The sequence below is a fragment of the Patella vulgata genome, chromosome 1 (genome assembly GCF_932274485.2).
Source record: "Patella vulgata chromosome 1, xgPatVulg1.2, whole genome shotgun sequence".
Classification (NCBI taxonomy): Eukaryota; Metazoa; Mollusca; class Gastropoda; family Patellidae; genus Patella; species Patella vulgata.
This window is the reverse complement of record NC_065879.2, coordinates 71871047-72015225: the sequence shown is the minus strand read 5'-3', so window position 1 is coordinate 72015225 and position 144179 is coordinate 71871047. Positions and strand designations below refer to the sequence as shown.

The 144179-nt window shown below is 37.1% G+C and overlaps 1 protein-coding gene across 5 annotated transcripts; it reads right to left on the bottom strand.

The window, feature by feature from the left end:
• Positions 1–33439: 33439 nt before the first annotated feature.
• On the bottom strand, positions 33440–74495 carry LOC126815888 (uncharacterized). 5 transcript variants are annotated; one of them, XM_050541921.2, is made up of 2 exons: positions 74093–74381; positions 33440–36414 (listed from the first exon to the last, which is right to left on the bottom strand). In XM_050541921.2, the coding sequence occupies exons 1-2, from the start codon at positions 74322–74324 to the stop codon at positions 35825–35827; spliced, it is 822 nt and encodes a 273-aa protein (XP_050397878.1). In that variant the 5' UTR covers positions 74325–74381; the 3' UTR covers positions 33440–35824. The 5 variants fall into 5 exon arrangements, 4 of the variants coding, with proteins under 4 accessions (XP_050397878.1, XP_050397886.1, XP_050397906.1 ...); XM_050541929.2 differs by lacking the exon at positions 74093–74381 and adding an exon at positions 39069–39225; XM_050541949.2 differs by lacking the exon at positions 74093–74381 and adding an exon at positions 36918–37277.
• Positions 74496–144179: the final 69684 nt, after the last annotated feature.

Below are 144179 nucleotides of genomic sequence, written 5' to 3'. Positions count from 1 at the left end.
CGAAACTACCAAACATGAATTTATATATTTTTAGACATACTTCTGCATGAATAGTTCTTTAAAAGAATTTAGAGGACTGTTATTGTCCATTTGATGCTTAAATCATTAGCGAATCAAAGAAAATTCCATTTTGGGCTACAATAGGGAAATACACACCACTGCAATATCCACAATCTGGTCCCGTAGAGGACCTTATTAAAATTTGATGATTACAATCACTGGTATGACACTAGCTACACATCCGTAATCACAGACACACACAAACTTTAACAAGGTCATTTCGAGAGTAACATATTCAATAATTCGCATGCGCAGAGGGGGGAAACCCGAGGGCCTGGAGAAAACCCACAAGGTTGGACAGGCGACACTACTCCTTTAAGCACGTACGTACGAGCTTGGGATTGAAACCGTAGACTGCCGATTTAATATTACTTTACTTTATCGATAATTTCTCGGATTCTGAATTCACCATGGTGCGCTGTTATTTTGTTTTACTGACTCTTTAAGTAAGGGTTTAAAGTATTTATTTACTTTTGAACTTAGTGTAATTTAATATCAGCAGTAGATTAATATTCAGATAATTAAGATGTTAACCTGTTTTATTATCGTGATATCAGTATCTATGTCTTCACGATTATCATATATCACTGTAGATAACTATAATACCCTTTCCCTGTTAGACAGATAAACAATTTAAGGACAGTGTTCACTAATGTTTGGAACGCACTATACAAATTTTATTCCATCTATGGGAGCCGCGATTGCTCAGTAAATAGGACGCTGGTCTGCGAACCTGGGCGTTCCGTGTTTCTTACACTAAAGTTCATCGGGATTTTTCGGAATAGCTCCCTCGCATTAACGGCGCCGTGCGGAGTGTCTGGCAAAGGACAGCGTATGGTCCCGATTACACATTGGCGTTATCGACTACGACGGGTATGGTTTTAGGTAAAAAAAACTGCATCGAAATAAACTGTTAGTGACAATTTGCCGACAAAGTGCGATAGCATTCAAAAATGACATATACAAAATTCTATTCCCACCAAAACTCCATTGCTTCTTTTTGCCCTTTTTGTGAACTCTCATCAAAAAAAAAAGTTTATGGATGAAATATTTACTTTTTCCTATGAAGAAGTTTGTAACATACTGTTGATTCATTCTGCCTCTACACACAATTTTCACTTAGGGGAATTTCTATAGTATTCACGTTTTTTGCGTGTGAAAATGAGTGAAATGTAGGAAATGTTGTATTATCTGTCTGGCATGGCACACGAGTTTCACTATTGAATAATAACACTTCCTGTTTTATTTATGAAAATGAGTTTTTTAATGTTTTGTTTTTTTTAATTTTTTGGGGGGTTGTTCTAAGTTTTCTTTTTCATCAAACGATCAGTGATTTACTGGTGATAACATTTTCTTTTTAATCTCAGCTTAAAAATAAAAATAAATGAAATTTTACCTAAGCTTCCACAATGTCAGTATATAAATGTTTCTTCCACTCCGTACCACATACGAAACTAACGATGTCTACAATTAGCCCCAAGAACAGACACTTATGCTGCCTGCCTACAGTTAGTTCCGCTTGAGAACAGAGACGAAGCTAGTGGACTGACATTTTAATTCCCACATGTACGATTTTAGTCGAGAACACAAAGTATACTTTGCGAATCGTTTATTCCGTTTCCATATTTAATTAAAATGAAAATGATGTTTATTCAGTCTTTGCATGTAGAAACGCATAAAAAAGTTTTAGTCGAGAACACAAAGTATACTTTGCGAATCGTTTATTCCGTTTCCATATTTAATTAAAATGAAAATGATGTTTATTCAGTCTTTGCATGTAGAAACGCATAAAGAAATTGATGTTCAATATGGCGGCCAATTCGGGGATCTATATGTAATTGAAATAGTGTTCCGAAAGATTAAGTCGTCTTGCTGACAAACACATCAGTTATATCTGTAGACATAAAGACAAATTGTCATTCCACAAAACGACTGAACATGAAATCTAATGAAATCGAGGATATTATTTTTGTGCAAATATCTTGTTTCGCGTTTCATACATTTCGATCATTTCGATAAAAAGCAATGCAGTGTCATATTTGAAATCAAAGGAAAGAAGTGTGACATCTTTTCAACATAATACTTAGTACATTGAAAGGAAACCTCTTGCCCGGGTTAGTGAATGTGTATGTTAATGGCGACAGTCCATAAAACATGGAAGCGTCGGTGATTCAAGAAGCAAGGCGATTGCTCAACTAACCAGTGTTTGACCAAATCTGCAGTTGGCCATAACATTTAGCCCTAACCTTTGATCAGTAATGCCGGATGGAGGGTCTGACAAGGAAGATTGTCCAGTCGTTCGCATGGTCCGAGAAACCTTAGTCCACCCGTGTACTTGTTGACGTCCTCGACGAAGAGTAGGTGGAAAACGCCCAAACACGCCCGTTGTCATCATTCTGGTTGGTGCAGAAAAGCTATGAAGGAAACCCAAATTTCATTTCATTTCAATGAAATATATTGTCTTGTCTGTATATGAAACTTTAGGTAAACTCAACCAGCCGCTGTTGCTCGAAGTCCCACTTTAAAGAACGAGGGGTTTTAAGGTTGATCTTCCTACAGCTCTTGTATTTAATCTATATTGGATATAGGGCAAGGCTATAATAATTGGCTAATAGCCAATAATATGAAATAAACACCCGAACATAATACTTTCAGTTGATTAATTACTTTGTATTTAAAGAAGGCATGCATAGCCAGGGCACTGTAAACAAAACCTGGAATTTATTTTCGTTTATTTGATTGATCACTCCGTTCAAATATAAATGCATATGAAATAAAAACCGGTACATGTCTTGTGCTGAAGGCGTAATGTGTATTAATCTGATTAAACATTTAAAGAAAATATTCAGATTATCAAATTCTATGAAACTATTTCGCATATTGATTTGTAGGCTGAACTGCAGCGGAACGAAATGCTGATACTGAATAAACTTAATTAGACTAATATATATGTGTAGTGAACTGTGAAGCACAATCACCCTGCAAAACAAACAGTGCATTTAAATCAAAATGTCAAAGTGTATGAGTCAGCTAGAATATTCCAGGTTTAACTCCATTAGAAGGTCAAGAAAGGTCTGCAGGGGTTTTTTCAACCCCGGTTAACCGGTCTTGTGAATGACTAACAAAGAGTCACCCGAAAACCTTTGCATTCTGTATCAACCAAAATGACTTTGGAAATAAACCACATTTTAATGTCTGAGAAATTAAGATGGTTGAAATATTGCTAGTTATAAAATAAATTAATTAGTAAGAGCGATTGTATGATTGGAAACAACGCAATGAAAAGAAAAGGGCACAATATCTTTAGAACCAGATTGGTATCCTTTGCAGCAATGACAAAAATTGACACGCAAAATTAATAAATTTCTGTCAGGTGATATGAACTGTTAGTACTAAAATCATAGTTCTAGTGAGCATGTATCATAAAATTTGCAATGGTGATAAAACAGACAAAAATGCAGAACTCCTTTTCAGATTGGACCAGAGTACAAACGGACATAGGACACTATTAATTCCTACGAATATAGTTCAAAGGTTATTAAAAGCCTCTCTTCCTCTTGCAGGTCGATTTTTGTGGACGTTTTGGCTTAGAATCTAGGAAAGGGGTTTGAATATACATTTTGAGGCGGGATGATAAAAGAGTTAAGTTGGTTAGGTCGAAATGTAGGGCCGACAGTTGCATGGTTACTTATATGCTACTTCCAGTTTTTGTATGTCAAAATTTCCATAGTGAACAGCATACATGAGTTAGACAGCGTTAAACTCAAACGGAAATTAGAGTCGGTCTAAGAAACGAGAGTTTATTAGCATTAGAGTCAATGCGGAAATATATGGTGTACTGTGGTCAAATATAACACTGAATGCAAGAAACACAAAATAGTTTTCAGTCCATTGATTGTGGTAAAGCAGACAAATCTATGATTATATATATATATTATTGTATAAAATTATTTTTATTTAATTGTTGAATGTGATAAAGCATCTATAAATAAGCTGGGTCCGACGTGGTGTGAAATGAGATCTAATTAGCTGTTGATAATAAATATACTGGCAGCCTTTCCACGACAAGTGCTTGTCATGTGTCCTCTCTCTGGAATTTATATCTCCCAACGATTCAATTTATTTTTGCATCACATTGGCTTAGAAAACTAATAAGTGTTGGAACTTACTCCGACGGCCTGGGATAGAAAATTAAGTTCAGAAAGATTCAAAAACAGATTAATGTCGAACTGTAGATATTTCTATGATAAGCAGCTAAGTACAAAATGTTCACAACCGTAAAGAGGCATGCTATCCTTCTACTTTTTGCTTAAACTTAATTTTTAATGGATTTTGAAATTTAATGTTTGGTTCAGTAGTTTTAAATTGTATACCATGCTTCCCAGTCATTTGAAAGTGGGAAGCGCTACCGTCGATGTATCCGACCATTACGCTGTTGATACTTTGCAATGGTATATATCTATGAAAGAGAAAACCCCTAAACAATTTTAAGTTTTATTATTGTAGTCCGACATAGATTATTTGATTCAGGCCAAATTAAAGGGAAATCTTTGATTTAGATCAAATTAAAAGGGCGGAATGACGTAGTTGATTGTTCGTTTGTTTACTGGTGATGGAAAAAGGCTATGTACGATTAAAATAAGCAGCAGTCGGGATTCGAACCAGAGATATTCTAGGCACAAATACAGTGTACGGCGACTTCGTATACAATGCAAGTAATAAATTCACGCTTAAGTGCTCGACAAAATTACTATCAGTTAAAAACGTCGCATCCTTTTGTAAGACTTTTATGCACCGGTTCAACATTATTCAGTTTTCTTTTGCCCGAACAATCATATTGGCTCTTATATATTTTTGAAAAAAGAAACACTATACACAATTTTCTAACATAACTAACCTACTTTAAGTGCAGGAATGTAAAATGGATTTCATGAATTATTTATATGCAGACTTTTATTAAAGATGAATCCATTTTCTCAGCGACATTTTGCAGATTATGTGTAGACTGGTGATCTATGTATAGCAGGTTCACAGATCTTTAGATAAGCGAACTTATCAAATATGGAGAGGTATATCTTGCCTCTTGTCAGTTTGTCGTGAGGTATGGGAGATTACCCGTGAATTTTAAAAAAGTAGGTACACACAAGTTACAGGTTTATATATATGTGGAGTGAGGCTACAACGATGGCAAATGACTTTTTGTCGGTGAATGTAGTAAAAAAGTTATCTTCTGAGCGAGCATTTTCTTGCTAGCGTCAAGGATATAAGACACTTTTTTTTAAGATTATTAAGTTTGAAAGTATGTTGTTGTTTTTGTTTTTTTTTTTGGGGGGGGGGGGGGGGGTCTGCGTGGCATTAAAGAGGAATTATCACCCTGACCAAGATAATTGGAATCAATATAAATTTAGACATAGACTCTCATAATTACCCAAGCATTGGCCAACTCAGAGTATGGTATTCCGTGACAGCACTTTCTACGACTACATATGTAGCCGACAATCATATTTGTCTAATATACAAATTAATTTGAACAAGCACGAATGTTCAAATCTTAAAGTCAAATGTAAGCCGTCTTGATACTTTATTAAAGGTACTTCAGCTGGTCCTGCACGTTTCGACATGTTTCCAACACGTGACGCGAGTGGTGGTTTCTTACACGTGACTAACAATTCCGTTGAAGTAAGCATTAGATCACACAATTAAAGCTGACAGATGAAAGGTGGTGTTTTTTGTCATTATTATTTAATTTGGTCGTAATCCACTGTTATCGTGATAGGTGTATTTTGACCTTAATTCCCTGTTCATATAATTTAACCTTAAAGCTAGATTCCCTTCGAGTAGTGGAAAAACCATAATAAGCTCCCAATTACCAAAAAAACTAAATAAATAGGGATAGATCACGCCGACAAATAATACAAAACTTGTCGCTAGATACATTTTCAGTTCGACATGTTGGGCCTGTCACACTATAACATTTTAGACAACTTATTCCGACGTATGAAATAATTATCCAACACGCTGGCATACGCTGAAGTTGAATTTAAAAACCAAGAGGACGCTCTTTTTGGACGCATATATAACGTACTTCTAACGCGCTGAACGAATATAACCTATGTTTAACGTATGAGTAACTTCCTCATAACTTATCCGCAACGTAAACATAACTTATTTAAGCATATGACAGCGTGTGCCCAGCGAATTGTTTTGTTAGCGTTCTTGACGTATGCGGAATTCATACTTATACTTACCTTATGCATAGCGCGTTGGAGCGTACTTCGACGACCACGTGACGTCAGGTATTAAAGGAGAGGCTCTCTAAAACCACAACTGTCTACGATATCACCTATGGTGGAAGTGGACGTATAACTCTAGCACAGACAGACAGAACCACAAGTCATTATTGAAGTGGACGTCGATCGATCAACATGCCTAAAAAAAATCAAGGAAAGTTGCAAGAAGGGGCCGACCTAAGCAATCTTCATCCCTACCACCCCCACGCCTACCCTCGTCCCCATCTTCATAGCTCAACACCATTCTGACGATGCTAGCCAATATGGCCCTCGTGCAGGATCCAATGCGTCCTCAATAGTATCTGTGGCGGCATCTGGGGCCTTGACGTCCTCTCAAGCCCTTAACGACAAGCAGGCCTCGACCTCGTCTTAAGCCCCACGTTTCAAACACGTTCAGTAAGTTCTAAGGACATTGCCTATAGGTTAAAAATAAGTGTAGTGACGTAATTCCAACCGCCAAGGGGTCCTTTATGTGCACTCCAATATGTACACTGGCCTTAGGCTTTTCGTCCCATCCAAACGACTATACGTTGTCCCTTGCAGGGCCCTCAGTCCTGCACAAGACGCTTTAAAACTTCTTGCTCCTGCACCACCGACAAGGGAGAACCTCGACCAACCCAGGGATCGAACACGGGATCTCCAGGCGAGAGCCAACGTCTTACTCACTGAGCCACCGTGGACCCACTTTAGATCATAAGCTCTGACAATTCATTATTCCAACCGTCAAGGGGTCCTTTACGTGCACTCCAATATGTACACTGGGCTTAGGCTTTTCGTCCCATCCAAACGACTATACGTTGTCCCTTGCCGGGCCCTCAGTCCTGCACAAGACGCTTTAAAACTTCTTGCTCCTGCACCACCGACAAGGGAGAACCTCGACCAACCCAGGGATCGAACACGGGATCTCCAGGCGAGAGCCAACGTCTTACTCACTGAGCCACCGTGGACCCACTTTAGATCATAAGCTCTGACAATTCATTATGCTGTAAGTGTAGTGACGTAATTGTTTGTGATACACGAGCAGTGACACGAGCTGTTCAAGTAAGAATCAGACTAATTTGTACTATTGAGATTGGCAAGTAAAAAAGGAAGTCTTTCCGAATAAGTGTACTAAAATGTAAACAAATTTGCGCTCCAACTTTTCGGGCAATACATCTTGAATACATAACTTTCAAGTATGTCATCATTATGTAAGACAACTTGGCCAGTTTGTACAATTATGCTTAGTATACAAAGATATACATTTAAGAAACACTTCAAACCACTCAGGGGTAAATCCGGTTGGCAATATCTACTGCTAAGTATGTATACATACTGTATGTATATATAAGCATCGTAATGTTGATACTGGAAGGATTATAGTGACCTTGACCTGTGGTCAGCTCGACTCTGGTCAAACATGGCCTTAGTTTATTGTATTATCAATCAATAAGTGGCTACGGCTGAACTATTTTGAACATTAATACGTTTTAACAATGTGTTACGGGCAGCCATATTATTGATAAAGCGCATGATATTATAATACATTATAAATATGGGTGGAGGTTAAGATATATTCTCCAGATTATGTTTTTCTCGATAGCAACCAGGGCAATTTCTTGCAACATTAAGAAATAAATTTGGACGAAGATTTTGAAGTCCTCACAATCGTTAGACCGTTTAGTATTTTGTATAAATAAAGGCTTATGGCAAAGTTTTTCTTCAGGTAAAAACGCGATGTATACATATTGCTTCTTAAAAAATAGATGATATTTTCGTTCCGTTGTTTTGGGGGGTGGGGGTGGGTTTTTTTTTGTTGTTTTTTATTGTTGGTAATATTAAATCCTGGTAAAACAACCAAAAAATAAAACGAAACAATATACCGTATTTTATAATCACTAAGTTGATAAAAAAAATTACAACCTCGAGTTCCCTCGAATGACTCTTATATAAACTGGCAGTGCCAAAAGGACGGGCGCTCCATGGTTTCAGGGGCAAAAAAACGAAATAATTAACATTGATCGTTCCTCTCCAAAAATAATTTGTAACATTTTAACCCGAGACAAATATTATGCATATTATTTTAGGATCCCCTTGACCTTCTGATTCATATTATTGCTTCGTCCTGAAATGTTAAAGATATTTCCGCCATAGTTATTAAATGGTAACAGATGTTATTTGTCTTCGGGTGCTTTGGGTTGTTTTTGTCTTTGGACTTGGCCTCGATATATTTAAAGTGACACGAGTGAGTTTGAATAACGGCTTATTCAAATGTGTGAATGATGAAAATATCAAGTTTCATAAAACACGTATGTTTTAAAGCATGGAAATGCTTTGAAGTATGAAAATATATTATACTGTAGTAATTCAATTAAATGCTGAAATGTCCACTGGACGAGGGTAAATTTGGAAGAGGACTCGGCAGTAACTGTCGTCTCCCCAGAATCAGAGTCATGAATTAGTGACATGATAACTTAATAAACTTAACTATAATTGTGTAATCTTCACAGGTTTTTGAGATCTTGAAAGTTAAAACTGAACTCAGACTGATCTGTCGCGTTATCTGGTGCCGTCTTATTAGCCGACTTCCGTTTTGTGAAGGGGTGTTCGGCATTATCTTTGGTAATATTTGTATAAAATAGTTCAAGTTTTAAAAATGTTACATTTAAATATTTTAAAGGGGATTGAAGAGCTAGCTTACTATAGCAAAACCTGTGTGAAACACCCCTCCCTCTCAAGTAGCAAAACTTGTAACTTAAATACCAAGTCCAAACTGGCTGAGTGGCAAGATTCGTGTCTGACTGAGACTATGTATAGTATTACACCTAAACCATCTGATGGCACTTTTCAATTATTGATTATAACCATTACCCCAAAAGTTAACACTACTGTTTGAATCTCAAGAACAAGTATGTCACAACAACTGGTTATAAATGCTTATATCTGTCGTGCTTGAAACAGGATATTATAACTTTTTTTAAGAATAAGTGTTGTCATACTTGCTGTGCACGCTAATTATATTTGAAAATAAAATAACAATTTCATTCATTCAAAGAAAACATATCAAATTTTACTTTAATACAATGTGTCTTGCGGGCTATATTAACATTTTACTTGTTTTGTTCATATTTGTAGTGCCGTTGATTCGTCGCCTACTGGAAAAGACATAATTCTACTTAAAGGAAAAGATTTGTGGCCAGAGTGTTACGTTTGTAACGCTGATACCGCGAAAAAAGTTTTTTTTTATTATTTCTGGAAGTTTTTTGTAGGATGTCAGAAAATGAATACCATCCTCTACCTCCCGGCACATAAACAATCTTTCAACACCTGTATGATTTTTGATGCATCTTATTAATTTATGTCTGATTATTTTCAGACTTGTCGGTGCTTTTCAATATTTTCCATTTTTGTCTCTTAAGTATTTTTTATAATTTATATAATTTTTATATTTGCATAATGTCCTGTCCTTAAATTCGCCCTTGCCCTGGTCACAGCGTCTGTTCACAGACTAGATGATCATGCACACAAACCCCTTGACGATATTGCTAGACCCCATTGTTGTGTAAATGTACAACAAAAAAAAAAAATAAAAAGCAAGGTCTAATTTTAATTAAACTGGTGTAACTCAGATTGCAGAGACAAAACCAATACGAACATGAACTGTCAATGAATGTCATCAAAAACAGGTTTGAACTATTGCTCCCCTTTAATGCTCTTTATCAACAAGTCCTTCGAGGCTTCAAGCGAAAATATTCCATATTTAGAATTGAACTGATTTTAGTCTGGAAAATAATAGTATGTTATTTTGTACTAAAGGGTCATTTTTATCCTCATTTCGGAATATTGTCATTTAACAATGCATTATGTAAGATTTAGATAAAGAGCTAGCCATTCTTGATGTAAAAGTTCAAACATAGATAATAAAAAATGAATTTGCGATTCTTTTGACGTCATGCTTAATGTTATAATTAGATCGGCTTGTATTTGATATAGGCATTAGCTATATGTAATTAATAACAGTGTTCTGTAGAACATAATTATTTATAATATTCATTTCATTAATTGCTATCTTCATTCGTCCATTTTTTAAGATACATTATGTAAAATTTATATAAACACCTGGTTGTTCTTGCTATAATAGTTCAAAAATAGATAATAAAAAATGAATTTATGAAAAACTTTTCTGCCAAATTACTTTATTCTCAGCGAAGGTATGTGTGTTTGGGTTTCTGGTAAGAAATAGCTGATTTTCCAGTGTCATTGCCATGATAATAAACGAAACCTCGATTGCCAGTACTCTTATTGAGTTTTAAGGTTAGGCGAATATATCATAGCCACCTGATGATCGTGCTATAATATATTGAAAATATCATTCAATTTACTTTATTCTGAGCGAGGTTATCACTGTTTAAAGTTTTGACATAGATTGTTAATTATCGCAGCAACGTTACGTATTATTGAAAGAACCTTGAACTTTGCAACTCGATTATCACAGATAGACATTTTAGATGCAAAGCGCGAGAATTGGTATCCGCGATGATGTTTTCTATCACGGCATCTGAGAGGTCCCAGGCAGGGTCAGTACCGAATCGAAATTAGTAACGAGATGTGCAGGGCTTGATAATATGTACGGAGTTAAAGCGAGATCAAGCCTTCTATTGAATATGATTATAGGCCTACCATGTGAATAAATGTCTAAATAATAATTTATATAACATCTGAAGCCAAAATGCATCTTACATAATGCATCTTTAAAGTACAATATTGGTGTCAACCATTATCACATATGTGATAGAACTGGTTAAACACATTCCAAATATAATTTTAGCACACAGATCCTTGCTACGGTAGATGCGTAACGAAGATTGGAAGAAGCGGGAGTGACGCACAAAAAGTGGAAAACAAAGAGTTATCCTTATAACTAGCGATGAAAGATAGACGGTCGAATTTCTGCTCACTGATAATTCCTCCCGCATAACAATTTTCCGTCCTCGACGGAATTATCAGTGAGCAGAAATTCGACAGTGCATCTGTTATAGCTCGTTACTTTTGTCAGTTATAGAGAATGATAACTCTTGTTTTCCATTTTTTGCATCACGTCCGGAAAAAGTCCACTCTTTAGCTAGCAGGTACAATTCAATGACTGTTATATATTTCTCGTATAATGGCCGTTTTCATACTATACTTGATTTATCTCAGATATTATCAATAACAATTTCAATACTTCAAAATGTATATAAAATTGAACTTGTCTATTTTTTGGTGTTGGTTATTAATGTCAAACCTAATCTAACGGATATTGGGTCAAGCTCCTGTCTGGCCACGAGGATTTTATTTAATTACTATAAATAGTGTTAATTGAGGAAATAACAAATTAACTAGCTTTAATGAAAATATACTTGTTAAGTAGATATTATAATAAACTAATCGCGTGGGCAGAGGTCGACATGATGTGTTTTAAAGAGAAATGTCACAGCCCAATGATCCAATATGTAACGCCATATATTTGCGTGTGTTGGGGTGGGGTGGAGTAAACGTTGCACAACACAAATATCTCATTTGGGGAATAACATAGTATATCCATCAATTATTCAACTGTGTGTTGTTGTTTTGGTCTTGAATATTGGGGGAAGCCACGGAAATCAACTGAGAGTTCATTATGGTTCTATTTCTTCCAATAAACACGAAAACGACCATCCGCCAACCCCAAGGCTGTGTGTTCAGTTGTTACCTGACTTGTGTCGAACCAATATGTTCTTATATTTATCTGGAAGGATTGTCACTTTAAAATGTATGGCTTTAAATAAAGTAAAGATTTAAAAGACAAGTCAATGCTACGAAATTCAACCTTATTTTAAAGGGATCATGGGGATAATTACAGGAAACAATGAACTTTTTTAATATCAAATATAATATGGAAAACACTATCAGTGTAACTGTTATCTCTAACTTAAAAGACTTTTAGAAATGAATTACAAATTTGTTAATGTTGAGATATGAAATTGGTGTCAACATAGAAATTAAATAAGTACAATCTATGAAATAAATTGTATTTCTTCGATGTTGCTAAATGTTATATACATCTGTACTGGCTTTTTTCAGTAATTAATATACAAAGTATGAAATAAACTTTGTAGACCTTGTAAACACGACAATATTCGATACCGTTTGTAAATTTCTCCATGAAATAACTAAACCCTAGCAATACCTGCAAAACTGTATGAATCGCTAGAAACAGCCCAAGGCAGAGCGGGAAGTAGGTACTGCGTACGCATATGAATTTTATAAATGTGTATCCAGGTAGAAGGTGCTTTCTACTTAAGAAGCGCTTCTCCACCTTCGTCTATATACCTGAAGCAATGACCCGAGACACCCCCCCCCCCCACACACACACACACACACTCTAGCCATCACTGTAATTAGAGCGAAAATTTAGGTTTTTGGCGAAATGGGTCTATTTTTATCTTCCAGTCAAATTACTCCTAAGTACCATTGTTGGAAGTCGTAGTTCTATTCAGTTTAAGGAAAAATACATAATATGACAGTCCGTCTCTTTGATATGGGGTCTTCCTTAAAACTTCGGACAGTTGATTATATGTATAAACAGATGGCGATTACCCAAAGTTTACGTTTGTAGCCATTTTAGTTTTTCTGCCATATTCTGCAGTTCTGCTAATCGCTCATAATGTATTTCGTGGGTTGTGGCGTAATATATCCGCAATATAGACACTTTTGCATTAACATAATAATATTTAGAGCTCCGGTTAATCCCGATTGATTTTGTTATGTTGTAATAGATTGGTTGTTATCACGACTATTAACCAGTCATAATTTGGGACAAGAATGTTTGAGACTAGAATAAGAAATCCTGATAGCCTTTCGCACTAGTTTTATTTACTGAAATATTTCTGGCATTTCTCCTTTAAAGATGAATTCAATCGACATATTTGTTATTATTGTTAGCAGGTGTGAGTATATACAAATTGTATAATTTAATGTATAATCGCTCGGGCCGTTTGCCTACATTTCAAAATAAGAATCGACATTGGATCCATTAAACAAACACGTCACCGATAATTTTTTCTTGTTACAGTATGATGTTGAGTCGCTTCTGGAACACGACACCATGTGTCCAATGAAAATGTTTATAATGCCCTCGGTATAAATCTTATCCCCAGTTGGTAGCATCTTACCCAAAAGGATTAATAGGTATTTATTGGTCAACGAACTTCCTTGTAGCCACCCAACGTTAGCAGAAATGAATTGACATATCGCCGAGTCTGTGATTCTAAAAATATTATAAAAGTATGTTCAAAATATCATTTCTCAATTTAAGTTTTTAAATAAAAAAAGCTTCCTTGGGTGTAAACTGCACTGTTTCAAGGTGGTCAAGATACTTTACCGAGGCCGGTGGTTGTGCTTTCAAAGCTAGTTCTTGGACGGAGGTCGGCGAGAGGTCTAACTTCGATTCCAGGGAATAAGGTCACCTGCCTAACCCCGTTGGCCCTGTTAGCACAAAATACCCTAGATTGTGTGGAGCATATATAAACATCCCCCTGTCTCTCTCCCTCTCTTTAATAATGTTCAAAATTAATAACATTTTTTTTTCAATTTTGAAAATGATAATCCTCTTCAAGTTTATAGATTACTTCCTTGTGAAGATGAATCACACTAGTTCACCAGTACTTCAGACTCTTCCAAGAAAATGTATATGAAGCGCCGTTGGAAGATATGTCAGACAAACAACAGCTTGATTTTCAATAATAACAAATAACTGATACAAAAACATATGACCGATTCTGGTTAGGATGTTTAAAAAGTGGAGCAAAAACCCTACAAACATCATGAAGCTGTGGGTTTTTAACGCCTTTTCAAAAATACCAGTTCATTCAGGGAATAACATGATGCTTTTGTAAATATTTCATTAATTCACCCGTGCGTAATCAGGCAACTGACTTCTTATTTGTCACGAGCAACCGTTTTATCAAACTCTCAACTTTTCACAGATGATAGACCTTTCGATCAACAGAACGTACGGTCAGAGGTGAAGTAAGCTCACATATGTTTTCAATTTTTTAACAATGTATTTTCAAGAGCTTGATATAAAGATTGGGTTCGATACTAGTGTTTTGCTCCTGTTCCAATTCCGGACATTGGATGTTATTTTAGAAGAGGTGTGACATAAGCAACGTTCTGGTACAGTTGAGTCTTTCAAAGATTAGTTTATAATGCCGGCAATGCAGATAACCTAAGAATTCTTTTATGAGCCACATTGGGGAGCCACGGTGGCTAGGTGGTTAAGACGCTGGCTCGCTAGCCTGGAGGTCGGGTGTTCGATCTGGATTTTCCGACGTGGTTTCCCGTTGTCAGTGGTGCAGAACGGAGATCCCGTGTATACATTGGAATGCATGTAAAAGATCCCTTGGCAGTTGGAATTCGATATAAGAGTAGGCGATAGTGCCGCTGCCCGGGCAAAATTTCCCTCATAGCACACTGTATGGCGTATGCCCGTCTTCATTAGCCCAGTTAAGGAGCAGAACAGTAGGACGTTAAACCCCATTTCATTTCATGAGCCATATTGTTAGATTTGGATTTATCAAGCGAACAACGCAAGACTTAAGAAACACTGATGACTTCATCGCGAACTACCTCACTGAATTCATAACGAAGTTTACTAATTTTATTCGCAAAAAAGTCTGAAACCCAAGCTGAACAGTATATTTTATCATCATTTGGCAAGATTCTTCTATTATCCAGAACATAGTTAACAACAAAGTTCATATTGCTTATTATAATATATTGATTTCTAATGAATTTGTATGATAATCGTGTTTAGCTATTGGCATGAGGTTATTAACTTTTAATATACACACTCATCGCTACACCTTAAAGTTACAATTTCATATTTTCTAAGAAAGTCAAAACATAATTATTTGTATGTCTTTTGCTCAATAGGTTGTCAACTCACTATTATACGATGTTAGGTTATCTTTCTCACATTTAAAAATCTTTACACCGAAAATAATAACACAATTACCTCCCTTGTTTTCCTATTCCCCACCATGAAATAGCTACCTTAAAACGTTTGAATTTGAAGTTGAAAATGATATTTTTGCCAATTTCTCAACTGGCAATAGTGAATTATAGGATTAATACGATTATTCTTTAACAAGGTAAGACTGTTTATAGATACCATTTATTTTAAGGCTTTATTTTAATACATTTTAAAAATATAACTTAAAAATATGAAATTGTAACTTTAAGTCAAGCTTGCTTCGGGCTATGAATTCCATTGGAGAACCACTTCTTCCTGGTCCAGGTCTTACATCTTTTGTCTTAAATGATATCATGTAGAATTTTATTGTAATTGACATCTGTGATATATAGTCGAAGTGTTTCAAACCGACCGTTTCTAACTCTATTTAAAGACTATAAAATTCGAGAGTATATTCCTTGGCAGATAAACGGATTGTCTTGATATGCAAGGTAAAGCAAACAGCATAAACTTATCAGAGACCGATATCGTTCATTTACCTTGGTCTCAGGTGTTCACAGTCATTAAAACTAGATTATATCATTCTTGAACCATATGGTGTCTATACATCAATGTTTTCCCACTGACTTTAACGTTAATTCCCATCTCTAGTCCGACTCTTACTCCCCCGTTGCAATGTCGTTCTACAAACCTTGCATGGGATTTATTATGAAAATGTTTAGATACTTAAACTGTAAGTAGTATACTAGTAAACATATGACGTACATATCATCGTGTTTTTTTTTAATTTTCCGCGAATACTTACCAAAATCGGTCAAATAACGCAAATTAATTTTAGACCTCAAAGTCAACAAAGACTACAATGGAGGGACGTTCACTCCCAGTGCCGGTGGGGACCTGCGGCCTTGAGCATGTGGGGGCCCCACCGTAAATTACAGAGTAATATCCGCGAAGACCGTAACGCGACGACATAATAACCGATCGGAGTCGATTTTTGACGAATGTCGAATACTTTACGAACCATACGATGGTACTTGTAAAGAAATATAATACGTCATCTAAGAACCATACGATATTCAATAAAGAAATCAGACTATTTCATATGATCATGTACATCAATCTAAGCCAAAATTCATTTTCCATAACACTCTGTCTTTCAACCGTCTATATGAATATTATGGCGTCGACGGATCCCTGTAAGCGTTTAATGATTAATGGAGGAACAGTGACCCAAAATTAAAAGAGTTTTGTGCCAAGAGTTTTGTTGGAACCAAAACTCGAAATATCGTAAGTAATGTAGTCTATCAAATAATTATAGTCTATAGGAGCTAAAGGTCAAAGAATACGAGTCTAAAAACCAACGTCCCTGGCTTCACCGGCAACAAAAAGAAAACAATTCGTTCGCACACTGTATATGCCCGTCTTCATTAGCCAAGTATAGGAGCAGAACAGTAGGACGTTAAAACCCATTTCATTTCATTTCGGAGCTGACCATTGACATTTTTGACAGATTCTGCGTTCGCAACTCAAATATAAATGGGTTCAAAGTTACCTTGATTCCACCTCCTAGTAGCACAACAAGTTGTAACCAAAAGAGGATTTAGTGCGTTTTCTTGATACACTTTTATCGCTAAATAAATAATTTAAAAAAGAAACACGGATAACAGTCCAAAGTACGACGCGGTATCACCAGGTTATACCCAATTCTCCGATGTCACCGTGGATTGAAGTGGTCTCAATGTCCAAGGACTTTAAGAATCTGATAGAGGGCCAAATCACTGATATATGTAGATGGAGTCCTCGGTCCAGCCACGCTCACATCGCTCTTTTCGCAAAAGAGATTTTTTTTGGCGGGGGGGGGGGGGATGATGATGGCCTGGGCCCCACTGTGCCCCGTGGTTAATACGTGATGTCTACTCCACACAAACTGGGATATATCGAGCTAACATGGAGAAAGGGCGAGAGAGACACTGCATTCGAAGTAACAATATTAAGTATTTTTGTTTTTGCCGGTCGGCTTCCTTCTTGACGCAGTATTTTCACGTTCAATAGCAGTAAGCCCGACGCTCCTCTATGTCTTACACGTATTGCTTAGTATATCTACGTTTTATCTGCCAAGAATCTCTGCAAAATAAGACACTGGCAACAATTATTAGCATCATTAACTCCCTGGAAAAAAAATATATATTGATCGGTCCCCAGTGCTTTGGTCGGGTAATATAGACTTCTAGATTCTTAGTTACACTTACCAACAACTGAAAATAAAATGGAATCTTTACTTTTCTTTACACCGATCGGGTCAATGAAGAGGATGATATTTGTGCTATGGGGGAAAGGTTGCCCACGAAGTAGCTATTTTGCCTACTCTACTTCTAATTCTAAATATCAATGGTTATTTTACATGTTCACCAATTTGTACACGAGATCTAGTTATGTTTTTCGTCCCATTAGAACGACTAGAGGCATTTTGATGGGTTTTGATAGCCCTCGAGCCAGGACGGGTATGCAAACGCAATAGCACTAAGAACGAGTTGAACTGTCTCTGAACGGGGTGGTCGGGATACAGACTAGTTAGAACCAGATACGGACGCGTTGGGAATAAGATTCAACTAGTTCCTGGTTATGAATGCTTTGTATGAGGCCCTGTGCATTGTGATGTTTTCCTGATTATGCTACTTTCCATCTCTCAAACAGCACCTTCCCGTGTACACATTGGCGTGTACGTTGGAATTCCATACTGCAGCTGTCCTGGCAAAATTTCCCTCATAGCACACTGTATGGCGTATGCCCGTCTTCATTAGCCCAGTTCCGAGCAGAACAGTGTTACTTTAAACCCCATTTCATTTCATTTCATTTCAAACAGCACAAAGAGCTTGAGAAATTCACTTGACATCATAGGTATTGCCCAACAGCTTTTTTTCAACATTTTGGTGGGGCATTTGTCCCTCTATTTACCATACTAAAAATACCCCGACTACACACTGTCCATTACTTCATATGTTGTGATTTGACACAATTTGGCTAGGTACCATATGTCAGTTATAAAAAAACTGTCCATAGTCGTCATTCTTCAACTACATATTATAAACAAACAACAACAACACATTAATACAAAAAGACATATATACCTAATAATTATCAGGGGAAAATGTAACTAAACCAAGTCAACGATTAATGCTTACAGTAAACAGATGAGTTGTTGAAAAGATTTTTAAAAAAAGGTGACGCATCAAGAAAAAACATATTCAGACGTATACTAACTGATGATTGTTCTCAAGTCTCTCGATTCATGCAAAAGAACCGAACCAAATCGGGTATCGAGTATATCTGCGACAACGTCCAAAAATATTTTCGTCTGCTAAGCTTGATTTTGACATGCCATAAGCGTTGCCAGCCTTTTATAAACCTCACATTTCATTAGGGCGTATACCCCCCCCCACCCCGAACCGCCCCCATTTGTGTGACAGTCGCAAAAAGACACAAGTATCTACCAGACATTAAATCCAATCCATTTCATTTGCCGCATGTTCAGTTGAGAGGGATTAAGCAAAATTATATTATTGGTAAATATAACAATTTCATAGCTCTCTTAAACTTAATAAAAACAACAGTAACGACAAAAAAATACTTCACGTCTCGGCATGTGATGCACCATATCAAGGGCCGTTTTAGCACCGGGCACACGTCCCCCTATCTGGATTTCTGATTGAAAAAGTCCCATAATTCATTATATTACAACCAGATTCTTGTCTCAGATCACTGGAGATGAAAATTTCCCTGACCCTCTGTTAAGCCCCCCCCCCCTCCACACACACACACGCACCATCGACGGTCTCTGGATACGCCCTTGCATATTATTTGTACAACAAATGCGTTTTCCTGGTATTTTCCTTTTAATATTTTGACCGATTTTTTTTTCAACGATGTCGGCAGGCAAAAAGAATCGACAAAAAGACTTATTATGAACAATTGCTGAAAGGTTACCCTCACCGTGACACATTTAGAGAACAGTTTTGTTTGATATTCCTAATTCGTTTAATTCAATTAATAAATTCGGTGAACAAAATATTTCTTTATTACCAAAACAAAGTAGTTGCATCCTCATATATTTGTCACGTAGACCTTTGTTTACACGAACAGAGAAAGATGGCCCATTTTTTTTTTCTTTTCTGTAAATTGGTTGTCAATAACAATTACATTTATGCCTTTTAGTTTCTTGGTTACTAATAAACATGAATGCGCGTGGTTATATAGGATCATCACGATCTTCCTGTTTATAGCTCGGCAGAACTCGAGATTGATCACGGATTAAAGAGGCTAAACCTTTACCTCAATATTTTCCATAATATTTGAAATTAAAAACACGAATTAGAATTCAATATTTGTCCATTTCAGTTAATATTGATGTTGTCTTGCCGTGAAAATATGGGATCCTAATATCCAATATTTAAGAAACAATGAACATTTTATAATCAGTACACGAGTCGCATATTCTATGGCTTCGGATGCTATTTGTAATAAAGGAAAAACAAATCCTACAAGGTAATGCGGAATTACTAATGGCTGATTCACAAACAACAAAATAATAATGAAATAAACGCGTAGAATGGACTAAGCAGACGTAAACGATTGTCGTTCGATTTGGACTGTTCACTTATTTCACTGAACATTAATTTTTTAAAAAATTGGATATAAATCTCTGTATATACATTTATATTACATTAACGTCTACTTTCACCAGGACATTTTAGGTAAGCGACCTGGGGCCTTTTTCACCAAATTTTAACTAAGATAAAATCCAAATTTTAGTAATTTGATTGGATAACATTAGATTGATTTTAGTGCTTAGCCAATCAAAATTGATGTATATACTAAAATTTGGATTTTATCTTTAGTTAAAATTTCGTGAAACAAGCCCCAGTTTGTAACAGGAATGAAACTTCAGTCACATGGTAATGTTTATTTCTATGGTAAGGTGTGCATTGCGTGATGATTTTGCCCAGACAAGGGCGTTTTCCGCCTGATCTTTTTTGATTTAATGGTTCATTTACACGGCTTGAAGTCGAGTTTTCGTAATACCCGAATGACCGAGCATTATCTCCTGAACAGACTAGATGGTGCCACCGATGGTTCTCTGACAGCACCGGAATTCGAGGATTTGCATTGAGCCTCTAGGTAAAAATATACCTGAACTCGTGGTTCCACTACAGCAGCGTTTGGATCCTGATAACTCTCTTGGATAAAGGTACCGACAAGAAACGAATGTTTGCCAGTGCATGTAAGCACTCTGAAAATAGTGGATGAAGACGCCACTATGCTCGCACAAGTAACCATAGGGCAATATCATAAGACAATCGTATATGAAATGAAATGAATTGAAATGAAATGACGTAACCCACTCCACTCGAGTCAGCAATTTATATCACCCATTGTGTGAAAAAAAAAACATAGTCACACAATAACATATTTTATCTCAAGTACTAGTAAATCACCGATTGAGCACGTAGAACGTTGGTTTATTGTTTATAACCGTGATTAATTATTGCGTGTTTTATTTATTAATGAAATAATGTGCAATTTGACCTTTACCTGGGGTCAAGTAGTAGGTGTTATATAATATGGTTGTTGACAGGTGAGTGTTTTACCACAACTCTTATTTTCACTGTTCCGGTTTCGGAAATGGGGGGGGGGGGGGTTGGATGGTTAGCACGCGCGCGCTGTATCATACGGCCTGCCATTGAGTCAACTGGCGGGGTTTCGATTCCCCGGTTGTACGTGACAAGGAATAGGGTCGCCTGTGCAACCCCGCGTGTTTTCTCCGGGTCCTCAGGTTTCCTCCCACTGCTAAAGACCACTACGCGCCAGCGAATTATTGAAATAAAATTAAACCATGTTAGTCCCGAAATGACCTAGTTTGTGTCGAGTGGACGTTAAACCCCATTTCTCTCTCTGTTTCGAAAATGAAATGAATCAGGTTTAACCCCTCTTCAATACTAAACTTTATTATGAGACAAATCGAAATACTGGACATACCTTCTTATCAGTCCCAATGGCATTATCGCTGGTAAACGGTAGAAATAAAATTTCAGATCTTTCCCGGCCAATACATTAATTGTGCCCTTTCAAATATGTTTTTGAATCAGATATGGCTCGCAAGTAATGGTCCATCACAGGACGTGGTTCCCCTTGAAGCCCTGTGCATTAGGATCTTTTTTAAGACTTGAAGACCATACCACAATAAATCCTAACATAGAAGAGGTTGATACAATGCGCATTTTGATAGCATTATACATTCCCGCTTCTATACCCCACACAACCAATTTTCAGTGACTGTTCTGAGATATCATCTCAGTTAAGTTGCTTGATGTTAGGTTCTATCCACTCCGGTTCACAAGTACAATAAATACTATATTATGGACAGGTTGATTTCATTAAATTGTTTACGGTTGAAAATTGGTAAAAATACAAAAATAAAAAAGTCCTTGTAAATCAAAGCCCTGTGGGCGATCAAAAATTTCAGGTCGTTCCTGTGCATTCTTTCTTGTTACCTTTGTTCAAAGTACGTTGTAAATGACACTATTATATTTTGCAATCGCTAAGCAATGTAAGCAGGGCCCTATTTCACGAAATTCTAACTAAAGATAAAATCCAGATTTTAGTAGATACTTCAATTTTGATTGGCTAAGCACTAAAATCAATCTAATATTATCCAATCAAATTACTAAAATTTGGATTTTATCTTAGTTAAAATTTCGTGAAACAGGCCCCTGGTTTTTGAATTATAGTAAAAGGCGAGTCATCTGTAAAGCTATTCGTGATGTTGGGAACAATCGGTGTATAATTATAAATCAGACAATCTCGAAAAAAAAACATAGGCTACCTGTAAGGAATTTCATTGTCAGGCCCACCGAGACCCAATTGTTTAACCATGTATGTACACACTAAAAGATATGACAAAAATCAAATTGACTTGAACTCATCAAGAACCCCAGACGAGAACAATCAAAACGTCGGATCTATACTCTAACCCGTAAACAATGGCGGTCAATCGGAACTAGTCGGTTATTAAAACGTCACTGGAGGTGAAGATAGTATACGTAGCACGTAGACCCTAGTTTGTTTACGTGTATTTCGATACTTACATCACCTTTATCTGCTATCTACGCCGCGAATTTCACATATGAAAAGGAAGACAACAATTTTATTATTTAATGTTTTCCAAGACACGATGTCTGTTATTTTGTATTCAATTATATGTGGCAATTACGTGGATTACAAGACGCATTTAAACTACACAAACAATTTAACCCATACATCTTACTCTAATTCATGTATTTTGTTCAGAAATATCCGTTCAATAAAAGTTATCAGTGGTTAATGTAATACGTCTGTTGATGTTAATGGTATTAGGAAAGCCATATAACTCTCGCTATCAGTTAAAGATGGATGTCTTTGATTTCAAGTCGAACTTTTATTTATTGCATAAAGCATGGTGGTTGTCGCGCTAGCTCCCTAATATGGGGTTCAACCCCGTAGTTGCGGAGAACGTTTCTCGTGATTTCCCCGCTTGGTTTCACCCTGTCACTTAAGGAGGAAAGGATGAAGCGTCTAGTCCTTAGGATGGTACAAAACGAGGATGTCTACCGTGATGTATTTTGGAAATTGGAATTCAATGTAGAGTAAAGGTAAACGCCGCTCGCGGGCCAACCCCCCCCCCCCCCACACACACACACACACACCTCCACCCGTCGTCGTCTGTTGGTGCAGTAAAGCAGGACGTTAAACTCCATTTCATTTGTTAAAATAAAATAAATTTGTTAACCACGTAAACTACTCATATGATTACTGTAGTTGATGTGTGGTTGTCGATATATCATCATTGATTTGCGACAAATCATGCAGTCCGTTTCATCAGCTATTTGTGGGTTACTGGCCGAACAAATACATAAACATCCCCACGTAAAAATGAGAGAGAGAAATGAGGTTTAACGTCCACTCGACACAAACAAGGTCATTTCGGGACTAACATGTAGTTCATTTTAATTTCAATAATTCGCTTGGACAGGCGACCCTACTCCTTGTCACGTACAACCGGGGAATCGAAACCACGCCAGTTGACTCAATGACAGACCTTATGATACAGCGCGCACACGCTAACCAATCGACCATCCAACCCCTCCCCCACCACGTAAAAATGAAGGCGACCGAGAATTCTGGTGCACGACATACCCTTGTCGGCAAAACGTTAGTGACGACACATCGGTATTACGTGCTCAACAGATTGTCGCCGGTGAGATATAGAAGTCCTTGGTATTCAAATAGGCCTTTGATGCAAGATGTTGTGATGATTATCCTTATCCTGCCCTGTAAATAATGATACCTGATATTGGTTTCCGTAAACCTTTATCTTAAATATTACATATTTGACTTAAATTTGTTCGTTTATTAAATTTGTTCGATTCCTAAGTTGACCGCTGTAACAATCTGAATACAAGACATAAATGACACGATGCATTTATTGGCCGTGTTGGATGCTATGTCCTATTACAAATGTGATAACCAGTGTATGTTAATAACAGGCCAATTGCCTAAACATAAACATAATAAACAGTTCATATGGGCGGCTTATCTGAACTGTCAAAAGTGAAAATGGACGTTTTTGATTTTTGTCTTAATAATGAGTAATTGCTCCACCAATCCTCAGACATTCAGCAATTCGTCGTGGCATGCTCCTAATCAACCGTCCAATCACGATTTGGGGAAATCTGACCCACTCCTCTTGTACGGCCACTTCTTGCAGTGTTGTCCGTCGACGTCGACGAACACGTCTCCCGATAAAATTAAACGTAACACACTAAAGCAAAGATACGCTAAACAGTAAATCTTATGCAAGAACCGATAGGGAAGCAAATATGGATAGGATAAACCAGCAAGCGGCAGTTTTCATCAACCCTTCCTTGAAGTGTCAAATTTGACAATCCCCCCCCCCCACGTGTATGGCGCTATTGCGTGTCGCGCATGCAGCTCAGTGGTTCTGGTGGGGCGATAAGTTCTCCACTGTTGAACATACTCTCAAAGCATGTCAAGTGTCCATGACTATTTATCATATCACAACCTGCGTAGGTATTTACATTTCAATATCCCATATTTTTTTTTTTTAGGAGTATATTACAGCCGCCCAGGTTCCTCATTTTTAGTGATGCAAGATTTACGCCCTGACAAGGTCAGTGCCTTGTCGTTCGTATTGGACGTATAACCGAGATCCTGTGTACTCATTGGCTTGCACGTAAAAGTTGGAATTCAAAGTAAGAGTAGGTCGTAGCACCGCTACCTGAGTGAAATTAACCCCCTGTATCACGTGTACCCGTCTTCATTAGCCCCGTCGGTGCATAAAATAGGATGTTAAACTCCATTGCATTCCACTTATTAAATGCGATGATAGCTTTAAAGAAGTAAAGCACAATAGTTTGTCGTCATTAATCATCTGCTAAACATACTAAGTGTTATACATGTAGAAATTCGAACAAACTATGCCTCGTTACATATCAACCTATTTTTAATAACTGACAAATGTGGGTGTTTGTAGAGGATATAATATATTATTATGTTTTATTTCATATAAAACCTGTAAATTGCTATGTTTTTAATCCATATGAAATAATAGATCGGACGTGGTTTGTTCAAACAACACGCTAGTTTTGGTATAACACCATAACAAACTCCTACTAGTCTTTTCACTCAACGGATCTTTAATAGATTATAGCCAAAATATAAATAGAATTTTTATATTAATGGTTCCGATGAAATAGATGATTACTGAAAAAATACAGTTTAAAACACAAAAATATATCAGTTAATATACGAGATGTAGGAGTATACATATTTCATGGAAATGATGTGTGGTTACAATTGTTTTCCAGTTTTTCAAAAGAAAAAACCCACAGTCATATTTATTTTAAATCCGTAGAAACATACAATTTATTTATACAATTTGTGTAGCATGGAAGAACATACATAAATGTATTCTATAACCCCAAATATGGTATTCTCCCACACACATCTTATTTTTATTCTGTTTCCATAACGAGATTTGTATTTTCACACGTCAATTTCAATCAAGAATAATTTCAATAGGGTTTGTTCAATTTTATTTACTTTTTTTATAAATCATTTTAAGGAATAAAATTAATCGAAACAAGTGCAGTATTGGGATGATCTGAAGTGTGTGTGTGTGGGGGGGGTCTCCCCCGAGATTGAGGGGTGCCAGGGGTCTTCCTTCCGACCCGAAATGGTGGTCTGTAGAGTATATGCCTGGCGGGAAGTCATATACTTAGTTCTAAGCAATTAGTGTCGATCTAGATTTCGGGTTTCAGGTTATGGAAACATTCTGATATCAACTTCCCCCTGCCAATCTACCCAACGTGTAATTGTTGATATCATTTTTCTTTCTGACCGATGCCCCTTGGGATCCCCCTACTTAATAATTACAAACTCATCGAAAATAGGGTTCTTTGTATCACGATTTTGGGAAAATGGATCTTTATTATTTATTCTTTTCCTATATTGCCGGAGCCCAGTCCTAATACTCGTAGAATAAAATTCCTTGGATAATTTTACGTAATCCTGTTAACCGAATCTTTCGATCACTTCCGAAATAAACAGGCTATATCGTTACATTAACGCCTACATGTCAATGGCAACTAAGTACGGAATGGTTATCGTCCATTTCATGTGAAAGAGTAGTGTCTGTCAGTTAAATAATGCAGAAACATACAGCGTTAATGTTTCGTTTACGAATCTAACGGTATAAATAAATCCTGATTGTCAAAATAATTCAATATTGTAATGTTCAACCACTCACATTTGTTGTTTACGGTGTTTTATGTTTGTGTTTTGAAGTGGGGAATCACGAATTTATCCCCAAGGCAATAATTCTCTGAAATCTATCACCTTAATTGGTTTAGGCTTTTAGATTCCAGTGCCAACCAAACAATTGGCCTCGCGCGCTAAAGTGTAACAGGTGCATAATATAGGTCGGGTAAAACGTATTAGGTAATTGAGTATATAGTCAATGAATGAAATCTAATGTGTTTCCAATGAGAGATGGCCCTGGGGCCAATTTTATCGTTCCTTTCATATGTGTTAATTTGAAACGGTTTTCAGGAACGCCCACTCCTTTACTGTGAATCCCAGTTTGTGTGAGAGAGAGAGAGAAATGGGGTTTAACGTCCACTCGACACAAACTAGGTCATTTCGAGACTAACATATGGTTCAATTTTATTTCCATAATTCGCTTGCGCGTAGGGGTCTTTAGCAGTGGGAGGAAACCGGAGGACCCGGAGAAAACCCACGAGGTTGGACAGGCAACCCTACTCCTTGTCACGTACAACCGGGGATTCGAAACCACGCCAGTTGACTCAAGGAGTAACTTACTGATACAGCGCGCACGTGCTAACCACTAAGCCATCCACCCCCCCCCCCCTCCCAGTTTGTTAATCAATGGTTTGACTAGGTATCCGGTTGGGCTTGGTACACGCATTGACTCGGTACACGGTTTGGCTCGGCACACAGCTGGGCTTGGTACACGCCTGTGCTCGGATTCCCATTTTTTCAGTTACGAAACCAGCTAGGATAACCTTGATTTTTTTGTGAATAAATTGGCAATCCTACATAATCTACAGCACAGTGCAAAGTAGGTCTAATAATAATAGGTCAAAAATGAAAAAGATATAACGAAAGAGAACACCAAATCAATATAAACAGAAATAACTGGGTAAGTGTTTTCTGTGTACCGTATTCATAATCCTGTTTAGGTTGAGTTGTGTTGACTTTATTACTTTAATTGGAACTTATAAATGAAGACTTCGTCAGTGTTAAATTTCTAATATACTCGGACAAGCATAATACTGTGTACCGTTCACCATTTAGGACTGACTATAGAAATCAAATACCATTTAGCAAAAACTGTGACCAATAAATGCATATGGCTTTTTATGGCTTCCTTGCTCCTTCTAGTTTATTTCAAATTTTAAAGTGAAGACATTAAAGGACATCTTATTAAACTACCCCATGCATGCATCTCATCTTCATTAACAGCCTTGTTCATATCAAGAATGTTGTAAAAACAAACTGACAGTCGTTGCTACAAGAACATGAATAGCAGCATGACGGTTAGGATATCCTAAAAGTGGTTGGAAAAGAACATCTCTGTATGATATCCAAGATCTATTTACACACGCTGGAAAAAATCGGGATTTTATCGAGATTCATTGAATGAAGCTGGAGAACTTGTTTATATCGTGTCAAATTTAAGCTCTTTCTGTAAATCAGAGCACAAACAGAATTTTAATGCAGAAAGAGCTCGTATTAAATATCATAGAACTGGAAATAAAATTAAGCCCACGGATCATGTTATTTCGGTATATCGCAACTTGATTTTTAATCAAACAAGGATTATGAAATAAATATTGTTTACACCCAATTCATAATATTATAATGGTGTTATGGAAGTCCTAAGATCACGCACTGTCGTTTAAACAGACTAGTAAATATCCTTAAAAATATCCGCTATATTTACATTTAATCAAACTGTATTTACTGTTATTGGTCTATTTCAATCATACCTTCAGGTTTACTTCCTAGTTCCTGACAATTTCATAATAGAATCGGTAATCAACTATGATCGATGAGTGATTATTGTTTCTATGAATAGCTAGATGGATGTTTATGTCTATAAATAGATCGATAGGTATTAATTTGTCGGCTATATCACCCCGGTGGAAGCAGGTGTCAAATAAAGCTATTTCTCACTCTTGATTGTTTCTATATAAATGGGCGTTTCCTCTTTAATGATCGATGGGTATTAGTTGTTTTGATTCTATAAATAGGCCGATGGGTATTAATTGTTTCTATAAATAGATCGATGGGTATTAGTTGTTTCTGTAATAGATCGATGGGTATTAATTGTTTCTATAAATAAACCGATGGGTATTAATTGTTTCTATAAATAGTTCCATGAGTTTTAACTATAAATAGGTCGATGGATGTTTACTCTTTATACATAACCGATTGGTATTAATTGTTCCTATTAAAAGATCGATGCGCATTATTTCTATAAATCGATCGATGTTTCGTTTGTTGGTTGTTTTTTTTTGGTTTTTTTTTTTTGGGGGGGGGGGGGGTAAATAGATCGATTGGTATTAATTGTTTCTTTAGATAGGTCGATAGGTTCTTTCGTTCGTTCCTGGAGTTTAACGTCCACTTCCACCAAGGGTGATATCGTAGACAAAGGTCCATAGGTATTGTTTCTTTAAATAGATCGATGAGTATTAGTTGTTTCTATAAAAAGATCGATGGGTATTAATTTTTTCTCTAAAAATATATCGATGGGTGTTGACTGTTTGTCAATAGATAGTAGAGTGGGCGTACTAATTGATTGGCACAAGCCACCCCCTTCTTATAAGAATATTTTCCTAACCACCAACTGCTTAAATACTGCAGTTTTACATTAAAATAGTACACAATTTTTACTTTTTAAATATATGTGACCATTTGGCTTGTTTTACATTTGAATTAACCACTTTATGATTGATTGGACAAATCGGCATAGGTATCGACTTTAATCCCATTTTATGTATTTCTTTGTTGATATTAAGTTATCTAATTTTAATTCATCAGCATATTGGTTTATATTGCAGTATTCAGTTTAAACAATTCCTTTTGTTTTCCTGAAATATAGACTAATGAAAATACAATGATCTGCAAGTCAATAGTTAGGGACCCTTTATATTTTCATTATTGATTGCATAAATTGTATATGTATGTACATCTATGTAAATTTATATATTTATGTATATATAAGCAAATAAAACTATATTTAGCGGTAATTACTTAGTGCAAGCTGGTTAGTGACATTAATAAATTTGCACATCAAAAGCAATCATTTCATCAGTTGATATTAAATGTTATTTTATCTTTATTGAATTCCTTTGTTTTATTGAATTCTAATTAAATAAGTTTTATTTGATCGTGAATGAATGATGCATAATGTAAGAGCTACATCTGCCCATATTTCCATGAGCAGAAGGACTAAAATGACGTCACGCTTTTTTTTATTGGCGGAAAGTTACGACTACTCACGGAGAACGGCGGAAAACCTTAACGTTGGAATTTACCTATGGCAGGTAACATTGACATTCGGGGTCGTGTTATACTTATGGAAGAATATGCTGACATAATTACTTGAATTATCTAAAAAAAAAAAAAAAAAAAAAAAAAGAAATATGAAGCTTTAATAGATTAGTTAGCTTGTACGTAGACCTATTTCCTTTAATTTAAAACATATCTGGCGGAACAGATTCCAACATTCCTGGTTTTGTGCCCACATGTTTATGTCGGTACAGTCTGTTGTAGCATCATAGAGCAAAATCTTTGGATTTACACATATTGATGAATGGGAACATGAGAATTCTACTCGGTCCCAACTTTTCAGCCTAATCTTCTTTGAATTTCGTCACGTTTTCCTGACAAGTCCACGTCGTGATATCGTTCAATCTTTACCATTCTCGAGTGCAATAAGCGTCAAGACAGCAGACACCGTAAGCATTGCCAATCTAATATCCAGTGTTGTTTAACCTCGATTGTTTTGACGGTTTTGTTTACGACATTCCCCAACACAGTTGCAAGCAATCACGATCTGTCTTTTAGAGATAGAACTAGATACCAGCCATGATTGATCGTTGTTTATTATTAGATCTAACCAAGTTATTGTTTATACGGTGTCTATCAACTGATAAAACACCCATTTGCCAATAATCCTTAGGTCGTGAAATCTTTGATTTGGGTACTGGGTGAGTGTATCGCTACCCGATGGGTGGTTAACGCTTCGGGAATTTAAACTGGTGCATTGGCTTAATTTCCAATAAAGGGTTGTTCCGACGAAATCTGATTAAATTACGGATCTTAATTGCTTTCGGTTTTCCATACTTTAAATGGCCTTCACTATATATAAATCTAGCTGGTTATCATGACAGATCGGTTAGATGAAATTTGAAAAAGTCGACATTTAATTTAATCAATCAACATCGGATGTCAAAGCGGCCTTTCAAAACAACGAAACAATATTTCTCAGAATGCCTCCCATTTTTCATTGGTAATCTCTTACTTTAAACAGAACCCGGGTTATTTAAAACCATTCCAGGTCGTAATGACGTATGGACGAAATGCCCAAACTTTGAACTTTAAAAAACGAAACGAAATAAGGCAACTTCCACACTTATGAATAACAGTTGAGTAGGAAGTAAAACGACCTAACCATCACAATTCATGCGCAAATTGATTTTGTTTTTACTGTAATACCCCTTCAATACACGTAAAGGTTTGAAACATACTTTGATAATATAGAGTGAAATAATGCATAGTTAAGAAGTTCAGAACCTCATATTGTGATATTGTAAAATGGCCGTGTCAGTTTGAGTTCAAAGACCGAACGAATATGCCTGCTGTCTTTATATTTAACATATGGCGAATTATCTGAATATAAACATTGTGGGTAATAAATCCTAAGGGGTAATCAAAAACAAAGCGTCTATTAAACGACTTAAAAAATGGAGTAAATACTCAATAGTTAAACAATACAGACATAAATTTGTCATTAATTCATATTATTACAACAAGCAAAGATTACTGGATAAAAAAGACTATGTCTGCAGTAACATGATAGACTCGGCTGTCAAGAATGTGCGTACATTGACCTATATAAAATGTGTATACATGGAACCGTGTGAGCTGTGTGTATCATATGTTTTGGATTCAATCCAAATGTATGTAGAAGACTCTGATAAGACAACTATCTAATATATCGGGGCGCGGAAAAGGGCCAAAAGATACTTAATCTGTGGTAATAGACTATTTATGCGTAGGTGCGGGAGCATTCTATCATGGGCGTGCGCTGTAAAGTTGATTCTGTTAATTCCAATACCTCCATTATCCAGATTGTCCCAGAGTATTTGTTGATACTGTGCGTTTTAATTCGCAAATTAAATTTTGAAATGTACCTCAAGAGCCTGTCTGAACTTATAAAGTTTCAACTTAAAATTGCGTTAAACGAATAAATGGCTCAAAAAAGGAAATATATGGGGTTTTTTATTACCCTGTGTAATGTGATAACGGGGTCTATCAGCCAGACATATTTACACTTTACACGATTATCCAGTGGCAGCCACCTACACACAGTTTATATTAAATCGAAAGAGTATCACAAGGGAAGCTTTATAAATATTTGATAACACTGAATTAAATCTGGCTTTTCTTTGGTAGATAATCATTGAAAAGCGACATCCATGGCATAAATATTTTCATGAAAACAGCTCCACAGATCAACACGTACGCTTCGGTTCAAAACAACCAAGACCGAAACATAGTTCTATGACAAAAACATTTCATTATACTTCTTGTTTATTTTGGAATTTAGATGTTACTTTTAAATCGTCTATGTAAATACATACCATTACTTATTGTTGGTAATTCTGATGTTTATATGCTGTAAATACTTTGTTATTTTGGTCATGTTTATATCTGTAAATAGGTTCTGTGGGGGAGCACTATTGAAAGGTGTTATCCTCTTTAAATAAAGTTATTATATAATACACTTTTATATTCACACTTCTAATATATATTGTGTTAAAATTCTTAGGAGACGACAAGACATCCGCCAAATATTTCAGAATCTGTCTAATCCAACCTAAACTGTGCGTGTAATATTAGAATTGAACAGATTCTTTTATCCAGCCTAAATTTGTATCTGCCCAAGAGGAACAGCTTAATGGCCCTGGCCTGAACTAAAATGTGTCATTAATTTTTCTTCCAATGGTAGGGTGACCCATGTACTCACAGAAATACAGTCCACCGCTGATAGTTCGAGACTACCACTGAAGCGTTCACATTCGCCGTGCCGAGACCAACTTTCTGACAGTATGATACTATAAATAGCCATGGCACGTGCAATTCTCTACAAATCTATCAACTATTACAGCCGTAAAAAATTTATTGTTGACGATTTTGAATAGCAGTAAAATTAAGCTTCTTGGTTATTACAGCAGATTTAGAAATTACGTTCGTTTCAATTTTTAAATCGCTTTATCATTAACTGTACCGTTAAGAGCGGCATCTTTTGGTTTAGTACAAATAATATCTCTGAATCACTCGGGTTAGACAGGAACATGATACTAGCAGCAGTTTCATTTTACTTTTACAAGCTTCTTAAAACGATTGTTGAGCTACCTAACGTGCTTATTTCTAAATTCAATTTCTTGTTCTAGCTTTCTGTTATGTTTCGTAAAAAACTAGTTTTGATTGTCCCGACCTGTCAATCAGACGTAGAATGGTCGATAGACTGGTTAAGCGAGACTAATTTCAAAACAAGGGCACGTAACCTATCTTTTACTCAAAAGTGTCTGGATGTTATGGACGACTCTTGGAACCAGTTTTCAGTCTATTATTTATACATGATTAATGGTCATAGCTTATTAAGTACAACATGATCGTTTATTTAGTGACTATAATTGTGTGAAACAGATTTGAGGCTTGGCATATATATAAATATTGTGGCGTAATTGTCGAGATATATGGAGATATTTATTTATGGTGGGTCACCCTACCAATGGAGCTGGATATGCGGTGTGGAGTTGTGGGTATTGGTAAATTAACCATGTAGCGCCCTGTAAGGTGACCAAAAAAGTCCACAACTGATCGACGTCCATTCTTGGATTGCAGAAGCTGACGGTAGTACGGAGCAATGACCATCATTAGAGCCAGACAGAGCGAAAGAGAGAAATGGGGTTTAAGTAGTTCATTTCGGGACAAACCCATGTTCAATCTTATTTCAATAATTCGCTTGCGCGTAGGGGCCAGGAGGTCCTGAGAACCCGGAGAAAACCCACGATGTTAGGCATGTAACCCTAGTCCTTGCCACGCACAAGCAGAGAATGGAACCACACCACTTATGATCAATTTTTCACGTGTTAAAAACACTCGACCTCCACACCCTCCCCCAACCCCCACTAGTTAAAATACCAAATGTGTACTATAATAAAGTAACAATGTGAACATTTTAAAAAGAAATACAGATTTATTGAATTATATTTATAGATATATGCTGTTATTTAAAAAAAAATATGTATACCTTTAAAATACCTATACATTTACATACATATAATAATAATATCACTAACTAATAATTATACAAGGAAAACCAAGTCAGGTAGTTCAGAAATATCTCTAAAGTATGTGTATAGTTAAAATTATGTCCAACCGCGTTCCAAAACATTAATAAAGAACGTACTGCCTGTACGAAAAAATAACAGAATTATTAAGATGGCGACTGTAAATCTACAGAAACTAATTTATACTTCAAATAGACGTAATAGTTGGACCAGTGTGGGTTTTTATGTAAAAATAAATATCGATTATTTTTAACCGTATAATGGACTTTTAGTCTAACTTGTTGTCCCTTTAAAGGAAAACACCAACAACTGGAATGATAATAACAAAGTCAATCTAATTAAAACCAGTGGTTATTTCCGTCCTGTTTATTAGGGTCCCCACTCCATTAATATTAACAGTCAGACGCATTCTTTTAAGTTTAAACAACTGAAAAAAAAACAGTTGCTCACTTCATTAACATCAAAAGAAACACGCATTTTTTAAATATTAATCAAACATAAACATATCAGTTCATTAACATTAAAAGAAAGATGCATTCTTTTAAGATTAAACAAACTATTAATGAAGCAGAATGAAAAGTTGGCATAATTTTAATTAGACTGTAACAAACTATATATTTAATAATAATCAACCCCGATTTTCCAGATTACAAATATGTCAGATACCATTCGAATCACAAATGAAGATAATGAACAAACATATTGGACAAATCATCATTCAAGTCGTAAAATTGATACTAATAAGTCATATTTTCACAAAATCGAAATCTACTAAATAATTTTAATTATAGAAAGAAATATTTTGATATATCTAAATTTTACTACATCTAAAACCAATCATTAACATTGTAATTTTTAACATGAGATTAAAAGTAAGTTATTTCATTATGTCTTTGACAACAGTGGTAATTAGACACTAAAAATATCTCACTGTAAAAAAAGACCAATTCCTTTTGAGTGAAAATACATACGTTCATTAAATTATGGTGTGTTGCTAGGCCCAGAGAGAGAAGGAGAGAGAGGCACTATTGAGATATTATCGATTTTGTTTCATCAATTTACGCCAAAAATGAAAATAAATTTTGTAAACTGTCCGTCTTTGGTAATCTTTTCCAAAATAAAAATTTAATCTTAAAGCTAGTCTTCTCACTAATTAAAATCACACATCATCTAAACAGTAACGGGTTTCTGAAACGGATAACCGATTCCTTTAACGGATAACAGGTGTTAACAATTAAATACAGATATTTATTAAGGTCCGGCCTTTTCTACTTTTAATTATGAATCACCACCAGGGTGTTTAATGACTACAAGATATTTTCTAAATTAAACTCGATATAGTATAAAACATTCACTCGTATGAGACAATACGATTGTCACGAATTAAAACTTTCTTTCATTTTAATTTTTTGGAATGACAAAAACACAGGAGGTCAATAGTTCTTATGATACATAAAAATGTGAAGTAAAATATATATTCATTTTATACATAATAGTTACATTTATTTATTCTTCAAACTTTTTTTTCATATTTGACGCCCTTTTCACAATTGAATAATAAAACCTTCAACTTACAAGAGGTCTTTCGAACAAACGGTGTTCTGACCACTTTCATCCAACCTATACATTAACAACCATGAATGATTTATATTTTTGTGCTTCAATCACAGACTAAAATGACACCATTTCCATGGCAGCATTAAACTGTTAGTATATAATGAGCATGTGACCCAGATTGTAAACAGCCCATCAGGTGGTCTGCTGTTTTATGGGCATAACATTATCAATTTAAAATCATGATCAGGAAACAAAACCACTCATTGTAAAGAGTCTAAAAACAAAATTATTGATCGCCAAAAAACAATATTTCATCTCCAATGATCAAGATGACAAATCTCGCATGATCAAGATAACAAATCGCGTATGATCAAGAGTCAAAACAAACTGTTCAGGTGCCCGTGATCAAGAGTTCAAACGATTCCATTCTCTTCTAACATAAAGTCGGAATATACGATCGTAGCTCATGATCAAGAGTCTTAACAAAAGCATGATCTATTGGCAAAGTCCATGATCAAGAGTCTAAACACAAACATGATATATCAGAAAAGTTCATGATCAAGAATCTAATATCAATAATGATCACTCGGTAATGTAAATGCATTTCCAGTCACACACGGATAGAAGTACGAACGCACGATGATTTTCTAAACATGTAAATCTTCACAAATCCATTTACACATGGTTCAGGCACGTACTGATCTTTGTATGGGTTGATCACATCACTCTTCTCGACGTAAATCTTTATAGAATATAATTGAGCCTACGTAGGTCCCGTCACTCATTTGGCCTCCCATGGGCAGAAAACCGCATCTGGCAAATCCACCATGTTTTTCTATTATCCGGGTCATTCCTTTGTTATTGCTAAAACAGTCCACGTACATTGCAATGAATTCCAGGTCGGCAGCAAAGGTCACTGCAGTGCGCAAACAGAAATCTCCGACCCCTTTTCTCCGTTCCGATTTCTTCACGATGATGAACGGGTCGGCTACTTTTGTTCCACGATAAAATTTGCTAATGGCAATTATAAATCCTGCGATCAGCTCCCCCGAATCTTTTGTCGTGATAGCGAACGAGTACCCCCCTTCTATTTCCCGCCTAAATACCTTCTCGCTAGAAAATTCAGTAATTCCGAAGCCATTGCTGTTCTTAGCAGCTTCCTGGATCATCGCGTATGTTGCTGATAGCTGACTTTCCGTCATGAAGTCAACAACTACTTCCCGTCCATCAGGAAGTGACGTAATGAGAGGCACTATGGGTGGAACTCGAGCAGCTTGTTGTATTATCATTTTTTCGGAAGTCTGAAGACCCACTGAAAAGATAAAGAGATCGATTAATAATGAAATGGCGGCCTTCACAATGCTGATCGGCCAAAAAATTATATAATATTTTCATTCCCGGTCTAGCCCACGTTATACCACTTTTGGTTTATTTAGCAAACAGAAAATCCAAATCCAAACAATCTGTGTACGTCCCTGCTGAATATTGGATGTTGACTTCTCAAGCACTTACAAACACTTATTGCGAAGTAATTATTTATGAGATGATAAAAGATAGTATAAACATTATCCAAACATAATGAATGCCTTATAAATACTGATTGAATCAATATATGTATAGAAATTTAAGTTGTATACTTGAACAAATACTGAAACTTAGTTACTTTTATTTCCCATTCATTTATCAAGCCTGGTTCCTGCTTTATACATCTAAAAGTATTCTTAGTCGTAAATTGCTTTCCCATTCATTTTACAACACAATGTACGCAACAATCCTCGTAATGAAATAGGGTTTAACGTCTAGTCTATTCTTTACCTAGTACATTTCTATTCGCTATGTGCGTTGTACCGTGATGGAAAAGTTTCCTTTACTAGCGACCTAGTGTATACACAGATATAAAACTGGGTTGTTTTTCACCTATCCCACTGACTACACGAACTTTCATTCACATCACCTCAGACTCCACTGTGGACAATTATTAGGCACCAAATTTGAAGCGTTCCGAATGCATTGGAACCCGGAACGTTCTAATATGCATTCGGTTCCCCAACTACAAGCATGCCTCCCACGGTCCACAGAGGACATTGGAACCTTCTAATATCTAATCTAATCTAATATCGAGTTCGGTTCCCTATCAACTCTACTACGATGCGTCTCACGATTCACAGAAGTAAACTTCCTGGATCATAACAACTGATTAAACCCACATCATATTATTGGCATCATACATCATTCTTACATTATTTATGACTTTTTACATCAAACGGGGGATGGAAATAGTCTTAAGAACTGTGCATCAATAAAAGATAAACCCTTGGAACAATTCCAACATCAACACATGTGAGCTATCGTCATACGACGCATTTAATTATAAAATTATATGTAGGTTAATTATTATTTCTCATTTTTTACGCTAGCCGCCTTCCGTAAAAAGATAGGATGCCAGGCAACGAAACATACGCCCACGGCAGCTAAATCGTCCTGCCAGTCAACAAGAGTTGTCGCATATTTTTACCTTTTCAGTAATGAAATATTTATAATACACTAAAATCTGATTAAGAGTAACAACTCATTAAGTAATTATGAGAAAATCATTAGAATTTGTTTGTTTGCTTTTTATTAATTATTTCTGACCCATGCTAACGTTTAGTATACGAAATATTTAATATCATGGATTTAGCAGTTCAAGTTATCAAAATTATGAGAAAATCAATATACTTGTTCGTTTCAAGACCTTAAACTCTGTGTGTCAATCTGAAGTCAATTGGATGATAAAATAAGCCTCTAGAGCGTCACAAGATTTTTCAAAATGATCAAGAGCCATAATTTTGGCAGTAATTATCGGAAATCGTTGAAAATCAATAGGAGTCTTCGTCTCATGAACTTAAACACTGTGTATTAATTTAAAGTCAATCGGATATTCACTTTGGCCTTTAGAGCATCCACAAGATATTTTGAAGTGAACAAGGGCCATAACTCTGGCAGTAATTATCGGAAATTGCTGAAAATCAATAGACTTCTTCGTCTCATGACCTTAAGCACTGTGTATAAGCAATTGTGGACGCCGGAGCGGCGTACGGGGGCGACGACAATAAACGACCACATTTCAATGTGGATGTATAAAGAAAATGTGTTTATTTTATAGGGACATAAGGTAAGACTAGATAACGAGCCGGCAGTTCGCACTATAATAGTTACAAATTAGATAATGAAAACAGAAAATATTGAAAATTTCAGTCAAATTGCTTTTCTCCGAACCGGGATATTAGCGATTCAATTTTAGGCTAGCCTCGAACGTCATTACTAACGTAGGTAATATGTCTCGGTTATCCATTTTTTCGTTAAATTATGTATTCAAATCCACTAAATATCGCAGGCTAACGAGCGTTGATTATGGTCTGGATAAGTTAATTAATGTCTACTTAATAATTTAGATAACATTTTAGGCCTAAAGAAAGACTTGCAATAGGCAGATTTAGCTCTTGCATAATGCATGTCAATTGCTCCCCGCACCCCAAATAAAAGCAACTAGTTATACCTAGCTGGCCACTTAGCTGTATTGAATCGTTTGCCTGAAAGATAAGTTCACGTGTTTTTACATTTGCCTGACTGGATTCATCTATTGAACTAATCTTTTTTTACAACGGTTTAGAATCGAAGGCCAAATCACAAAGAAGCTGAATGAACAAAATGATAGGTTGAAATTCTGCTCTTCAAAACCACGTATTTGGTTTCAAATTACATTGTACATTGTGTTAGAATTCAACAATACAAAATCGATTGTGACACACAAGTGATAGGGTCAAGTCTAAACGCGATACCCCCACCTCCCCCTAATTCCTTTCCAGTGACCTTGAATTTTGATCTGACGAAGCACAAAACGCGCCATGTAGTTGTAACTGCAATTTTAGAAATCCAATCACCGAAATCGTATCAAACTTATTTATTTATTTTTACGAATCTTACCTCCGATGTAAACCATATCCGAGAGCTTCACCCTCACACTCAAATACAAATTTGAAATAATCCGTTTTAAACGATAAACATGTATACACTCGCTTCAAACTAAGGCTATACTCTACTGTTGTATAGACGGGCAGAACGAATAACTTTGATCTCTCTCAGACACTGTTTACAACTAGAAGAGAAATATGTATATTTCACCACGTGACCTCAGCTATCAATAGTACAGTGCAGAATAAGAATAGTAATACAATTATTCTGACGTGGACAGGTCAACTAGCGAACACTCTGCCAGAGCAAAGCGATCAATTGTTATTGACTTCAATTTACGTGACTCAACAACGAGGAGAACATACAGTGTGTAATGAAGTAATTAAGATCTTTAATACACTGGATGTGGTATTAGATGTTCTACAAGGACCAAGCATATAGTACCTACTGCATGAATCCCTCACTTCATACTGCTAAAAATGACTATCGTTATGGGTGTTGTACAAAGCATACACTACCTTTACTTGTGCATATCTATAAGCATTCTTGTTAAAATGATTATTATAATGTGAATGAATATATCGCCAGGAAGATCAATACAGTTATCTGCTAGACACCTAGCTTATCAGGTAGAAAACTATTCCTGATATTTCTTACGAACAGTTTGTCAGAAGTGTTAAATTTATTTTTATTTCGGGATTCAGTAAGTAAGCAATAACTTGCAATTTTTATTGCAATTGGGCTAGATCTATTTCTTAAGGCCAACTCAAAATTTCGTCAAGGTCGCTAATATGTAAATAAGTTTAGGGCACGTGATTGTTGGCGATATTGTAGGTTAGGGTTAGGGTAAGCATCATTGCTAGGTCCAGGGTTAGGGTTGGGATTAGCGCTAGCCCTGTTTACATCTCGTGAACTTTGACCAAACTTGAAGTTGGCCTTATGAAATAGATCTAACCAATTAATTGTTTTGAAAATTAAAAAAATAAGCCCTCTCTTAGTTATTTCGAAACGAAATTCGCCAATTTCATCCACTTTAAAAACAGTTCAGCTTTTTTTTCTGTTTTAGAAAAGGGAGGGATGGTGAGGGGGTACATTTGAGCAATATCAAGTAGAAATTCAGACATGGAATATATTTCAAATTCACGGGAGAAAACATAAGCATACGTGGTGTCGAACAGTTTGACACTAACAAGGTTGATTTTTTTGTTATGAAAAAATAACTCGTTCTTACAAGATAAAATTATCAAAACAGTTTTCTTATTCTTTTTTTTTTCTAAACGGTCAGCATGCACCCAAAGTGTACCAGTAGAGATCGCTAACCTATCAGATTTCAAAGTTTACGTTGGCTGCATCACGTTCTTTTAATAGACTGCGGGATTGGTCTATCATGACTTTTTAGCGATTTGGATATTTATCAGTAAAATTAATGCGAAGGTGATGTATTATCAATGAACTGTGTGTTCTGTTCGTTATTATATCGACATATCACATTCATGTCGGCTCGAATTGGTAATTGCTTATCAAGTCCTTACTTGTTTCTTTTTGTGTTACGTTATATTTATTTGGCTGACTTTCAACAAAGATAAAACGGACTATATAATTTCAGCAGACAAATAAGTCTTTCTTTGATTTATTACAAATAATTTTACATTATGATAGTATCACTTTTACACCTGAGAGAGAGAGAGAGAGAAAGAGAGAGAGTTAAAGGGCTAATCCCGATAATTTTTTGGAGAATAAAACTGTTTAATTTAGTTTTAAAATCCCTGAAAATCTTCAACCTAAGGGTCGAGCAACTAACTCAATATTTGTAATAAGTTTTCAAATAACTGAAACACGTCAGTCTTCATCTGGAAATGGAGACTGGTGTCCCAAGCTGTATTATGCGGTGTCTAGATAAAACCAGACATTTTTTGTATAAAAATAATGTGTAGGTGAAATTTACCTTTCATTATCAAGTACAGCATTTGGGCCATTCACTGTATAGACCTCTCAATGAACGGGAATCGATTATCAGGTCTCCCAACGAAACAATTGACCCGAAATCTTAAAAGGGTTACTTGTCCGGATAAGCAGTTTTGATGGTCACGTCCAAACGACTCAATATTTTGAGCTGAAATTTTGAGATACGGTCAATACACCATTCCTCGATGTTTTGGCGTTTAAATTTCATACATACTCAGACTTTTATTTTTGAGACTCTGTTCAAATAAGGGATTGTCCCATTAACATGCACTCGACACAAAGTATGATGGTCATTTCCTCAGACGAGTCCTCTTTCCTGAACAACTGACAAATATAATTCAGATACCAGTTTTAAAACCGGAGCTCTCTAGCTGTCTTCGAATGGACTTCTCTTAAAATCTGACTTATCTTGTTCGGCTCCTGGTGGTTTTTGGACACGCGCAAGAAACGCCATTTATCTTGTATTCCTTACATAGGTTTTCTCTATTTTATTGTGATTTTGTTTCATTTTGAGTGAAGCTTGTAGCATTACAGGCCCCGGATTTACGGTTCATTGCTTGTCCTCAGGTTCTCTAGTGGGCTTTGTTTGTGTGGTTTTCCTGCACTTACCATAATATATGAGCCAAAGACATTGAACTTAGTAAAAAATAGAGTAAAGGGATACGCTACATAATTATTACCAAACCACGAATAGGCCTACTGACTAATAAACAGTTATTATGGATATTTTATAGACCGGCTAAATTACTGTTTACGAGATGGCAGGCGTTATTTAAGGTCTTGAAATTTAAATAGTGCATTTTGCATGTCATAATATAGGGTGATTATAGAGTTTAAATTAATACACAATCTATCTCAGGCAAATATAGATTAAGAATAGTGTGCCATCTGTTTTGTACAATCAAGTCTATTCTTCATAAGGTCTTTTTACTCTCAGATCAGATGTGTTTTTATTGCATAACACATATTTTTAACATTTGAAATATCTGCTTTGTTGTTCCTATAAACTTAACCATTCAGTTAAGTTTATCCAGGATTTACGTCCGCTTCCATCTAGGGTGATATCATAGACAAATGTCTGCTTGGAGACAGAAGTGAATGAAAGTCCAGTCTGGCAAAAGGTGAAAATGGAAAAAGCTATTAAGAAATGTTGTCGAAGCCATTTTCATGGTTAAAGGCACAATCGTATCTTTTGAGATACAGTGATCAATGTTACTGTTCAGAACTATTTCGTAGCGGTTCAAAGTTCAATCGTTTTTTGTAAACGTAGCGTAAATTCAACGCACACTTGAGATGTTTGGCTGGGCGACATTCTTATCATATAAAAACGTGTATTTAAATTCGCGCATATTTTGTGGCAATTCACGCCTATGAGCCAAGGTGGCTCGATAAATTGGGCGCTGGCTCACTTATCATGGTCCCGGGTGCTATCCTCCTGGTTCCCCCCCCCCCTTGTTAGGGGTGCACGATATAGGACCTAGAAAACCCGAGGTCTGCCCTGTATTTGTTACCGGGACAGACCAGTAGCTAGCTGGTTAGGGGGGGGGGGGCAAGAAGGTACCTTGGTCTATGGCTGCGTATTGCGTCCAATGGAAAGGGCGCCAAAGGCGCCCATTGGGTGAACCGATTTATACCCTGGGACAAAGGCACCATTGGGTGCGCCAATTGTTTCCAGGGGAGGCAGCTGTCCCTCTTGCGCCCCCCCCCCCCCTCAAGGAGATCCAGTTGGAATATCACTGTCATGCAAAATTACCCCCCCCCCCCCCACCCACACCTTCCATAGCACGAAACATACGCCTACGGCGTATAAAAATGCAAATTATTGAGATTATTTCAATTTTTTCTTAAATGTCAAAATCATATGACAGTAAATGCAATGACCGTTTGTATAATCTTTACAAAGACAATAAGACAGAAATTGCATTTATTCCTATGACAAATTTGATCTAATTTATAACAACACATAAGAATGAAATCACTTAGCTCAAATCATTCTCTTTTCAAATATAATTAAATAAAATCAGTCATTTATTTACTTCCTAACTTGGCCATCAAACTCCGTCGAATCAATGGGTCTATTCTGGGTTTGTTTCTCTTTCTATTATTATAGGCAATCAACAACCGCTCTGAACTTTAGAGATTTACGACATTAATCTAATGTAAGATTGATTCATTGCTACTAAGAAAAGAATCTGATTTTTTGTTTTCTTTCTAAATTTCGCAATGATCTTGACAAACAACTTTTTGATATGGTAATATTAGAATGTTTTCGCCTTCGTCGGGCTTATTTTAGCTTCCTGTTCAGAAAGGTTTCAAATTAATGTTCCGCCCACTTAACATGTTGACGTAACAGTAGCTGATTCTATATATCCACCACGATTTGTTTGTCGCCGCTATTCTTATAATCTACTTGCTCTTACTACCATAAGTAGAGTAGCTGTTGTGGTGTATGGCATCTAAATCTTTTTCCGCATTATCTTCCATATTAATTCCAAGACACGTTTCTGTTCAAACATTCCATGGAGCCTAAACTTTATATTAGCAAAGAGCCCAGCATGTCACAATTATTGGATAAAAATCGTTAAGGTGGGTTAAGCAGTTTACTACGCGAGGTGAAATAAACCTGTAGTGAAAATGTTATTTTTTATAGGGGAATTCCCGAAATAGGCGTCTGTAGTATCCGTTGTTCCCTTCGCCCCAGAATCATTAACATTTACCAAGATTTGACCGAAAATATTTTTTTAAATCTCTTTTCATGACTTTTGGGCCCAAAATCATAATAATCGACGAGAAATCAAACTGTCGTCGACAAATAATCATTTGTGTGTGTATACCTTTAACTAAAATTGTCTCGTGGCAGTGTAGTTGGACAGACAGACGAGAACAATCGCTGCGGCCTTCGGAATCTGAAAGTTGATGGCACGGCTCCACAATGTCTGTTTCATTGTTGCAAAACTGTAATTAATTGTACATTTCTGCCAATTAGATAGGTGTTGAATGACCCTCAAACTAAATTTTGTTTATCTAAATCTCGGTCAATTGTTGCCAAATATGCAGTTAATTGGGGCTGTCCGAATGTAGGTTATTGTTGTTTACCGATTGTCCCAATTGACTTGTTGATTGTTTATAACGGGGAATGTTAATTTATGCAAACAATTTTAATTTATGCATGGAATTGCTACAATTTAAAGGGACTATCCCGATTTGAACAGAGTCTCAAAAACAAAAGTCCGAGTTTGTATGAAATTTAAGCACCAAAATATAGAGGAATGGTGTATTTACCCTGCCTCAAAATTTCAGCTCAAAATATTGAGTTGTTCGGACGTGAACGTCAAAAATGCTTATCCGGACACGTAACCCTTTTAGGATTTCTGGTCAATTTTTTCGTTGGGTGACCTGATAATATATCGCCGTTCCTTTAGAGGTCTATACAGTGAATGACCCATGTGCCGTACTGGACAACGAGAGGTAAATTCCACCTACACATTGTTTTTATAAAAAAAAAAAGACACCGCATAATACAGCTAGGGACACCGGTCTCTATTTCCAGATGAAGACTGACGGGTGTAAGTTGTTTGAAAACATATCACAAATATTGAATTAGTTGATCGGCACTTAGGTACGGGATGTTAAGGAGTTTTAACACAAAATTAAGCAGTTTTATTCTCCAAAATATTATCGGGATTTGCCCTTTAAAGTGGTATGGTGTAGACATGTATCTCTATAAGTTTGAATGTTACATCGGTGACATTACAATCTACGTATTTGTTGAAATATAAAAAATAAATGTAGTCCGTATGGTGTAAGTCAAGGATTGCCAACCACTGGGTAGAATTCGCCAACACAAGGGTTAAATTTGGATTTTTGAATATATATTATTTTATCAATTACAATGTTTTTAAATCTAAAGTTGAGAAGAAAATAAGTGAAATTATTGTTATGTACTATTGTCATTGTTATTGGAACTAAAAATAAAAATGTTAAAAACAGTTGAGTTTTTAAAAAAAAAATATTCCTTTGTCACGTAATATTTCGTGTTTAAACTTAAATTACTAAACAAAGCAGGCTAGGAGTACATTTACTTTAAGATACATTATCATTGACGACAATATACGACCATATTTTAATGTTCGTGTTTAAAAAAAATAATTATATTCACCTTGGTCGGTTGCTAAAAATATCGAATTGCCGTTATTTACTTATAAAGTTACATTCGGGATGTTGAAATCAGATTGTATTCAAAGTTCTGTCAATCTGTCACTTAAATACACACGTTTAAAAATGTCTTAGTTGTCTGATACATTATATGTATAACGATTAGTGAAGGCCTGTAAAAACAACTTTGTTTAAAGTAGGTCAGTGCTACGATTGTTATGAAAGATGCATTAAGAGCTTTATCTTCCCATTGTAGGTATTTTTCTGACTTAAATGGTTATATAAATTATTATTTAGACATTTATTAACACGACAAGCGCACATCCCACTCTCTAGACCATCGTGTGACCGAGATATTGAGTGGATTGGATATTTTTTGCCATATGATCGTTAAACGTTGAAATAAAAAAATGTAGACTTCGTCTATTATCGCAGCAATGATACCAGACAGTCGAGGCTTTTTCGGTATTTCTTGTCAAAACATCAAATATGCATAACTTCATAATAACTTCGCTCAGGCTAAAGTGGTCTGATTAAACTTTTCAATATATTTTATTACCATTTCCTATTTTAACACTATTATGATCATGCTATTATTATATGACATTAATCAAATTTATTTTCTCTAGAAACAAGTGTTCCTGATATCCAGGTTAATATACAACTGGTTTCATTATGGTATCTGGGTCAGATGAATCCGGGGACGTGGGGACGCCTTAAGATTATGTGACGCACCAGAGCAAGGTAATATGTACTGCGACCCCTAGAAAACATGAAATGTTATGCTCCAGTCGGGATAGTGAAGAAGGGGCATACGCCTGGCTATTAAGACCATTTTCACCGGAGAGCAATTGAATTCCAACTGCCATGGTTTATTTAAGTGCACATCAATGTATACACGGGGCATTCGTTTCTTCGTCCCATCCGAAGGACTAAACGCTGTTCCTTTCTCAGCTAACACTGGGATCAAACCCAGCATTGATCTGAGCGCAAAATCAATCACCCAGAAATAACACGTGTTTTAGGGTGCGCACTGTAACACTATAAAAATAGTTTCTAGACTATGTATACAGCTCTATATTATTATATCCTTGACATATATATAGGTACTTGATCCATTTTACAATTTCACCACACGTCATTACCTCAGTACTATTACCATCTGTTCAGTAATTCTTAATATAGAAATAATTCAATCTGCTTACTTTTCTCAAATAATATGGCTGGGGTCGGTTAAATAAATATTGCTTGTATTTATGCGACCGCCCCGAATAGATGAAAACAAATGCTCGGATCAGTAAACAAAAATATAGATACAGGTTATAAAAGTAACTGTTTGTTCAGTGTTATGGAAAGAGTGCGCATACACTGCCATGTACTACACACGACAATATGTATAACTAATGAAGTAATAAATAGAGTTTACATTCCACCCGTCAAAACTAATTGGCTTGCGCCCGGGGCATTTTCACAGGAGGTTAGAAAGGTGATCGCACTTTTTATCGGGTACAAGCGTGGGATTGAAACCACAACAGTTGAATCGATGCCACACCATTGTTAGACAATATGACACAGCTACCAAAATAAAATTAAACGCAACAAAAAGGCATACTTGGAGCTCCCTCCACCCCAATATTACAAATGAATTTAATTATAGTCCCATTGATGAACATTTTAAACCAGTTTTGTCATACATGTTTATTTTTAAAAGATGTGACTGACGAAGCACTGGATTCAAGGTATGCTTACTCTCTAGAAGATCTGATAACACTTTATATGCATTTGAAAATTCCACATACAACTATGGATGTGTTAAGCCTAAAGGCTCTCGAAATTAAAAATGTTCTCAAAATATTAATTGGTTTTTATTTCCCACTTAATTTCAAACAGCACTTCCCATTTTATTTGCGTGGAAAACGAAACAGGATTTCATTGCATTTTATATGTTTATTTGCCTGCCTTGAGTGTTAACAATCAGTTTATACATATGTTAAGAAGCCAGTGTTGAGATACAACTGATCCAATGTCGAAAATTTAAACAAAAAATAAAACCAAAATTCGTTAACGAAACGAAATTTTAATCGTATGGAACTTGTTCTATCACTAATCGAAATAACACATCTGATCCAACACTTTATTTTGACCTAATTCAAACAGATTTAACCCCTTTATGACCTATATACAGCCCAATACATTAGCCTACTTAGGTTACGGTGTTGACTTTGTAAGAGGACACGAGGCCATGTCAAAAGCAACACGATCAAAATATTTACATAGCACGATCGTAAATATCCCTTAAAAAGTTATTAAAAGCACTAAAATGCAAAGACGGGAGTTATAAATAACACCCATGGTCATAGGTCAACAATGGGTTGTCTGCGATATCACATTATGTGAAAGCAGACGTTAATCCCCTCATACTCAGTCAATAAGGGTGTAATTGCTTCAAGAAATAGATATGACTTATTTAACCGGCACGACGATTTACACAATACTACCCAATACCATCCAATACTACCCAATACCACCCCAATATCACCACATACTACCCAGTGTTGTTCGTTGTTTTGTTTATACTTTTTGTATATTTTCTTACCATACACTGAACAGAAAATACAGTGTACAATATCGCAGAGGGTTATTATGGTCATAAAACAATTTTTGACTCAAGAATTAGTCAATTTTGTAACTCATTCTTAAACGATACAATTTTGGCTTAATTTGCAGACACAAGAAAACCGATCCGATTGTATCTTAAAGGAGCTAAATCGCTAATATTTGGGATCTAGAAATTGACACAAATGGGTCGCAACCCATACAATAATGTAATATGAATGTATATAAATTGATTTACAATCAATCGTTTCTATTTTTACTGTAATTTCTAATCCGTTGGGTTCGGCGAAATACGCCAGAAGTCTCAATCGAATGGAAATCTCTAGCGTCTGGTTATTCGATCAGCCTACGCCGATAGTATTAATTGCGCATACTCTCCAGATAAGAATATAGCGTCACCGTTTGACATGACTTGTGGAATGTGCCTAGCTTCGTTTTTCGAGTCCCTTATTACCAATAGCGCTGAAACACATTATGGTACACGATTCGTGTACCGATTGTAAAATGTTTATTTTGTCTTAAATATTGGATATCAGAAGGCTATCTTTTCCCGGTAAGATGACAACATCAATGTTGATTTAAACCGACAATTAATTCGTGTTTTCAATGTCGAAAATTTTGGATGATATTGAGTTAGAGACTTAGCTAATTTAAGAGTGACTTTACCAACTGACCAAAGATTTGACCCAAAACACTGTGTCATCTGTCACCACACACGATTAATCAAGACACAAGCAAATCCATAATTTTATTTCTGACCTAATTTAAATTGGTCAAGTTCCGTAAACATCCGTAAATATACAAGATCGTCAACTCATATTTGCATAGTGCATAAAATCGGTTACTCGTGTTTACAGGCACGTGACATCGCACCTGTTTACAACTTTATAACACTGTCTTTCAAAGTTAATAATTATACAAAAATAAAAGTGGGTTAGGGTGAACGTGGTCTTGACACGGATTTTTTCTGTTTGCTGTTTAGTCATTAATAACTTTTGTCTTGGTATTGTCAATTGGTTTTTTTTTTGTGCGAACGTTAACCGGCATGTAATGTAAAATGTGTCACCGACTTTCTTGTGCAATTCTTTCATTATAAAAATTATTCCCTACCTAGTCACTATCTCATAACATGCATTATAAATACTTCCTTGATGGATAGTACCCTAGATATAGTTTAATGAATATATGCAATTCTTTCATTATAAAAATTATTCCCTACCTAGTCACTATCTCATAACATGCATTATAAATACTTCCTTGATGGTTAATTTGAAAAAGTCGTGCAATCCTGTAACCACGTCCAGTGCAACGACCTGAAACTGTACAGAAATACAGTTTCCAAATGGAGATGACAATAAATCACTGTCACTTGAAGAAAGAAATGCCTTTACCGCTTATTATTTTGAAATTCGTTATAATTTGGGGTCCGATGTGCATACTTAAATCCTTTATTCTTTACGGCGCCTTATTTATGAACCCCAAAGAAACATCAACAGAAATGAAATGAAATGGGGTTTAACGTCCTACTGTTCTGCTCCTAACCTGCTCTAATGAAGACGGGCATACGCCATACAGTGTGCTATAAGGGAAATTTTGCCCGGGCAGCGGCGCATCAACAGAGAGTTCCATATTAGTGGCATGTATCGCACAAGAAGCAGTATGATATGTAGGGATATCTGTGGAGGTGAAATTTCTGATTTCGTCCTTGACATAATGTCGTCGCCCACGGAATTTACAAACTTGCAAATTGATATTGCCGGTTTGTCACACACCATATTTTATACCGTGAATATCAATCACTAAACTGCGACTTCCGCATTAATGATATTGGATCTACCTCGCGCCATGCATCATTTGCTAGTTTTGATAATAAATTGAGGGGTTGGGTGCCCGAATGGTCTAACACAATCGCTTTACATCATAAGGTCTGTCATTCCGTTGTAGCTTGGTTCCAAGCATTTACGTGTCATGGGGTAGGATCGTCTGTCCAACCCCGTAGGTTTTTTCAGAGCCCTCGGTTTTCCACCCACTGCTAAAGATCCCTTGACCCTTACCCACAATCGATTTTTAAAAAAAAATAGAGTTGTACCATACGTTAGTCCCGAAATGACATAGTTCGTGTCGACGTTAAACGCTTCTTTATGTCTCCTTCTCATCCCATGGAGTAGCCGCGAAAGTCCTTCGGTTGAGAGCTGGCACTATCATTTGTCACGTTCGGAATATGATGTTAGTCCCGAAATGACCTAGTTTGTGTCGAGTGGACACCCCTCCCCTCTCGCTCTCTCTCTCTCTCTCCCTCTCTCTCTCTCAGACCAATGTGATTAGTTAATTAGCTCCCGTAATCTGAACACTAACTTCAAAGAAAATGAGTCGGCTGTCAAAAATAAAACTAAATGTGCAATGAAATATAATATATAGAGGATATTTGTCGTTTTAGAGTGAATAACATATTTTATTTCATCGAGAAGCAAGAAAACTTATATTTTCACGAATGCGTAGCATGAGTGAAAATATAAACGTTTTCTTGCTTAGAGATGAAATAAAATATGTTATTCACGACAAAACGACAAATGTTCTATTTATTTTATGATTTTACAATCATTTTAGGTAAAAACAACATGGACTACTGCTGGCCAGTGGAATAACACTTTTATTTCACTGATAAAACGCGGTATTCCACTACTGATCATAAAATAAAACGTCATATTTTTCTGTGCCGATTGGGCAAAACGATACGTAACGACCATGTGGTTTTCATCAGACTGAGAATCACTAGCAGAATAATCTGGCAGGATTCCAGGCAATCAGATTTATAAAATGTCATCCACGCAATATGATCATATGATATAACTTAATAAAAGGTTCGACATTTGCCCCGCAACTAATCATATATAATGAACACAAAAGAATTTGATGAAAGAGATACAAAAAATAGCATTTAAATTCCGCTCAACATAAACTAGGTCATTTCGGAATTATATTTTTGTCTCTCAATCATTTGTTTGTGTGAATTATATTTTTTTCTCTTAATCATTTGTTTGTGTGAATTATATTGTTGTCTCTTAATCACGTGTATGTGTGAATGTGTCTTTAGCAGTTGGAAGAACCGTAGAACCCGGTAAAACCCATGGGGCAACCTATATTCCTTATCAAATGCATTAGTTGAATAACTGGGCAGTGCACTAGGTGTACCAGAAATGTTACTGATATCGTCACTCGTGTGCAACACTTACAGGCAGTCGGACAAGAATGATCAACCATCAAAAGTCGAATTGAGCATGCGGTTTTTATAAATGATTCGATTTAAATGTCACGTGAACAGTATTATATCTTATGGTAACAGTTCGAGGATCACGATGGCTAAGTTGGTAAGACGCTGGCTCGCTAGCCTGGAGGTCGGCTGTTCGATTCCTGCATTAGCCCAGAAAGTTCATCCGCCTTGTCAGTGATGCAGGACGGAAGGCCTGACAAGGATAGCTGTCTAGTCGTTCGGATGGGACGAAAAACCGAGGTCCCGTGTATACATTAGAATGCACGTAAAAGATCCCTTGACAATTACAATTCGATATAAGAGTAGGCCGTAGTGCCGGTGTCCGAGCAAAATTTCCCTCATAGCACACTGTATGGCGTATGCCCGTCTTCATTAGCCCAGTTCGGAGCAGAACAGTAGGACGTTAAACTCCATTTCATTTCATTTTCATTTCATTTATAGTAACAGTTCATTTGTCCTTCTTGACATTGTCAAGCACATGCACGGATGTAGGTTATACACGTGTGCTGTCCTACATTGAGAGCAGAATACACGATTTTTGACCTTATGCCAGTAATTACGCTTATTAGATTGGCACCAGCCTGGAAGCAATATACTTATAGTGCCGACCGATAGCGTGGGCAGATAGTAGGAGGAACGACAGCATTTTTTTTTTTTTTAATTAGAAAAATGTAATTTTTGACCGCTGTGTTGCAAATCTGGGAAGGAACGACTGCTAGGGGGTGTTTCTAAAGCAAATGTATGCGGGTCATATTGATACTAACATATGGTACAAATGGAATGGGATAATTTTGATACATATCGTACATTTTATTATTTCTTTCTATGGTTATGTAATGTGAGGCACGCAAGGCAACTTTCAGAGGTTCTTTTACGTGCACACAAATGTGTACACCGATGGACCTCGGATTTTGCTGTATATAGCAGCCTATTTATTTGTCGATTAATTCACAGCTATAATGTGTAGTATTAGCCATATTCATCCGGCATTTATGTGTCACATTTATAATACAATATCATCTCGCGAGCCACGAAATAGTGGAATCAGAAAGTAAAGTTCAACTTCTTGAGTGGGGCGGAAGGGAGGGAAGCGCATCTTTGTTCCGTCAGTCAAAATAGCTTCACCGTTGAGATGCCAAACAAATAGTGTGGGTTTTTAAAGACTGGAAAAGCTACAACCAAAAATATGGTGACTCAAAATTCACAAAATCTACAATCAACTTTGTGGGAAAGTTGAGGTCCTTCGCCCCGGAAATTTTAACCATTAACTTTGTCGGTATGGTAACAATAATAAGGAAAGGAGATGTCACACAATTTAAAATATTTGACAAGAAAAACATCTTGACTTATTTATCCTTGTCACAAAAGAAATACATAAGGCTCCTAACATTTGTCCTTGGATGATACCCGTCTCGGTTGACTAATTTAAAATTAAATTCTCGGTTGTTTAACATAATCGTGTAAATAAATATCAGGCAGAAAGAAATGGAATGCAGCGAAATAAGGTTTAACGTCTTACTGATCTCCTCCTTCTGGGCTCATGAGGAAGGGGGGATTTTGCCCAGACTGCGGCGCCCCGGCATATTCTTATATCCAGTTTCAACTGCCAAGGGATCGTTTACGTCTACGCCAATATGTACACGGAACCTTGGGTTTACGTTCTATCCGAACGACTATACGTTGTCCCTTACCAGGTCCTCTGTCCTGCTCCACTGACAAGCGGGAACCACACCAGAAAATCCCGATGAACTTTCTTGGCCAATAGGGACATAACAACTAGGAGATAGGTATAGAATTCTTATGTCGCCACAGATCTTTTCGCTAGTATACTTTTCTATACTTGGATATATTACTTGTTATTATAGGAATGGTGGTGAGCGACAGTGGCTCAGGGGCCTGTTTCACGAAATTTTAACTAAGATAAAAATCCAAATTTTAATAATTTGATTGGATAATATTAGACTGATTTTAGTGCTTAGCCAATCAAAATTGAAGTATCTTCTAAAATTTGGATTTTATCTTTAGTTAAGATTTCGAGAAACAGGGCCCAGAGGTCCTGACAATCGTTTCACAACGATGTTTACATCGGGCGTAGTAACGGTCAGGGCAGAATTGGTGCCTTTTACACATTTTACGCCTTCGCGTACGGTTTTATGTACCTATTTACACTAAATAGGATTTTTGTTTTTATCCAGATATACTTTTAGCATCTTTATTTTTTTCTTAATAATTTGAAAATAGATGTAGAATTTGATTTGCGGAAAAAAAAAGTTCATATTGAGAGCTAATTAACTCGCCATGACGCCACCGCTCTCGGTAATAGAAGCGGTCAACTGAATATTTACTGCTTATCAGTTTGGAGTCCCATATTGGCAGCATATTAAATAGCAATATGAATAAATCATATTATTTCGTTTCGTTTTTATATTTTAAATTTCGATTTATTTGTTCTTACTATAGGAAGTAGAAGCTATCGGAAGTATACTTAAACGACCTAATAAATAAAATGGTGTATCCCTCGAATTTTCATGTCAAGCGAACAGAAAGGCTAGGTAGGAAAACACAGATGTCTAATATGACAGGACGCGCCGAGGATCAATTTCAGTTTTTTGGATTCCTTGTCGTTTAGATATCTTATTCTGTATTAATATTAGCTGGCGTGAAAGACTTTAATACAATTGGATTTTATAATAAATGCTTCACCATAGGAAATACAATTATGTTGTGTTTAACAAAGATACGCCATTCACATACAATAAGTAAAAAAAAAATGTACTAGTAACGGTTGACCCGTTGAAAAAACTCCACAATAAGCTGACTTATGTCATAAAGATTATTATTCTTTTGTTTTGTCTTAGACATACAAAGATGACTGTACGAAATCAACAGAAACCAATGTATGTGTATGATCTTAACCCCTATTTTGGGTCTTTATGCACGTCAGGAATTTGGTAATAATTAACAGCCGAAACTGTTGACAAAAGTTCAATAACCTAGGCCCAGGACAAGGCAATCCATTATTTCTCTACATACCATAAATTCCATACTTTATGATATTGTTTGCATTTATTCGCACGATTTTATTTGTAGATCACAAAGTACTTCGGGCATATTTACTCATGAATATATTTGAGTAAAAAAACTGAAAAATGCAATTGTGACTAGACATAGTAAATTATTTGCTCAGAAATAAAAGCCATTCTTATGCAACTGTATTGTCAGATTTATTAAAAATTTCGATTGTCTTGTCATTGTAAATATAAGATTTAATTTCCTTCTTCAAGGTGAAGTGTTTTCATTGCTTTTTTGCACTCTCGACCTTGAAATGACATTCTTATATTATATGAAACGAGATGAAATGGAATTTAACGTCCCATGCACCTACTGGTCTAATGAAGACGGACATACGCCAACTGCCAAGAGTTCTTTTATGTGCACACGTGGCTTCGGTTTTCGTCCCACCCGAGCGACTAGACACTGTCCTTGCCAGGTCCCCCACGCTGCGCCACTGACAAGGGGGGCCCATGCCATATCCTTACTCACTGAGTCACCGCGACTCTCTTTTATACAGGGTTCAAGCTAATGTAACGTTTCACCAAATCAGCTGACCCCCAGAATACTCCTTTATCGTCATTATTTAGAAAGGTAGATTACGAGGCAACGACGCATACGCAAAACCATATTAACTATCTAGAGCATCGGATGGTCGTGATTTTCAATGGGTTGAAACAAGATCATCAGTTAATATTTTAATTTATAAATGGATAATCGAGACATTGTTTACTATCGTATAACAAAGGGAGCAATGACAATCGAGAATGCGCTATTCTCCAAACAGCCATAACTTCGCCCAGGATGGAGTCTTGAACTTTTTCGGATCGAATCTGGGCGTGGTACCGAAAGAGCCCTTTTCAAACTTGGATTTAAGTGGTGGCACCGGGCTGACGAGAAAATTCGTTCGAATGTAACAAAATTCTGCCGTGCACGTAAAAAAAAACTTGGCTTTTGGACTTCATAGAAGAGTAGGCGAAACCTCCCCCTCCCCTACCCCCACATTGTACACGGAACCATAGAAATGAAATTTACCGTAATTTAGTTTTGTATTAACGAGACATACTATGCCATTCAAAAGTGCTCATGTAAAGAATGAAGCGGCGAAATAGTTCTTTTAGGAGGTTGCGGCGGAAGAAAATCTCTAGTTATGAAAGTTAGGTTGCACTATTACACTTATGCATGTTTGTAAAATTTATAGATTCTAAAACTGAACTAATTATCCTTATATAGCCCTAGAAATTGTTGCCTCGGGATTAACATAAAAAAGGAATAAACCAACGTTTGATTTATGATATATTTTATGTAAGCCGTGCATCTCTGCATGTATTCTTAAATTCATTTGATAGCAAGTGCAAGAGAACCACACTACAGGCGAATAAAACAAATAACACAAGACACAAGCTACGAAGATATCATTATCAATATTCAACAAACGTATATATATCAAGTAAATGGATACGGGGGCCAGTCGTTATCGCTCACGCCGTTATAATGTGCCGGTCCTGTAATGATGATAACTTCGCTCAAATCGAAAAACAAACCTATCGTGGATAATTTTACATAATTATCAAATCAACAATCGGTTTGCATTCAACACATGTAAAGTGTTCTTCAATACTTCGATTGGTTGCTGTGTGAGAACCCTGGGGGCACCTACAAGCATGAGTGCAATGACAGATGCCGTGATTGTCACAGCTTATTACTGATATGTCACAGTGACTGTCTAAACTTTAAATTTGAAACTGATAGGTCACCATGACTGTCTAAAACTTAAATTGGAAACTGATATGTTACGGTGACTATCTAAAACTTAAATTGGAACTTGACAGTCACCGTGACTGTCAAACTCTTAAACTGATAAGTGAACCGTGATTGTAAAAACTGCTAACTGATTGGTCACCGTGATTGTCAAAGTCCAATGCGAAATCAATACATGTTACATGGGCGAACTACATGTAACTAAAGGTTGATAAGCAGTAAAGTATCGGATGTTCTAGACCAGACATCTAGAAAGCCGTTACAAAATACCAAACCAAATCTATTTCATACATAGCTAGTCGATTTCTCGTGACATTTGTAAAGGCCACTTAAAGCAGCTCATTTTCTCATATTATCGATAAACTTCGACAAAACCCGAATAAGAATTCAATATTTGTCCAGTTAATTCAAAATTGGTATTTTTTAATTTTCCACAGAAATATGGCTCCCTGATATTTAATAATTTACCATGAACATTTTAAAATCAGTGCGCAACATCGTTTTCGCTGTGGTCTTGAGCGCTATTTGTATGAACGAAGCAAACGTCATTGAAGAAGTGAAAAAAATGTCAAACCGTACGCACAATTTAGATTGGACTCACTCGGCGTAAACGACGGCCATTCAATTTGGACTGCTGTCGTATTTCGCGTATTTTGAACCTTAGTAGAAATTACAATGAAAATAAAGAAATAAATTGAATGTAAATCGCTTTATATACATCTCTATTAAAGGTATATTTTAATATATCCCTTTAAACCCATTTTCGTCTATTTCTGTCCAGGTTTAGCTACTTTAACTTATTATGATCATGTGACTGATCGGAGATGTGTTTATAATATGCTTATTTTAAAGACAATGATAAATTTCTGAATAATATCTAATCTTTCAAGATCTACCATTAGTAAATGTACACCAGTAATGTATCAGACCGCCGGTAATGTATCAAACCATATTGGTCGTTGTCTTCCAGTCCTCATGCCCTTGACTGGGGAATCACGTGTATGAACGATAAACCCAGGAATCACGTTTCTGAACGATGAACCCAGGAATCACGTGTATTGAAGTTGGACTAAGATGAATTATGGTCTATAAATCAATTTTAGTTTGCATTTCATTTGAATAGTTTTTACCTAATAGATCAAATTATACATATATTATTCTGGTTGTTGAAGTGCAATACATCATTAATGAACCAGAATACGTACTGATATTTAAAGGGATGCTATCTGACTTGGGGAGCCGCGGTGGCTCAGTAATTAAACTATCATAATAATCATCTACTGAAGTTTGGGCGGAGCCATCAGCGCTGGATCGCTAATCGGATTCTGTTTAAGTGCTAGACGATGAAGTTCCTTGTAAACTGGACGGGGAATCTTCCTTTGTTCTTTTCGTTGAATAAGCAGATTGTTTTCCCTCTAGTAGTTTGGGTGGAGCTTAACCAATGTTATTGCACACTTTTGTTGGTTTACACTCTTTTTAGTAGAAATCATATAGAGAAGTGGGGTGGGTTTTCTGTGCAATAACAACAAGCATGTTGAGCAGGTGTCAATGTTACAAGTCATTTATAGCACGCTTCATTCGTTAACAGGTTTAACACCTCGGCCTACGGCCTCTGGTTAAGCCTGTTAACTCATGAAAGCCGTGCTATAAATATAATTTGGACACGGTCGGAGTGCTAAGACCCACTTTCCATGTACGCGTTTCCGCCGACGAACAAGCCACCTAATGAAAATGAAATGGAGCCGTTTCCATACAAACACTTCCGCTAGTGTTGCTATATGAGCGACTTTCTCGCAGAATTTATTCTCGCGTCTGCTATATGCATGCCAAACCGGGTGTTTATGTTCAACTTCTACTTAATCAACCAACGGCTCTCGTTGCTGTATGTTCAGCTTATAATTGTCATATGTTTTGGACATGGTGTGTGTTTTAATGTAATTTCAAAAAGGCGGCAATCAAACGAAAACAATGTCGGCCTCCACACGGTCTTATGACAGATTTTTCGGCAATTGTTCAGTACATGCAAATGTAGAAAAGAAGAAAAGACTATATGTTCGTTAATTAAGTAATGATTATTAATGAATGGAAATGAAATGGGGTTCAAAGTCCTACAGCAAGGGGGCTAATGAAGACGAACATACGTCATGCAGTGTGCTATAATCAGGATATGCTGCCCGGATAGCGGCGCTACGACCCACTCTTATATCGAATCCCTGTCATGGGTTCTTTCACGTGCACACGGGACCTCTGGCTTTCGTTCCATTCGAACGAATCGACGATGGGCATGCATCGGCGCATGAACTTAATAATCACTTTCTCGGTCGAATCCCGGAACTCGTGGTTAGTGAGTCACTGCCTTACCCACTAAGCCACCGTTAAATGGAAACGGGGATACTCATTTAATATACCTAATGATATAAGGTCTCGTGTCTTACCTCGTGTTTTATAATACCCACATTCTTAACACGTGAAATATAGTATGCGAAAATATGTCTAAAATGCTACACCTATTTTATCTTATCATATCGTGTTACCTGCCATTATGCATTCCGACACCTTTATTTAATGACTTTTCACTAAAAGCACTCAAATACCTTGTGTTTTTTCTGCCATGAATTTCACGTTTATTTCTCTTTAAATACCTAAGACGACAATTTTTGTTTGAATCGGATACTAGTAGGCTGAAGCCCCGGTGTCCCTGCAAAACTCTATCTTGCAATCACATAAACACTAATCGGAGAGAGGGGTTGGGGTAACGTCCACTCGACGCAAACTAAGTCATTTCGGGACTACAAATGGTTCAATTTTATTTAGGTGTCTTTTTATTAGAAGTGGGGGGACCGGAGGTCCCGGAGAAAGCCCACGAGGTTGACACGTGACCCTACTCCTTCTAACGTACTAGCGGAAAATCGAAACCACACCACTTGACTCTAGAGCCCCGTTTACATTACAAATTTTAAGCGTGCCAGAAACGGTAACAGGCACGGCATGGTTAATTTTTATGTAATGTAAACGGGTCAAACATAAGCGTGCCGTGCTGAGTACCGTGCCAATCTGGCCCCCTGAAATGAGGTAGTCTCGGCACGGTAGCCTACCAGGCACGGCACGGTTAAATTTTCGCAGTTTAAAGGCTATCCGGTCTGAGCACGGTTTCAGTACGGATTACTGCGCATGCGGGAAACGAACCTTGACCTTTTTTCCCCGCAAACTTTGACAGTTCTATCATCAGCTTTGTCAAAATAGCTGCTCAAACTAAATCAAGCATCATAATTGTTTTCATCCGGGTAATTTGCATAGGGACTGAAATTAACGAAATTAACTTTTCTGTGAAAAGTTTGGCACGGTTCCGAGACCGGTTATTTTAGAGTAATGTAAACGGGTCAATTTCCTGAAATTTATCGCGGCCTGGTACCGAGCCCAGAACGGCACGCTTATCGCGACCAAGTGTAAACGGGGCTAATGACAGATCTTATACCCCCATTTCACTGAGCTGCGGAAAGCTGCGGTACTCACGGACGTCCGCGGAATGGCTTCTACGGAAGAGCTTCGGCATTTTTACGCGGAAAAGTGGAAAAAAATTTCCACGGAAAATGCCCATTTCACACGCTCTCGGAATACCTTCGTAACAGTCACGGTATCTTCGGAACACATACGGGTAAACTACGGTACAAATCACGGCGAAGCGGCGGAACACTTAGGAATGCGCCCGGATCGTCACGGAAGATATTCGGACAACTTGCGGGCTACACTCGGCAATGGCGGAAAATACGCGGGATAACTGCGGTAGCTGGCGGTACTAATCCGTTTGGCAAGGTAGAACTTAGGAATGACTGCGGAACAAGGGCGGACCATCTTCGGCAACCGCGTTTCGTCTCGGACCAATCGCGACGTACCTGCGGAAAATCGGTAAAGATCAAAAGATGACACCGGATTCCGCGAATAAAATCACTGTTTTGAAGACAGAAAGCACGGACTTATATCCCCATTTCACTATACCGCGGAAGGCTTGCGGAAGCAAATCCGCAATTATACCGCAAAGTACCGTATGTCTTTCCTGTTGTAATGAGATACTGAAGTGGCGTAAATAGCCTGACACCATGGATAATGATGCATTACAGAGCGGTGTGATGACGGGCTAGTCACGGATTAGGCGCGGTTAATATACAACTCGTTTGCGGACTACTTGCGGAAGCCGCGAATCAATTGCGGACTGTTTGCGGACTTCCCGCGGAAGAATTTGCAGGGTATAAAATCCGTGCAAAGTCATCCTTCATTCATACCTCGTCATCGACAACAGGTATTGCAAACAATTGTTTTAAGATGCCAAAGGGGAAGCCTTGTTGTAAGAACAAGGGTCCAGCAATATTTTTGGGTCGAAATCACGTGCTCTTTACCAATTTTTCCGCAGGTACGCCGTGATTGATCCGAGACCAAACGCTGTTGCCGACGATCGTCCGCACTTGTTGCGCATTTATTCCGCTTATAACGCAAGTACTCAGCGATTATTCCGCAGTTCTACCGTGCCAAACGGATTAGTATCGCCAGATACCACAGTTATTCCGCTACTGCCGAGTGTGACCCGCAAATTATCCTTATGTCTTCCGTGCTCATTCCCATGTGTTCCGCAATTTTTCCGTGATTCTGTTTCCGCAGCTCTGCCGTCGAGGTAGATATATCTATAAATGGAGGTCGGCTTTCCACGGATTCTATACCCTGAAATTTTTTTCCTCGGGAAGTCCGCAAACAAACCGCGATTGATTCGCCGCTTCCGCAAGTAGTCCTCGCGTACCGCCTGCAGTACGCAAATGACCCGTCTATTAACCGCGCCTAATCCGTAACTAATCTGTCGTCAGGCCGGCTATCCCTCGTTCTTGTGCGTCTCATCCGCATCTTTTCCGTAAACATTCTGTGATATACCGCGCTTTCCTTTCGCAGGCGAAGGTCTTCCGTGGCCCAGTGAAATGGGGTATTATATGCAACGTGCACGCTTTAACCATTCGGCCACCCAGCACCGCGCGAAAAAGTTTGTATAATGCAAATGTAATGGGATCATTTCCATGTAACCGGAGAAAACGCGCACGAGGAAAACGGGCTTAAGATTGGCAGGCTATGTTCACAAAAATACACGACCAGATATATTGTGAGCATAAAAAAAACATGCATAAATCTGTGTGCAGAAACTATTTATAACTGTGTACACAAAAATGAAAATAATCAGGGCATTCATATGCTTTGTATTTCGTTTCCCTATTAATAAGCTAAGCCATGCATATGAGTGACTCCATCGCTAACTTCCAAACATGTTTGATAGCATGTGACCTTGGTAAAGTTGTAAGACATACTCGAGACATAATACATAAACAATTAGACTGCAGCTGAGCTTAGCCTGCTTGCAAAACAATAACAACTTATAGTCTGTTTCAATATAATAACTCTCTCAACGGTCAAGTGTCTGCTCGCTGCGGTTTGTTTACATCAAATAATAGTCCGTTTCTGAATGCACCCCTGTTTGATTGACAGCTGTGCTCTAATTGAGCTCACGTGTTTACACCAAGAAAGAAGAAAGGGCACCCTGTCCTCATATTTTATCATAATGTGTGGTTTTCTAGTGATGTACACCAAATAAACAATCAACACCACACTATACTGGTCGGGGTGTCCCCGTGTTATCTCGGTATCTATAGGCCTATCCTCTACTTGCTCACTTAAATTACTATGCGTTGGATGCCTGCGGATCAGACATGGCTGTTTAAATTTAAAGAAGAATAGACGAAATACATCGATGTCGAGGAATCCCCACCCACCATTTCTGGTTTACATATCTTTAATTTGTTCTATGATTTTAGCTGGGTTTGACTTTAATTTGTTCTATGATTTTAGCTGGGTTTGACTTTAATTTGTTCTATGATTTTTGATTTGTTTGACTTTAATTTGTTCTATATTTTTGTTATTCGGTTGACTGACTGTCCTACTGTCTTGTCTAGCTCAGTCACCTCCACACGTGAACAGTGCGTAGAAGTATTTTATTTCATTGTAACATCTTGTACGCTATGTGTTAGATATCTTATAGCTATTTTTATAGCAAATGCATGTCCATACGTGTGATAAAATATATTTAGTCTACTATATAAACAGCTAGTTCCATTCACCCGGAACAATATTTTATATACGGTTAGGGAATACCTGGGAGTCCTCTTATTGTCCCTTACTCCTGTTAGTTATCTAGTTTGTTTGATGAAGGGCCAGTATATATGTATGTGGTGTTTCTATCGGGGCGATTAGACACAACACATGACGTGTGAACCGGATTTGAAAATACAGAAGGGTCTTGTCGGTCCACGTCGGGATTTGAACCAGGATATTCTAGCTGAGATTTCAGCTGCAAAGGTCTCGTTTCAAATTCAAAGTGTGTTATAGACAGCTTTTAATCTCTGTACTTTACTGAGCTATAACTCACAATGGGTTCAACACCCTATCCTACTTTTCTGTGCCAAGTGAGCAGATGGAAAGTTTGCCCGGACAGCGAAAGTGACAGAATTCAAATCTTCGTTAAAACCTACAACTGCACAAAAGGTTCAATCTTTTGGTTTAGGGAGATTGCAAGCATTCTGTTACAGAAAAAAAATCGCCATATTATTAATTTTATTCGAAGGATCTTGAAGCTTACTGTATTATTTTCTATGCTATCTTTTCATGTAATCTATCTATAATCTATACATCTTCAATAGAAGGCTCGATCTCGCTTTAAATTCGTACATCTTATCAAGGCCTTCACGTAACACTCTACAATCTACATTTTTCGTCATTAATTTCGATTGGTCTAGGACCCAGCTCTAGACCTCTCAGATTCCTCGATAGAAAATACCATCGCGAATACCAAGTCTCGCGCTTTCCAACTAAAATATCTACCTGTGATAATCGAGTTGCAAAGTTCAAGGTTCGTTCATGGTTGCTGGAAATTTCCAACACAAAGAGACTTGCCGCTGCCAATTTTCATGCAAATAAATACTTCTCTAGTGTCTAAAACAGTTTCGATTGCTTTTCCGTGAGTTTTTCAACTGAAAAATAAAACCTTTTAACGGCTGTAAACTTATCTATTCATTTTTTGGTGGAGATCTCAATGTTTGTATTTGGATATGTGTTTGTATCACGACCTCTGATTGGACAACATTATTGTTCACGTGCCTGCAGTAAAGGGAAATAACGTACCTAAAAGTTCGGGAATTTCAGACAATTCTGGCAACGGATAGAAGTTGTAAAACTGCGGCCGTTGCTTCGGGAACATGTGATCTATACAGATCTTGCCACATTGCTAATCGATTTCCTCTCATGGCCACGATTTGTTTCATCGGTCTATCATTGTTGCCTCACTCTAACGGGATTCCACGAAGCACTTTCACTTTGTGCAATACGGCTCCTCATGCCGTACCCGTCGTCATACATATGCGAACAGTCGTTTTCTACAATGGTTGTGATAAAAACAAAATTTAGGAACCGGCTTGAAATAGAAAGGGACATGATTGTCGCGCCGAGTGGCGTTGAGCCACGCATTGAAAACCTGGTCGCTGAAAAACAGGCGCAACCATCAAAGTGATTAAAAAATTCAATAATTTGTTATTAGACTTTTAATAAGTAAACAATAATAAAAGTGAATGATAATGATGTTTCATAATAAAATGTGACTTTGTTCTTCGAGGGGTCGCGATCTGATCCTGGGTCTGGAATGGGAACCTATGTTCTATATCATATCGATGAATTGTTAGGGTTTTCGTGGGGATTTTTTTAGATGCATCATGTAAGATTTAGATAGAGAGCTGGCAGTTTTCGCTACAACAGTTTCAAAATAGGTAATAAAAAGGGAATATATTGAAAGTTTCAGTCAAATTACTTCATTTTAAGCGAAGTTATGAATGTTTGTAGTTTTGATAAGAATAGCATCGTCTCCATTTTCGTTGCTACCTTCGGTACAATATTAAACAAAGTCTCAATTATCCATTTTTAAATTAAAGTGCAGCTAAGTCTTTAACTCAATATCGACATTGAAAACACGAATTATCTGTCAATTTAAATCAACATTAATGTTGTGATCTTACCCGAAAAGATATTCAAGACAAAAAAAAACATTTTACCATTGTTACACGAATCGTGTACCAGAATGTTTTTCAGCGCCGTTTGTAACCAGGGACTCGAAGAACGAGGCTAGGCATATTCCACAAGTCATGTCAAACAGTGACGTCATATTCTTATCTGGAGAGCATGCGCAATAAATACTACCGATGTAGACTGGGGTAATCAGACGCTAAATATTGCCATTCGATCGATATTTCTCGCGAATTCGCCGAACACAACTGATTGGAAATTAGAGTAAAAACGGAAAGGATTGAAAGTAAATCAGTTTATATACATTTACATTATTTTTTGCGTTGCAACCCATTTGTGTCAATGAGGGAAATTTTGCCAGGACAGCGGCGCTTACGGCCTACTCTTAAATCGAATTCCAACTGTCAAGGGATCTTTTACGTGCACTTCAATGGATACACGGGACCACGATTTGCGTCCCATAAGAACGACTAGACAGCTGTGCTCGTCAGGCCCTTCGCCCTGCACCACTGACATGGGGAAACCACGCCGGACAATCCCGAGAAACTTTCTCGGCCAACACAGGGAGCGAACCCACGACCTCTAGTCTTACATAATGCATCGTTAAACATTGTAAAAAAAACCCCAACAATTTAACTAATTGCATTTGCGCACAAATTGTTCTTAGGGCAAATAGAGTTTTTACATCCGTGTCAGCATATCAAGATGTATAAATTTTAGCACCACAAAAAGCCATTAACCTATATTTACTTTGGCACACGTTCAAATTCATTATGTTATTATGTGTTATAGTATTAAAGATCCATACCGCGATTGATCGCATACCAAAGTCGATATTATAATAGTAACAGACGTGAGTTAACACTATTTTTTGGCTATACATTTTAACATATAGGGTTCGAGTGAATTTGTACAGAACGGGCGTCGTAATTGTTTGGGACTTTCCCTGGATATCCGCCATCATATGAATATTTGCCTATTTCAACGTCATTTCCGGAAATATCACAGATCATAATATTATTTTTTTATCGTGTATTTGTTGATGTTATGAGATATTTGTAGGATTTTATGTGTGAGATAAATTTGAAATGGACCTTTAATTACTTGTATAAGACGGGTTATGTGTTTTTGATAAGCTGAGAAGCATTTCAAGAGCTAATTAAATCAACTTTAAGCACGCACGGTTTAGAGTTGCTGAAAGGCAATACAGAATTCTATTGGAATAGACGGCACCAGTAATCAACAATGTCAAAATGATTTAAAAAAACATAATACATATACATAGTGTCAATATTAATTTGAATGCCAAGATGAATATAAACCCGCTGGGATTAGGATGGCCTCTGCCTGCGACAACACCCAAGGTGGAAGCGGACGTAAAAGCCCACGAACGAACGAACGGGATGGCCTATATGTATAGTGGTCTAGAGTGTCGCGCTTAGAGCTCTAGCTGGACGGTCACCTCTGACTCATGGTTTCGATCCCATGTGTCAGCGAATGTGGTTTGGAGATAGGGGCGCCTTCTCAGCCTCGTGGGTTTACTCTGGTTTATTCGGTTTCCTCTCTCAGGAAAGACCGCGTGCACTAAGATAATAATAATAAAAAAACACAACTTGTCAGCGATATCACCCTCTGCGGAAGCGGACTAGAATGTCCCGTGTTCTAATCCAGGTGTGGACAAAGGAGAACAAATTCTTCCTATGCATCCTAACCATACACGGGAAATCAATCATGTTAGTCTCAAAATGACATAATTATTGTGTTGGCGGGACTTTAAACCCCATCCCATTCCACAAAACTGGTTTGTTGATACAAGAATTTTAAAACGATCTTATCTATATTTAGTGCAATGTAGAAAGAGAGAGAGAGAGAGAGAGAGAGAGAGAGAGAGAGAAATGGGGTTTATTCAATAATTCGTTTGCGCGTAGGGGTCTTTAGCAGTGGGAGGAAACCGGAAGACCCGCAGAAAACCCACATGGTTGGACAGGCGACCCTACTCCTTGTCACGTACTACCTGGGGATCGAAACCCCGCCAGTTGACTCAATGACAGACCTTATGACACAGCGCTCACGCGCTAATCATTCGGCCATCTAAACCCACTAGTTCAATGTAACTAAGTCGCCAATTTATATATCAATGGTTATTATTGCTACAATTATAGTCTACTAAAATATAAATATACGATTTAAAGGGAAACAACGTCGGTAAAAATAAAATGTCTTCTCCTTTAGTGTTTCAATTAATCTCATTGCCATAAAATAGGAAGCAGTTTCTCAATATTTTATCAAAATGGTGGAACATCATGACAATAATAGTACCCTTTTAACGAATTGCGTGAATAATGTTATATCAAATCACTAATTCTCTGTATGCAAATAGTACAGTAAAGAGGTAACTAAGTAATTGTTGTAAACAAAAGCAGTGTCTGGAAATTGGCGCAATATCCTGTTACAAATTCAGTTTATGCAAATAGCCGAAGAAATCTTCATGTCGATCAATACTATGAACCTATGTGAACCTATTGAATATAAGTAAAATATTGATATACCGTATGTATTTAACCTATATCTACATATAGTCTGTTTCAATGACTCATACAACCTTGTTTTAACTCACTTTTATTGTTGTTTACCAGTTTCACAGTTATGAAGAGACATCAATGACATTGACCTAAACGTGATAAGACACAAAATTTATAATACGGTAATAAACGTGATTAAAGATGTATAGTCTAAAGTATAATTGGATTATTTGTTGGCCCATCTAATCTTATTTTTATCGGATGTTGTAATGACCTGACAAAAAAAATTTGGTCGAAAACTGTCTGTCAACGTAATTTCCCTTAATGTATCTCGAAGACACCAAGTTTTTGGTAATAAATATTGTAGTGTTTATATGTTTCCCGTCGGTTTTTAACTATTTATTTATGACCGCCAGTGCACCAAGTAAATATATGTTTGGTGATATTTGTTCGGAAAAATCCTTACTATTTGGTGTTGTATGTACTGTGACATCGTAGATGTTCAAATTAGACTGAATGAGACACAACTCATAGCCGAGAAACATACGTTTTAAGATTCATAATAGTTATTAGTCGTTTTTCAAGGATTTCAGTGGATGCTCGTGCAAAATGTCCCATCTTTAGTAAGTCAGTGCTTGAATTTCCGCTCATCATTAGGCCAATCTAAATTTATTTTGAATATGATTAACATCATGTATCACCCAATAATCCATTCTACAGTAGGTATCGCTCGTGTAATAACTTTCATATCCTAAGAGATATCGCTTTACATGAATGTGTTTGGTCAATTAAAGATAGGTTGCCAGTAGCTTAATCGCCCGTGCGGTCGATAAGGGTTGTCGCATATTTAATTCTTTTGTAGATAATTGGGGGTATCTATTTACAATTTCATGCAGATCAGATTATAATTTTCGTCGTTTGAGGGTTCACAAGGTTCTACAAACTGAAACAAGGGCCTTAACCCTGGAAGTAATTTACAGAAATTGCTGAAATTTAACAGGCTTTTTCGTTTTACTAATTCCAATAATTCATATAAATTTCATACATTCATACAAATCGGATTATAACATTTGCCATTAGAATGTTCAGAGTTCAACAAAATAAAACAAAAATGTAGAAGTAATTGGCGTAAATTGCTGACATTCAACAGGATTCTTCGTTTCACTAATTTAAATTTCATACAGATCGGATAATAACTTTCATCATTCGAGCGTTCACAAGGTTCAACAAGGTGAAACAAGAGCCATAACTCTACAAGCAATTATTTGAAATCGCTGCAATTGAATTGGATTCTTCGATTCACTACTTTAAATGATGCATATTAATTCCATACAGATAGGATGATAACTTTTGTCGCTAGAGCGTTCGCAAAGTTCAACAAAGTGAAACAAGGGCCATAACGGAAATTAAATAGGTTTCTTCATCTCACTGATGTACACAACATATATGAATTTCAAAACAACCAGACGATAAATGTAGTCTGTATAATGTTCACAAGAAATTGTGGACGACAGACGTGCGGGGGAGACGGCAATATACGACCACATTTCCATGTAGCCGTATAAAAAGGTACGAAAGGTTTCGGTGACAAATACCATTTTTACTTTTATATAATTATTGCATCTTGGTGTAGACAACACGAGTTGTAGTACATATAATTTCCTTTTCGGAATGTTTGTTGTTTTTGTTTGTTTGAAATAAGTTATTCAATGTCGAGAAACAGACGTGTCTGTGCAATCATTCGTCATCAACTGTCAGTTAGTAAAGATTGAGACTATAGACACGTTAATCTATCGTGGATTTTTTTTCAAATGTTCTTTGTCAAAATTGTTTTGTGGTGTATGAGATATTTATCAGTATTGTTATTAGAGCGAATCAGATGCTTATTTCGCTGTCTTTATCAATAAGATACCTTGTCATTCAACTTTCTTGCTAACCGCAAGATTAAAACTGGCTAAAGAACACAGGTTATGCGTTCGACTCCTACGTTTGTAACCAGCTACGTGTCACAACCTCGTTTTACAACCTCCAATTGAGTAAGGTCATTTTCTCCGAGCAGTTCGTTCGTTCGTTCTTGCTGTTTAACGTCTGCTTCCACATAAGTGATATCGCAGACAAGACATAGGAGAGCCGAAGCTGATTCCTGTTTTTTAGAATATGATTTTGCAATCTTTCCATTTGGCCTTAGGCCATGGATTTGGTTTAGTGGGAAGTTCTTCCCTTTATTTAATACAAAACATATCGTTTGGTAGATGATCTCGTCTGCTTCTGGATTGGTAGATGTCATCGTTTGGGGTTAGTGTTTAGGTGCCAGGCCCGTCTTATCGTGGCCTCCCCTTACTCCACTGTCCCACTCTCTGGTTTTATTTGCGGAATAGTGTTTAGGTGCCAAGTTCGTCTGACCGTAACTCCCCCTTACTCCACTATCCTGCTAGTTTGGTAGATGTCAACTTTGTGGGGTTTGTGTTTAGGTTCCAGGCCCGTCTTATCGTGACCTCCCCTTACTCCACTATCCCACTCTGTAGGTTTGGTGTCTGTTTTTGGTGGAATAGTGTTTAGATGCCGAGTCCGTCTGATCGTGACTCCCCCTTACTCCACTATCCTGCCAGTTTGGTATAAATCCCCTATGTAGTTTAGTGTTTAGATGCCGGGCCCGTCTAACCGTGACCCCCTCTTACTTCACTAGTCTACTTAGTCCAACTGTGTCCATTAGGGCGTGGAATTGTTCGAAGATTTGCAGTTTCAGATCTGGTCTCGGGAAGAGTAGGTTCTTAGTGTTGAATGGTATGTTGTTGGTCTCCATTGTTCTCACTAGTTCCCTTCTCTCCTCCTCGTATACCTCGCAGTCTACCAGGACATGGTTGGCGGTACATTCTTCTCCGCACTCACAGATGATGACTTGGTGTTTGTAGTCTCGCAGCCGCTCTTTCACCCTTATCTTCGATATAAGTCTACAAATATCTCTTCTAGGGTGATTGAGTGTTGTCTTTGTGTAGATCTTGTCATCCAGCCGGAATCTGTATGTGTCAAGTTCAACGAGATTTAATTCCCAGATTGAATTGACTCCGAGCACTTCAGTTATCTGCAACTTATATATTCCTACGATGTCGCCATGTCCGTGGTGCATGACAGGGGGTCTGGCAGTGAAGAGAGTCTGACAAGGGAAAAAGAGTACATGTATATTCGTTTTGGTGTCATGCAAAGAACTTCAATAGTTGAAGAGTATGAGGAAACGCCGGTGTCAGAGATAGCACTCTACATGGCATTGGTTAGGTTAGTACAGAACAGTATAGGATGTTAAACCCCATTTCATTTCAGTTCAAATGAACGTCATTCCAATTCACTTGTTACTTAAAGATACATTATGTGAGATAAGATAAAGAGCTGTCAGTTCTCACTATAATAGTTAAAAACTAGATAATGTACTGGGAATTTGCTGAAAATTTTAGTCAAAGTGATCCTCTCCGAACCGAGAATTTAGCAATTGAATTTTCGGCCTAACATCGATCATCATTACTAAAGTCGGTACAATAAAATATATAGTCATGATTATCCAACTTATGAAAATTGAGCAGTAAATCAGATCCTATAGATACAGTAAATATCACAGGCTAGCGATGACATCGAGAGTTGATTATGATCTGGATAAGTTAATTAATGTCTAATTAATAATTTAGATAACATTTCAGGCCTAAAGAAAGAGCCGCAATAGGCAGATTTGACTCTTGCATAATGTATGTTTAAACGTGCAACTCAGTTTGTGCCTATAAAACCAATAGCATAAAGACGTTGTTTACATTATCTGCGACATCAATATCGTGGAGGCAGAAGTTAAACTACCAAGACGCAGACTTTGTTGACGAAAGTGTAAAACGTAAAAAATTATATACTAACTGCTGAATTTAATTTTAATCTATGAAAAATAGCGAATTAAATAAAAGCTAAATCTCAAAAGATTTTTTAACCCAGGGTCAGATGTTATTTGTTTATTTTCTACATGAAGAATAAAAATATAGGTTAAATATATTTATGGGTCTATGACTCTATTGACGGTTTAAAACAGATGGTGGAACATTCGACTAACATGGATGATTCATAATAAACACAATTATCAATAGGCCTATATTTTATATATTCTGAAAATATAGGCCAAGTATTGATCCAACGACATAGGCTGATAATAATATGTAGATTTTGTACTGTGGGAAAATATTTGCAAAACATTATCAAGTCCCTATAAAACGCATCCGAGCTGTAAACGCGGGAGTGCTGCAAACGTCAAATAAATATGAGAATGGTGTGAAAGAGATCAAGGATATGTTGCCAGGCAACGAAACATACACCCTCAGCCGCTAAGTTGCCCAGGCTGTAAATGTGGAAGTGCTGTAAACGTCAAATAACTGTAAAGATGGTGTGAAACAATCAAAAATGTGTTGCCAGGCAACGAAATATAAAGACATGTCCGTTAAGTCGTTCGGGAAGTCCACAAGGGTTTCAAATCAACCGGGTGATAACTTTGATGTCTAGGGCGTACACAATATTTTTCAAAATGACCAAAGACCATAACTCTGGCGATTATTATCGAAATTAGTTGATAATCAGTAGATTGACGACACTATACGACCACGTTTCAATGTTGTCGTATAAAATGAATTAATTATTTATTGATTTTAAGACTAAAATATGATGTTAGATTGGTTATGGTTGTTATTGCCTACAGATACCATCAAACCTATCAAGTTTTTTCTTGGATTATGGTTTGACAACAAAATCTCAATATTGGCGGAGACTTCAAGTCATAACCCTAAATACCCTCTAATGTCCCACTGTGTTTTGTTTTACTGTTCTTTTCATTACACAAATCAGGTGATTTTGGGACTAACATATAGTACAATTTTTGTTTGCTCGTAGGGGTCTTTAAACGTGGGACGTAAACTTATGAGGTTAGGCTGGCGACCCTACTCCTTGTCACGTCCAAGTGTGGGGGTGAAACCACGCCACTTGACCTTATGATTGAAAGCGCACGCGTTAGACAACTTGGCGATCCCCCATCACCGCCGCCCTTTTGATCAAACTCAAGATGTTAAAGTTTCCTCCCACTGCTAAAGATCCCTACGCATATGTTAGTCTCGAAATGACCTAGTGTGTGTCGAGTGGACTTTAAACCCAATTTCTCTCTCTCTCCAGATACTGAATTGGTTAACTTAATTCTAGCAAATGAGTTAATGTAACGGATATAATTACTGATAAACATGATGGATTTACATCTACAGATAAAACCATGACGAATCGTTAACAGATTTAGACTAACCATTGTTTTATTAAATCAATTTATTCCATCACCCCCATCGATCGTAAGAGATCGACTTTATGCATTTCCAAATTTAGATAAAACTGGAAGAAACGGGTTCAGTGTAACAACGTAACCCAAGACACCTACAATCCGCACTCACTATCGATTACTAATTATACAAAATCCGGCCAATTGATGAACTTTGCAAAATCCAAGTCCGCAAGGGAGAATCACGCTGGATGAACTTTCTCGGCCAACACCGGGGTCGAAGACGGGACCTCCAGGTGGCACACTGAAATAAATGAAATGAAATGAAATGGGGTTTAACGTCCTACTGTTTTGCTCCGAACTGGGCTAATAAAGACGGGCATACGCCATACAGTGTGCTATGAGGGAAATTTTGCCCGGACAGCGGCACTACGGCCTACTCTTAGATCGAATTCCAACTGTCAAGGGATCTTTTACGTGCACGCCAATGTGTACACGGGACCTCGGTTTTTCGTCTCATCCGAATGACTAGACTGCTGTTCTTGTCAGGCCCTCCGTCCGGCATCACTGACAAGGGGAAACCACGCCGGAAAATCTGGATGAACTTTCTCGGCCAATGCAGGGATTGAACACCCGACCTCCAGGCTAGCGAGCCAGCGCCTTACCCACTTAGCCACCGTGATCCCCAGGTGGCACACTGAGCCACCGCATGGAGTTTAACGTTCACGCTAAACAAACTTGTCATTTCGAGGCTATATTATTGTACAATTTTTATTTCAAAAATTCGCTTGGAGACCCGGGATCATAGAAGGTCCATGTCAGAACAAACCCACGAGGTTGGGCATGCGAGACTAGTCGTTGCCGCGTGCGAATGTTTGGATCCAAAAAACACCACTAGACACAATGGCAGTACTAATGACCTAAAGCGCACGCGTTAGGCCACTCGACACCCCAAATTAACAGCAAACAGACTAACTTACATAAAAGAAGTTCATATCCATAGTGGTCCTATGTTCTCTAATGACAACCTATGTGCTGACCCTTGACCTAACCGATTTATCGATTAGCCTACTTTACACCTAGTCTGTATATGGCACGATATTATTTACATGTATCGTTAGATTCACCTGTTCATAGACTTGTTTTATATCCATAATTAAAATAAACGAGGAAGTATAAGTTTGGTTACTTATTTTTATTTGGGGTTAAAGGATTACATACATATTCGTGGTGGAAGTTGAAGAACACTTGATGCCACCTTCTGTTTGATATTAAGTTCATATAATAAAATATAACAGGGCTTTTTTGTTAAAATGCATCATTTTGGCGTGATTTCAGAATCGTTCGCACTATTCTTTCTAACCTTTGTTTTCTGGGTACAGTGAGTAGAGGGTATATATATAGATATAAGATATATAGATCTTAGTCTATAGCGTGAAACTGAGAGAGAGAGAGAGAGAGAGAGAGAGAGAGAGAGATCATTTTGAGTAGTGGGTATATTTATATATTATATCCTAGTCTATAGTGTGAAATTTTAGGAAACTTGGAGAGAGAGAGGTCATTTTGGAACTAACAGTCTAAAATCAAAACCGCATCTTTTGAATCCCGGTTGGTGCAGAAAAGTAATCTGACTCAAAATCTAATCTGTTGTATTTGTATATTGCTAAAACTTTTAATAATACATGTATTAACGTTTTAATGTAAAAATATAATTACTGCTTTAGTCGTTCATACTTATAAACAATATTTGTAATCAGTAAATATCTGATTTGTATTGGGATTTCACCAGTATTGTGGTTGATATCGTAAAATATTATTTAAAGATAAAGCTGATGTTTGAAATCGATAGTCTTATCGTTACTAGAAATATATATGTATATAACATACATATTGTATTAATCGTGGTGACTTCTACAAATATAAACATTCTATTATAGTTTATAGTTATATTTTAATGACTTTACATTATGACGGATCCATTTCCAGTAAATAGTACAGTTCAAAGATTTGCAGATGAATGTGAGACTAGACACAGGGAGTATATATGCGGGCAGCGATTTTATCCAGGAATCTTCGATATAAACTAGCTGTTTTGTACATGGTCTTGATAGACATATATATGTAGTCATAGACGTATAACAAATAACCAGTAATAATATTCAAATATCATTAATGATGAATGCTTGTAAACTAACTAATACACATTTCTAGATGCAAATCGGATATAAATTGGTCGAATTTCCATTTGCTCTCCTATTGCCACAGACGGTTCCTTTAAAAAGGCTGATATATTAAAAATAAATATAATACTTACTGTATATACTGGTGATGCAATTCAAATTGGAATTTCCCTCAACTACAAAGCCATATAGTAAAGTGGAAGAACCCTTTCTTCTCAGGAACTGCCTTTGAATGTGTATGGCTATCTCTTTGCATACAGACACCCAGAAGTTCTCAGTGGATAGAACTAGTTCAGTGCTCGCTTTCACGGTCAAAATATTCTGGTGAACCCTTAACACATGTGTTTGTCTATATATACTTTTCATATAACGGTTGTTTACATGTGGAAACGAGGCTTTCGCGTGATGCTTCGCGCCAGTTATTAATATACTGACATATACCTCTATCGTTGTTTTCGACCTGTGTAAAACTTTACCGACACCCTGCCTAATTAGCTCACTGACTAACTGACCGAAGAGATGCCTCGTGACTCTTGAAGATTACGGTTAGGTCATGTGGGAGTGTTATAATGACAACACGGGTGTGATAATGGTGTGTTCGAATGGTTAAACAATATGAATAATGATAATACAACCGCTCGGCCCTGGTCAACACAATTACTCCATTGATGGAGTCTTCGGGTGTCTCAAAAATAAAATTAAATTAATAATACAACCGTTCAGCTCTCTTCAACAAAATTACCTAGTGCGTTTGGGGGACCCACGGTGGCTAAGTGGATAAGACGCTGGCTCGCTAGCCTGGAGACTAACATGTGGTCATTTCCAATCCATTGATAACGTTTACTTATTGTTCAATTCTAGCTGCCAAGAGATCGTCTACCAGCAGTACATGGGACTGCGACTCGGCTAAGGAAGACGGGCATACTACCGGACAACGGCACTATTCTTATTTCGAATTCAAACTGTCATGGGTTCGTTTACGTGCATGCCAAAGTGTACCTCGGTTTATCGTGCCATCCGAAAGACTATACGTTGTCCCTTGCCAGTCCCATTCGTTCTTCAACACTGACATGGGGTAACCACGCCGGAATATTCCGATGAACTTTCTCGGGCAACCACGTGATAGCACACGGGACCTCCAGGTTAGCGAGCCAACGTCTTACTCAATTGTAATTAAAGACACTTTCCCGAGAAAAAAAACTGTGTAATTTGATGATATGTTTGAACTAAAACATATTCAAACTAATTAATCTATCAAAAATGTGCTTCGAATCCCTCTCAAACCTTTGAATACTCGGGGAGATTCCTCAAATAAACTGAAGTTAGAGGCCATGTATGTCACCTCGCTTCTTTGAGGGTTCAATTTTCAGAATGTATTTTTCATTACTTACTGTCCATTTACCTTACATATGGAGGTCTAAGTAAATTCTTAAATATTTTTCTCTCAACTTCTTTTTCCGCCGTTTAATTGCACGGTCTTTTGTACGCTGACACCCCTCAATGTTCCCAATACCATCAAGAAATAACAACCGCTCCCTCAGTCAAGCTAGCCTACAATAAGCTGGCAGACAACAGTCGGGTTGCCAGTTAGTGATACCCTGACATATTTGCTCGGTGCTTGCCCCACGTTTTTTTTTTTTTTTTTTTTTTTTTTAAATAATCCAGTATTTTTCTAGTAAGATTGGGTGTCTATACTTTCCATATACCAAATTTGCCATATTTTTATTGTAAATAACCACGCGATAAATACTTTCGGGACAATGTATGTTTAAGTCATAACTATATATTATCAGATTAAAAACAAATATTTATTAATAGAGCTTTATCAGCGATATTGATATTATTATGATGTAATGTAATTTTCCCATTATAATGGTGATTCAGTGTTTAACGCGCTAGTTCATTAACCTGGAGTTCCGGTTCCGTCAATGTATTGGCTGAGATAGTAGAGACTTTTGGCAAGCAGAATTTTTCCCATCCGTATCGCCACGTGATACGTTGCGTCAATGTAGTTTTAGAGTTTGGGCAAATTATCGCGTGCTTATAACGTATGAGTAGCTGAGTTCTATTACAGCATGATCACCATCAGTACCAATCAAGTGCCTAGCCTACAAATTACTGGAGGGGTGAAGTCGCTCGACAGTCGCTGAGCTATTAAAAAGAAATTAATGTAGGATCTTATTAAAAATCTTCGACTTCGACTCGACAGCAATTTTTTGTTTCACTAATGTATCATTTCAGAAAGTTTATACCCCCGTTACCATAGAATTACATCATTTACAGTTTTGCAAGGTGCCATCTCCCTAAATTTAGTACATGTACGTAGATCAACAGGCATTCAGGCATTCAGACAGACAGACAGGAAAAGTATGAAAATTCCGAGAAACACTCGTCAAAAATAATGATTAAATGCCATTCTTTATCATGGTTAATATCACATCAAATATACACCTTCATGTTTTAGGATACACATAGATTCATAAAAACGCTATCGCACAACATTTCAGCGTCTAAAAAAAGCAAAAAAGACGACGATGTTGTACGCACCTTTTTCGTATGAAAGCTGTTCGGTACGTGCTGCCGTATCCGTGTGCCGTGACACGTATGAGAAATACACACACATTGATGACGTCACACGCAAAAACGACACGGATACGTGATACGGACCATGAATTTTCGTTTGCCAAAAGTCTCTCGTGCTTCTTTGTGTATGTCGTACAAGACGAAAAGTCTGGCGAGAACAGTATCTGGTCGTTCTGTACGAAACAAAAACGAGGTCATATGTACACACTGACGTGCACGTAAAAGAACCCTTGGCAATGTCAGAATGCGAAGGCAATGACAGAATGCGATGACAGAATGCGAAGGCAATGATTACTGTCGTATGGACGTTTATATGAACCACAATCTCCTTGGTGTGTAAGTCACATATCTCCTGAAACCATGATTACGGAACGCTGAATATCGATAGAATTCGTTCTCTCAAGACCCTTATACTTCTTCACACCAAACTTTATACGGCGTAATACAAGAAGCTTTTCTCTGATGCGCATCAAAATCGTACTCAACCAAGATCTTTTGATCCTTAACCCAGCTATGTACATGTATAACATGTTTTGCTACAGTTTGCGTAAGAGGGGGGAGTTACGGTCGGGTTTCCACAAAAATCAAACTCGTCCACGATTATTGAGTAAGAAACATATATTTGAAGATTAATCAAACTCGAACAAAAATTATGACCTCTGGAGGGGCCACAAGCTATGTACGCGATATTCGTACAACCAGGGGCAATAATCCAGTAAGTTACGATCCGATATGTGCAAAAATCAAACCCATCCGAGATCTTTGGTTATAAACACACATTTTAAGTTTCATCAACAAAGGATGAAAAGATTTGCGTATTGAGTATCCTCAACGAATGTGAACGAATATCATTATTATTATGACTGCCACTCGGGAGTTCCCGGCAATCTCCGCTTGACTTTCTTAATTAGTAAGTCGAGTATGTGCTGTTGGCTATAAGCTGACCAATGTCATTCTCGTAATGAGCTACATATCTTTCTGGATAAAGTTGCCAATTTGCACACCACCGTAGTAACCGACATATAAATTAATCTAAAAGCAGCTTTCTAATCCAGGCCACACACAAAACCCTGCTTACGTCATTGCTATTATTTCGGAATAGTTTGAGATATTTTAAGCATTATTTCTAAATAACCGTTATTTATAAAATTCTCATCGAGAAGAAAATGTATTTAGCAGAAAAATGAAGACAAACTTTAATGAAAGAAATTTTTATTTTTTTTTTTATTTTATTTATTTTATTTTTTTTTTGGGGGGGGGGGTGCAAAAAGTAAGGCTGTCATTTTAGATGAATTAGAAAGACAAAATTATCGAACCAGTAAGCTGAACCCCATGAAACGTACTACTATAGGCTATAAATATAAATTCCAAAGCGCCGAATTCCTGTATTGTCTAATATTGTGACGTACGCCGCTGTGGCTAAATGAAGCGACGCCTCACAAACCAGCAGGTCGCGGGTTCGCTCACGATGTTGTTCATGAAAGCTCCTCAGGTTTTTCCGCGTGGTTTCCCAATGTCAAAGATCAAGAATGGAGGATCTGGTAAGAAACAGATTCTAGTTGTTCGGGAGGGTGGTCGCGGGAGTCGGGGTTGAAATGGGTGTTATGCGCATTGCTCTGTGATCAGAATGTAGTCTTGTGTTGTGCGTTTCAACCAAACGTTGAACTTTTGGCAACAGATCATTATTATTAATTTCCCCACTGACTATAATGTTAATTCTCGTCTCTTTCAGTGGCTCTAACATATTCCCAAACTTTCGTGGGGTTGGATGGACGCTTTCTATCACAGATGGAGCAACATGTGACACTTCTTGCTCGAAACCTCTCCGTGTCCTCATTGAACAATATGTTAGTAACGAAATGGCCTAGTTTGTGTCGAGTGGACGTTAGACGTCAAACAATGGCCATATTGTCATTTTATTCAAATCTCTCTCTCCCTCTCTCTCCACCCCCAATCTAAGATGATTTCGGGTTCTTTAATGGCAAAATAACACCTAGCCATTTAAGTTATGCACTGTATAATTGGGGCTGGTCATGGTGATATGCCAAATTTACAGAGAGTCAAACAAATCTTGTTTAAACAGTATTTCGAACTATTTTTTAGACAGTTATTCACATGGCAGGCAGGCCTATAGTCAGCTCTCTAGAATATCGGATGGGCGAGATTTAAATGGATTAGAACACCCACGAGATTTATACATTAACTTAGTCTCCATTGTCAAGTACCATTGCTACGATAATAAACAATCTACGTTACGCCATAAACGTGACACCAGAACTTCGCCCCGAATAATATATCTTACACGTGTTGTGTTATGTCACCTCCACTCCCTTGTGAATAGCTCGGTAGATTAAACGTAGATTAAAACATGTGACTATTTATCAACCATTATTTGATTGCGTATATATATTAAAAGATATCATCTTATAATAAAGCCCCATGCACACTTCATACATACATTCGATCCGTTGTCGTGCCTTGGCCGAGAAGGTTCCTCGAGATTTTCCGGCGTGATTTCCCCAAGCCAGTGGTGCAGGTCGGGGGTCTGACAAGGACAGCTGTCTAGTCGTTGGGATATGATGAAAGGGCAAGGTCCCGTGTACACATTGACGTACACTAGATCAAGGCGAAATCATGTAAATCTCCATATAAAATGAAATGAAATGGGGTTTAACGTCCTACTGTTCTGCACCTCCTGGGCTAATGAAGACGGACATATACATGTACGCCATACAGTGTGCTCTGAGGGACATTATGCCCGGACAGCAGCACTACGGCCTACTGTTATAGCGGACACTTTTCTCACCGGGATCGAACACGAGACCTTCAGGTTAGGGAACCATCGTCTTGCCTACTGAGCCACCCCGGATCCCAAATCTGCATATAACCCTGTGACACTGTAATGGAGAGTGTATGTTATTTTGTCCAGATCAGTTTTCCTTGTACATGAAGCAGAGATATAATGATATGTTCTTGTAGATATAGCATAAATATTTGGGATACTTTTTAGCGAAATAATACCACACCCCACTAAAGAGCGTTATGTCATGTATTAAATTAAATATGCTCAACCAAATTCTAAATGAAAAAAGAATCTGTAGCGGGCTTTAATTTGTGTCTGTACTTTAAGATTATCAGTATTATCACTGAATGTATCTGACCAGATTTTGAACAGGAATCTATCGTTGTCTGGATAACAAAACGGACCGTGCAGTAAAGAGGACATGATTAAACTATATTATGCATATGATATAGATTAATCGAAGATTAGTATGAAAATAATTATTTGACGGAATTATTTAGAGCAAATGAAAATGGAGAAGATTAACAAATTAACAAATGTATTATTTTAACCCATATATACTGTATATATATATATATATATATATATATATATATATATATATGGACACATTTCGTCCACCTGGGTTAGGGTTAAATATGTGGGGTTTAACGTCTTACTGTTCTGCTCCGACTGAGCTAATTAAGACGAGTGTAAGCCATACAGTGTGCTATGAGGGGAAATTCTGCGAATGTATACACGGGTCCTCGGGTTTTCGTCGCAGCCGAACGACTAGACAACTAACCTTTGTCAGGCCCTCCGTCCTTTATTACTGACAAGGGGAAACCACGCGGAAAATCCCGATGAACTTTCTCGGCCAATGCAGGGATCGAACAAGCGACCTCCAGGCTAGCGAACCAGCGTCTTACCCATTTAGCCACATTTTAAATAAGAATAGTGTCGCTGTCCGGGCAAAATTTACCTTATAGCACACTGTATAGCATATGCCCGTCTTCATAAGCCGAATCGGTGCAGAACAGTAGGACGTTAAACCCCATTTCATTTCATTTCTCGCTACAACGAAAAGATCGGATATAGACGTGTCAAAATAAGTACTGTGTTGAGGAGACGTGTTGAGAGACGTTAAACCTCGTTTTATGTAATTTATTTATTTTGAAAATACTGTCACGTCAGGTCTAAATCATGTTTTGGGGTTTTTTTTAGGATCATGCATTAGGATTTTTAAAACTAAAATAAAAGTAGACATATTTGAGGACATTTACATCACGAAAAGGTGTTAGTTTTGTAGTTTTTTTGTGGTTAAATGTATTACGCAAGAAAGTGAGAGTTATAAAACACAATAACCACTACCATAGCTAGTCATATATGTAACGGTCTGTATTAAAAATTTATCAGCCATATTTACAAATAGATTAAGACTGTTAGGATTTTCCTCTTAAAGTAGCTAAGTCTCTAATTCAATATCATCCAAAATCTTCGACATTGAAAACACGAATTATTTGTCAATTTAAATCAACATTGATGTTGTGATCTTAGCGGGAAAGGTGGACTTCTGATATCCAATATTTAAGACAAAATAAACATGCGTTTCAGCGCCATTTGTAATAAGGGGCTTGAAAAAAGATGCTAGGCATATTCTACTAGTCATGTCAAACGGTGACGTCATATTCATATCTGAAGAGCATGCGCAATAAATACTATCGGTGTAGACTGGAATAACCAGACGCTAGAGATTGGGATTCGATTGAGACTTCTGGAGTATTTCGCCGAACATAACTGATTAGAAATTACAGTTAAAACAGAAACGATTGAATGTAAATCAGTTTATACATTCATATTACATTATTATATGCGTTGCGACCCATTTGTGTCAATTTCTAGGTCCCAAATATTAGCGATTTAGCCCCTTTAAGCATCTTACAGTTCACCAAATCTGTCTTGGTAACACTTTCCTTGTCAGTCTTTGACCCTTTAACTATGTGTAATGAAAAGAAATGGGGTTCAACGTCCTATCGTTCTGTACCGACTGGGCTAATGAAGACGCGTATTACAGACTTAAAACACCCAACAGTCCATCACTAAGACCCGGTTGGCATGCACCCTTATACATACCATGCAATTTTAAATAGGCGTGCTAATATACACTCATTTTGGTCGAAAAACTGCAAATAATAATAATTATTTTATCAGCGTAGAATTATTAACACATGTAAGCAAAATGAATTAAGATAATGGAAGACATGTCTTTAAATAGCAATTAAAATATACTCCTTCTCGTATTATCCGCGCATGGCATTTCTTCGTTTCGTTGTGAATTTCCCGGTAGTTTCTATTTTTATACCAGAATAAAAAAAAATACGCAGGGAATAAAGGAATCCAGATCATTAAGTCGCATTATCTCTGTCTTTTTAGCGTTCGCCATTCGCCGTTTTAGGAGAAACACAGACACCGGCTAATTTGCATACACGAGTAAATGTTGTGCGTGCGAACAGGGTTTTGGTTAACTTTGTATTTCCAAAACAACATTGGTACTGGAGTCGACAGTGTTGAAGACAAGACTTAATATATATACTGTATATATATAAATTTACCAGTATATTAAAGAGACTGTTGAAGCCGGAACTGTGTGAGTGTGAGTGTAGGGGGGGGGGGGTAACGTTCACTTGAAACAAACCAGGTCAATAAGGCCCGACTCCATTTGTCTACTTCCTCTACCGAAATATCTCTACCTCGCACTTTATTTGGACATTAGACAAAATGGTGGAATACAGCAACTGTCAATAGCATTGGGGTATATGGTAGATAAACTGATCCTATTAGCCATATTTGGGGATCACGTGGCTAAGTGGGTAAGACGCTAGCTCGCTAGCCTGGAGGTCGGGTGTTCGATCCCTGCATTGGCCGAGAAAGTTCATCCAGATCTTCCGGCGTGGTTCTCCCTTGTCAGTGATGCAGGACGGAGGGGCTGACAAGGAAAGCTGTCTAGTCGTTCGGATGGGACGAAAAACCGAGGTCCCGTGTACACATTGGCGTGCACGTAAAAGATCCCTTGGCAGTTGAATTCGATATAAGAGTAGGCCGTAGTGCCGCTGTCCTGTTCACTCGATTCGCAGGTCGGTGAAGGGGGTGTGTGGGTCTTCCGGCGGTGCTGCTAATGCTTCTGGATGCGGCAAATCGAGTCGGCCTTATTTCTTGGGGGTTTAACGTTTGCGTTTGAAATAGTCATATCTTAAGACAGTGAATATCAGAACCTTGGCAAATTACTTTTAAAAAACCTGGGTGTAGCGTTACGATATTATCATGGAAGCTCTTAATTAATAATAAACAAAGCTCGATATTCTATGGCATTGTTGTTTACTGTCTCGTCTTCAACTGATTGGATATTGCAGAGCGTGCCTTCCTGGTAGCTACAATTTGATTGGTTAAGAATATACACGGAAGTCTTAAACATGGTTGTTTGTTTTATTGAGAATATAATTACGACAAGTCTGAGATATCGGAGAAAAAAATTAATTAAAAGCCTTACATAAATCATTTTATGGTTTTATGATTATGTTTTGTTTTTATTTAAAGGGAATACATGACAGAAAGCTAATAACTATTTTATTTTTTTTAATCACTTTCAAGAAATGAAATAGGGATTATTTCCTACTTTTTTGTATGAAACGGACTAATTAAGACGGGGAATACACCATGGGATGTGCCCGAACAACGCCGTTTCCACGTGTTCTTCGTAGGGATCAAAATGTTAAGGGTACGTTCACGTGCACCCCAAAGTGTACATGGACTATAAATTGTAGTCCTGTGTATACAATTGGCAGTCGGGGGCCTAGCAAGGAGAATGTCTAGTCTTTCGGATAGGACGAAAACCCGAGGTCCTGTGTACACATTGGCGTGCATGCAAAGAACCCTTGTTAGTTGGAATTCGAAATAAGAGTAGGCCATAATATCGCTGTCCGAACAGTAGAGCCTTTTGGCAAACGCAAATTTCTGGTCCGTATCGCGTATCCGAAACAACTTTGCGTGTGACGTCATCAATGTGTGTTTATTTCTCATACGTGATAAGGCACACGGATACGGCAGCACGTATCGAACAGCTTTCATACGGAAATGGTCCGTATAACATCCTCGTCTTTTTACAGTATTTTTTTTTTTTTTTTTTTTTTTTGCTACTTTTAGACCCTGAAATATTGTACCATGTATCCTAGAACACTAAGGTGTATATTTGATGTGATTTTAACCATGATAAAGACTGGAATTTAACCATTATTTGTCACGAGTTTTTCTCGGAATTTTCATATTTTTCCCGCGTGTCTTTCTGCTTGCGGGTTGATCTATGCGCTAAATTTAGGGAGGTGGGGCCATGCAAATTTGAAAATGGTGTGATGATTCTATGGTAAAGGAGTATAAATGATACATTAGTGAAACCAAACATTACTGTCGAATTCAATAAGATTCGATATTAAATTTGTTTAATAGTTCAGCGACTGTCGAGCGACTTCACTCCCTCCGGCTAGGCACTTGACTAGCACTGATGGTGATCTTGGTAGATAATTGCCATCATTTTGTAATAGAACTAAGCTCATACTCATACGTACGAGGCGAAAAATCTGCCAAAACTCTAAAACTACATTAACGCAACGTATGACGTGACGACAAGGGTACGTGATACGGATGGGAAAAACTTTCCTTGCCAAAAGTCTCTAATATTTCCCTCATAGCGTATGACGTATACCCTTCTGCAGAACAGTAGGATGTTAAACCCCATTTTATTTCATTTATAATTGACAGTACGTTAAATATGTCCTGAAGGATAGTTATCTAAATAAGAGTAGGTCACAGCGCCGTTGTTTGGGGCAGGACTTCCCATATAGAAAATTGGTTTCGACCTTGACCATTGATTCGACCGAAGCCCGTCCTGCCATCCGACAGACGTAATAACAGCGACAGTGGCAATGTGGTCTCTGGATGATATTTTGCATGATGTAGGCCCTTTCATGGGTCTGTATAACGATTTTCCAGCCGAATATGCCTATGTGACGTCAAAGAGTGTTAACGCGTTAATTAATTTCTGTTAACACGTTCATCTCGTTTATACGTTAACCTACTGGTCGGTGAAGAAATGGAGGACGTTAAACCCATTTCTCCACCATCTTGGGGAAGAATGTTTCAAATGAACATGCCACGAGGTTCCTAATGATCTAAAATTATCAAATCGTCTGAAATAAGATAATATGCGTCACAAAAGTTATACTGAATTAGCAAAAATGTGATATGATTTTAATAAACACCTCAAACTATACAATTACGGTGTAGATGCAACGTAACGTATGGAACCTGCGTCACACATTGCGAAACAGTCGGATGAGCTGTATTTTGAAACGTCCATCATTAGAAATAAACACACTTGACTCTATATGTGTCTCTTTCTTTTCACCCTTACGCTCAAAAGAAAATCGTTAAGACACTCATTAATATTTGGGGTTTTTTAATAATAGTGATATTAATATAATAGTGCGGTGAAAATAAACAGACTCTTTATGGTTTCATAAGAGACAGTCTTGACGTCATATGTGTTAATTTCGTAATATGGTTTCTATTTATATAAAAATTAACGCATGCTCTATTTGTAAAGAATTTACACTTTACTCTTTAGGGCATCTCTGGAGTGCTAAAGTAAAAGTACAGTCGTAAAAGCACACCAGCTTCTGTCCAATACACCTTCCTGGAAAACATGTTAGAACTTTTTATTATAGGAATTTGCAGTTGTTTAATCTTGCTGAATTCGTCCACTAATTTTGATCGATTGTGCGTTGATCTTATCCTTTGTAACTAGAGGGGTTGGATGACTGAATGGCTAACGTGCGCGCGCTGTATCATAAAGTCTGTCATTGAGTCGACTGGCGTTGTTTCGAATCCCCGGTTGTACGTGACAAGGAGTAGGGTCCCCTGTCCAACCTCGTGGGTTTTCTCCGGTTCCTCCGGCTTCCTCCCACTGCTAAAGACCCCTATGCGCAAGCGAATTATTGAAATAAAATTAAACCATATGTTAGTCCCGAAATGACCTAGTTTGTGTCGAGTGGACGTTAAACCCCATTTCTCTCTCTCTCTCTCCCTCTCCCTTGTAACTAGCCAAGCTGAATTTTTAATTTTGAAATAGTTGATTCTTAAAAAAAGTTTGCTAAAGACTGATATTAAATCTCTAAATTTTAGTTTTCATAGATATGTAAATACCGAATTAGAATGAAGATTTAAGGGCAAAACAAATGCATGTCAACAGCGAGCTTAAACACATCACTCTTTAAAATGGTGTAGCATTAGAGTGGAGCAGTTTTGTATACCAGGGCATTTTTGTTTCAGCCACCACAGAGCTGATTTATTTTATTTACAATTGAATAGAAAATGACTTTAACTATTTTGAATCAAAATAGATAAATTTATGAAACTTGCTTAAAGGGGTATTATGGAAGATTAGATAAAGAGCTGGCAGTTCTCACTATAATAGTTAAAAACTAGATAATGTAAAGGGAATATACTGAAAATTTCAGTCAAATTGCTCCAAACTAAACCCAAATATTAGCGTTTGAATTTTAGGCCTAACCTCGATCATCATTACTGAAGTCGGTACGATAAAAAAACATGGTCTCGATTATCTATTTTTGGATTAAATCATCTATGAGCAGCGTTGAGCAGCAAATCGGATTCAAATCCAGTAAAAAATCCGACACATAAGATGACATCGAGAGTTGATTATGGTCTTTTCATGTTAATAAATGCCTAATTAATAGTTTATATAATATTAATATTTCAGGCCCAAAGAAAGACCTGCAATAGGCAGATTTAGCTGTTACATAATGTATGTTTAATGTTTCTGTTTTTTATGTATTTTTTTACTATGTATTATTATTTTATTAGTAGTAATAATAGTATTAGTAATGAAGTGTTTCGGGTGACTTGGTGTGGATACAATTATGACAGGTTCTGACAAATGAGATCGTGACATAATGATACTTAAAAATCACGATTAACACAATTATTTCCGCAGTTCTGTAAATATCTCAATTTTAAAGCGACGAGACCTTTGTCGGGAATAATTGCGAATTTGGTGATAGACCGGAGTGGCATAACATTAGCAGGACATCAAGATATCAAAACAAAAAATGTTTTAACTAGACATATTTTTATATATTTATATAATTTTTTTTTTTTTTTTCTATTATCTTTTTTCTTTTTTTTTTTCTTTTTTTTTTATTTATATTTTTTTATATTTTTATACGCATATTTTATATTTGTATTTTATACCCATATTTTATATCTTTATTTTTATATCTATATAACAAAAGAAATAAACTCTTAAGTGTGAGCTTTGAGAGTTGCAGGTCGCCGACAAGCCAATATAATCGCAAAGTCGCCGATCATCGCCTTTTTCGCCTTGTTGGCTTAATTAACGGCGACACTCGCGTTACATCTGGGGAACATAACGATCAACATATTTACACGATATACCCACAATGTACAACGAATATGTTTTGGAAACGGAAAGTTCTCAACAGATGCTTGGAAATATTACCGTAAAGGAGAGGGGGGGGGGGGGGTAACGTCCCCTCGACACAACTAGGTCATTTCGGGACTAATATATGGTTCAATTCTATTTCATTAATTGACTTGCGCGGAAGGGGCTTTAGCAGTGGGAGGAAACCGGAAAAACCACGAGGATGGACAAGCGACCCTTCTCCTTGTCACGTACACATAAAAACATATCCTACAAGACAATTATTAATATCTGATTCACAAACGTCGAAATAATAATTCAAAAACTTGAAGAATGGATTATACAGGCGTAAACGGAACATAACTGATTAGAAATTACGATATTTTTGTTTTTAACTGAATATAAATCACGTTATATACATTCATGTTCCATTTAGACCCATTTTCGTCTTTTTTAGATTCCCAAAAATTGAGCCAAACGCCCAGTAAGCATACGCTGGGTTTTTTTTTTCGAATCCTTTATTTATTGTAGCTTCTACGTACAGTACATGTATTTTACGACATAATAGTAATAAATGCACGCCAAGCACGCATGGTGTGCATGTGTCAAATCTTACATAATATATATTTTACATTATTTTTGAATTTTTATACAAATTTCTCTAAAACTAGAGGATATTGATAGATGTACATCAGTGACAGATATGTTCATCAAAGTCATAAAAACTATATTTTTTGAAGAAATGTTTGGAATGTTTGTCAATATTATGGTAGGTAATAAATAATTGAATGACATGTGAACGTTGGAATTGTCTGTGGGGTAAAAACATTTCCCAATTAACTTCGTTATCAAAAGAAAAAGATTGGGTTTTGACGGACATTCGACACAAATTAGGTCATTTCTAGACTAACATAACGTTAAATTATATTTCAATAATTCGCTTGCGCGTAGAGGTCTTTAGCAGTGGGGGGAACCAGAGGACACGGACAGACCATATGATCTACAGCGCATGTAAATAAAATGAAATGGGATTTAACGTCCTACTGTTCTGCATCTGCCGGACTAATGAAGACGGCCAAAACGCATATGTTAGACCAAGGGGTTTAATGTGCACTCGATACAAACTATGTCATTTCAGGAATAACATTTGATTCAATTTTATTTCAATAAATCGCTTGCACTTATGACTCTTTAGCAGTGAGAAAAGCCGGAAGACCTGGAGAGACCTGGGTTTAACGTCCACTCGACACAAACTAGGTCATTTCGGGACTAACATGGTTCAATTTTATTCCATTAATTCGCTTGCGCGTAAGGGTCTTTAGCAGTGGGAGGAAACCGGAGAAAACCCACGACGCCGGACAGGCGGTCCAACTCCTTGTCACGTACAAACTGGGAATCGGGACCACGCCACTTGACTCAATAACAGACCTTATGATCTAAAGTGTATGTGTTCGACCAAGGAGTTTAACATGCACTCGACTCAAACTATGTCATATGTCTTAATTTTATTTCAATAATTATTCGCTTGCGCGTAGGGGGCTTTTAGCTGGGGGGGGGGGGGTAACCGGATGTACAAGAAACTCACCCACCCCATCCATCTCCGCCATCAAGATAATTGGATGAGATGGGTTCATCTTCGCGGCATCAACTGGGTCATTTTGGGACTAACACGTTTATATTTATTTCAACAATTCATCAACAGTGAGAGGGAAACCGGAGAGCGCCCACGAGGTTAGGCAACTGACCCTACGCTTTGTCACCTCGATCTAGTGTCTTACATAGATAATCGAATTTATGATTAAAGCGCACGTGTTAAACAATTCAGCCCCAATAACTAATGGCAGATCCAGGGAGGGTGGACCAGAGGGTTAGGTCAGCCCAAAGTGCGCTTTTTGTTATTAACACATGTTTAAAATAGTAGTAACTAAACGGAAAAAATAACAAACGAGTGCCGATGAGCCATTGACATTTTTCACTAAAATATCAAATTAATCACGGCTTAATTCACAGTAATGTGTTCCCAGATTGATTATGTAACAAAATCAAAATAACAAAATAATGCCCCGACTTGGGTTCAATCGGATTTTAAAAAGCCTGTAAATAAATGGCGACGGGCTTATTGAATAGCAAGCACCATAGATCTTTCACAATATTGTTTCTGGCAAGAGATTTTAGAGCGCTAAAATGGCGCATTGGAACATTAATCGCCAATATAGAAATGAAATGAAATGAAATGGGGTTTAACGTCCTACTGTTTTGCTCCTAAACTGGGCTAATGAAGACGGGCATACGCCATATAACAGTGTGCTATGAGGGACATTTTGCCCGGGCAGCGGCGCTACGGCCTACTCTTATGTCGAATTCTAACTACCAAGGGATCTTTTAGGTGCATGCCAATTTGTACACGGGGCATCGGTTTTTCGTCCCATCCGAACGACTAGACAGCTGTCCTTGTCAGGCCCGCCAATATAGACGGCCAAATCTCTCTTTTCTAGTTATGGTGGTCTATTTCGCCTCGTCAGCAATCGACAGCGCAACTGCACCTTGACCAACTCGGCTACCCAGTCACCCTCAACACGTGTTATACTTTGAAGGGCAACTAAACCGAGTGATAAGATATGACCATATTATTTATGTACAATGTTTGTATCAATCTTGAAATTCTTGCTATTGGTTGGTAAATTGATATTAATAAATATAATTTATCATTATATACCACTCGTATACATGTCAATCGGGATTTCACAGCCTGGAGAAAACTTAGTAGATGTTTTTAATACCTATTAATCAACATTTGTTCACAGCAATAAAATTGATTTATTAGTTTAACAACAATTATTCCAAAGTCATTGCTCGATAGTTAACAGTGCTAATAAACCCTGGCACGGTTTGCAATTGGCTTAGAAAAAGGTGTGCTCCAAATATATTATAATGAAACTTCAATTTTTGTCTTTATTTCATGCCGGGTGCCGAGGTGGTAAGCTAACCAGCAGGTCCCGTGTTAGCTAAGAAACTTCCTCCGCACTTTTAGGTGTGGTTTCCCCTTGTCAGTTGAACAGTACAAAGAACTCTTGACAGTTGGAATTTAAAATAAGAGGGTAATAGAGCCCGTGTCCAGGCAAAATTGTTCCTCGTAGCGCATGCCTCTCGTCATTAGTCCGTCTGTTGCAGAAATCTATGCCTATTTTTTTAATCCACACTAAATGTACTTAAATTCATTATTTAACATTTAATTGCATCAAAACTCGAATATTAACGATAGATAATTTCCCACGGGGTTGATTCGATCCCATTAAAAAGAGGTTCGTGAAAATAATATATCCATATGGATGGCGCTGGTTAGCTTACATCGTCTGCAGAAGGTGTGAAATATTCTTAATTTTAACCATTTTTGTACAGATATTGCCTTTAGAGCTATTGTATTTTGCAAGAGATTCAAAATCCTTCAAGTTGTTGTTGCTTAAGGCTTTACGCCCGCTTCCACCTTGGCCGATATCGCAGACACGTGTTTCCTAAAAACTTGCCAGAGAAGCCCGGGACTGTACAGCGCAGTGGACGCTTAGGGCTAGCCCCCGGATCCATTCACCTTTTTTTTAATTGTCTGTATGTTTGTGTTTTTCTGAGTATGATGTCTTGTCCGTGTATTTGTCTTTGTGTAAATTTTGTGTGGTGCAGTCCCCCTGCACTTACTATTAGACTAGCATGGGTAGGAGACGCGAGATCGATTAGGGGGCCTATTCGATTCCGTAAATAAAGACACGTTGCCTTTTGCAAGGTAGCGTTCAAGGTAAATTCATCCAAAGGAGTTTCTCCGGGTACTAATAATAGTAAAAGATGGCGAGTGTGCGCAGTCTGTCCCGCGTTGCCATCAATGCTATAGTTTTACCAAGGCTAGGTTGGTAGCTGGGGTAGATGTGACTGGCAGCTAGACCCGCGGTCCCACGGTCTGCCCGACTTAGGCCCTTTTAATATATGTAAACATTTACCGGACCAGCGTTGTCGTGCCATTGACCTTCCAAAATCAAAGAAATAGTCCTTTCCAAGCCACCAGGCACGCCTTCATGTAGGTAGGTTCGACTAGCAGTAGCCCTTTGGGTGATCACTTATGGACCCAATCCTTTGCGTCTTGGGGTAAACCTCAAGTCGTAACAGAGTAGAACATTCTTCTTGTCCCACCAGGGCCAAACCATAAGATCTTGGATACCAATCTCACACACGCACAAAATCGTAGATTAACTCTCGTGTCTGTCTACCATAGGATAGAGGTTGGAAACATTGAGAGCCGTGCTAGCGGAGCTAAGCTTATCCGTGAGAGGTTTCCTTTCGACCATCACAGTCTACTAGAATATGAGCTGGATTTACGTCAGTGTCGCAGCTGCACATTTAGAGGCTCAACTTTACGATGGAGATGGAGATGAATTTATATAAGCTATGGCTTGTTTCAGATCCACAATATCAGTATTGTAAATAATCATGATATAATAGAAATAAAATATTGTTTAAACCAACTTTACGATTTCTGGTCATCTCTTTCACCTTCATCTGTGTTATTAACCGGCAATTTTTTCTGCTGAGATGGTTTACAATCAAGGATTCACCGGATATAAATCTTTAAGTGTCGAGTTGAAAAATGGATTTGTCCCATTCAGAGCTGATGTGGAACCCGATTACCCGACCATACAGAGTGTCAGGGCGAGCCGATCGACCTCTTCATTCCCCTTTAGGTTTATATTCGAAGGGATGTACGCCAATACTACTCTGTTGCCCTTTGCCAGAGGCTCTTCGTAAGCTAGGTAAATCTGTGCCAATAGCTCGGAACAGGCGTCCGATCTATGGTTCCTTATCGATTTCAGACTACCTAGAGATTCACTGAGGACCACACAGTTTGATTGCCTTTCTCTGGATATCCACACCACGGCTTCCTTGATCGCATACATTTCCTATGCACATGTTTGATAGTCTATTTGCAGTCTGTAACTATTTTCCCCTGGATATAAATAAATCCCGAAGCCCGTCGCCCGTGAATCCTTTAAGTGACTATCAGCGGCTTTAAACCTACACCTTTAAATTCCTACACTCCTAAAATTTTTTTTTTTTTTTTTTTGGGGGGGGACACTATTTATTCAATAAATATTACATATTATAAAAGTTTAGTTTAAACATATTTTATTGACAAATATCAAAAGGATTGAGCACAAGTTTCAAAAACTTAGAAAATCCCTTTCCATACATATAAATGATAGACAAAACTTAATACAAACAAGATTGCGAAATAGTATATAGAATAATAAATAATTTATAAGTAATATAAGTAAAGTCAATATATAATTGTGGGATTTGAAAACAAGCCGGAGCTTATATGAAGTCATCTCATAAGTGAAGTTTGTTAAGCCAAACATTGGCTATTCAAACCCATGCAACTTTTGAACATGAAAGGAGGTAACGACCATAAGCCCATACATCCAAATAAGTTTACAGCTTTTTATCGTAACAACGAAGAAACTGTTAGAAGGTTCTGCACTATCTAGTACATGACGTCATTAGGGAAGTCATCTATCTTAGATACACTTTTAATTAATGCAGATAAAAGTTTATAAAAAAAACAAACATAAACATTGTTATAAAATGATTAATTGTCTTAAATTGTTGTGGGTTTGTGCTGTACAATGACACCGTTCTTGAATTTATGAGCTGAAGAATCTGCATAAGGTTGTTTACAAAATATCAACCATGACCTAACATCAAACGTTGTCGACAAAACTGATAAATCAAGATGTCAGAATATATGCATTTCTCCAGTCGATTGATAGTTGAATTGTGTGTATTCACAGTGTTTGTCTTCTTTTAATACGCCCGTGCCTTGGGAATGTAATACATTATTATATGGCAGTATTTTGAATGTGTTTACAAATGTTAAAAGTACGAGTTGAGACATGAAATAATAATAAAAAAGAAATACAGTACGTAACGGATCTTAGGGTGCAACCGGGTACAGAAATCCGTTGGCGTAAAGACAAAGTGTCAATTTGATTACATAATCTGTGTATGTTTGCTTGGATTTTTGCTTTAAGCACCATTCTATATTAAAGATGCATCATGTAAAATTTAAATAAAGAGCTGGCAGTTCTGTTCCTACTGGGCTAATGAAGACGGGAATAATGAATTAGGAATGAATTGAAAATTTCAGTCAAATTATTTCATTCTGAGCTAAGATGTGACTGTTTGAAGAATTTCGTAGTCTCGATTTTCATTACTACCGTTCTTACCATAATACAAAAAGTCGCGATTACCCATTTTTAAAGAAAATTATTAAATGACGATAGTGTGTCGATCTGTTTAAAATCACAACCATCCGATGGTCAAGAGGGTTGTTTATTGACTTGTCATGTGCGTAGGCGTACGGGCCCGATGAATGTTAGGGGCCACACTTGAAATGCCCGGACGCGCTGGTCATCAGAGCGGCTCCAGACAAAATGTTTTAATCCATAGTTAATACAGTACAAATTTGCGGTACTCAATTAAAAGAAAAGCAAAATTAGTGTTGTATTAGATTTCGGGCACTTTATTTGGCCAACCAGATGATATATTAATTCACTTCACCCTTCTGCCCGAAAAGTCAGATTACCCGACAGTTAGGTGTGAGGTGTAGCTCCCTGTCGCCCTGGCATGTGATTAAACGTCTAATTAAAATCATGTGAATAAACGTCTAATTAACAATTTACATAACATTTGAGTCCAAAAGAAAAATATTCAATAGGCAGATTTAGCTCTTACAGAATGCATCTTTGAGGCAAAGTTGGGATAGATCGCGCATTAGGTTATCAAGAAACCTTAGTTAAAGAACAATATTGGTGTCAGTCATTGTCACATATGTGATAGAACTAATTAAACACGTTCCAAATATAATTTTATCACAGAGATCATTGCTACGATAGCTGAGTAATACAGGTTTTCTGAATCGGAAATGACGAACGCCAAAGGAAAACACGAGCCATCCCTCTATATAACTGACTGATGTGATGAGTGACAACAGATACACGACCGAATTTCAGCTCACTAATAATAATTCCTTCCAAGACCAAAAGTTGTTATATGGGACTGTAAGAGGATACCTGACAATTCAATAAAGTAATTAGTTAATTAGTTTTATCACATATGTGATAATGACTGGCACCAATATTGTCCTTTAAAGAAACATACACCTGTATGGTGGCTTGACCTTAAGAGTCCGTACTTTGCCATTGGAGAAGAGTATCTTTATGTGAACACAAATCGTTGATAAAGCCATTCGAAAATTGATAACACTTTCCTAAAGTCTCAATTTTTTAAAGCATTTTATTATAGTAATCGAAAAGCTTTGAAACGTTTTGCATTATTTCAACATAAAAAGAGAGAGGGAAATGGGGTTCAACGTCACGTACAACCAGGGAATCGAAACCACGCCAGATGACTCAATGACAGACCTTATGATAAAACGGGCACGTGCTAACCATTCGGCCATCCAACACCCCATTTCAACATTAAAATCGGGATGCTAAAATATTAAGTGAAGAATGAATCAAAAGGGTATTGTTTTAAAATGATCGATCACTTCAAACTGATGTGGTTTTGTAAGTGCAGTTATGCCAAGGGCCGGGTTGTTTTGCAGGGCGGAAAATATACCAAATGTCAAGTACATTTTCGTTCAATTGTTTATGATGGACGACAAAAATTAAACTATTTTGTTTTTAACAATGTGCATTTTTATAATGACACCTTGTTGTGGATATATTACGTTAGTCCTTAGGTGAAGGCCAGATAATTTGGGAAAAAACCTGGAAATTTTTTATTTGATTGCATTGAAAAGAAATGAAAGGAGAAAACCCTACTGTATAGGGGGCCGTGAGGCAGGCGATCCCCAATACTCCTTATTATATAATCATGGCATCGAACGGCATTAACTGTGGGATCAAATTTTACCTGTAATAAATTATTGGTGTGAACGGTAGACATTTTGTCAATGGTTTAAAATGCGTTTTATTCTTATCGATGATAGTTCAAACTAATATTATAATACGATGACCATTTTGACTGGGACGCCTATTATACAAGCTGTAAGTAACTAGAATCATCTGGCATCATCGACCCATGAAATTAAAACTTTTAAACAACTTTAAAGCCCTGGCTTGAAAAGTCACAATTTTGTTTCTTAAATAAATCGCCGCGAACCGAATGGCTACGACGAAGCCATAGATTTGTAGACTATTGGACCACAAACTCAACTCTGGTAGTTGCAGCTTTTCCATAAAAGACAGAGAAATGGGGTGGGTTTCGGCGGGCGAACCGTATAACTGTTGGTTCGGGTAGGTTTGGGTATGCATTACACACACCAAGTTCTACAATAGCTATGATAGTGATGACGTGTCCCAAATACAACGCTGCTCTCTTTTTTTTTAAATTAAAATAACGGAAGTTAATATCTTTATGCAACATGTAGGTGATGTCAATGAAGCACCATGTATACAGGTGCGTATGGGAATGTGGTTTAACATTTTCTAATTCGAGAGGCGAATTTTACCCGGATTTCAACCGTTGGCCTTGGTTTTCCGTCCCACGCTAACGACATTTTTATTATGAAGTTTTCAAAAGTTGTGCATCACGCTGAAAATAACAAATAAAATAATTTTTGGAAAACTTAAAATAATTCTCTCACAGCAATGTAAGTATATTTAAATATGTCATTAATGTTTATTTCCGGCAATTTCATTATCATCAAAATTATTCCTAGAGTGATAATAAGGGATATTGTAAATTGTTTCCTGCATAACAAATTATAATGAAATTGACACTTGTCATAAATATATATAAGTAATTTACAACAGATTATAGATTAGCATGGGATCTTAAGGTGAATAGAGTTGACCTTTGATAGATGTTATGAACAACTTTTATGACGTAAAAAAAACAGCGAAACCCATTCGAAGCAGCAAGTTATTAGTGAGTGGTGTATCTTAGCATAAATGTCCGCGTCCGCTGTTGTGCTACTTTTGTGATTAAAAAAAGTTTAACCGTGATATTTTTGCAAGTAAAATAATAGGCATATTTAATATAAAATACAGTACTTAATTTTAAATAGATCTAATAAAAAAAATTTAACCATAAAAAAAAGAAATATAACACTAAATCAGCGATTTATGCTAATAATGATGGTTAGCATTTAGGTTGGTGGAATGGTCTCTGCCAAGAGTGCTTTTTTTTTAAAAAAAGACTACCAAACAGGGCTTACACTGGCTTTCAATTCTTTTCCTCCAAAATGGATAATTTTATAAAAAAAAATGTTCAGTTTTTTCCGCCAACTGGAATATTTTATTTACCAAAAAATGTGTAGTAAAAAAAGACGTGATAATTTTTTTTTTCTCTGACAGGCCTATTATAAAACAATTAACAATACATACAATATCCAACAACTGACAAAATCCGTCTTTCATAATACATTAGCCCAGTTTTGAGATGAATTACTACGATCAGATTTCATTTTTGGTGACATGAGTATCAATCTAATTAAAATACAGATTATATTTCGTTTCGTTTTTTATACTTTCGTGAAAAGTAAAACGAAATTTTAAACTATAAAAACGAAACGAAATAGGATCTGTGTTTTAATCAGATTGCATGAGTATTTTTCCACACCATATTAAACAATATATTTTCATTATTTACGCGTCAAATCTCATTCAAGGATTGCCAATTATTCAGGTTTCTTTAAATTTACGTGGGGGGTTGGATGGCCGAATGGTTAGCATGCGCGCGCTGTATCATACGGTCTGTCATTGAGTCAACTGGCGGGGTTTCGCTTCCCCGCTTGTACGTGACAAGGAGTAGGGTCGCCTGTCCAACCTCGTGGGTTTTCTCCGGGTCCTCCGGTTTCCTCCCACTGCTAAAGACCCCTACGCGCAAGCAAATTATTGAAATAAAATTGAACCATGTGTTAGTCCCGAAATGACCTAGTTTGTGTCGAGTGGACGTTAAACCCCATTTCTCTCTCTCTCTCTTAAATTTACGTTTTGGGCGTACAACAGGCCTATTGTTATTTTCAGGTATCGTAATGGTATCAGAATCTGATTCCCTGATAAAAATTTCAATTTCATTTGTAAAAGATGCTTACAACCAGACTTGTCGTCCACATTATCGCATTTAGGCAACGGTAATGAAACAATTCTTGGTTGTTTTTGTTTTTAAAAAATCGCTTCATAAGAAAACAGGGAACCAAAGAGATAGCTAACTGATGCGGTTTCACTCAAGCCCCAGACACAAGGAACAGTGCTAGACCGGGTACCAAGTCAAACCGTGACACAGTATTAAAGATAAATTTCCTAAATGTTGACCCACATAACAATATTAATTAACTTGTTAGACCAGGAACTATTTGTTGTTTTTGTGGGCGACGCTCTTCGAAAAACAAAGCCTGAAGGCCCTGCCGATTCATGTACAATCAACTTGAAACTTGGTATGCATGTATCGAATAACGGACGTCGGTTTTTGATATGACGTCACAAGTTCAGGATACCTGTAATGATGTCCATAGTACATGTATGCTCGTTTTGTCACACTAGCTTTCTAATAGTTTGTAAATAAACATAAATTTAGTAAAATACAAATAGCATATGAAATTTTTGAAGTCAGATCCTTTTCCGACGTGATTATCACCAGTAGGCTACAGTTCAACAGTCTAATATTAAATCAGAAGTTTTAGGTTATACGACTATCCTTCTGTCATCTACATAAACAAAAACGCAATTAATACTGGCGTTTACATCGTGATTTAATCAAACCTGTTTTATAAATTGTGTCTTATATGTTTTAAAGTAGTTCATATTGTATAGTTTAGCAATTTACTGTAAGAGATTACAAGAACACTAAATAATGTTACGTCACATTGAAATCCTGTGACGAAGTAAGTCCAAAACGTTTTGCAATGCTGTACTAATGGTTCGTTATAATTATATAATCATAATTATGTCACATCATTCCTTCGTTAATGATACGCTAGCTTCGTTAATGAAGAAAAAACGCTGTCGCGTAACATAAAGTCCTCAAATGTTATTTGTTCAGTTCTTGAAAGTCAATGCAAAATTTTACAATGTTTGATGATAGAACTAGCAAACTGTAATTGTCTTTTGTTGGTTTCCAAGGACAAGGACAACCTCTAGCCGCTCGAATGACACGAAAACCCGAGGTCACGTGTATACACGTAAATGAACCCTTGAAAGTTGGAATTCGAAATAAGAGTAGTTCCTGCCCGGAAAAATTTTCCTCATAGCACACTGTATGGCGAGTATGCCCGTCTCATCAGACCAGTCGGTTTAGGACAGTAGGAAGTTAAACCCAATTTCATTTCATTTCTTTTGACTATATTTTTATGTACCATAGAAAACAATGACCAATGTTTTACGATGTATGTGATATTAGCGAATTATATTGCGTAGATCTAATCCGGGATTTAGTAAGAGGATTAATTATTCTTCGTCAAGAAGATTAAACATTTTTGCCTCGAAAATAATGAGAATTTTTGCGCCAATTAGTTAACATATTGAGTTTAAAAGTTAGTTATGTAAAACTAACATAATCTCTAGGATATTATCTGGAGTAATCTTTTTTTCCTTTCTTTTTTTGTGGGGCAAGGAAACCCACCTATATTAATAATGAGTACTCGACAGTGCACAAAAGAGTGGAGACAAAAGCCATGTAAGAATATGAACATCACGGAAAATGAAGCCAAGTAATAAGTCAAAAGGAAAGGGGTTTATTGCCTCAACGAGACAGGGAGCCACAGTGGCTAAGTGAGTAAGACGCTGGCTCGCTAGCCTGGACGTCGCGGGCTTGCACCCGGTGTTGGCCGAGAAAGTTTATCGTGATTTTGTATTATAAATAAGATCCTTCTGAGATTATTTCTTTCTTTTTTTCAAAGGCCTATACGTCCTTTCATTCTCGCATTCAAAATACCCAAGACTGCTTATAGGAAATCCACCCACTGGCAAAAATAAAGAAAATCATTTTGCATTATTATTGTCGGCTTAACACCTTGAAAGTCACAAAAAAATGTATAGCAGCGCAGCTTTGGCAACTTGTCTGATTTGTTCCTCTCATCGGGTAGTAAATTAAACACCTAGAAGTAATGGTTTACGGCAAAGTATTTTTACTGACACGCGAAGATCTCAAAAGCGTTAATGCATCTTTATATATAAACAAACAAAAATAAAACCAATGCAATGGAACAATGGAACGGCCAGCTCTTTATCTAATTTCCCTTAATATATCTTTAAAGATGCATTATGTAACATTTAGATAAAAGGATGGTCGGTTTTGTTGGGGGGGGGGGGGGTTGTTATAATAGTACAAAATTCCATTCAAATTATACGAACTGGCCAAACCAGATACTGAACCGATATGGAATGCGAACGTTTATATATATATTTTAAGACCACTATGAAAATATATTTCTGTGTGCCTCGTCAAGCGTTTGCCCGGGTGATTAGCTAAAAATATGCTTATATAATTCAATTCGAGCGGTTCCTAATTATTACGCTTAATCCAGCAGATAGCATCTATAAAAGGCCTTGATTTGACGTCATAGAAGGGCTCTAGGGTTGGTTACAGAAGTATAGACGAAGCTTTCATTAAAATAGCTCACTAGTATTCGACTTCCCCAGGCAATATACGGCCAATAGTATAGTAACTAGCCCTTAAGCAATATCAATTTTCCTATGTCAGCTTCTAGGATTGATATTACGTCATGATGAAATAACTTTATAGCATAGTTAACCGCAAGCGAGATTTTCAGAAATACTTATTTTGCAGCTAAAAGGCCAGAATTATCTCGTAATAGTTAAATTTGTAATACTTAAAATCAGTTTAGCGAGAGCTCGTCGTGATGTGTACCACTATAATATATGTAGGGTTTCTGCGCAATTTATGTGTATGTTTATAGCATGCATGGCGTCACGCTATCAAGTTGATAGTCTTTCAGTCAGTAACCCTGGAGTTAGCAATTTTTAGTATAAACCTTAAACAGAAACCGCTCATGGATGGGTTTTTTTAACATTATTCCTGGAGAAAAAAACCCATAAACTTAATGAACTGAAGTGGCGTGCAGAGTTTAGTAATGCCCGGGTCACAAATCCATGATTGTATGCCCCCAAGACTCAAGTATAGCCTGTATAGGACCTAGTAGAGGAAGTTTTAAATATTAAACAGATGAAGTATATTTTTTTATTCAACTCAGATAAGGCACCAATGTTAACAGCGAAAATTTTAAATTGAAAAAAAATAACAATTCTACTCTTTTAATTGGATGTCCCTCTTAAATGGATGGCTAGGGTGGCCATCTCCTCGGCCCCTCTCTGCACGCCAAGCTTGAAAACGACAATTAATCGTTGTCAAAACGTAGCCCCGATTAAAATATAGTAAAAGTGTGTCATAGAACTGTTGTGTTTATGGTATTATAAATTAAAATGCATGTATCGGGTCGATGAATTGAACGATTGATACTTTGTCTAATTTGAGTAACCCGATACAGTCAAACCACGTCAAAGTCAAAGTCAGTAATCACGTCAAAGCCCAATCATGCTAATGTCAAATCAAAACATATTTAGCGATCAGCAAAGATAACCTAGAGCTTTTTAATTTATCAAAATCCAAACAAATCTGTTTGCATATCGTCTGTACACTAATCGAAATTAGAATCAATCGATGACGTAAGTCTTTCTTAGTGGAAAGGTCTCATGTGAATTCATTATCATTCCCATCGCATGTTTGATGTTTCCGTCCATGTAGACAAAATGCCAAACTAAAAGGAGAAATAACAATTATGGTGCATTAGAGCTTTTTTTACTGATTAATTAACCACATTTTACTTTGTTTATACGACGTGTATCTAATGGCTAGTCTTGTTAAGATCATATCATTTCTTGACACATGTAAAACAAATGATAAAATTAATTTCGTCGTCAGGTGATATATAATAATATACATTTTGTTAGTGTTACAAACAGCGTAACCATGTCCTCCTGTCTCGTACTATTCGATGGGAAGGGGGGGGGGGGGGTAAGCATCGACGGCTTCGACTAACACACGGACTCGCACGGCTTTAACGGAAAGGGTACTTCATCTGTCTCTTACCAAAGAATTCTTATTGTCACATAATATAATATATGTGTTTGATAAGCATATGAAGCAGATTATTATAATATTCATAGGGTTTTTCTGGGTCCTGCATGCGGTTCCTGTGGTTTCCTCGCACTGCTAGAGACCCCTACGCGCAAGCGAATAACTGAAATAAATTGCACCTTCAATAGATTCCAAAATGGCCTAGTTTGTGTCGAGTGGACTTTAAACGTCATACATCTCTAACATGAAGAAAGGATATATGTTATGTATAATAGAAGATTTTGTTTAGTTGAATGATTATAGTAAAAATAGGACGTACAACGAAATAAGTGGAGTATTAATCTTTAAAGAAAATAGCAAGATAAATCTTTAAAGGCTCAATACCACTCTTGTTGTAACTGAATAATATGTCCCAATCTTTATTCTGGTCAACAAATTGTACTATTTTACAATATTCCAATTAATTGGTGATACAAATTTCATCTTAACACACCTAATTTAAAAAAAATTGGAAAAATTCAACTAAATGATTTGAAAAGCCTGATGTAAAGCTTTTCAAATGTGACTTAGATTTTAAAATATTTTTGAACCCTCTGGACAAGTAAAATAGGATTTAATGGATAATTTACACAACAGGTAGGACACTAACACATTTAGTACTTAGAATAGGGCTATTTTTTATTTTCTATGGAGCTGTCAAGCCAGCAAGAGTGTTATTGTCCCTTTAAGACTTTTCTGTTAAAAAATGACATTAATAAACCGTATCGTTTGGGCTATATCCAAAATGATGGGCACGATAATCCTAAAGCTCCGGGTATTAATTTTCTTTAACCTTGCACTTGTGTAATTTAAAACCTGCACACACCTTCGATACGTACGTGTGAGTTCATGAAGATTAAAAAATAAACACATTTACATCCTTTTAAACGGGCATATAGCCAGATATCGTTCGCAACTTTTATAGTGTCATTGTACTGTAAAAAATCTGTTATTATAATCAATACGAGTAAAATCGAAAAAAAGGGTAATATTATTAGGACGTTATAATCTTTATTTATATAAAGATGGCCGTTTAAACATAAACTTATAAAAACTTCAAATGGCTATACCGTCATATGCCGTTCCGGTGCTAAAGCCGAGTTGACTTTAAAAACATCGTGGATCGTTATAGCAAATAAGCTATCTTAAATTTTTCGTTTGAACAAATAAACCAGTTTTATAGCTTAATTTGCTACGTATATTTCCAGACAGCTTTTTAATTTAACCATAGAATTTTCAGATATATACGGCCAATTATAATCCTAATTGTTGAATTAAAATGAAATGTTAAACTAATTTACTATGAAGTAATAATTTATCAATTTCCTTTACGATTATCACGTCAATAACATGTGTTGCAGTGACCCGTTAAAGTCGCACAGCACATCATCGTAAATTTTTGCAAACATAGTTCAATTTTAAACAGCGATAATATTAACCTGATTCCAAAGTTCAATTACCTAATAAATGATTATTATAAGAACCAGCGGTTGTCAGACAAGATACGCCCACAATTTGCAAGAGATGAACAGAGAACACGCTAAACAAAAACACGCGCAAATAGCAAAAAGAACCGAGATCTTTTGGACATAAACATCTATTTTAAGTTTTATCAAAGTCTGAAAAAAAATGTGACTTCTAAAGGGTCCACAACCTTGCTTGATACCATATTTTTACACTATTTGCGTATGCGTGGCGGCGATTTTGTCAGACAGTTTCGATCTGATTTTCACGAAATTCGAACAACTCAACTGTTATTAGGGTGTAAAGATGATACTTTTAAACGTTTTCTAAAACCGGATACAAATTGTAACCTCTAGAGGGTCCACAAGCTAAAAACGTGATTTTTCGTACAATCAAGGACCATAATATAGGAGGTTATGGTCCGATATGTGCAGATATCGAAAGGAACCAAGATCTTTGGATTATAAACATACATGTGGACAAATTGTGGACGGGCCGACCAACGTCCGGACGTACAGTGGCAACGGCATAAAAATTTTGTCGCTTACGTCTGTTTGTTTTTCAATGGACGCTTCGATTAATTATAACAATTAATTAGATCCGGTGGGATAATAATATACATTTAAAAAATTGCCTCTTTATCATAGTTCAGAAAGGTACCTAATGTGCTAAAAAAAATTGATAAAAATAACCGATCTTCTCTTCGTGACTGGGGTGGTTTTGCAGGTTCTTCTGTGGCACCTGGAACAAATTCTCATTTCTGTAGCTACATGTAACAATATGATGAAAGTTAACACGTGTCAAACACGAGTCTGGATATGCCTGAATCGACGAGTTCACATAGATTACTTTTGATTTAATCAATGAGATAGCCTACTTTTAATTTTACCCAAGGTGTCTCGGGGTCATGTTACTATTCCTAATAATATTTTCACATTTGATATTGGTGTGTCCCAAGGTGACGTTACTATTCTCGTTTTCTACACTTATGTTGTTAATGATATAACGTCTTCTTTCTTTTGTCAGTGTAGGTCGGCTGTCTGTCATTCTAATGGTTTATATTATTTTTAATCGATGAACCATTTACTGCTAGTTAAAGATAAGGAAGTTTATTATACCTTGACAAACTTTTCATATGAATAATACTATGTTTATAACATATTGCTGAAACCGTTGTATTTGATCAACCTATATATAAGAAAGTTTATTATACTTTGACAATCTTTTCATATGCCTTATATCATGTTGATAACATATTGCTGAAACCGTTGTATTTGATCAACCTGTATTTCAATTAGGTAATATATAACCATAAAAATTCATAATTTAATTTGAAAGATTAGTTTATAATGTACAGTTTCGAAAGACAATTCGATTTGAAGTCAATGAAATAAAACGAAATCGGGTTTTTAAACCCCATTTCATCTACACCGCCTGGGCTAATACAGTGTGGTGTGAGGGAATGGTTATCCCGTGCGCGTTGTATCATTACGTCTGTCATTGAGTCAACTGGTGTGGTTTCCATTTCCCGATTGTATGTGACAAGGAGTAGAGTAGCCTGTCCAACCTCATGGGTTTTCTCTGGGTCCGCCGGTTTCCTCCCACTGCTAAAAACCCCTACGCGCAAGCGAATTAATGAAATAGAATTAACAGTGTTAGTCCCGAAATGACCTAGTTTGTGTCGTGTCGAGTGGACGTTAACACCCTCTCTCTCTCTCTCTCTCTCTCTCTCTCTCCCACTGATAAGGGGGAACTACCTACGCCAGTTCTACGCTGAAAAATTCCGGAGGACTTTCTCGACCAGCATTGTGTGATCGAATCCCAGACCTTCTGGTTAGTGAGCCAGCACCTCACTCACCAAGTCACCGCGACTACGAATATGAAATGATACAAAAGTGCAGTATAAGCGGACTTTATAGGGAACACATGAAATGGTCTTTAATGTCCTACTGTTCTGCCCTGACTGGCCTAATGAAGACGGGATTACGCCATACAGTGTGCCACGAGGGAAACTTTTCCCGGACAGCGGCGCTATGGCAAATTCTTATATCGAATTAAAACTGCAAGTGGAAATTTTACGTACACTGCAATGTATACACGGGACCTCTGTTGTTTGTAAGCTGCCAATGATTTTATTGGTCAACCACCAATTGCCAGTTACGTCAATTAGATATGCCACATGGTTCAAGCCTATATTGGATTTTGATCTTGCCAAGTACAATTTTATTTCAATTATTCGCCTGCGCGTATGGTTTTTTGGCAGGAAACCAGAGGACTCGGGACAAACCAACTTGGTTGGGCAGACAACCCTGCTCAATGTCACGTACAGCTTGGCCTTATAAATAAATACCTTAGAATAGGAACTGGCTATAAGGTAGATAATCCCATGTTCTTGTATTCTGGTCAATACGAAAGTTAAAATATTATTATATAATATCATTAGTCATGGTTACTTATAACTGCCCTTGGCTTGTTTTTCGGATATATGGACACATATTGGCACGTAAAAAAGTATTAATCTAAGACAGTGGCTGTTTGTTTTGGACTGATCTTGAATAGGGTTCAAGAATATTATGGAACGTCAAGTAAGATATAGTATACACACCAGCGTTCATGTAAAAGAAAAGCCTCGGCAGTTTGAAACAGAAAAACAATAGGCGGGGACGTCTCTGTCCAAGCGAACAACTTTTTACGTTCTATCATTTCGTGCGTGACTAAGGGTAAAAACGATGTTTGCCTCAAAATGGCCGCAGTTGTGTTGACGAGACGTTAAACCCCTTTCTATGCCATTCTCAGTCTAGAACACTTGCTTATATTAGCGGATCTAGAAGCTGTGAATGGTTGGGGGTGTGGGGGGGGGGGTAGAAAACCATGAGGCTGGCAGGCGACCCTACTCCTTGTCAAGTACAGGTGGGGAATCGAAACCTCACCACTTGACAGACCTTGTGATATTTCGCGCACACTTTAACCTTTCTCCCCCAACCCACAATGAATTTCAAGAAAATACGTAATAAAATGCATTAATTCACAAAGACTGGCTATAACACGCTGAGCGCCCCGAGCGCTAGAGCATAAATCGAATTGCCTATACAGTTGTTCGCCGATCGTTATCTTGCCGGAAAGCAGTTTTATTCAAGTTGACATAAAGACATGTCATATTATGATCTTTTGTGAACCTTAGCGGCGCTTACTTTATCTTATGGTCTATTAATTACTTAGTCCGCCTCCCACCCTCTCCTCTTACTTCCTTGTTTGCATCCTTATCAAACGTAATTCATACCAATGTCTGATTCCGATCGATATATAATTGTAAAATGATACGAGGAGATTTAGAAATATTCCTAAAGAACACTATACTCCCAGTACAACCTGTCTTTAGAGTTAAAGAACACTATACTCCCAGGACAACCTGTCTTTAGAGTTAAAGAACACTATACTTCCAGGACACCCTGTCTTTAGAGTTAAAGTAAACGATGGGTGGTCTCACACTGTGGCGCAGTGATTAAGGCGTTTCCTCACTAAGTAACCAGGTGGACTAGGGACCGATCGCGGTGATCACTGAGAGAGTGCTTCTGAATTTTCCAGCGTGTTTTATCCTCTCAATTGGTGCTGGACGGATGACCTGTCAAAGTACAGTTTAAAATTGTTCGGATGGCACAGAAAGCCGGGATGCCGTGTACATAATGCCTGCACGTAAAAGCCCCATTGGCATTGTAATATCCGTTGCCCGGATAAAATTTCATGCCGTATTCACTTCTTCCGTAGCACTTAGGGGTGCGAGTAGGACGTTAACTAACACCCCACCCTTCCACCCCTATTCAAATTTCATTTATATGTAACATAGGGACAAGCTGACCCGGTATGAAATACGGGGCTGCGTATGGCGCTGCCGATCCGGATTTTGGTTGTTCGCCGAGAGCTGTGTCGGTTTTGATGGTTCGCCGAGAGCGGCGCGGGTTATGGTGGTTCGCCGGAAGCGGCGCCGGTTTTTCGGTAAGCCTTTTCTGCTTTTTAAGCCCTACCTCGTCCCTGATATGTAAAACTGGTCTACATTTTTTTTGTGCATGAATAGAAGAAAACAGACGTTTGTTATTTCTCCTTTCAACTAATTAAGTGCGATATCAGTCTCATGGACGCGGAAATTAAATACATCTATTCTACATGTATATATATACAAAGGTTGGGTTGGTCAGCCTTTTGGTATGTCATAATGTCATGCCATGAATTTGACCTTCCGCTTATTTTTAGTCTTGTGTCAGAGTATAACCCTATGTATTATACTTTATTTGTTCATCTTGTTTGTCCAGCTTTACACGATATTAAAGTTTACTGCGTCTCTATTACAAGTCAATCTATTTAAACATTTAAAGGGTCTATGCCACATGAAAGCATTTTTGTTAAAAAAAAAAAAAAGAAAAGACATAATTAAAATTAGACAGAAAAATGACAGGGTATAATTCAAAATATTTTAGAAAGCTGCAGTTGTTAAAAATAACTTATGTTATCGTTCGCAATTGTTATTTAAAATGGACGGATTCGTGTCTGCTAACATCGACTTCAAGAGATTAACCTACATATTGCATCTTCTTTCAATATTCTATCTACTTTAGTAGTTATTTGTCTTTAATTTCAATATAGAAAATGTATACCGACCAATGTTTTCATAGATGTTGAGCAGGGTGAATTTTCCTTCTGTCGTCACAAGGTGGAGGATGGGGTGGGTGGCAGAGTGGTATAAGACCAGTCATCTGTACAAACAATCGGGGTTTGTCAGCGAAAAGGTGTATGCTCGCTAGTCTAAGAGTTTCTTCCTATTTCTAGAGAACCCTGTAAACGAATTATTGAAACAATTACCATACGTTAGTCCCGAAATGATTTGATTTGTGTCGAGTGGATGTTACCCGAACAGTGGTAACTGTAAGACAACAGACTATGTGTTAGAATTATCGATATTAAACTAAGAGTACTACTTCTGGCTGTGACCCTTTTGTGACATTTCGTCCAAGGTCAGTACACCTTCCTTACTGAAAATAATGAAATTCACTTATATCAGTTGCGCAACATAAACCGGAAGAACGGGATAACTCTAATGGCATGTCCAGTATTTCTTTTAAAGTGACCTGCAATGGTTAGCCAGGTACAAAAGGTCGAGGGGGTAATCTCCGGATAACACCGCAATATTCCAGTCTACTTCAGTTACCGGTAGATCTGCGCTTTCATCTAGCAACCGGCAATTCGGGAAATGCAGTAGAAAATATCAGGGATTGATTTGTAGCGTACACCGTTAAAGCTCGTGCAAGGCACGGTTATAAGCACTGTTAAGCTGTTCTGCTCCACCCTAAAGAGGATCCTAGTTCCAAGATTAAATACCCAAGATGCCCAAGATGTTTTGCAAGTGAATTATTGTTTGTGTCCAACAGTGCTTCATTTGTATAAGACGTAGTTAGTATTTGTCCAAGGAGACTCGGATAATTACGCAAGTTTAAGTTATGACAAGGTTTTAATAAGAAAATAAACAGTCGACGGAACACGATGTTACTGGAGTGTCAAAGTAAATTTGACTCATTAGTTAATTATGAGACACCTTTTAAACATAAATGACGACAAACATTGATGTGATGAGAAATTATCAGTACAATGACAGGGATTGGCAAATGGAATTACATGTAGTTTCAACAATATAGTCTTTTTGTGTCTCTTGGCTCTTTATATATTCTGTATGAAATGCAAGGAAGGTCATTTTTACGTTTTCGAGAGTTGCGTTTTCTTCAAATTTTAACTGCAAACTATTTCTTTAACCCATGTACGGGGGGTTGGATGGCTGAATGGTTTGCGTGCGCGCGCTGTATCATAAAGTCTGTCATTGAGTCGACTGGCGTGGTTTCGAATCCCCGGTTGTACGTGACAAGGAGTAGGGTCGCCTGTCCAACCTCGTGGGTTTTCTCCGGGTCCTCCGGTTTCATCCCACTGCTAAAGACCCCTACGCGCAAGCGAATTATTGAAATAAAATTTAAAAACCATATGTTGGTCCCGAAATGACCTAGTTTGTGTCGAGTGGACGTTAAACCCCATTTCTCTCTCTCTCTCTCTTAACCCATGTACAAAATGGATTCACATTTTTGTCAGATCATTGCTCCTAACAACGACGGGATTCAATCCTAAAGATATTCAAAATTATCATGAATCCATTACATAATCGCGATCGGAATAGGGTTAACAAGCATTTGCTTTCTGGAACACGAATATGGGGCAGTAGTTGGGAACAGAAGGCCTACGATATCAGCACGTGTACGTTAAGGAGGGGTAAATACCAGTCTCATTGTCCTCGATGACACCCCCCCCCCCCCCACACACACACACACACACAACCACCACCCTTGGCGACAAAAATTAAATCCGTTTAAGATAGGTTATCGTGCTTTAATTTCTCTACAAAAGAGTTTTAATTGTTGGCGGGATGGGGAATAGGTGACTTGTTTTAATTCGGTTGTTATTATTTTGTGTTTTTTGTTTATTTGTGTTTTGTTTTAAGTAGAGCAATTAAAGTGTGATATTTTGTATCGTATTTAACTCCGATTTTTTTTGTTAATTTCAGTAAACAAACAAACAAACTAGGAAAGCAAACAATCACAGAGATGGAAATAGTTTCATGCTGTTGTTGTTTTTTTATTACCCCGTTTGTTGTTTGACTTTTTTCTCTCTCTATTTTTCGTTTGATGTTTGTTTTTCAGGTGACCGAATTTCGTTTATTAATGTGAAGAGCCTGGTAGTGTGAATGGAAAAGATTGACTCGGCCAATTAATATGAATATGATCGTAGTGTGATTATCCCCCAAATTGTATATTTTTAAACTTATAGTCAGTTGTAAGTCAAACTGGACAATAACCCATAAATATCATTTTGTCGGAGTAGGTTAATCCCAAACAAGAGAAAATTATATAGATAATTATCATTGGAAACAAAATGTCAATGTTTCAATTTATTGAACTGCTGAACAATGAAACTTTTATGGTGTTAAATTAATAATTGTGGTAAATTTGTACATTTTGCACTGGAGTCTCACTTATAGAAATGAAATGAAATGAAATGGAGTTTAACGTCCTACTGTTCTGCTCCTAACCTGGGCTAATGAAGACGGGCATACGCCATACAGTGTGCTATGAGGGAAATTTTGCCTCTTAAGTTATATCGAATTCCAACTGCCAAGGGATATTTTACGTGCACGCCAATGTGTAGGCTACATGGGACCTCGGTTTTTCGTCCCTTCCGAACGACTAGATAGCTTTCCCTGTTAGCCCCTCCGTCCTCCATCACTGACAAGGGAGAACCACGCCGGAAAATCTGGATGAACTTTCTCGACCAATGCCGGGATCGAACGCCTGACCTCCAGGCTAGCGAGCTAGCGTCTTACCCACTTAGCCACGTGATACCCCTCACTTATAGAGATATCCTATGTAATTGTTTATGTATGTATTTGGTAATAATGAATTACAATCAACTATTATAAATTACAATCTACTAAAACATATAAGACAAAATTTATAAGACAGGTTTGATTAAATCACGATGTAAACGCCAGTGTTAATTGCGATTTTGTTTAGGTAGATAACAGAAAGGTAGTCGTATAACCTGAAACTTTTGACTTAATATTAGTAGTAATAATATGACGTAAGAGATGTTGAACTGTAGCCTAATGGTGATAATCATGTCGGAAAAGGAAATGAAATGAAATGAAATGGGGTTTAACGTCCTACTGTTCTGCTCCTATGCTGGGCTAATGAAGACGGGCATACGCCATACAGTGTGCTATGAGGGAAATTTTGCCCGGGCAGCGGCACTATCGCCTACTCTTATATCAAATTCCAACTGCCAAGGGATCTTTTACGTGCATTCCAATGTATACAAGGGACCTCGGTTTTTCGTCTTATCCGAAGGACTAGACAGCTGTCCTTGTCCGGCCCGTCGGAAAAGGATCTGACTTCAAACATTTCATATGCTATTCGTATTTTACTAAATTTATGTTTATTTACAAACTATTAGAAAGCTAGTGTGACAAAACGAGCATACATGTACTATGGACATCATTACAGGTATCCTGAACTTGTGACGTCATATCAAATATCGATGTCCGTTATTCGATGCATGCATGCCAAGTTTCAGGTTGATTGTAAATGAATTGGCAGGTTGTTTTTGGAAGAGCGTGGTTCAACATTTAGGAAATTTTTCTTTCATATCAATTACAATCAACTAATCAACCGTAATCATTTCCATTAAATTCTTTGTTTTACATTCTCGAATAACACACTTTTTATAGGTAACAATTACTATGTGGTTTTACATTGATTAATATTTATTTCACCTTCAAGGTAATAAGTGACACGTCACTGACTGGTCATCATTAACTAATTTTTAGTTATTCTTGTTTAAATGTATATAATGCCCTAATCATGCCGGTCGACCAAGCCTTAATATTAACCAGTCCTCTATCTGTACATCGGAGCTTTGGTGGCAACGCAGGCCATAACCTCAGATGTCGAGGTTTGGCGTTATTTTATCCTAATTGTACCCAGGAGCAAAGCTATTGGAATAATTTTATGTTATATCTCTAACAGCACCATTCGACACTGTATCTCTAATGTAATTTATGAAAAAATTCTTAGTCGCTCAAATATATCCTAGACGAGTCTTTCGAAATAATTTTATGAAATATCTCTAACAGCACGATTGGACACTGTATCTCGAATATAATTACAGAAAAATTTGTTAATCGCCCCAACCTATGCTAGACGAGCATGTGGTCTACGACAGGTTGTTCTTGCTAGGAAACATTTGTCTGCGATATCACCTCAAGTGGAAGCAGACGTTAAGCCTCAAGAACGAATGGAAGATTTGTTTATAATAGTATCATTGCTTGATAAAGTTTTGTAGAGGATCCTAGTCGAAACCAATCTCAGTACTGTCGTCGGTAATTTATAATAAACAGTTTTCCATTTGTTGCACTTGTTTTGGAGGGAGGTGAATATTGGTGTGTGCTCTGAACATCAGCTACATGCGTCTGATAGAAAACTTGGCCAAACTGTTGGATTACGAAATGTTGTCGCCCAAGAATGTAGTTCTGGTGGCTCAGCGGTCGTCACATTTTACTGCACAGGGTCTAAAAAATACCAAACTAACAGATGTCTGCGATGTCACTTCTGTGGAAGCGGACGTTAAATAAACATATTTAACACACACACATAGATGTGGATGTTACAAGGTCAAAGACAAATGCTCCAGGCGGTGCCATAGCAGGCTATGTCGTAAAAATAAATAGTTACTTATAATGTAATTTGATTAATAAATGAATACATGTGGTATCAGATTGACTCCGTTATTTAACCATATAATATTGTAGGGGTTTACTGATTAGCATGAGATAAAACTTCAAGGGGGTGGTTGGGGTGACATGTGTGGCTTGTTTACCTCAACAACGACATGTTTAGTGGCCAGAAATAACGTAACAAAAATTCATGTTGTAACCATCGACTTTATTTGTCAGCCGTAGTATAAGATATACCCAAAGTCCCAATAATCCAGACTAAAATGTATCACATGTCCCAAATTCCATAACAAAATGCCATAAAACATATTGTTCCAGTTATTTATGAAATCAATCAGTCTTAAACATACATTATGCAAGAGCTAAATTTGCCTATTGCAGGTCTTTCTCTAGGCCTGAAATGTTTTCTAAATTATTCATTAGACATTAATTAACTTATCCAGGCCATAATCAACTCTCGATGGCATCGGATTTCTGCGATATTAAATAGATTAGAATAGTTCAGTCATATTTTGATTTAAGCTAAAAATGGAGAAGCGAGACTTCGCTCCGAACAACCAGTACGATGGTTGAAATTATTGCACACGTCTTGTCAAGCCTTCAAAGGCGAATATCTTCGCTCGCAATAGAGTAATTTGAATGAAATTGTCAAATTATTCATGTTACCTTAGCTCTTTGTCTAAATCTTACATAATGTATCTTTAAGTTATTACCATCAAATAATGTTGTATTGATTTCACGCCACCATCTTTATTGTCTTAGTCATCAATGGATGGAAGATAATTCACATCTATGTATTAACATCGAGATCAAGATGGTACCTAACCTCTCCCCCCGAATTCCGAATTTCATCAGTATATTCACGAAAACACTGTATCAGCCTTTCTATATAATTTGTGCGTGCATTTTGTATGAAATTTATGTTGGTTAACTTTTCCTTTAAAAATGACCAGAACTTCAAGGTAATCTTAAAAGGCCCTCGCCTGTACACGATTTTACTAGCTTTAGTTGTATTATATCATCATATCGGAGATCTTCAAAAAAAGGCACGGTGCAACCATAGAAATATATGGTTTAACCTTGTTTTACTAATAATCTCTTTGATGCTGGAATGTGACCTTTAAGTGTATTTATAGATCTGTTATTTTTCTAAGCGTATAATTACTTGTTTACGGAAACACGACGGATTACAAATTACATTCGCCGTATTACTTAATAATGAAATGAGGAAATGACCTACCGCCTTAATATTTAAGTTAGGCTTTATTCCCAATATGTGTTTTAAAATGAAAATAAAACCAGGTCTAAAAGTAAACACAGACAAAAATCATATTAATCAATGTTTTTAATATGATGTTTTGCTGTTGATTTTGATATTAAGTTGTTTTGTTATAAGATGATTAGGGTAAGGATAATCCGGATTACCAAGCCAAAAATAAATTCATAAACTTCCAGCTTCAGATTAAATGAAAAACAACAAAGTGGAGCTTTAATATTGGGCATGGAGTGGAAAAGTAAAGTGCCTCAAGACAAATAATTGTATTGTGTTGGAATTCTCAATATATTGAGTTGGAATTCTCAATATATTGAGTTGGAATTCTCAATATATTGAGTTGGGATTTTCAATATATTGAGAAACACAACTAAATATATTGATACAGAATACATTTCTGCTTAGTACTGAGCGACTTTCAACATGGCTTCTCTAGTCTTTATCCCGCAACGTCACTCAATAATAAATAGTAACTGTATTTCCGGTCCTAAATATATTGAGATACAAACACAACTCGATATACCGAGTTGGAATGCTCGATATACAATACTATTTTGAATTGATAGCAGGATACCCAGCTTCACCCGGGGCCCAATTCGCCCAGGCCAGGGCCCGATTTCGCCCAGTGCCCAGACCGCAAATTCCCATGGGGACCAAATTCGCCCGACCTAAAACATTCAAGGGGTCATATGTGGAGGTGGAGAGCGGCGACGAAGCGTGATTTGCCCCGGGGCCCAGGCTCCATTCGCCCCGGGCCCAAATTACATGGCCTAAAACATTTACGGGGTCGTGCTGGTTAATTTGATACATACACACATGTTTGATTTTATTTATATACATTATGTAATCAACAAAAGTCTTACCGCGTTTAGTGGACTAAAGAGGAATTCGCTAACGCAAAAAGACAGGTTTCCAATTAAGATGAAATTGAAATGTAAATTGTTGAAAGAAACAGAATACAGAATCAATGGAATCTTCTGGTGACTGATTAAAATGGTAATATAGAAAGAGCAACCTGACAAGGTACTGATTTTATTAGAACGGGGGGAAAAATAAAACACAAAAAACGTAAATAAAATATATTAAATTGACAAGTTTCAATTAGACAAATCAAGACTAACGTCAAGAACGCCGTTAACGATAGGCTGGCTATTTAACTGAGAACAATCCAAATTTTCAAACCATTGTATTAGCGTGCGTTGATGGTTATGTAATAGTCACGGACACAATTATGAATATTGCTTTCTGGTTAGATATACATGTAATTAGACATAACATAGTTATTGGGGCTTGTGTATATCAAAGGACAATATCTGTGTCAATTAATAAATCCTGCATTGACCTTTTACTCCTAATTAAATGAATAAAATATTGGTTAATGTCCTACTATTCCGCCCCAAACAGGTAATGAAGACGGGCATAAAATCGTTCATAAAAAAAAATCAAACTGTTAAAATGAACCAAGATAAGCAAACAAAAACAAGGTTGAACAACAAATTGTGACCTCTTTCATTCAAACTGCGACAAGAAAACACTTTGAGAAGACTTGCTAAACAGAATGTTTAGAATAAATGGCTTTTAAAACTACCATTCGAAAACAAAATTCACGGTTTGGCCAAGTTTTTGTGAACATTGTTTATAATAAGACGAAAAACTTAAATGCCAAATTATCATCTTAGAAAACGGATGAAGCTCAAAGCAAACTTTTGGAATACTTTTTTTTTTTGCGGTATTGGGACCAATTTAAAGGTAAAATATATAGACGTTGGGGGAGGGGGTGGCAGGTATATTCCGCCATAGAGTTTACGGGGAATTGCGATAAAAAAAATCACCAATTCCGGATAAAGTTTTTTTTATCTATTTGATAAAATATAAGCATGTCAACGATTAATGAATTAATTAGTAAATATACAATTGAATTTGTTCTATTACGGGCGATCGTCATTTAACCATTACAAACAATGCAAAAATACTTTTAATCGTACTTGCACTTTAATATTACCATATTTGGTTCTTACAAATTTGTTTCGAACGTCAGACATTCCCTTTAAAGGTTCTAACTGAAACCTGAATAAAACAGTCAATCAAGTTAGACAATTTTTTTTAACAATTCGAGTGCTCAGATACTAAATTTAGCAACAGTAACACTTAGATTATTGCTGCAATGTTTTTCTTTGCCAACTAAGTATTCTAAATTTACTACGAAGCGGTCGTGCTTCTGAGTTCGTACCACGCAAGCCTTTGAACATGGTTGTACAATGCAGCGTATGACCTATATGCAAGGAAGGACTATCAAAGACTGTCAAAATTCTTGAAGTTTCAGAATGCTAGAAATTGTCTACATCCGAAATTGTGACAGTTAGTGTAGCCACGTAACGTACACCACTAACAATTTTAATTCTTTTTTTTCCACGAGTGCGGTGAATGACTCCCAGTTTTTTTTTTAGCGACCTTCCTGTGCTGGCCATCGCCCTGTTATGCAATGATTTGCTGCACTGAAACGAAGACCCTTCGTGTGACTGTGCGGTGGTTACGACCCAAAGATCAGAGGTTGTTGCGTTCAGTTGTATTTAACACCCACTTCCAGATTGAAGTGATATCGCAGACAATCGAGGTATGTCACTCTGTCCGCCTTAAGAAAAAAGTAGTTAGGGGATTGAGTGCTCATGTGGTCTACACACGTGCTTTAGGTCATTGATTCAAGGGTTGTAGTTTCGATCCCTGGAGTGTACGTATTGAACTGTTTGCCTAACCTAGTGGGTTTTCTCCGAATTCACCAGTTTCCATACAAGTGATCTATTGAAATAAAATTATATCATGTGTTTATAGCTACGATGTGGCCTAGTTTTTGTTATTTAGAGGATATATTATTATCCGTCGGTTCGTCTCACATAAAGACTGAAGACAAAAAACGGTCAACATTTTTATTATCTATAGATGGAAGTCAGTCAGACCTCTCTTCTCTCATGTCCCGCGCTCTTCCCTCTATCCCGACTCTCACCCTCTCGCTCTCTATTTTGTCCAGGTAAATTGACAACATTACTTTAAAACTTCCTATATTTTAATAGGTGTACCGTGTTTACTTGAATTATCGATAAAGTTTTCTTTTGATTAGGTGAATTGATGTACCTACCTCGTCTCTTTTTATTACAGATAATAATTTTCTACCCAATAAAACTGATTTTAATTTTGCAATCAAAAATGAAAATATTACTTTGCACTTGATTTAAATTATGTTATTCTAAAATCATAAATTTAATTTTTATTTTAACACGCTAATCATGTCAAAGTCCTTATATAACGTATTGCTAGAGATGATACTGGCTTTGAGATGGATATTGAAAGGTTTAAAGTGGTTGTCGCTCGGACCATATAATTATCTAGATCATTCAACACGTCTCACTGTCGTTAGACGGAGTTGCTTAAGCATTAACGTTCAAGCTGCTCTGTTGTGGGTCTGGGGGGGGGGGGGTGTACAGACACAGTCAAAAAGGTACTTGAATGTGGGTCATGTCGGTTTGGTTCTCTTCCGGAGTAATTTGAGCAGACAAATGAAGCTAGGCACAATAAAGTAATAGAAAATACAAGCTAAAATATGGTACAATTTTATTTCAGTCATACTCTTGGGGAAATCGGAGGAACTGTATGTAGCAAAGCCACGAGGTTGGGCGGAGGCTTTACTCCTTGTCACGTACACCACTTGACTTAATGACAGACCGTATGATCTAAACCGCACGCGTTTAACCACTCGACAATTATTATTTCCATGAAATGAACTGCAGACACTCTCAAAATCTAGAGTTATGATGTGAAATATATATATTCATAGCTACAAATACTATACAATCTTGAATATCATCAATAGAGAAACGGCGTGACATATTTCGCTTGAATTAAAAGCTGCCCTCGTTATCCTGATAAAACAAAATGAACTATTGACTGTGATTCATTTGCGTCATTCGTTCTCCTGAAATAGTATTATGTTTTGTTTATGACTAACGGTCATTGACCCGTACCTGTGATATCTGTATTCAACCCTTATTGTCGCCCTCAGGCGATTGCAGATCGTGTTCTAGTTCTAAATTTGCAAATTAGACAAACTTAAAGGAGCTAAATCGCTAATATTTAGGACCTAGAAACTGCCACAAATGGGTCGCAACGCATATAATAATGTAATATGAATGTATATAAACTGATTTAAATTCAGTCGTTTCCGTTTTTACTCTGATTTCAAAACAGTTATGTTCGGCGAAATACGCCAGAAGTCTCAATCGAATGGAAATCTCTAGCGTCTGGTTATTCGAGTCTGCACCGATAGTATTTATTGCGCATGCTCTCCAGATAAGAATATGAGGTCACGGTTTGACATGACTTGTGGAATATGTCTAGCCTCGTTCTTCGAGTAATTTGTTACAAATGGCGCTGAAACGCGCGCTGAAACGCATTATGGTACACGATTCGTGCACCAATTTTAAAATGTTTATTTTGTCTTGAATATTGGATATCGGAAGCCCATCTTTTCCGGTAAGATCACAACATCAATGCTGATTTAAATTGACAAATAATTCGTGTTTTCGATGTGGAAGAATTTGGATGATATTGAGTTAGAGACTTAGCTACTTTAACTTATCACTGAACTTAAGGTTTCACCCACTGCCAAAGACCCTCACAGATACCGCAGAAGGCATGTATCACAAAACAAAGAATTCGACCCCATCGGATTAATGAGGAACCAATCAAGTTAACTTTAATATATACGGCTATATATCTCAATAGAAACCCGATGAATTAAACCAAGGTTGCGTCTACTTTGAAGTTATAAACGAGATAATTCTCATTGTGCAAGACTGGCATCGTAAAGGAACTTTTTTAATGATTACGCGGTTTTCAAAGCATCTGTACAACCTTAGATTTAAAGTAAATACAAATTGTCTGATTTGCATTTTATATTTTTGTGAACACTCTGGTGGAGACAGTGATAAGTATAGTACGTTTCTTTTCAATTTATTTTTGTCGCTAACCTTCAAACTGGAGTATGATATTTTAAATGTAAGCCAACAAAGTCATAAGTCTGGTTTAATGTGATTGCACTTAGTGTTTACGACGTTTTGATCGAGACAAAAACAAAATTTAATCCTATTAAAGATCGCAGTCTACACACGATAGGGTTGTTGTTTGATTTTCATCTTGCATCAATTATCGTTAAAAAAAAGTGTATAAGGTTAAAACACTCTTTCTTTAATTTATGAGCGAACTGTACATTTAATGAGGTAAGCTTAGCTTCTTGACTCCTGCTGATTTGCTCCAACTGCTAAACACCCCTACGCGTAAGCGAATTTTTGAAATAAAATCGAACAATATGTTAGTCCCGAAATGGCCTAATTCTCTCTCTGGATCGGTCATATGGTCACATGAGCGGACCATACTCAATTCTCTGGATCGTCGCATGGCTTAGATATTGAATGGATTAGACAGTTCCCGCCATATATGCGTTAAACGTGAATAGTCACCTGACAATCGAAAATATAGCTGTCACCCAAAACTCCAAACATTAATAACTTACTTAGAATGTTACTCATACAAATTAAATCTTAAGAATATTGCTTACCTACTTTAGGGCCACAGTTGCTCCATGAATATGGCGCTGGCTCACAAGACAAGGAGCTATGGGTTCCATCCCATTGTAGGGCTTGACAATGCAAAGTGTTCAATCGTTTGGATTGGGGAAAAAGATAGGTCCACCCATATGCACGCGTGCACTGACGAATCAACGAAGACATAGATTAACGCACCATTGCTCGGACAAAATTTTTATTCATAGCACACGTGGCGTATTCCCCTCTTCGTCAGTCCAGTTGGTGCATAAAAGCAGGGCGTTCAACCCCATTTCATGTCAGCCACTTACAGTAGGATAGTCTGCAATACAAGGTCATTGTTTATGTTTCAGATAATGACACCAAATAACTTAGAGTCTATATATAATATCTTACACCACTCATTGCATGATGATTACTAATTTGATCAATTTTCTTCCCAAACATAGGATTGAAGAAGATGAGATCAGATCTTCGCCGGAATTTTCCTTAATGACATAAATCACGCACATGTCTCTTAATGCCGAGACCTACTAAGGTACACATAAAGTGCATGCATCTTTAAATAGAAACTTGTCCTTTCTACCGATCTGTAGTTAATTCCAGTCGCTTTTAAATAAATCATATGAGCATGGTTTTTGACTTTAAGGAACTTGCTGAAAATATGCTAGAGTAATTAACCTATCAACGCCCACATATCTTATTTAAAAACTTTAATTAAATCTTTGAATTTCAAAGGATCCATTGAAGGGCAAACTAAAATAAATCTACGATAATAAATTTGGCTAATAAACAATATTGTCTGAACAAGTACGAAAATAAAATTTTAAAAATACAATTCATGCAGGCGGTTGTTTTTTTTTTAAATTTTTCTGTAAGATATTGAGTGCTGGAGATTACAGTTGTTTAAAGTAACTGAATTTAAAATGTGATAATAATCTAATTATTATAACCTGAGTCAAAAATATTAAGGATGAACAGTCTTGTATTGAAGAGTTATTATTATGTTATGAACTCAGATAAATAATTCAATAGAAATTAATGTAAACTTCAAATGACCTTCACTTTAGTAAATGTATATTTGCAAGTAGTTTGGGTCTCTCACCTACTAACGAATACCTCAAGAGCTCTAATGCTTCTACGTAACCTTCATCTTCTACGATAATTGAATCATTTTGTAGACATGGAGTGGAAGTAAGTCTGTAATTGTCTTTAATCAGGAAGAATTAACCAGCAGCATGTAGAAGCTCAGTAATCAGGAAGGAATGGATGTGTTTAATTGGTTGAAGTCTTTAGTTGATGTTTTAAGAATTTTAACAACTACACGACTCAGTAATTTATGTCGTAATTGCCATCTTTAAGCTGGTCTCACACCTTCGCTGATGCGTGAGGTCACTTAAGAGCAGTCTACGATTTCGTTGGTTCACGAGAAGACATTGCGTGTATATTTGTAGGGAAGGTGGGGGGTATCCAAATAAATTGACGGATATGCCTGTTTTCGGATCTGACTTTTGGCACAATTTTATTTCAGTAATTTTCTGGCGCTCACGATCTTTAATTAGGGGTACCGATGAGAAAGGTGCGTAGTGGTCTTTAACTGTGGGAGGAAACCGAGTGACCCTGAGAAAACGCCCTGTCATGTACAAGCAACGCCACTTTAATCAATGACAGGCCTTAAGCGCACGGGATAAATCCTTCTACTCCCACCCCACCCCGATAATAACGACAGGAGGCAATCGTGTGATTAACATGTGATAAGCCTGCTTTTCAAATTTGAGCGTAGTAGAATATAAATTTTAATAAACATTCCAAAAGGTAAATACAAATGACCGGATTTCTAATGAACTAATTTAGAATATTATATAAACTACCATGGTTCACAGTACTCTAAGGACAATATTCGGTTAATTTATATATAAATGTACTGAACAAATGTTACTAAATATAACCACTTTAAAATCACTAGATATTGACCGAATTCTGTAGATGACCAACTGTTACATAATATTGAACATTTATATTTCAATAAAATGGTGTACCAGTCGAAAAGCCACAGTGTTACATTTAGGTAACCGGCCCTACTGACCCCATGCTGCAAATCCCTCCCTCGCACCCTGAGATAGTCAGGTCACTAGGATAATAAATTGGTGATAGTCTTAATAATACCGATAGGTGTGTGGGCGTGGCTGGGGTGGGGTGGGACTGGAAGTGGTCAGATTGTTTAAATATATCTCTAAAGCAAAGAAATTGTTATTATGTAAACACTCTAGCATTTACTCCATGGGCACGTTGGTGGTTGACTTCGTATTGCGCCGCCCCACACCCCCACCTCACCCCCGCTAGCTACCGGCCTAGTATTATTAAAACAATACCGGCATGAGGAATTATTTATTATAAGACAGCTAAAACTGTCAGTTTGAACTCCAATGAAACCAATGTAAACTTTAAACGGTCATAGAATTGATTGATTTAAATAGTTTTTGAATCAAAATTATTTTTAATGTTCCGCGCAGACTGGGCTATATAATAACGATAGGCATACGCCATACTCTGTGCTATGTGGGAAATTTTAGCCGGAGAGCGGCACTACGGCCTGTTCTTATTTCGAATGCCAACTCTCAAAGGTTCCCATTGAAACGACAATGTTCCTGACCAGACCCCTCTTCCTGCACCATTGACAAGGGGGAAACACGACGGAAAGTCCAGAGTAACACCGGGAGAGAACCCAAGACCTCCAAATTAGCGAGCTAGCCTCTCATTCGCTACCCGCAGATTTTATAAAAAGAAAGTACTGTGTGTAAGTTGTGGTACACGCTATGGTTATTTTACCTTTATTCTGGCTTTAAAGCTACGTTCCCAGAAAAGTATTTATCGGGTGGTTATTTCCAATAAAAGTATGGCATATATGGAAATATGGAAAGTAGAAATATCCAATCTTACTAGAAAATGTAAGGGTTTCCCTAATCAACAGCCCGACGATTAGGAGTGTCTGCACGCGTGACGTCGAAGGTTGCACGCGGGGATTGAGCGCTTGATGTACATGTTGATAAACTTTATGAAGAATTAGACGTACAACACTTTCTGAGATAAAACTCACGGAAAAAGTCGCGGGCAGTGGATAATCCGATAATTTAATTAGGCTTCGATATGTGTAATAAATAGTCAGCGATTAAAGACATTGTTGTCTTGTGTATGCAATGAATTCTCCTCTGACTTCGGCTCCGTTGCCAAGTCACGTGACACAAACATGAACTATTTTGATCTATTTTTTATTGCCAGGGTATTCCCCGACAATTGCAGTGTTTTGAGAAGGATTTGAAGCAAAATTATGATAAATTAATTAGTTTGAATATGTTTTTAGTCCAAATCTATCATCACATCATCCAGTTTGTGCCCGGGAATGTATCTTTAAGCAAGACATATTAAACAAATACAGGAATAATTATATGACCCTACAATTCTTGATCATCGCCTTACGTGTTATGTTGGAATATGTTTTAATACTTTAAGACAGCCTATTGTTATTCACCTGGAGTTAACTTTAATGGAAATGTCTGGCGTTGTGTCATAATTGAAATAATCGTCCATTATTGCATGATAGATTATATCCATTTCGTCTGTTTCAAACGTCCGGGATAGGAAAGTAAACACATGGCTAAAATCAATATTGTAAACCTAAGAAATATAGTTCTAGGTCACTAAATTCGTTTTGCATACCCGTCCGTTTGTGTTGATTTAATTTCTTTCTTTTCTCGATCTTTGACATTGAATAATAAAATTACATAAATTAATACTGTGACAAAAGTCTCAAGAATATTGCAATCAGAAATGAGAAGAGATCGGGAGGAGTAGGTTTAGCCCAACCCCTAACCCACCCTACCTTCAATCAGATCCCCCACCTGCAGAGCCACATGTAGATTAATAGCTATTACCTCTATGTGCATATCGGACGAATTGCAAAAAAACATGGTAATGTCAAATCGCCGCTTGATACGTGGTATCGGGTGTTCTACAAAGCAAGTAAACGTGCCCTGGCTCTCCTTATAGCTAACTTTTACGGGAATAGTGGTTTCGAAATTACACTCAACTTGGTAGAAGATATCATAACCCGCCACACCAAGCAGGGATTTGAAGACAACGTACACAATGCTACACAAATTTGTGGTGGTATCGGGCGTTATAGAACGAATAAGCCCAAAATTGGAACTGACAAAAACGTATCAAGATTGATTTTTATCCTGGTAAGAGTCGACACTCACCGTGAATTCAGGGTTTTATCCATAATCGTTTAAGTAAAAGTTAGTTTTAAAACAAAACTATAGTTTCACGCAATAAAGAAAATTAAGGACAGTTCGAACTATAGTTTGTTCAGTGATGTGTCCGGAAGTAAGTAGGCATTGTGCCAGGGTTATCCAGTCCAAGGTTTTAATTGTAAAGAACCCTTCTTCCGGCACATTGTCCGAGATAAACCTCAATACAACGGAAAATTAGTTGACGAATACCGATTGTCACTAATTGGAGAATTCATTCTAAAAAATCTATCAGGAAATAATATGTAGATAACTCGTTGGTAAAAGGCACCCACTGTTGATATTCATTTGAACTATATAATTTGTATGAGAAAAATGTAAAATCAACATGACGAATTTTGGTATAGTTTTACTGACAATAATAATCACATGTCATGACGTAATATCACACCATAAATCGTAACGTGTGAAATAAATAATTAAAGAGACATGCAGATAAAAGATTAATAAAATTCCAATAGAAAGATTAATAAAATATATGTTCATTAATAAAATATATGTTCATTGATAAAATAATATGTTGATTAATATTCCATCGCGGAGAATGGGTTTCCATCGCGGAGAAAAGGTTTCCACCGCGGAAAAAACTTTATACCGCGGAAAAAAGGTTTACACCACGGAGAAAGGTTTTACACCGCGAAGGAAGGTTTTACATCGCAGAGAAAATGTTTACACCGCGGAGAAAAGGTTTACACCGCGACGAAAAGGTTTACAAAACGGAGAAAACTTTATACCGCGGAGAAAAGGTTTTTCATGTTTTTTTTATTTATCATTAGTTTTCACTGTGATTTCTCATATGAAGTAAATTACAAGAAAAGTGTATAAATCAACGTATGACACTAAAAAGTCACCGTAGCATGGGTGCGATTAGACTATTGACACGTCGACCTTAATGGAAAACTAAAAAAAAACTGAAGAACAATTATTCAGTAACGTCTAAGCGATAAAAATAATTATGAAGAAATAGAATTCGAGTGCATTCCTATTTGTAATCTAAATAATACAAACAGTTTTAGTTAAATAAACTGTTGTATATTTCATCCACATCTGAAAAAAGAAAGTAATGCGTAAACCAATGAATATTTCTCATCGTTGACGATGATGTCGATAGTTAAAAGACACGAGTACTCGTCGATCCTTGATATGAAAGTTGTTTATTTATTTAATTTTGATAAACTGCCCACTGTTGAAGAAACATAGAACATATCTCAACAATGGCTCGTAAAAAAAACTCTTAAATGTAGCATATATAGTAGTCAGACCACTAAAAATGCCCTCCATTTAGTGAATGTATATCCCTGGGTGGGGTGATTTTATTTTGGTCTCTAGTCGAAGAAGAAGTTTTGAATTTAAATGTTCTGCCAGATTGTGGCAAATATTTATTATTTTGAGGCGAAAACAGTCCATTAGGGCCTATGGACTTGTTGCACCCTACATGTTAGAAAGCGATGAGCTACACAGCAAGTACAATGGAACATGGAACAGGAATGGGCATTCCGTCACCGAAGCCATCTTTTAATTGTGACGTCATATCAAATATCGATTTCCGTCAATCGATGCGAAATGGACCAAGTAACAAACCTGGCAAGATTCATGTCGATCGTACTTGAATTGGTGGAGCCTTGGGCTTTGTCCCAAGAGCGTCGCCCCCATCCCCAAAAAGAAAACAAGGTGGGTAGGAGAACAGTTAGAGAAGAAATGAAATGAAATGGGGTTTAACGTCCTACTGTTCTGCTCCTAAACTGGGCTAATGAAGGCGGGCATACGCCATACAGTGTGCTATGAGGGAAATTTTGCCCGGGCAGCGGCGCTACAGCCTACTTTTATATCGAATTCCAACTGCCAATGGATCTTTTACGTGCACGCCAATATGTACACGGGACCTCGGTTTATCGTGCCATCCGAACGACTAGACAGCTGTCCTTGTCAGGCCCTCCTTCCTGCATCACTGACAAGGGGGAGCCAAGCCGGAAAATCTGCAGTTAGAGAAGAGAATTAACATAAAAGTCACTGTGGAAATATGGTGATCTCTAACCGATTGTATTGTCCCTTTAATATATAACACGATTTATTTACTACCGTCACTCAACGTTTTACTATCCTGTTATGTTTTTTTTATATATATTTGAACTAGAACAACTGGTCAGACCACTAACGAAGAAATTATTAAAATATGTTAGGTTGTGTGAACGTATTTTTAAAATGTACCCATCTTTATATCGGTCATTAATCTGAATCAACAGCGTAGATTTAATTTCGTTTCGTTTATTATTTTTTTATATATTTTTTTAATAGTTATACATGACAATACTTGAACCCATCAAAAGTATAATAAAATGAAATTGGATTCTTATATCAATAAATTAGAATGACTTGTGTGGACTGATGTACAAAACATGTCCTTGGGGCACACAGCAGTACAGAAAGCCTATTGAAATTGATAGTTCATTGGAATTTGGTATCAATAAATTAAGAACCGACGGTTCATTCTGCACTAAGACTTAATTTTCGTGTCCTATAGATCGTCTGTGAAATAAAAATACCCATCCAAATCACTGTGTTGCATGTTATACTAACATTTAATGTAATCGTTAAACCCATTACTCCTGCCAATTTAGTATAGATTTTCATTGGTGATGTCTGGCTAGCGCCCGACTTGTCAACCATCTGGCTTATGTGTTCTAACAATTAATAGATAAGAATGAAACTTACTCGGATAACTTCAAGAAATTGTTTCTTAAATAATTATCATATCCATCTGTCTTCAGCAAGGTTATAGGGGGGGGGGGTGGCCAAATGGTTAGCACGTGCGTGCTGTATCATAAAGCCTGTCATTAAGTCAACTGGCGTGGTTTCGAATCCCCGGTTGTACGTGACAAGGAGTAGGGTCGCCTGTCCAATCTCGTGGGCTTTCTCCGGGTCCTGACATTTCCTCCCTCTGCTAAAGACCCCTACGCACAGGCGAATTATTGAAATAAAACTAAACCATATGTTAGTCCCGAAATGACCTAGTTTGTGTCGAGTAGACGTTAAACCACATCTCTCTCTCTCTCTCTCTCTCTCTCTCTCTCTCTCTCTCAGCGAGGTTATAGCCCTATGTGGACCCCCTATTATACTGTAAATAAGATATACAAAGTTTAAATTTGTAAATTCGTGGAGAAATGCAGGTTTTGCAACATGTTTGTGCTTTTGTATTCTGCTCTTGGGTTTAATTACAGGGACGGACAGTTCCTCTATTAACAGCACATACGGGTGCCTTAAAGGGCGGATGAACTGATCCCTGAAAATTGTGAGGATGCTTTAAAGGGCAAAGCCTTCTACAGTGAAAAGAAATATCTAATTTAGGACAAGCATTCAAATATTCAAATTTTTAGTATTCAATGTCGATCAAAAGTAATATAATTTCGTCTGTTAGTTACTCGTCACCAATTGGACATTCACTTACATCAATTCAATGAAATCAACTAATATTAAAAAATCTGAAATAAAAACAGACAACGATTTGAAATATTTATTATTTCGAGACATTTGAAAAAATATAACAATAACCCTGAAATAAATTATTTCACCTAAATTAAATATTCGAATATTGAATATTGACTTAGTATGCAAATAGTTATATCTGATTTTGATGTGAACAATATTTAAATACCATATCTATGTCAAAGTACGTTTAAAGCTGGTAGCTTTCTGGTGTTGCCAATTGATGACATCCATTTCATTTTATTTAGTCCAGTAGCATGTTTTACCAGGTTTATAATGCCCTAATACCCATGAAACTGCAAATACTGTAGGTGGCATTGGTATAAGAGAAGACTACTTCCTCACTCGCCCCCTCACCACCCACCCATCGACAGTGCACACGTTAATTAGAAAAATACATAATTACCATGTAAGTCCCAAAATAACCCAAATATTATATTGACAAAACGTAAATTTTTTTCAATAGTCTTTCGTATTATATTGTATGCCTGGAGTTATTGATAGGTTTAATATCCACTGAACACTAACAAGGTCATTTCGGGGAGAATCTAGAGTCTGTTTCTATTTCAATAGAGTTGGGGAGGATGTGGCGCCACTCTGAGAAAACCCACAAGATTAGAGTTTAGACGGCCGGTCCTACATATTGTCACGTAAAAGCATAAAATTGGACTAATGTCTTGAACAGATAGCAAGACTTGTGATCTGTAGCGCAGGCCTTATCTCGGCCACTCAAGCCCCATTTGGTATATAGCAATGTTCCCAGAGGTCAATGCCATAAGTTCCACCAGAAACAAACCTCATATCAATGTCCTCGGATGTAAACACACGACATTCAAAACATGCGGTGTGTGGGAAAAACTAACTACTCATATATAATAAGATCAAGGTCTATTTTGTTTTTAAAAGATCGACATATATTTCAGCCAATGATAAAAACGTAATCAAGAGTAATGTCAGTACTATTTGAACTCGCGAACACCCAGGGGTTTTAGGAAATAAACTTTTCAGCTTGCATTTCACTGTCATAATGTTTTTAAAAATGACTGTCACTATGAAGGAAATATCATGCACGGTTTAAACTATTCTGTTCTGTTTTTAATTGTAATATGAATATTAAATCAGCGGACATTAGGTGCATAGTTGGTGGATCAGTGGGTATGGCGCTGACTCATTTATACGGAAGTCCCGGTACGATTCCTGTGTTGGCCATACCAACATCTTCAGGTTCTTTCAGTCTGGTGTTCCTTTGTCAGTGAGTTCGGGCGGATAGCTTGTTCAAGAAAAGCGCATGGTCGTTCTGATTGAACAAAAAACGCGCCCCCGTGTATACCATTGGCAGCACTTTTCGGTACTTGATATGTCATTGTAATGCTCGTTACCATTGCATCGGGTATATGCCGTTCATAGTACTGTATCTGTCAGCCCATAGATCTTATGCTATTTACTGTTGCTTCAGGAATATAGCATTCCAAGTACTGTATCTATCAGTCCATAGATGTTATGCTCGTTAACGTTGCTTCGGAAATATATCGTTTCTAGTACTGCATATACCAACTCCACAGATGATAGTTAAAATATTTAAATATAATGAACAGACATGATGGTTTATTAGTGGTGGTGTATTATGGTTTATTAGTGCTGTATTATGGTTTGTGAGTCGTGTATTATGGTTTATTAGTCTTAGATTAAGGTTTATTATTCGTGTATTAGGGTTTATTAGGTGCGTATTATGGTGTATTAGTTGTGCATTATGGTTTATTAGTCGTGGATCATAGTTTATTAGTCATGCATTATGATTTATAAGTTATACGTATTATGGTGTATTAGTTGTATTATGGTGTATTTAGTGGTGTATTATGGTGTATTTAGTGGTGTATTATGGTGTTTTAGTCTTGTATTATTGTTTATTAGTTGTTTATTATGGTTTATTGATCGTGTATTGTGTATCAGTTATTGACAGTTCGTTGTCCCTTGTAATGGTCGACACACTTTGATGTTTCTATCGGGTCATTAGGGCCTAAGGATGAAAACATAACAAAACAATACAAAACGTGGGTTGTATTTTATAATGGCTTCGGGTATTGTGTACATTGTCCACTTCATGAAGTTTGTTTAGAATAATGAGTTCTTTAGGCAGGCGTAGGAAGTGGAAGCCAGTGGCGACATCTACAGTCGCTTAATGCAGAGTTTAAAATCGAATAATGAGTTCTTGTATTGCACGAACTAGCACATTTGTTAGTCTCAGAATACCTTACGGGGTAAACATAACCCACCCCGTGCGCGACACCCTTACTGTTTTTATCCGAATGTTTTGACTGCCTTATTCCTGCATGGCTTGTTCTATTGGGAATCACTGTGCAGTTCTCCTTTATTATCCAATATCATTACTACGTTTCTGTTGGCTGGAATGTGTGCAAGCGTTAATTGGTTATTGACAGAAGATAGTTTGCAATTTTTCTATTCTGTCAACCAGGTCAACGAACTAGTGCCGTGGGAGATAGTGGATTATAAAATGCACTCGATGAGACTGGTTTCGACATGGTGTCAGAGACCTTAGGTGAAGCCCGTAGGGTCAATGACGTGGTTATAGCCATATGATGCCCCAAAATAACTACAAAGTGAGATAGAGTATTAGGTATTCTAGATATACATAGCATATCCCTCATCGTGGACGAGACCTACCACTACCTACAGTAACTGAAGCAATGGTATATACATATGGACCTGGAAGTAAAAGACAAATTGAAAAGAAAAATGGTGTGGGGTCTTCTAGAACGTGTATTTTTTTTTATTTACTTTACTTTCATGTGTGGATCAAAAAGAACAGCATAATGCAATGTATTTAGAACGGGTAGTGGTAGGTGTGTATGGGTGTGTGAACTATAGATGTCAGGATATTCACACTTACAAACTAACCAATAGTTTTCTAACATTACTCTTGTGTGTGGTAATCGATTTCCGATAGATTAAACACAATGATATATAAGAAAAGACTTAATATCACCTATCGTCCTTTAATCGGTTGATTGGTCTCAGAGAAATTCAATATATTTTAATCGTCGTCATATTTACAGACTGTACACACACGGCAAGGACAAAATAGTATCACAAATATTTGGTTGTCAGCTTAACGTGTCAACAACCTTAATCAAACTTATAAATTTAAGATTATGAAATTGCCTTAAGTAATGTCAGGTTCCTACTGTCGTGCGATGCGTTACGTAATGATTGTCCCTATTGAGTCCACGATCTGCTACGTGCAGATACGGTCAATACAATTGCTACGACTGACCTCAATATATGATAAGACCACGATTACTCCACGATTAAAACAACGATTTCAATCGTAGCACGAATCGTGATAGTTGAAACCTAGCATAAATCAAAATGAAATGGCGGATCTCGATCGGGACAGATCGGGATTCCCATATTTACTTAATCCAATCAATTTTTCACAGTGGACATTGTGGAATTGCTGTCGGGGGTTGAATTGCTGCGGAACCGAAAACTACCTCTCTAATATTAAAAGTGACGACGATTCTATGGTTTCGCTTTTCTTTTCAAGTTAATTTTAAGTAAGATTTTAAGTCTTTTGGTTTGTTTAACGTTGCAGTCGTGAGCAAAATGAACGTTTACCTTTAATTTAGAAATTCAGAAATTTGCAATGCCATTGGCACCATGTACCCCAAGGTGTTATTTAAGAAAATTATTGATATAATTCCAGCCACATATTCTATAAACAAACGGTACAAAAATATTAGATTACACGATAATTACCAAACAGTTTTGAATTATATTATAGATAACGACTTATATGGGCTTTGCCTGTTGGTCAATCCTTCTCAAATGAATAAAATATTGTTTAAACTAAAACTAACGACACAAGAACTGTTACTTGAAATAACCATATACTGATGATCGGCAAATTTGTCACGAGGATGTATTGAAATAGATGTTTGTCTTTATTTAATCTATAGAACGAAGACTATAAACTTCCTACTCTACAAATAGTTCAATGTTCTTACTGAAGGACAAAATACAGAAGATCTCCGACAATTCTTAGTTTATTTCTGTTTTAATACACGAATTTTAATAGATTCTAAAGATGTAGTATGTAAGAACTAAATACCTATTTTTTTTATGGCTGCAGATGTTGTATATAAATGCCTGAAGGGCAACTTCGGTTGTGAAAACGTTAGCACAAATTATGTAGTTTTATTTCGCCAAAATATATATATATATTCACATCGCAAGCCGTGTGATCAACTTACTAGACCATCGGATGGCTGAGATATTGATTGGATTAGACCGCCTGCGCCATATAATCGTTTAGCCTTAAATCGAACATTACTCAATTAAAGGACCGACAATCGAGACTTTGGTTATTATCATGACAATGGTACTTGACAGTCAGCTATTTCTTGTTAAAACTTCAAACACTCACAACTTCGCTCAGAATAAAGTAAATTGACTGAAATTTCCAATATATTCATATTTCATTATATATTTTCGAACTATAATAGCAAGAATGACTATCTCTTTATCAAATTCTTACATGATTAAACATACATTATGCAAGAGCTAAATCTGTCTATTGCAGGTCTTTCTTTAGGTTTGAAATGTTATCTTAATTATTTTAATTATTAACTTATCCAGAACATAATCAACTCTCGATGTCATCGCTAGCCTGCGATGTTTATTGGATTATGTTCCGATTTGCTGTTCGACTTCCATTCATGATTTAATCATGAAATGAATAATTGAGACTATGGGTTTTTTTTATCGTACCGACTTTAGTAATGATGATCGAGGCTAGGCCGAAAATTCAATCGCTAAAATCTCGGTTTGACTGAAATTTTCAGCAAATTCCCTTTACATTATCTAGTTTTTAACTATTATAGTGAGAACTGCCAACTCTTTATCTAATCTCCCATAATGTATCTTTAAACTTTAAATTTTCAATGGTGGTGTGTGTGGGGGGGGGGCGCAACTTCTGAGATTAGACAGAGGACAACAATCCTTAGGATCCAAACTGCGTGGGGTTTTACTTTTATTTGGACGTGGGATGGTATTTTTTATATAATTATTTATTTAGGTTTTTTGGTGGGATGGAGATTTCGTATTAATCAGTTTCCGAAAAAAAGAATGAACACAAATATTCATTTCAGTCCGAAAAGACTGATAGCGCTGACGTGATTAACTGGAAAAATCCATTCGCCAATTAAACCATCTTGTATTTTTCTACCCACGTCGTCAATATGTATTCAAGAAACACTTCAAGAAAATGTTATCTATTCTTAATATAAAAATACAATTGATCGTGTTCCTTATAAAAATTGGTATTTGATCAGATGAGACAGCACTCGATATTCTTTCATGGACGTCAGCAATGGGTCAGTGTCCTATCGGAAGAATTCTCTAAAGAGATAAATGGCGAAAATAGTTCGAAAACAAAATTGATCGTTGCCTACAATTTTTGGCTAATGAGAAGATATATCCAGATGTTGAGTGGGTATGTCGTCCGTGTCGTTGATCTGTTAACCATGACAGTGTCGGCATTTTATCACTGTGGATAGTGACGTATTTCAATAGCAAACGTATCGAGCATTGTCAGTTCATTAGCCATTGCTACATCAAATTAAAGCAATTATGGCCAACTGTTTTAATGTTTTCCTTGTCGACTAATCATAATAGCCGATACATGCTCTAGTGCAGTAGTTCTCAACCTTTATTCACTCGTAAACGCCTTGGTATATTTTACAAATCTACATGGGACACCTTTCATGTGCTTTTAGTCTGTTTAGTCAGATTTACCATGTAGGAGGCACGGTGACTTTTTATATAAATCTTTGATAACATGGGACGTCTTAAAATGCTTCTTATCTTAATCCGAAAAAATACATTATTAAAAATAAGAATGAAACTGAGAGGCTTATTCTCGGCTCATGCCGGTATTCGAACCCGGGTCATTGAAAGTCTATGATAATGTATCTTTATCTTGCTGGCATGGGTATTGTGCCGTATTATTTATTTCACATTTCCCATTAAATGACACTTGTATTACGTAATAATGGGCGGTGCGATTTTATTAGTAGCTGAGAGTGAGAGAGGTTTAACGTCCACTCGACACAAATTAGATCTATTCCGAACTATCAAATGGTTCAATTTCATTTCAACAATTCGCTTGCGCGTAGGGGTCTTTAGCAGTGGGAGGAAACCGGAGGGCCCGGAGAAAACCCTCGAGGATGGACAGACGACCCTACTCCTTGTCAAGTACAACCGGGGAATCGAAACCACGCCAGATGACTCAATGACAGACCTTATGATACAACGTGCATGCGCTACCCATTGGGTCATCCATCCCCACCCTCACCCCTCTCCTTATAAGTAACTACAATCACTATTGATTCTCGTATTGATAGCAACAATCGCTTACAAACATTGAAAATAACCTGTTAGTTTTCTAATAATAAGTTTCAACATTCCAATAGGGGTGGGGGAGGGGGAATGGGATGTAACACAAGTCTATAAGAATGAATATTGACAGAATAATGACCATACAATATGCATTTAACTTTCATCGCATAACGAACAGGGATATAATTGTTGTCATATCTTGGAAGTTTCAAGATTGGGCTGATGGCCAACTTTGGAGACAAAAACGATTCAGCTTTCTTATTAAAATTGGGTGGTCCCCTTGGGAGTCGGTAATTATTATCTTTTAGAAACCAGCCAGTAAGTGCAATAAGTACAAAGAGCAAGCTATGTCTGTCATTATGTTGCAGCGCTGGCTCGGTGAGTAAGACGTTGGCTCGCTAACGTGGAGGTCCCCTGTTCTATAATGATTGACCAATGACAGCTGCGCTTGTGACATGGTTAAGTCAGCGATCGTTTCAAGCTACTGTAACTTGGGTGGATCTGATGTGCGCATACAACTTCTATCAATAGCATAATTCTGTCCAAATCAGGACCGTGAAACCCTCAGTTAATACTGATTAAATAGGAAATTAAAACGGAACAAAATATTAATAATAATATAGGTAGGGTCTGTAGACAATCTAGTAGATACGTGTTTTAAAAATAACCTGTTCACGATCCAAGTAACAAATAACATATCGGTACTACAACTTCAGTTTCCCGTCCCATCCAAACTATTCATTGATCGTTATGCTCTACTCATGTCGGAATTCGAACCCAAGATATTCCAAGCGATTACCATGACCCAAGTTCAGATGTTTGACTTTTATCTCATCCAAGCGACAAATTCTTTGACTACCCCAAACAAATGGAATCGTTCAAACATAGGAAATTTCCATCAGGATTCCAATTCCGGAACGAAGTGATCACCACGACCCCTACCCCAAGTACACAGTAACATGGCGGTAATGTAAACATTCCATACGGTCTATAATTGATTAAGATTAAACATGGTATTTAGATGATGTCCTTAAATAGATGTTGATGATAACAGCTAACAGGAAGATCGGTATTAAGAGATTCTTATTGAGCTAAGATTGATTAATAAAGAGGTTTATATGATACAGGATATTTTGGTAAATGTTACTAATTTGGTCTTTAATAAAGAGGGATTTTTTTTCTGAAAGGAGTAGATGCAGACATATTTACAAGGGGGAAAGATGAGTTATTTCGGGTTGTTATACATTTACAAAGAAATAAAAGGTTTCAGATGGCCAAATTCCACACCGTGTAAGTGTCTGGATAAACATGTCTGTATACTTGTCTGTGTTACAGTGCTAAGGGATTTTCGCGGTTATCGATTCACTCATACAACTGAAAACAATGATACATTACCACGTATTTCTTAACTAAAAATCGTTTCCGAACGACAAATAATCATGTTGATTTGAAATTTTAGGAAATGTAAAACAAAATAATACTTAAATCCACCACTTTTAGTTGCGGCATTATGTGAACTTTGTAACCGTCCCTTTAATATTGCGATACACAACATTTTGCATAATATTCGAGTTCATTTTAAAGTAATTGGACCCATAATGAATAAGATTAAATATCCTTGATATAATCCAGCCCGGTTTCCGCATATGGATAATGTTCGTGGTGTTGGCAATGCATTTGTTGCTATTCGACGAAAAGCAGAACTTTCCAATTTCCGCCTGTTTGTCTTGAGTAAAAAATCTCCATCAACGGTGGTTAAACGCGACAAACCGGAAATCGGCTGTCATAGGATATAAATGCATCTAGCCCATATTGGCTCCACAAAACGTATTTTTGACGTCATTTTGATAATGAATCGACATTGAGCCTTTCGTTATTGAAATGTCTCATTTGTATTAAGTATTGATCTAATGTCTAAAATAACTGCAGGTAAACCGTATCAATATCTGGTTATAATAGAATTTGATTAATTGACGCAATAAATAGCCGGAAGGGTTTTGTATGACTTATAGAATATGAAATCATTAAACGGGTAGAAAGAAGGGAATAGGAGCTACGTTATAGAGAAGCAGATAGAGAGAGAATTAGAGAGAGAACGGGGGGGGGGGAGTAATGTCCACTTGACACAAGCCATTGACTTTAAAGTTTATTCTTATCTCTTTGATAACTTTTCCCCAAATTGTCGTTGGGTTGAAGCGGTTTCTATTACAGACGGAGCAACATCATGTGGCAACCTCGTGCTCAAAAGCATGAGGTTCACTATGGACATCGTGAGATACATAAACTGGCAGTAAACATTTAACTACCCGTCCTACATTTCAACGTAACCATCCACTTACCCTATCTTATCCTTCCGACTGAAACCATGAATATTCACAAAAACCTGGCAGAAAATGTATATTCAAACCCTTTTCTTGGATTCTACTCCAAAACGCACAATAAAATCGTAATGCAAAAGGTGGTAAAGGAGAGAGGGAGAGAAAGAATATTAATATCTTTTGCACTAGATTCGTTGGTAACCAGGGTACGAATTAATGGTGCCCTGTGTCCATTTATTGCACTTGCAGAAATACCCATGGTAATCGGAGTCTCTACTCCCTTCATTTATTCATTAAGTATTCAGTTTGGAAATAAATTGTATTTGTGTGGGCAGTGTAATGTGATATTAAAGGCAGAATTGGTCTGGAATTATTATTTAATTCAAATTGTTCGTGACTTGAAACTAGAGACGTTGTGTGACATTTTGAAATAATCTTCTAGCCCAGATAAATAGTTTCTGAATATATATTATTATTATTCTACATTCACGTAAACAATGGTACTTAACATGTTGTTAATTATGTCAATACCTCAAATAAGATGTGGTATCAGGTGTTATAGTTTCTTGTTATGGAAACTCTTAAAGGCCCGGTCCCACTGCACTTACAGATGCAAAGAGGATGTAAAACGGGGAAAAACGTGCCCTCCGTTTGAAAACGCCATGCATCCGTTGTGTACTCATTGCATACGTGTTTCAGACGCTCTATCCATCGAGCATCCGTTGATTTCATCCGCGCAAAAAGTTTTGAGCTGCACAAAACTTTTATAACGGATGAACTTTCTGCCGTGTACGATGTAAATGCGCGACATATACGAGCACCAAACGTTCCATGTCCGTTATCATCCGTTAAACGTCCACTGTATCCTCTCTGCATCCTCTGGGCATCCTCACAACTCACATCCGCTCCAGCTGAAAACGGAAAGAGGGAGGAAAGATAAGGTACATGGAACGTCTATACATCGTTAGTAGCACGGAAATAGAAATGATGTTAGCGTATGCATCTCGTATATAAAGTCTTCAAAACGGACAAAGCGTTTGTATCTGGGATGTATCTGGTATATTGAAGGATGTCTGGAGTTTGCCTAACCCCTTCGGAGCTGTCATCCACTTCCATAGGCTTTCATCCGCTAGGCTTCCGATGAACATCCATTTAACATCCCCGCTACATACTTCCCACGTTCGTTCTTTTCCGTTCTGTTTTCGCAAATTTTCGTCAATTTTGTCCATTTCTGGAGCGGATGAAAACGGATGGAGCCACCCCGAAAGTTTGCTCGTCCGCTGTGTCTTTTTTGCATAAATTTTGTGTCCATCGGCCACTGGGACCGGGCCTTTGGCGATATAGCAATCCCTGGTTTCACAGGACGCCGCAAACGTGTGGGCAAAACGTATAATTACCTTTTCTGAGTGTTTCAAATGTGTAGACGTTCGGAAATTGTGATTAGTTTTACTCACTTAAGAATATTTCGTTGTTCTTTGACATGGGGAACTTGGTATGCGTTTATGAGTTAACCAGACACATGGTGTGGAATTTATGGACATATTTCTGGGATGTTTCCTTTAAGGCTTCTAAATATGTACTGCCAAATGAGAATATAGACGGCCTTGAAGTATTACCTCACCTTTCTAAATAAGCAATCAAACAACACACGACAAGATTAGTCCTTAGAACACCTAATATCACTTCATTTCTCTTTGGAACGTTAATTTAGTTGTACTCATTTTATAATTGCGTGTTATTAGATTACATAACCGACCGGGTATGACATAGGTCCATTTATATTAGATTGTCAGCAAGCCGATCTGAATAATTCACAAAAGGAGATGGGCCCTGGAAAACACAAAATGTGCTTTGTGTCCTTTTTCTTCGTTTCAATTGTATGCGCACAAGGGTTAAAGGAGCTAAATCCATAAGTACCTATTGTCCATAATATTTGAAATTAAAAACACGAATTGTAATTCAATATTGGCCCATTTCCATCAATATTGATCCTTTTATCTTGTGAAAATATGGGATCCTAATAATTCAATATTAAAGACACAATGAACATTTTGATATCAGTACACGAGTCTTGTACTCTATGGTTTCGGGCGCCATTTGTAAAGAACAAAGGCAAATATATCCTACCAGAGAATGCGAAAGTAATTAGTAATGACTGATTTCCAAACGACAAAATAATATGAGAAAAACGTGTAGAATTGATATGGTAGACGTAAAATTTGGACTGTTCGCGTTGCACCAAACATAATTGATTAAGAATTACAATAAGAATTTTACAAATTGAATTATATACATTCATTTTACACGCGTGCTTTTAGAAGCATGTTCGTCTATTTTAAGGTTCAAGAGAATAGAGTCATACGCCCTTTAAGCTAACAACTGATAATTGTTGCAGTCCCGTATGAAATATTGAACGCCATATTTTCTGCCGAGGACAATGACACTCCACATATAAATATATAGACATAATATATTTTAATATTTCGTGTCACAATAGTTCAATGATCTATACAGAACTGCCATATTACACAAATATTGAAATGAAATGAGGTTCAACGTCCTACTGGGCTAATAAAGAAGGGCATATGTCATAGTGTGCTATGGAGCCACAGTCTGGAGGTCGCGTGTTCGATCCGTGCATTGGCCGAGAAAAGTTCATCGGGATTTTCCGGAGTGGTTTCCCATGTCAGTGGTGCAGGATATTGGCACACGAATCGCGTGTCAGAATGCCTTTGAGCACCATTTGCAATGAAGCAACTCGGTGAATGAGGCTAAATATATTTCACAAGGGAAGACTACCGAAGTAGATTAGAATAACCAGACTTCTGGCGTACTTCGCCGAATGTAACTGATTAGAAATTACAGTAAAAGCAGAAACGATTGAATGTAAATCAGTTTATATTCATATTACATTATCATATGCGTTGCTACAAATTTGTGTCAATTTCTAGGTGACGAAGAATAGCGATTTAGCGCCTTTAACGTTCTACTTTTCTTCACCAGCCCGGCTAATCTTAGGTACTGTAAATTAATTATTGGACACATTTTATCAAACATATCAGTTCAATGGCCGCTATTTGTTCAATATTACATCTGTTTTGTCTTGATAGGGGATATTATAGGGTGATATCAATATGTCGACCATTGACCACTTGTTTTTCGGTATGTTCTGTTATTGACGTATGATCTGTTATTGAGACGACTGTGTTTGTCAATGATGTCTTGTGTCAATAATTATATCACGTTTATCCGCTTGAGCAATGAAGATAACAGGTTATTTGTTTCCAATCACTAAAGATATTAATATTTAGTCAGATTTGGGTTACTTTTACTTTTAGGTGGGTGTATAGTTAATACATGGGGTGGGTCTGGATACAAAATGGCCACAAAATGAAATGAAATGGGGTGTAACGTCCTACTGCTCTGCACCAGCTGGGCTAATGAAGACGGGCTTACGTCATATAGTGAGTGTCCTATGAGGAAATTTTGCCCGTACAGCAATTGAATTCCAACTGTCAAGGGTTCTTCTACATGTACGTCCAAGTGTACACTGGACACATAGTTTTCGTCCCATTTAAACGATTAGAACCATTCCTTGTTAGACCGTTGATTCTGCACTACTGGCAAGGAAAAACTACAGGGTAAACACCGAAAAGGAACCCCGCGCCTCCCAGCGAGTCAGCGCTTCACTCAATGAGTCACCACGGCTCCCCAAAAATGACCACACTGGTATGTGGTTTTGATTATTAATCATGTTCAGAGCAGACTATTTTAGGTGAAATTTCGTTCAGAATGTATGTGAACTCTCGATGAACAAAAAGACAACAGAGGTATGGGATGTTCTCAAAATAGGTTTACACACTCCAAATTTTATAGGACAGTCATCGCATACCCATAACACCCATTCAAAATTCTATTATCAATTCCTCAGGCCCATATAACTGTCAGCTTCGGGAAATTATGTCCCAAATGTAAGGCTATTTCAATATTTTACACTATAATTTTATTTAACCATGAATCTAATTAACACATTTGTCTGCGTTGATATTTCTGATAATATCCTGTTCGAGGAAGTTGTGTAAAACTTGCCGGACTTCTTCGTCCTTGGTAGAATAAAACAAATTTACATAGCAATTCAACTTGAAATAACTTTGGTTAAAACAATATCCCGTATGCATTATTTTTTTAAAAAAAAAAATATTTTGGTAGTTGGTTTTTGTTGGGGTTTTCTTCTCAAGAAACAAAGTATGCCTTTGAAAGAATGTTTTATAGTCTCTGAAAAAAGTTGATAGAGTTAACCATGTCTGGCTCCTACTTCTTCAATCATTTGTTACTGATCAACCACTAATACTATATATACAAGGTACAGTTTTATGGATACACAATATACTGAGTTTAATACTAAGCGACGTTTCGACGAGGAAACTCTCATCTTTATCAAGCAAGTGAACATTATAATGCTTCATAAAGACGTCGAAACGTCGCTTATTAAACTCAGTAATTGTGTATCCATAAAATTGTACCTTGTGTTAATATGTTCAATTACTAAACAAACGCCAATCAAAGAAGAAATTCTATACACCATTGCTTCCATAAAGCACAATATCGCTTCTGCTCTTTAAATAAATATCAAGACAGCTATCTAATATGTTGCCTAGTGGTTTGGATTGCACGAAAAACTGTAGTCAATGTGTGTATACTATGTCATTCACGTAAAAAAAACCTTTAACAGTTGGAACTTGCAAAGAATGGACGGTAGAACCATTGTTTGGGAAAACATTTTCTCTCAGGCGTTGCACACACGACTATAGATTAATTAACTGCGAGATAGTTCCAAAATGACCGACGTCGTGTGTTGATGAGACGTTAAACACCTTTGATTTTAAACATATAAAAAAAATATATCCGAAAATATAATATTTAAACCTTTGAGATCAGTAGATGATCTGCGATAATTTGTTATGAACAGTATAGTCTTTATCAAAAGGCATATGATTCAAAACGTTATTAAAATCGATTAATCCTAACGTTACGTGCGTCTAGAGTGCCCATTACTTTCGATGGAATTCATGGCGCCATACTCAGAAATGTGAGAAAGGGATGGTTATAGATAAAATAAACCTTTTATTGAAATTATTTAAGGCAGCTAACAGCCATAATCACAAATTTCCAAAAAACATAATTAAGTGGATGCACGAGCCATATCCCCCCTCTCTCTCTCTCTCTCGCTCTCTCTCTCTCTCTCTGTACGACGACACTGGCGATGGCTGTTGTAGTCCTGCTTTAAATTAACAATGTCATTTGTTGTACAACTAATCACTCTTCAACTTGGCGTAATAAAAACACATTACTCATATAATTGACAGTTTCCGGGAAAATCTTTCCTCGGCATCCGTATTATTGATAATCAAAACAAACTATTATACAACTCCGAAGGCTAGAACCAGAACGATATATTGTTATCGTGAATAGCGAATAATAAAATCGCAAATAGTGGTTTTGATCCAGCTTGATATATGTAGAGTTCTTCGAATAAATTTCTAGATATTAATGCACATATGGCATAAATATTGCCTAACTTTGAAAGCGAAGCAATAGGAAAAAATAACTACTCTGGCATTGTCACATAATATCACTTTGTATTTCCTGATTCCTTGATGGAATGGTACGGAACATTCTGATAATTTCTCGTTTGTCTATATATTTACATCACCCACCCCTACAAGATTGTTTTTGGGTTCGCAAGGGTTTATTTTGTTTCATGCCTGCCCTGAACTGAATAAAAGTTAATAAATTTGGTAAATTTGGAAAGTGTTTACTATCATTAAATGATAAATTTTATCATTGTCGTCCAAAATAGAAATTCCTTAGATTCTAATTGGTTGAAACCATGTGTTGCATAAATACATTTTCATGGGGAAGAATATTTGCTTGCCACTAGAAAGTCTTCACACAGCAAGATATGTAGAACTTCACCAAATCTGCCGTGTATATCGCTTAAATTATAACTAAAATGAATCGTCCTACTTTTCTGCTCCGACTGGGCTAATGCAGACGGGTTTACGCCATACAGAGTGCTATGAGAGAAATTTTGCCCGGACAGCGACGATACGGCCTACTCTTATTTCGAATTGCAACTGTCAAGGTTTCTTTTACGTTCAAGGGATGGTTATAGATAAAATAAACCTTTTATTGAAATTATTTAAGGCAGCTAACAGCCATAATCACAAATTTCCAAAAAACATAATTAAGTGGATGCACGAGCCATATCCCCCCCCCCTCTCTCTCTCTCTCTCTCTCTCGCTCTCTCTCTCTCTCTCTCTCTCTCTGTACGACGACACTGGCGATGGCTGTTGTAGTCCTGCTTTAAATTAACAATGTCATTTGTTGTACAACTTATCACTCTTCAACTTGGCGTAATAAAAACACATTACTCATATAATTGACAGTTTCCGGGAAAATCTTTCCTCGGCATCCGTATTATTGATAATCAAAACAAACTATTATACAACTCCGAAGGCTAGAACCAGAACGATATATTGTTATCGTGAATAGCGAATAATAAAATCGCAAATAGTGGTTTTGATCCAGCTTGATATATGTAGAGTTCTTCGAATAAATTTCTAGATATTAATGCACATATGGCATAAATATTGCCTAACTTTGAAAGCGAAGCAATAGGAAAAAATAACTACTCTGGCATTGTCACATAATATCACTTTGTATTTCCTGATTCCTTGATGGAATGGTACGGAACATTCTGATAATTTCTCGTTTGTCTATATATTTACATCACCCACCCTTACAAGATTGTTTTTGGGTTCGCAAGGGTTTATTTTGTTTCATGCCTGCCCTGAACTGAATAAAAGTTAATAAATTTGGTAAATTTGGAAAGTGTTTACTATCATTAAATGATAAATTTTATCATTGTCGTCCAAAATAGAAATTCCTTAGATTCTAATTGGTTGAAACCATGTGTTGCATAAATACATTTTCATGGGGAAGAATATTTGCTTGCCACTAGAAAGTCTTCACACAGCAAGATATGTAGAACTTCACCAAATCTGCCGTGTATATCGCTTAAATTATAACTAAAATGAATCGTCCTACTTTTCTGCTCCGACTGGGCTAATGCAGACGGGTTTACGCCATACAGAGTGCTATGAGAGAAATTTTGCCCGGACAGCGACGATACGGCCTACTCTTATTTCGAATTGCAACTGTCAAGGTTTCTTTTACGTTCAAGGGATCTCTATTTTCGAACCATGCGAACCATGCGAACCATGCGAACGACTAGACACTTTCCCTGTCAGACCTTCCGTCCTGTGCCAGTGACAAGGGGAAACCGCGTCGGAGAATCCGGATTTAATTTCTCTGTCAACAACGGGAGCGAACCAGAGACTTTCTGGTTAGCGATCAAGTGTCTTACTCACTGAGCCACCGCGGCGCCCTTAAATAGTAACAGTTCTCTAAATTCTAAACAATAGGGTAATAGTTTTTGGACCACTGCTCACCGCAGTATCCAATTTAACTATAAATTAATGACACATAAGACTTCAGTCTGTGAACCGCGAATGCGAAGTCGTATCATGTGGGGGATCACGTGGCTAAGTGGGTAAGACGCTAGCTCGCTAGCCTGGAGGTCGGGTGTTCGATCCCTGCATTGGCCGAGAAAGTTCATCCAGATTTTCCGGCGTGATTCTCCCTTGTCAGTGATGCAGAACGGAGGGGCTGACAAGGAAAGCTGTCTAGTCGTTCGGATGGGACGAAAAACCGAGGTCCCGTGTACACATTGGCGTGCACGTAAAAGATCCCTTGGCAGTTGGAATTCGATATAAGAGTAGGCCGTAGTGCCGCTGACCGGGCAAAATTTCCCTCATAGCACACTGTATGGCGTATGCCCGTCTTCATTAGCCCGGGTTAGGAGCAGAACAGTAGGACGTTAAACTCCATTTCATTTCATTTCGTATCATGTGTTTTAGAGTTAATGAGAATACTGAGCATCATCTGTAAATTTCATACCGGATCATCTTAAACTATTCGATGGAACGGGTTCAGTTATAACGAACATCAGGCCAGATTTATCATTGTGTCGTGTTATTACTTATGTACTGTAAACAGCTGTTCCATGTTTGTTGTACTCTTGTGTTATAAGTTAAGGTCCATCAGAAATAGGGCCACCGAACAGAATAGTATTATGCGACAATGGGGATTATGGACAAATAGGTCCGGACACTTGTTATTCTCTCAAATAACATTTTGGCTATTGGGGGTGGGAGCACCATTCCTGATTATCTGCTCCATGTCTAGACTACATTCCCCCCCCCCCCCCCGAACTCCCCTGTAAAAATCTTTTTTATTAAATTACTTATGTTGGGGGGCGGGGGGTCTGTATTTTCTGTAAAAACCTATGCCCTTTGACAGTTTGATCCATGCCATATGTCCTTTCACTTTCACGTTACCTTTCAATCCGAATTTTTAATAAAAAGCATCGTTTTGTCGTCAGGAAAGTGGCTCAATGAGGGGGTAAATGTGTTTTTATTTTGTTTTATTTGACATAATTCTTCTCCCCTTCTCCCACCCTTGTAGCCATTTCCATCCATATCAAAATTAGATGTTTTCTGTTTTTCTGTAACTAGTATACGGAAAGTGTCTGGGAGAGGTTCGCCATAGGGATTATATCCAGATAATCTTTCGTGTGATATGAAAGGACGCTGTCAAAAGTGTCATCTGCCATTTTGACTTCACTTCGTATTATTCACGATTTCATCTTTGGTGTTTTCATTACAGACGATGTGCTGGGACGCCTTGACATTAATCCGAACTGATATTTTACCTGGCGTACGTATGGACATGGTTCCATTTTGAAATCACATTTGTATTCTCTTCTATCTTCTGAGAAATGGTGGAGAGGGTGTGCGGGTGTTTCGCGTTATGGATGTTTCCCGATAATATTTAGGACAAATAAGGTACATATGGGC

Excerpts from the sequence above, each read along its gene's own strand:
- LOC126815888 (XM_050541921.2), bottom strand. The coding sequence starts at position 74,324 with ATGAAAAGTATATATAGACAAACACATGTGTTAAGGGTTCACCAGAAT. Across the intron at positions 36,415-74,092 it reads TTGCATCACCAGTATATACA|TGGGTCTTCAGACTTCCGAA; the intron begins GTAAGTATTATA and ends TTATCTTTTCAG.